Raw genomic sequence first — 133,274 nt, forward strand, 5'->3', positions numbered from 1 at the left:
TGAAGAAAGTAGTACGTTGTATGTGACTCATTCACAAGTTAATGATATCTCAAATGATATTTGGCTTTTAAATTGTGAATGTTCTAATTATATATCAGGCATAACATCAATATTTAGAGTTACTGATAAAACTCATAAGTTAAAAATTAGATATGAAGATAATAAAAAAATCCAAGTGGAAGAGAAAAGAATAATTAAGGTGAAGACAAATCAAGAGAAGATAAAACACTTTGATAATATTTTCTTTGTTCCTATTTTATCACATAATTTATTGAGTATCGGATAATTGATAAATGACGGATATTTATTTATTTGATGATAGTTCATGCACCATTAAAAATAAAAAATCTAATTGGATTATAGTAAATGTTTGCATAACATAAAACAATATGTTTTCACTTGATGTTTCAAATATTAAAAAGAATGCTCTTATTATAACTCAAAAGAATGAGTTTCCTTTATGACATTTAAGATATGAACATCTTAACATTAATGGTTCAAGGTTGTTAAATAAAAAAAAAAAATCGGATTGTCCAAAATTAATACATTTAATGTATGTGAAGGATGCATTTATGACAAACAAAGTAAGAAATCATTTTCAATTGGAAAAGTACGGAAATCATCTAATTATCTTGAATTAATTCATGCTGATTTATGTAGACCTATGAATACAAAATCATTTGGTGGAAGTTGATATTTTATATTGTTTACTGATGATTATAATTGCATGAGTTGGATATACTTTTTGGAACTGAAATTTAAAATATTTGATAATTTTGAAAAATTCAAGGCACATGTAAAAAGGTAAATTGGTAGACGTATTAAGATACTTCGAACATATAGAGGTGATAATTTTTTTTTAATGAGTTTAATTCTTTTTATAAAAAAAATGATATTCGCAGGGAACTGATAGCACCACATACACCGGAGCAAAATGGTGTAACTGAATATAAGAATCGAACTATCGTTGAAATGACAAGAAGTTTACTTAAAAGAAATCATCTTCCAAATCAGTTTTGGATAGAAGCAATTGCAATGACAGTTTATTTATTGAATATTTCACCAATAAAGGTTGTTATGAATCGAACTCCCTTTGAGGCTTGGTATGGTATAAAGCCAGATGTAAGTCATCTAAGATTTTTTTATTGTATTACTTATGCTTTGGTAAATTCACAAAACTATCATAAGCTTTGATGAAAAATCCGAAAAATACATCTTAATTGGGTATTCCTTACAATCCAAAGTATATCGATTGTATAATCTTATTAGTGGAAAATTTACTATTAATATAAATGTTGTACTTGATGAAAGGGTAAGTTGGAATTGGGAGACTAAAGAAGATGAAAAACAAATTTAGATTCCTGCAAAATTAGACACTCTACATAATCAAATGACAAATCCTGCTCCAACACATTTATCGTCAGCCTCACCCAATAGCAGTTTAGAGTCATCAAATGATTCCTCATATAAAACTCCTCTAAGAAAATTCAGATCACTAACAGAAATTTATGATTCAACATTTAATTTATTTATTTCAGATCCTATAAGTTCTGAGGAAGTAATTGAAAAAGATGAATGACGAAATGTAAGAAGGAGGAAATCAAGTCAATTGAGAAGAATGAAACTTGAAAGCTAACAGATCTACTGAAAGAAAAGAAAACTATTGAATTGAAATGAGTGTTCAAAACAAAGTATAATACAGATAAAAATATAAAAAAACATAAGGCTCGGCTTGTAGCAAAAGAATATTCACAGCAATAAGGTATTGATTTTGATGATACTTTTTCTCCAGTTGCTATATTCGAAACCGTGAGACCTTTCTTTGCTTTAGCTGCTCACTTGAGTTGGTTCGTTTATCAATTTGATTTGAAATCTATGTTTTTAAATAAAGACTTACAAGAGGAGATTTTTGTTACTCAACTCAAAGATTTTTTAGTTAAAGGACATGAAGAAAATATGTATAAACTAAAAAAAGCTTTTTATGGGTTTAAACAATCTCCAAAGGCATGATACAATAAAATTGATTATTATTTTTATCAAAATAGACTTAAGAGAAGCGATAATGAACCTACTCTTTATCTAAAGAAGGAAGGTAAACATAATATTTTTATGGTTTGCTTTTATATTGATGATATATATGGGTTCATCTAAATCATGTCACATAATTTAAAAAATGCATGATGAATAAGTTTGAACTGTTAGATCTAAGTATACTGTACTATTTTCTTTAGTTGGAGGTGAAGCAAGGATCATATGAAATTTTAATTTCACAAAGAAAGTATACAATAGATCTATTCAAAAAGTCTAACATGATTAATTGCAAAGCTGTAGCAATACCCATGAATATAAATAAGAAATTGAAACTTGACGATGGTACATGTTTGACAAATGCAAGTACTACAGAAGTTTGATTGGACGTTTGATTTATCTAACTCATATTTAACCAGATATTACCTTATCTGTTAGTGTAGTATCCAGGTTTTATACGTAATATAAGCAAATATCATCTCGAAACCGTTAAAAGAATTCTGCGTTATATTGCTAAAACTATATATTATGACATTTAGTATTTTTATAATTTTAAATGTAAATTATTTGGTTTCACTCACAATGATTGGGCAAAAGCTTTGGATGGTAGAAAAAGCACTTCAAGTAATATTTTTAGCCTCGAATTAGGGGTTATATCTTGAAGTTCAAAGAAGCAAGCAACAACTGTATTATTGACATCGGAAGTAGAATATGTAGCTGTAACATCAGTAATATATCAAGCAATATGACTTAGAAGACTTCTCAGAGATCTTTATCAAGAACAAAAAGAAACAACTAAAATATTTTGTTACAACAAAACCACAATTGTAATGAAGAAGAATCCAATCTTTCGTAGAAGAATGAAACATATAGAGATACGTTATCGTTTCATCCGAGATCTTATAACAAGTGGAGTCATAATAATAAAATATTATTATACATATGAACAAGTTGTAGATATTCTCACCAAGTCACTTCCATTTCAGAAATATGTTTATTTCATATCTCAAATCGATATATGTAACTATGAATCAAAGGGGAGTATTGAAAATTGATTCATAGGTAGTTATATTAGGTAGTTATCATGTTTTATAAAGTTCTAACAATTTTTTAAATAATTCTACCTAAGTGGCCCATGATCTAAAAAATTATTATCATACGAGTAATTCCTACTCCTAACTTAATCATGGATGACATAGTTACAATTAGATCTTATAAATAAGATCATGATTCATAAAGCAAAGGTATGTACACTTGAAAATACTTTGTAAGTATTCTTAGTATTCTTAGTTTTACCTCTTGTTTAACACTATCTTAGTTTTCTTGATTGAAAACATTAGAGCAATTTGTACGGGAAAATCCGTGACAAAAACCTTTCAAATTGACGACATGAGCCTACGGGAAAATCTCGCAAGCAAAAGGTGGATTTACCGGCAAAATCCGTGACCTTATCGAATTTGAGGAGCGCCGTGACGACGAAGAAAAGGAACTGATAACCCACCTGCCCAATCACAGAACACAGATGACGACATAGAAACCCCCAATATCCAAAAAAGAGAAGGAGGACAACAGAGAGGGGGGCTAACCGTAACGATGGCGGTGAGCGCCAAGAAATGGGAGTCGATGACGGTGCCCATTCCGCCGAGGAGAAAGGAGAGACCGTACTTGTCCCCCCGGGGCGGCAGAAGCAGCAGAGAGCTCAAGGACAGAGGCAAGTATCGATGCATCGCCTTTCGGAGGATCTCCTGCTCTCCGTTTACTTATCGTCGATGCAGGAAAGGCTGCTTCGCGTGTGTGGCTGTAACCCATACACGGTGGCCCTGAGATAGCGAGGATGCCTTGCCATGTTATTAAGCAAAGGTCGACAGTGGCCTTCATGTCGCCAACGAGAAAGCTTTCATTGCCCACCACAATTCGTTCGACCAAGCCACAATTCGGTGATTCATGGCGGCCGACTTTGATGGAGACGGTCCAACCTTGACAGGAGCTGCTGGAAGACCAAATTTGCTTCGATTTATTATGCAATTTCGATAATGTCGCTCCAAACATACGACTCTGTCAAAATCCCTTGAAGTCGGGATACCATCGTGGTGGACTTACCGCGCCTCAAAGTGGCGTTAGAGAGGCCAAAAATGTCGAAAATTGCACCAGATAAGCCTCTGTGTAGTTTCTTATGTTGACTACGGTCGGCAGAGCTTTGGAATCTATGAATTCCTGTCTTCGTGAGCTTACCGCTCGTCAGGCCGGCGTCAAAGAGGCGAAAAAATTTCGAAAAATCTTAATAGATCATCCAGGTTAAGTTTCCTAGGTTCACGCCCGGTGAGCGGACCTTACCGTTTGGAATACCTCAGGTGAGCTTACCGCGTATCATAATGGCCTTAGAGGCCAAAAATTTTGAAAATTGCAACACATCATCCAAATTTTAGCTTCTTATGTCCACCAGCAGTGAGAAGAGCTTTGTAGGTATGAACTCCTGTATATGTTAGCAATACCTTCCTGGTGAGCTTACCGCTCGTCAGGATGGCGTCAAAGACTCCAAAAATTTGGAAAAAAATGCAACCAATCATTCAAATCTGCGTTTCTTTTGCTCACCCACGGTGTCCAGAGCTTTGTAGTTTTGAATTCCTGTGTGAGTTACGGATACCTCCTTGGTGGGCTTACCGGGCGTCAGGATGGTGCGAAAAGAGGCGGATTTAGGTCTTGGAAGGAGCAGACGAGCCAAAGAGGGTAGAGTCAATCGGGTGGGCCTTCCCATTGGTCTCCGTCCCACTATTAAGATTCCAATAAAGCCCAAACGATCTGAACCAAATAGTTGGGAGTCCAAATTTGCGAGCCCAATCGATCCATACCGCTTTTGATCTATCTCACGTTTATTGAGGGAGATGAGGTTTGAATCCCTCTCTCAATTCAATTAGGGTGACCGTGTCGAGCCCAAATCGAAATCCTTGTCCAATCACGTGACAAGTTCGATTAGAGTGGTGGTATCCCACCCTAATCGAACTTGTCACGAGTTAGGGTGCGGCCTCAAGCGGAGGGGGCCCCGCGGCGAAAGAAAGCGGTGTACTGTATCTCCTAGAAGGGTACAATGATTCCTGATCGCGCGCGGTCCAGCGAGAAGAAGGCGGTGATGATATAAATCAATCTTGATGTGACGTTGACGGTGGATGATGGGGGGTGTTTTCCTTTGTTGTGGTACGATCGTATCATTTTGACGCGGTGGATGATGACGTGAACCAAATGTCCTTTTTGTTTCCCATCTACCCCTTAAATTTCGCTCCCCAACGTTCTCGCCCGCTGAGCCACCTCTGTTCTCGCCGTTGATATCAGATGGCGGAGGACAGCACACACCGCTGCCACTTCCTTCTCCTCTTCCTTCTCTCCCATTTCACGTTCTCCACCTACCCAACCGTGGCGCGTCATCTGCCGCCGGGGAGCACCCGATCCCTCGCCACCGCCACACTGGACGTCTCCGCCACCCGCGCCCAAGCCCTCCAGGCCCTCACCTTCGCTCCCTCTTCCCATCAACCCCCTTCTTACCTCGGCCCCCATAACCACTCCTCCGCTGCAATCTCACTTTCTTTCCACTCCCGCGACTTCCTCCCCTCCTCCGCCGCCCACCGTCACCCAGACTACAAGGCATTGACCCTCGCCCGCCTCCGCCGCGACGCCGCCCGCGTCCGCTCCATCGCTGCCCGAGCCGCCTTGGCTGTCAGCGGAGTCGCCGCGTCCGATCTGAAGCCTGTCGCCGAGGAGAAGGCCGCCCCGATCGCCGCTGCGGACTCGATCGAGGGACCCGTCGTCTCCGGGACCAGCGTGGGGAGCGGCGAGTACTTCTCCCGGGTGGGGGTCGGCAGCCCCGCCCGGCCGTTCTACATGGTGCTTGATACCGGCAGCGACGTCAGCTGGTTACAGTGCCTCCCCTGCGCCGACTGCTACCAGCAGACTGACCCTGTCTTCGACCCCTCCGCTTCCTCCTCCTACGCCCCTCTCTCCTGCGACTCATCTCAGTGCCGCTCCCTCGACGCCTCAGCCTGCCGGAGCTCTTCTTCGACCGAAGCTGCAGTCGCCAGTGGCGGCGAGGGGATCTGCCTGTACCAGGTTTCTTACGGGGATGGGTCGTTCACGGTCGGGGACTTCGCCACGGAGACGCTGACCTTTGGTCGGTCGGATCCCGTCTCCGGCGTCGCCATCGGGTGCGGCCACGACAACGAGGGCCTGTTCGTCGGTGCGGCCGGGCTGCTCGCCCTTGGCGCTGGGCCCCTCTCCTTCCCCTCCCAGATCTCGGCCCGCTCCTTTTCCTACTGCCTGGTGGACCGCGACTCCTCATCCTCCTCCACCCTCGTTATCAGCGCCGGGGCCGCACGATCCGGCGAGGCTCCTGCGGTGACCGCGCCCCTCCTCCGCAACCGCCGGCTGGAGACCTTCCACTACGTCGGCCTGACTGGGATCAGCGTGGGCGGGCAGATGCTGTCCATCCCGCCGTCAGCCTTCGCGATGGACGAGAGCGGGGCGGGGGGCGTGATCGTAGACTCGGGCACCGCGGTAACGCGGTTGCAGGGGCCGACTTACACCGCGCTGCGCGACGCGTTCCGGGCGGGGACGGCGTCGCTGCCGTCGGCTTCGGCGTGGTCGCTGTTCGACACGTGCTACGACCTGTCGTCGCGGACGAGCGTGGAGGTGCCGACGGTGGGGTTCCACTTCCCGAGCAGCAAGGAGCTGCGGCTACCGGCGAAGAACTATCTGGTCCCGGTGGACGACGCGGGCACCTACTGCCTGGCCTTCGCCCCGACCTCGGCGTCACTCTCCATCATCGGCAACGTGCAGCAGCAGGAGATACGTGTCAGCTTCGACCTCGACAACGCCGTGGTGGGCTTCTCCCCTAACAAGTGCTGAGAAGCAAAGGAGCAGCAGCAGTAGCAAGTAAGTAATAGTTAGTAGTAATGATGATGTTAGCAATAGGTCAGTAAGGGAGGGAGCGATGAGGACAAAAAGTCCAGGCTGTCAAGTGGTGTTTCAAATATTTATTTTCCTTTTTATTTTTCTATTCACTGCATTCCTTCAATTTTCCCGCTTTTGCTACAGTGAAGTTATTGAAGTGATGTCGGTGTATCTAGTTTATACCGTGCGATCGCATTAGATAGATTTAGTGCAATGGGGGGGTAGATTAGAGTCTATAAGAGGAATGTACGTGGGACTGCTGTTGGTTGCATGGTAGCTGCATGAGTCAGGCGGGGAGGGTCGCTGGGCCAGTAAATGTTGCTGGAAGTTGGTGGGATTCATGTGCTCCGATGGATACATGAGGTTAGTAGCCCCCTCTGCTGCCCTGTTCGACGCCTTATTTTTTATCTGCAGGTAGGGCAAAATGGAGCTTGTCAGTTCATTATGTGAATGATAGTAAGTGAAATCGTAGTTTGGGTTCCAACTTGCTCGATTGCAGTCGTCGTGTGTGTATATTATGTTTCTTATGTTGAAACTAAGATGAGGCGAGGCTGGTGGTTGGTGAGTTGGGGGTGAGGGGGTGGGGAGGGATTTCTCCCTTGAAGACCGGACGACCTCTTTTTTTTTTTTGGTTGTGTGCGAGCACATGGGTGTGGGTCTTCGGTCTTCCCCTCCATATGGGGGGACTAGAGAGTGGATTCGACCGAGGAGGAATGAGGGCATAGTTTGGCGCCCGCTGGGGCAAACCTCAATGGATTAGGCATGTGACGTGAATGGGGCCACCACCACTATCCATCCACATGGATGGCATATTGCATTGCATCGCTGGTGTCGTCCGTCGCAGCTTCCTCGGGGCCCCAGTTCTCCGATCTCGTGTCGTTTTCCTCGAATAAGAAGGTAACGGAGTTAGGTCCTCCGGAACATTGAAACTCACCTACACTTTGGTGAGTTGAAAGTAGTTAATAGTGGCGAGTACTGCAAAAAGGGTACATTCTAGGACGGAAACGCTGGTAAGGCGGGCAGCGTAAGTGAGCATACCTTCTGTTAGTGTAAATAACTTTATGTCGTGGTCTCGGGATCGACGCGGCTTGGTCAGGGGCCCGAATGACTGGGATCTCGCGCAGCGTCCCTCGAGATCTCTCAGTGGCCGATCATGGCGGTCGGTCAGGACGAGATCGTCGTTTCCTCCGGGCAAGAACTCCTCGCCTACGCATCCAATGGGGACCTTTGGCTTCGCACCTGCACAAAGGTCGGGTCGGAAGCTCGGCCCGACCCCTCCGACGATCAAGTCAGTGGATGCGGAGGGGATTTTGGTATCAAGAAGTTCCCCCCGTTCATTTAGAACTTTGGGATATTTATAGGTAAGTTTAGTGCTACCTGTTGTGCCTGCCTGCAGGGGCAGGACCGTACCTCTGATGGCGTCTGACATTGCCGTTGGTGTTGCGTGGATAACCGAACTGTCGCAGGGTATGGGCGAGCCTCGATCGTCGTCCCCCTCTGCCTCGGCCAAGCGCGCAGGGTCAGGCAACGAGGAAGTCGTTGTCTGAGAGCGGGTGACGTCGGCGCACATCGAGTCAGCATTATTACCCTCCTCCTCGGGCAGAGTGTCGCCCAGGCGTGACTGACGTCGTGGCACGTCATGTCGTCATTATTACCCTCATCACCTTGGCTACCTCATAGTGGAAATGCCTTGCCCCGTCGAGATTACGTCTTCGCGTCATTTGCGTCATTCACGGCGGGCGATGAAATCATTGTCGCCGTCCGTCTATTTTCCGCACGGCACCATCGACCTGGTGATCGATCGTGTATATCTTAAGATGCATCCAAGCAGAACGTTGGCCATTCGCTGCTGCGCTCACTTGAAGACAATGATGTGCTGAACTGCTGCAGCATTAAGCACGAAGGGACGAGCACCGATATCCATAACGACTCACCAACATGCTCGAGAATCAAGAGTACCAGCTTACCAAGGCTCCGCGACAACTGACGTGGAATCCGCTTGATGGATTGATTTAAGCAAGGGAGAACAGCGACACAGGTCATCACCAACACCAACGTGCGGCATCGAGCAACGAACAGCTGAACGATGCCCACCTCTCATGCCTCCGGGCGAGCCTAGCTTCCACCACATGGATTGATTGCACTTTGTCGGTCAGAATAAGTAAGCCACACGGGAGCCGAGCTCGTGGCATCCAAAACAAATGTTCCCTAGAAAGACAATGCCGTTAATGATCAACGGACAAGAAAAAAATCACGAACATACCTAAGCCCAGTTCCTATTGATTAAAAAAGTTCCAGTCATACAGAACAAGAAAAAGAAGAAAAAAATACAATCAAGTTAGCCTGAATTAGGTGGAATCAAGGGGCTTCATCGGGCATGCCAAAGAATATTATTAGGCATGACCTTCTGATTTATGAGGACATAATACAAAAAAATCTATGTCCACTCCAATATCCGTGAACCGAAAAGCACACAGAACATTTACCCCTTTGTCGTCGTCTACCAGATCTAGTTCCCAGGGCGATCCAACCTGCACGGCTCATCTTTCACCAGCTTTAAGTGTTCAGTTCCCCTTCAATTCATCGAGCTCATCATCATCTTATTTTACTCTTTCCTTCCTGTTTTTTTTTTTTTTTTCCTCTTTTCCCTTCCTCCAGCCCTCCAGCAGAGGTATCTTTTCTGCCATTTACTTTTTTTCCCATTTGTCTTTTTTTAATTTTATTTCGACAAATCTTTGTCCTTGCTCTCCTTATCTTGCCCTACTTTCCTAAATCATGCTCTCAAGAACATTCATGCAAGGGCCCACTAAAATAGTGAAGGGCCTGCAAGATGTGTACCCATCCATCTTTCAGTCATCAGTTTCATCCTATTGGGAACATTAGACAATGAAAACCTAGACACTAACTGCTAGGTTTCATCTTCGGTATGCACCATGCGAAGCAAAAAACTTGTAATCCGGGTGTTCAACATGGTGGAGGCGCAACCAGTTGTCTGCATCTTGCTGCAGGGAGTTTGCCAGTTGCAACTCAGACCCACCATTAGGAGTCCATACAGTGCTTTTGAACTTGTAGGACGCCAACCCAAAAAGGGGAAGAGATATCATATGTACACCATCTACCTCCTGCGAGTGCTTAATGCTTGGACAAGCACTACCATCATCTGCACGAAAAGCACAGCACGTAAGTACAAAATCATACAAGACAGCATCTGATGTTTCATGTTCTTTATTTTTTAACTTAAAAAGGATCTAACATTCTGCTTCAAGGTTTTGTTCCTTTTAATCACTGAAGCAATAGGCATAATCAATAATCAAAGGGGCAATCTTGTTGTTTCTACTTTCCATCTAAGAAAAAGGAACATTAAATCAAAATATCATAACGTTATACATGGAAGCATTAAATAAAAAAAAACAAGGAGAAGATAAAGATTACCTTTTGCCGGTGTAGAAAGAGAATAAAAGGTCAGAAAGCAAGCATCCAGATCCTTCAAGGTTGGGCCAGTTGGTATCCGGTATATAGGGTACCTGCACATAGAAATATTTGAGTATCATCTATGATGCAAGTAAGACTTTATCAATAAATCTTACCATGCAACAGAAAGCCAACTGGATGGCAACAGGTCACAACTTCTAAGTGTCTTTAGTGCAGGAAAGTGCCTAGCAAGATCGGAAATCTGCGAGACACAAAAGGTCATCATCATAAGCAGGTTTAAACCCCTAGGGACATATATGCCTGTAATAAGTTGAAAAACGTGCCTTGTCAGCTAAAGGTTCACGAATGAATGGAGGATCCTGTTCAAGGAACTCAAAGAGCAGATGACATTGAGAATTTCCAAAATTATCATCATCGCTAGAGGATCCATCTTGCCTGTGTGCTTGCTTCTCACTCACATACAACTTATTCATCCTCAGACTGGTGCCACCAGTTGATATCCACTCACTTGAATAGTTCAGGCCCTTTTCAGACTCATATTCATCACTTCCATCACTACTAGAATCACGACAATCTCCATCACTTTCCTGACTCATCTGCCTGTTGTGCATAATTAATAAGAACAGGCTAACTTGTGGCAGCCTTAAATAATTACAAATATTGAATCATACACTATCGAGTAGTAATTATACAAGAAACAAGCAGAGTAACCATCATCCATATCCACAAATAATGAACTTCACAATATGAAATTTGCAATATGGTTTTCTGCTTTTTGATGGATAGAACAGAGTCATAAAAAGGCTCTTTCCATTCTGAAAGAAAAAAAACCATGTCCAATGCACATGGAAGCCCAAGAAAATGTTAAAGATGCAATGGCCTTTGACAAAATGTAGCAAAGAGTTAATGATAGATCTAGGTGTCAAGTGGTGATATTTTAATCTAACATGCAAGAAGAAAATAACTTTTATGGGGCATGAAAAGACTTAACCATTTAGGAGCAACTTGTATCTACAGAAGAAGAAACATAGATTATGAAAAGGTCAAAATGTAAAAATTTCAGTTTGATTCCTCAAACCAGTTAATTTGAAAACTAGAGAATGATACTTCAAGATTTCATAAATAATATGATGAACACAGTTATACTACTTTTGCAGCTGTGCCTGATCCAGAGATCCACTAGGCATCATCAGGTGGAATTAGCCAACCCAGACCAATTTTAGTTGATTCCATGCTAGTTTCAATCAATTCCAGCTGCACTGGCCAATTCCATCATGTTACCGATCAGCCAAATCATGCATGACCGGTTCCAGAGAGTCTGAAACAGATTCCAGCCAGTGGCCAATTCCATCATGTTACCGATCAGCCAAATCATGCATGACCGGTTCCAGAGAGTCTGAAACAGATTCCAGCCAGTTTTATGTTTGAACTGTACTCCAGGCAATCTGACCGACTCTCAAACGTTTTAATCTAGTTGATTCATCTCAACCAAGTCTCAATCATTACTAGCTAATTCCAATCGTTCAGGTTTCAATGTGGTCTGATCAATTTCTATCTGTTTTAAATTATCCAACTCCCCACCAATGTGATTTAAATGGTCTGATCCATCCTGAACATGAACTGTTCTACAGAACTTGATATCGGCTAACAATTAGCTTAGCACATGATGCAATATTAGGAAAGGCTGACCGATTCATTCAAGTGACAACCAAATTGTATCATCAGAGCAGGATAATATCATATGAGATCGTGCAAGAACATGCAAACATTGGACAAGTAGCACATTCCAAATTTCTCATAACTTCTACAGCATCTTGATCTCCTTTTTTATAAAAACTTGAATACACACACTAGACAGTTTATCACTATTTAGTCAACAACTTAGATAAGTAGGACATCAGATGGTACAGCAATAAATCCTACACCATCAGTTCGAAACAAAGAAAGATAAAGAGATCAATCCATGGATAAAGAGATATATCCAAATCTATTTCTGTATATACTCTATGTATTCACATACAACTTGCAAATGATTAAAGATGGTGAACTTAACAGAAGTGCTATCTTCCACATGTGCTAGAGTGAATTTAACCAACATAACATATTCAACTAATGTGAATTTCACAAGAGGATCCCCAATTACTTTGATAAGATGACATATGCTGAACAAGCCCCAGTTACTTTGCTCTATGTTACCAAAATCCAATCGGCAAGTCATATCAGGAAGAATCAACATATAACACTAATAATAGAATGCATATATAACAACGTATATATGCAATAAACAATTCAACATGTCAGCTACTTCTAAGAGGATAAACAAAAGCAAGAAGAAATATTTTTCGTGCCAAGATGAAGAAATCAAGATTGGAAGGCTCCAAACTGTCGCAAGAATCAATACCTAGAACTGGCAGATGGGGCGCGCGATTGACCATACAACTGAATCCCAGACAAGAAGGGAACGTAGTACTGAATGACACTATCATTGCCATGAAGAAGAAGAGGAACACCGACACCGTAAGCACTCCATTCCTTGAATGACTCCCAGAGGTCTGACAGAGCAAAATAAGGTTTGAACTTCACATCGCAAGTCCTCCACCCTTTAATCGTCGTCTGAAAACCAAGAAAACCTGAATAGAACTCCCAGAACCAAAAAAAGATCACGAAAAGGAGCCTTAACTTTCCGAACCTTGGACAAGTATTGAGCGGGAAACGATGGGGTGGTGGACTCCAAGAATCGGTCCAAGTTACAGGGCCGAGGGGCCACCGACAGGGGCTTCGAAGGTGGCTCCTCCAATCCAGCCTGGTTGTTCGAGTCACGGGAATCGGCGACCCCCGCCACAGCGCCGCCGTCCTTGGAAACCGGAGGGGCGGCAGGGGACACTCCAGCGGCGGCGGTGGAAGGGTTGCACCGGGACCTTTGCGGGCTCCGCTGGTGTTGACGGCGATGGTTCCTCCGCGGCTTGACGGCAATGTAGGAGCGATCCCCCTGGTGCGCAGGTCCCCATTGCAAACTCGTGCCCAACATGGCTACAGAACCCAGGCCCCGATCAACCCGTCAAGAACGCCTAAATTCCCCCAATCTGGGGTCGGAAACCTCAAGACGTCGTATGCAATCGAACCCTAGAGCCCGACCGGCAGGGCAAGCGAGCGACCTCAAGAAAGAATAGAAGGGGGGCAGAACCAGGAAGAATCTTGAAGGAAGGAAAAGGAATCGGAGAAACGCCGCGATTAGGGTTGCAAACTGACGTCGATCGATAGGAAGGCACCGAAGGAAGGAAGGAAGGAAGAAAGCCAGTGGGACGGGGTATTAATAGGAGAAAGATTGGGGTTAGGGATTAGCGAATAATTTAATTTAACCGCTCAATGAAGCCTGGCATTGCCATTAGCACACGGTTACAGTATCCTTTTCAAGTGATCAGATGGTTGGTAACCTGACACGTGGCGTCAACGACACGTTTCGGCAGGAGAAGGGACGAGCAAGAGGAGGCGCGGATCGCCGCGTTGGGAGACAATGGACGGTGGCGGCCTCGTTGCGTGTGCAGCTCCGACTCCGATTCATGAACGAAGAATGAAGCCCCTTCAAATCGAAAGGCACTCATGACGTGTGCCGAGCTCGTGAATCAAGCTGACGTGTGGGGATTCTTCTCTTGGTCGAGCAGCCTCGACAAACCAGAGCGCAGTATTAATACGTTGTCAGAGGCGCATAAGCTCACAGCAGCCGGAGATGTCGATGGACTTGACCTCCTGAGCGCCCTGCCATCCTCCGCCTCCGGCCTTCTCGACGCCCGGGAGGTCGGCCTTGAGGACGTGGGCCTCCGGGGTCTCCTTCCGGTCAATCCGGGTGTTGGCGAAGGCGGTGATTCGGAAAGGGAGCGGAGCGGAAGGTGTCGATGGCGTTGCTGCGTCGGATGAAGGAGATGCTTGTCGAGAACAGGTTGATTAGGAAGGCAAGAGGATTGGTTGTGGCTGTTTGCAGGGTTAGCTCGCTTCTCATGGGATCCAAATGGGAGCAGTGGCTCGAAATATTTATAGCGTGGGAGGTGACAGCCCCTGTAATCTCTGGGCTTTGCAAGGATGGCTATGGAATGGCCATCAGGCTTTCAGGAAAGAGAACGAGAAATAAACAAAGAAAAGATGTATGATTTGGGAGACGTCCAGAGGTATCGTGCCAAACACCGAAATGTATGATTGCATTTGGAACATCTTTCTTTGCCATTCACAAATTACAAAGAAGTTACACCACTGTTGTGTTAGTAAAACAAAATTTAGAGAAGAATCACATGAGCTTAAAGTCAATGAGTGGCTTCTAATCAACCTCTAAGAAGGCGTTGAATTCAAGAAGGAACAAACCTAATGGAAAAATGCACATCGAAGCTTGTAATAGTTTCCGCTGCAAACAATTTCCCAATCAGGATCATGTGCATCTTAGATCATTTATCTAACTTGTTTCCTCTGTTCCTCACGAGTTCACAAGGAAATCAAACCAAAGCGAGTGGATCAAAACAAAGGGGTTCAGATTTCATCCACTGAATTTCTCCTTTACAGCAAAGGCAATGGCAAAACTTGCAGCTCCGATAACTCCAATCACTGTAACAATGCCTCAGCTCTTCAAATATGTCCACGACCATCGACAGAGAAAATGCGACCCACAGGATGCTTGGAATTTTTGAATGGAAAAATCCTGCATAACCAATGCAAATGGTGAGGTTAATGTTCTAATAAAGAGGAATTTGTTTGTTTCTGTAAATGCTTCATCATAGAACAGCCTAGTGGTCAATGTTTATCATATATAGGAGCATGGGATTAATGTTCACTGAATACTATAATACAAGTTACGATCATTTGCAACCAAATACAGAATGACTTGTGACATTATTTATGAACAAAGAATCCATCACCGGTCAGTTTCTTTATAGGTTTCATATATCATTGAGGAGTCTTACAATATATTCACTTGGACATCATTAAAGACGAACCATAATCGAAGAGAAAGGAGGAGAAAATCCGACAAGCTTCATATTGATTTATTCTTCTGTGTTGCTAACACCCATTTCTTCAAGGAACATCTCGTAACTGTGAATGAAATCTTCCATGGAGAAATCCTGCATGCTTCAACAGTATATAAAACATGCAATGGAAAAACAGTTGGGGATCTACTGCAGCCTACGGTTCTCAATTAAGTATAATAAATGCAGCCAATTGTAACTCATGGTTCAGACAAAATTAATCAATGACTAAGAGTATATGAACCATTCAATGGAAATAACACTTCAAAATATACTAAACCTACAATTATCAATTAAGCCTTAATAACCACAGCCAATTGTAACTCATGGCTTAAACAAAATTAATCAATGACTAAAGAGTATATGAACCATTCAATGGAAATAACACTTTGAAATATACTAAAACCTACAATTATCAGTTAGGCCTTAATAACCACAGCCAATTGTAACTCATGGCTAAAAATACCAACCAATCACAACAAGAACTAGTCACAAGCTTCACCACTTGGTCATCAGTTTTTAGTAATAGAAAGCATTCTGCTTCATGTCGTGGCTCAAATCATGATCAAGACATGAGGCGTGAAGGTGACACACATTAAGGAGGCAAGAGAGGTCCAGAGTCAAGATGGTGCACTTCTAGATGTGCATCATGTTCTCTTGGTAGGGAATTTGATAAATATCGCAGTGAAATTACCTTTGGGAGCTTCTCTTGGTAGGCAAGATGATCCACATGAATTCTTACATTCGAAGAAGCTGGAAGCCAAAATTTGATATCCACATCAGCATATGATTTAGAAATTATATCAAATAAAGTTTTTGATCCATTTTCAATGGCATTCAAAATGGACAATTCCCGGTCTCTTCGGTGCCTGCAAAATGAAGGTATAATCATTAAACCTTTTTTATTTTTTATGCAAAAATATTGACTTTGTAAGTTCAAAGCATAATTTGTTTTAGTTTATGTGCTACTTCGACAATGGAGTCGACCTTAGTCTTCTAGACAAAGATGAGTCATACCTGAGTGCTCAGAATAAGATTAAAAGAATATTTTAGCTTTTCAGCTTAAGATAATCATATCAACTGAAACAAATATGATTCAACATAAACCAAGTCCCGACAATCAAAACAATAGTTGTCCTCTCCCATATTTGTTGATGAGAATATTGAAAATCTCAAAAATCTATCTCTTAAATTGACAATTCCTCTAATTTGCAGTAGCACAAATACAAGCACAAGAAAGGAAGCATGACCTTTCTACATGAAAAATTCCCAGAAAGTGATGGAAGTACCATTAGTTCCAGGTACCTTTGCAGGCACTTTATCTAATGGGTGCCCCTTTTAACTATTGAACAGATTTGGTCCATGACATGAAGCATTAAATTAATCAATAGAATGATGTCAAAATTACTTAACAGGACATGCATACAGTAACCAGTGTCATACTTGAGGTATCCACAAAGCATCCGTTTTGGCCAAAGGTTGATCCTCCCATGCATTGGAATTAAAACATGTGGTGAGAGATCCAAGAATCTGTAAGTTGTCTGGAAATAATCCTGCACATCCAAACATTTAAACTCCTAACTGACATGCTCTTGTCAGAAAGCAAACAAAATAATTTTGTTGAGCAAAGGCAATTCTAATATTAAGTGATTAAAAAATATGATAAAACAAAACAAGAAAATAATCTAAATGTCAGAAATTTATCAGGTCATATAAGATGAGGTAAGATATATGATAGTTTGTTAACAATTGCTGTACCATGGAGATAAAAAAAAGTCGAATACAGTTATAAAGGAACTCCAAATATAACATGTAATGGTGAGAGATAATAATAACCATCAAAAGATTTCCCAGCAGAAATTAGTTTTGCCATACACCTTCTACAAAGAATAAATACCTTCAAATTTCCACCAGCTCTTACATCCAGAACAGCACTTCCTTGCCTGAGAAAATATAAAAAATTTGGCAAAAAAGATCACAGAGAAGTTATCATCATAATAAACATAGAAAATATGTTATCATTCAAGACGCCTAGATCCTTGAATTTCATAGTATTATCAGGGCATGAAGAACATTAATTAGTCAGACGATAAGCTTCTCCAGTATAAGACAGTACGAAGCACAACAATGAAGGGGTACTACATGGACTAAAGTTCATTCCGGACACCTAGTTCCTTAAATTTCAAATACTATTATGTGGGTGTGAAGGACATTAATTAGTCAGATAATAAACTATTCCAGTATAAGACAGTCCGAGTACAACTACGCAGGGTATTACATGAACTAAAGTTACAGACAATCTCCATGTGTGTATTGAACAAAATTAGAGTTAATAATTCTGAATACTGGTATTGTACTTCATGCAGGTGAATCATGATTAAGTAATGGCAAGTGAATATTAGATCTTAAAGAGGGTGCATGGAAACCCTATGGCATTGTATGACTGGGAGATTATAATAACTCACATAACTGCAACAAAGGATCTCTTGGTTTGTGTTACAAATTATCTGGCCAAACCTATCAATGAGAGAGGTCAAATTTCAGCATCTAGACATCAATTGCTTACGTCTCTTGCCACAGGTACCATTTCAAGATGTTTTGTATGATAACCTCTCTAAACGGGATTTCTCACTATTGATTTAATGATCCCTAAAGGACAATAAATGAGTTTACATTCTGGAGGTAACAGAATGGTGAAACAGCAAAACTGAATTAGAGTCTCTTAACAGTAATCATTTGTAAGATTATACAGCATAATTCAGATAAATCTCTGGAGATATTTATCACTGATTATATTGCTTACTAAAGCTAATGAAATAAAACTCCAGTGGCAAAATCTTCATAAAAGGACAATATAACAAAACAAAGACTCAAACTACTCCTCAATACTAATTATACACTCATACTTCTGGAAAAAAGTAGCATGAGATTCATGCTCACAAGAATACTGATGAATGTTTATGGAGCTCACTAATAAAGATTTTTATTATGAGAGTGATCAGGAAATCCTTAGCTTAAGTTGTTTAAACATTTAAAAATTGGCTAAGAAAAAAAGAAGAAATATTCATCCTCTCATGTAACCAAACAAGATGTGAGCATGCTTCATTTTCCTAATTTATTTTTTTCTGTGATAGAGCTATGCCACAATACTGATCTCCTTGATAGTATTCAAATTCTTACCCTACACAATGATCTCCAACAATGAGTGAGTTTGTAGAAACATGAAGCAAAGCAAGATGACCATCTGTGTGACCCTGAATTCAGAGAGTGGCTTGGTAAGTACATATAAGCCAAGAAAAGAGTAGGTATTATAAATTAGACTGCAAAAATATTTTAAAGAGCTGATCTGGTGAATTCTCATCAATATCCAACTTAAGGAATTCAGTTCCACAAGAATAATCTACAAAACCATGTCACTAGGTTTCCTTTTTGTCCATTGTAGTTGTTGTGGGAAACAACTTTGAGCCGTGGCCTCGGGGCCGACGCGGCTTGGTTCGGGTCCGGACGACGGGGATCTCTTCGGGGCGTCCCTCGAGCCCGTGGGGTCGGTCCGGTGCGATGGTCCGATCGGGACGGGGTCGCCGTTTCCTCCGGGTAGGAACTCCTCGTCCGCGCGTCTGGTGGGGACCCTCAGCTTCGCACCTGCACAAAGGTCGGGTCGGGAAGCTCGACCTGACCCCTCCGACGATCAAGTTAGATGACAGTAGAGGGGGTTTCAGGAGAAGAAGTGTTTGTATGTCCCTCCGTCCCTCGTTTCTCTCGTTCAGAGTGCGAGGGTATTTATAGGGAGGCTTACTGTTTCTTGATGTGCCCGCTTGCAGGGGGCAGGCTGGTTGCGTCTGACATTGGGGTTGGCGTGGCGTGTAGAACCGAGCCTAAGTAGGTGTTAATGCGCCTCGGCCAGTGTTCCGGTTCAGTTGACCGAGTGCAGTCGCGCCGATCGAGGCATGAGGCGTCAGCTGACGTCATCCGAGTCTCATCGTAATTACTATCCATATCATATTCCCCCCCGGAAAGAAGCTATGCGTCGGACGTTGTAATGGGAGTCCGAGGCATGGCTTTAGCTTTCAGACGGGCTAGCCGCGCAGGCGCGGTCTCGGGGAGCATGGAGCCGAGGAGCACGACGCAGGCGGGCTAGCCGCGCAGGTGTGTCTCGGGTCAAGGGGCCGAGGAGCCGAGGAGCACGACGCAGGCGGGCTGGCCGCGCAGGTGTGTCTCGGGGAGCATGACGCCGAGGAGCACGACGCAGGCGGGCTAGCCGCGCAGGTGTGTCTCGGGTCAAGGGGCCGAGGAGCCGAGGAGCACGACGTAGGCGGGCTGGCCGCGCAGGTGTGTCTCGGGGAGCATGGCGCCGAGGAGCACGACGTAGGCGGGCTAGCCGCGCAGGTGTGTCTCGAGGAGCATGAGGCCGAGGAGCCGAGGAGCACGACGCAGGCGGGCTGGCCGTGCAGGTGTGTCTCGGGGAGCATGGCAACGAGGAGCACGACGCAGGCGGGCTAACCGCGCAGGTGTGTCTCGAGGAGCATGAGGCCGAGGAGCACGACGCAAGCGGGCAGGCCGCGCAGGTGTGGTCTCGGGCATCATGCGACCGAGGAGCACGACGCAGGCGGGCAGACCGCGCAGGCATGGTCTCGGGCGTCATGCGGCCGAGGAGCACGACGCAGGCAAGCTGCGGCCGAGGGAGACGGCTCAGGCGGGCAGGCCGCGCTGAGGTGGACTCGGGCCGACTACGGCCGAGGAGCTCGGCGCAGGCAGGCTGCGGCCGAGGGACACGGCTCAGGCGGGCAGGTCGCGCTGAGGTGGACTCGGGCCGACTACGGCCGAGGAGCTCAGCGCAGGCGGGCTGCTGCCAAGGGACACGGCTCAGGCGGGTAGGCCGCGCTGAGGTGGACTCGGGCCGACTACGGCCGAGGAGCTCGGCGTAGGTGGGCTGCGGCCGAGGGGCACGGCTCAAGCGGGCAGGCCGCGCTGAGGTGGGCCGACTACGGTCGAGGAGCTCGGCGCAGGAAAGCTGCGGCCGAGGGAGACGGCTCAAGCGGGCAGGCCGCGCTGAGGTGGACTCGGGCCGACTACGACCGAGGAGCTCGGCGCAGGCGGGCTGCGGCCGAGGGACACGGCTGAGGCGGGCAGGCCGCGCTGAGGTGGACTCGGGCCGACTACGGCCGAGGAGCTCGACGCAGGCAGGCTGAGGCCGAGGGACACGGCTCAGGAGGGCAGGCCGCGCTGAGGTGGACTCGGGCCGACTACGGCCGAGGAGCTCGGCGCAGGCGGGCTGCGGCCGAGGGTTACGGCTCAGGCGGGCAGGCCGCGCTGAGGTGGGCCGACTACGGTCGAGGAGCTCGGCGCAGGCAGGCTGCGGCCGAGGGACACGGCTCAAGCGGGCAGGCCGTGCTGAGGTGGACTCGGGCCGACTACGGCCGAGGGACTCGGCGCAGGCGGGCTGCGGCCGAGGGACACGGCTCAGGCGGGCAGGCCGCGTTGAGGTGGACTCGGGCCGACTACGGCCAAGGAGCTCGGCGCGGGCGGGCTGTGGCCGAGGGACACGGCTCAAGCGGGCAGGCCGCGCTGAGGTGGACTCGGGCCGACTACGGCCGAGGAGCTCGGCGCAGGCGGGTTGCGGCCGAGGGACACGGCTCAGGCGGGCAGGTCGCGCTGAGGTGGACTTGGGCCGACTACGGCCGAGGGACACGACTTAGGCGGGCAGGCCGCGCTGAGGTGGACTCGGGCCGATTACGGCCGAGGGGCACGTGGACTCAGGCCGACTACGGCCGAGGGACTCGGCGCAGGCGGGCTGGCCGCGCAGGCATGATCTCGGGAAGCATGGAGCCGAGGAGCACGACGCAGGCGGGCTGGCCGCGCAGGTGTGTCTCGGGAACATGGAGCCAAGGAGCACGACGCAGGCGGGCTGGCCGCACAGGTGTGTCTCGGGGAGCATGGGGCCGAGGAGCACGACGCAGGCGGGCAGGCCGCGCAGGTGTGGTCTCGGGCATCATGCGGCCGAGGATCACGACGCAGGCAGGCAGACCGCCAGGCGTGGTCTCGAGGGTCATGCGGCCGAGTAGCACGACGCAGGCGGGCAGACCGCGCAAGCGTGGTTTCGGGCACCATGCGGCCGAGTATCACGACATAGGCGGGCAGTGGCCGAGGGATATAGTTCAGGTGGGCAAGCCGTGTTGTGGTAGACTCAAGTGGTCTACGGCCGAGCCGTGTAGAGTCAGAGGGGTTTAAGCTAGGGCCAACCGCGAGCCGAGAGGGGGTCAGGTAGATACTGAACCTTCGCTCGGAAGAGACTGAGGCAGGGATTAGATTTCTTTTCCTGGGGACTACATCGGGTAGCCACCGCGGGTGCTTGGCCTCTCTTAAGGAGCCCGTGGTCGGAGGTCATCCCTTCTCCTCACGGTCGCCCAGGCCTTGACTGCGATGCACCGGTTAGCCCGTTGGAGCATCTCTGGCACCGTAGTGGGAGGTCGCTCTGCGAGGGACCAGAGGAATCTGGAAGGTCGCAGGCCTATCACAAACACCTGCACTAACAGAGAGGGGTGAGTGTCCGGCAAGCCCCGGATTTACGTGGCAAAGCGATCCACAAAGTGTGAGAGGGGCTCATCCTCCCTTTGTTTGAGTCCGAGGAGCAGTGCCGCGGAGGGCTTTGGCCGTGCATAGGCTACGAAGTGGAGCTCGAAGTCATTGGCAAGCTGGGCGAAGGAAGCGATCGTTCCAGTCTTCAAGCCGCCATACCACGCGTGGGCCGGCCCTCTCAGAGTGGTAGGAAACGCTCTGCACATCAGGGCATCAGAGGTTCCGTATAGCGTCATTTGGGCGCGAAAAGCAGCTACATGGTCCGCTGGGTCAGTGGAGCCATGGTAAGCATCTAGAGAGGGAAGCTGGAAGTCCGGGGGGACTGTCAGGTCCCGTATCTCGGGTGAGAAGGGAGACCCTTGGTGTGCGTTCTCCCCGGGCTCTCCCTTGGACCTGCGAACCTCTTCCTGCACCTCGTCGAGTTGCTGGCTGACGAAGCGCAACTAGGCCCGCAGGGAGTCCGAAGAGAGTACCTCAGGTTCACGGCGGCCGCTCGGGTTCGCCATCACTGGATCCCCGAGTGGGGCCGGTCGGACCCGAGGCGAAGTGGGGGGCTCCGGTAGCGTCATATGGGCCCGAACGGGCGCCTTACGTTACCGCAGTGGTTCGATCGCTAGCGGGTGCGCCGGATGAGAAACGAGCGGGATAATGGTTTGCACCATTTCCATCAGAGCTCGGACTTGACGGGCGAGGTCCTGAAAGGCCTCGGGTGATACGGGCGTTGAGTCGGCTGGGGCGCCGTCGGGCGGCGATAAGCCCGGGTCGTTGAATGTTCGCCAGTGTCGTTCGGAGGTCGTGGCGGGGTGTTCGTCACGATGGTCTCCGTGCGGGGGATGTTCCCCTGAGGCTTCGGTCGGGTGTGACCTCTCGGCCGTGGGCTCGTCTGAGCCGCTCGGGTGATCACCCGACATTCCGAGCCCTTCCTCTAGCGCCAAAATATTGTGGGAAATAACTTTGAGCCATGGCCTCGAGGCCGACGTGGCTTGGTTCGGGTCCGGACGACGGGGATCTCTCCAGGGCGTCCCTCGAGCCCGCGGGGTCGGTCCGGTGCGATGGTCCGATCGGGACGGGGTCGTCGTTTCCTCTGGGTAGGAACTCCTCGTCCGCGCGTCCGGCGGGGACCCTCAGCTTCGCACCTACACAAAGGTCGGGTCGGGAAGCTCGACCCGATCCCTCCGACGATCAAGTTAGATGATAGTTGAGGGGGTTTCAGAAGAAGAAGTGTTTGTATGTCCCTCCGTCCCCCCTTTCTCTCGTTCAGAGTGCGAGGGTATTTATAGGGAGGCTTACTGTTTCCTTATGTGCCCGCTTGCAGGGGGCAGGCTGGTTGCGTTTGACATTGGGGTTGGCGTGGCGTGTAGAACCGAGCCTAATTAGGTGTTAATACGCCTCGGCCAGTGTTCCGGTTCAGTTGACCGAGTGCAGTCGCGCCGATCGAGGCGTGAGGCGTCGGCTGACGTCAGCCGAGTCTCATCGTAATTACTATTCATATCAGTAGTCTTGTAAAAGAAGACACCATAATACATTTACGTACGCCAAGTTGAAAGCATATTAGACCAATAATTATATGGTTGATATCAAATCTAGGCATGTAAAAGAAGTCAAGGGCTTGACATATAGCGAAGTATATTGGAAAAATTAGTGATGTTTGAAATATAGACAATTTTAAAAAAGCAGTCCCCCTCAGGACTCCAGAGCTGACTCAAATATCAGCAAAACCATGAAATTTTGATAAATTCGGTCAAAACTCAAATGCCTTCAACTGGAATACGGCAGCCCACTCATTAGTGTAGGCTTGTACCTTTACATACGACCAATATAGAAAATTTTGGGTGACAACATTCCTTAGAGGTACATACACAACCATTTCCCAAGAACGAAGCATCATTAGGAGCTCTATTATATATTAACCTTCTCAACTAAATTCTAGTGATATTTCACATTTTCACTAATAAATCTTTCTTCACAATAGCTTCTCTTTATTTATGTCTACACATATATAATGATACATATTTCGTATGATCATGCATGCAAACATGTGGACATACATACGTAACATAAACATACACATGTATTTTCAGCACAGAAATAGCTTTGAATTGTTGAACACATTCATACCGGTGCAAAGATAACTTCAAATCGATGATCACCAATTTGTATTTTCTCTCCACCAGATATCAAGGTGCGACAAAGAGACCATTCACCTGCCACATTATGCAAAGCACAGTGAATATATATATATATATATATATATATATATATATATATATATATATATATATATAAGAACACTTGTTATTATCCAAAAATTTGGGTTCAAACTTAAAGGTGCAAATATGTCAATATAATGCATTCCTGTGCCAACTCTTGTCCCCACATCGGGTCGGATTGTGACAAGGTTAAAGCTTGACAATCTAAGAAATTTTTATAATTTTTATTTTCAGTATGCTACAGACTTTTCCTAATCAATCCAAAAAAGAACATGCAAATAAAAACGTGGCCCTTTTTCTCGAAACTCGATGTTTTTTTATTTCATTTGTCCCAGTAGCATGACCCCATTTCGATCAGGACTAGCTATATATAATGAAGATAAACTGCAAAATAGGGTGTGCTTAATGTCAATTCATATACTTCAACAGAGCCAAAATTGAAACAAAGTTATACCTCTTCCTATGTGACGACTAGTGTTTTCATGTGCTAACAGAACCGCATCAGGATTGCATTTCTGGATAACCGAGAGACCTGAAAGTAAATGATCTAGCAATATAATCTACATCATGAAAGAAAAAAGAAAAAGAGATATTAGATCTGCATTCAATAACGTATTTGGCAAGGTCTGCCATACCAAATCGTACCGCCCGATATAGACGGTACATACTGGTCCGACAGGCCAGCGGTACGCGGACCGTCTGATCCCGGTCCGCTGTAGCAGTGCACTGTAGTACTGTAGTAATGTAGCAGTGTAGTACACTGTAGCAGTACACTGCACTGTAGCACTACAACAGTATAGTTACTGTTGCAGTGTACTGTTATAATAGCAGTACAGTGCACCGGTATATTGTAGCAATGCACTGTAGCAGTACTACAATGCTCGGTGCACCTGAGTGTACCGCTCGGTACACTGTACCATATCGATACCGAACCCAGGTTGAAATATCGATACGGTACGGTATTACGAACCTTAGTATTTGCTGCTAATACTTGTTTGCCTAGATCTCGAGTCAATTATGCATCCAAAAATGAGACGGTCATTTTTGGTGTATGAACAACTAATATAATATAACAAACTTGTCTTTACAAGTAAGGGTATGTACAAACCCCAACAAGTACTTTAAGAGAGTCAAAGATCCATGAAATTATATAAAGTTTCATCTTTTGTATAGGTTGAGCCTTTAGACATGATTTAACAAGCTAGGCTTTCTCTTGTTTTGGGGTAAAACAAGGATAAACCAGGCTTTAGCTAGTCAATTTAGAGTTGCACATGATCAGTTCTGGTCAAAAATTAAAACAAAGACGATTTAACGAGAATGTCTTCTTGGATAATCAAGAGCACTTAATCTATTCATAGAGAGGGAGAGAGAATGGTGGTGTCTGACAAATAATGTCCTTATTAAGAAATGATCACTGCTAAAAGAGCCAAATATAATATAAGAATGAAATAAAAATCTAACCCCCTAACAGTATGTTAAGTAGGAGAAAGGATTGGCATAACATGGCATGAAGACACACTGATACCTATCTGACACAGTATAGTTCCACATCATGCTGGTTAACACACCACTATCTCCATCAGTACAAGTCAAAAATTAGCTTAACCATATATTGGCCACTCCAACATGGACTAGCATAGCTGATGCTTTGCTGGAATAGAACATTTTAAATCATATCAACACATCCCGATCAACATGACAATATTTAAGTAGGGTTGCAAACTGGTAATATCTTAGAAGAAACAGTAGCTATATATAATGAAATTTCAATCATATCTGAATGGAAGGCATACCATCCACATGATCATAGTGATGATGAGTGACAAACACCACTAACTTTCTTGGCAATTTAGCTACAAGATCTGCCAACTAATAAGAAACACAGAGAACAAATAAGACTGAGAAAAGGAACAGCTAGATATAAAAAAATGTCAATGCACTTTGAAAATAGTAAGAGGGAATGCTATGATACAATCAATCCATTTCATTTGTAGATTAACAAATAAAACAAAATATAGAAAAAGAGAATCTATAGGGGCAATCATATGTTAATAGAAATTCTTTTGCACAACAAACTGAGAAAACTCTAGTTTGAGCAATTAATGATGCAATTTCTGTTACTTGCAAGTGAGATTCTTGAAGGATCCCTTGCAATGGTTTCGATGCTAACATTTACTCCCATTTTGAGGACCATATGCATCCATGTGCAACGGAGGGTGCGATGTGTCTATAAGACATTTAATTACCTTTCAAATTTTAATATAATTCTAAAAAGAATCAAAAAAATGGTATATCAAATACATATATAAAAATTCCTTGATTGAGTCTTCAAAGTGTTAAACATTGCCACCATCACTTGATCACTGTCACTCGATCATTGTCTCAATATAAGCTTCACAGAGTGCATATGTCATTCTTGACTGATGATTGTTGAAGTTCATTCATCATGCTTAGTCATCACCTGAGTTACACATCCTTAATAAAACCATCAGTACTTGCCATCAATAGCATAATTGCAGTCACCAAAAATAACATTCTCCCACCCATTGATGACAATGCTATTAATGACTTTTCAGAATTATCTTCACCTATTTTAGCAAAACCCCTTGACTAGTGTGTCCTCTTATAATATCACCAAAAATAACATTCTCCCACCCTTTGATGACAATGCTATTACTCTATTAGTGACTTTTCAGAATTATCTTCACCAATTTTAGCAAAACCCCTTCACTAGTATGTCCTCTTATAATATCAACTGAAATTAGAGATACATGACATACCATGAGTATCGACCTGTATAAGCTCATTAGATACAATCCAAAATTACACATATAATGAAAAAAAATGGTGTCAATACAAAAATCAACCATCGATCACATTATAATCATATAAGCTAAAAAGATAATCCCAATTACATGTCCAATACGTCCTAGTCATTGGTGTAACTTAATCCTACTCAATGCTGAAGCAACATGTGCCCAAAACACCTTTAGACACTTCAACTTTGCCACTATGGATATAAATATGACAGGACAAAAGTGTGGAACTCCTATCACATTGAGATTGAAGATAACATAGTAATGTCCTCCCTCCATGGCCTCGATAGACCACCATCACAGTACAAATAAAAAACGTACCATTCCATAACCATCACATGATTAAATGTACCGAAAGGTATATTAGAGTTCAGATATACTAACCAACACTTAAATCAAAATGGATTCTGGTCAATTTAAACAAAAAAAATTATGGTAAATTTGAATGGATAAGCTCCAATGATGTAGGAGACTAACAAATAACAAGATTGAGTTACATATTTCCACCCTTGCTGAGCACTTTCCAATTATAAAAATTTGTATGTTGTGATAACAAAATTATGACTTTTAACTAAAAATGATTATCAAAGAATTGTTCGACTACAAATCATGTGTTTTGATTGTTTTGAGTGATAAGTCTTTTAATCATCAAACAATGAAGCATTAATAAAAATAACTATAAACAAATTTCATCAGTAAAAAAAAAAAGAGATTTCCTTACATCAGGATGGAAACGTGACGAGCATCCAGGATCAACAAGCAGAGAATTTCCATAAGTAACAAAGCTAGAATCTTTTTGTTCATTAATTGCATCATCTGCCACCACTACAATCAGATTTGTAGTGTGAAATGGCTCTCTAGTTCTACTCTTCATTGGCACAAGTGTGATACCTGGAGGGTACTCCTGATACAAAAGCATGTTCGCAATTAAATATAGCGGCATTTCTTGTGTAAGACACAGTTATTTGACTTAATGAAGAAATTCAACTACCCAGTATAAGGGCTAAAGAGCAGATTAAATAATATACCAAGATGTCATAAGAACTTAGATATTTTCACTGAACAATAAAGAAATATCTTATAAGTCTGATAAAAGGTAAAATATAAATTTATTTTGTTTAATCTAAAAATCAATCAAAAGACAAAGATCAGACAAATTCAGATATGCATACACAGGAATATCAACAAGTATCCTCATAAAATAAAGCAAAAATAGGTAGATTAGCAGACCTGATCCATAATAACTTGGAATTTCAACATATCGCGTATTATAGAATTTCAATCTTGTTCGGAATATGCTTTCATCAGACATCAAGTAATGGCATGATTGTAATAAGAGGTCCTAATTTTTTGGCAAACAGTAGCATAGCATTTAAGTTCCTGCAACAATTTCTCATAGTAAATGTGAAAAATTGAATCATGCACCTAATAAAGATAACTTTAAGAACAAGGAAAAAAAGTTAATGAAGGAAGAACAAGATGATTTGAAGTATTTAAACCATCTGATGGCAAAAAGTCAGGGGGAACCAGAGAACCTGATAATGCAAGGTGCAAGTTGCTGAAACATTGGTAGCTTTTGCTACGCCAGGAACAATTCCCATGAATACAAAAGGCCCTACACGTGTGGCACTTGCCTTTACTTCCTGAAGCAACATCAAGGCACTCTCTTTTGACAACCACTGGCATGACTCTACGAAAGCATCAATAGACAATGTGGTTAAAGTACTATAACAAGAAACAAGAATTTCGTATGTTTTGCAAATTACCCAAGAAATACATAACAAGCAAGAGGGTCAACTAGGCAGTGTACCAAGTAACTAAGCTAGATCTGAGAGACAAAACTGTCCATCCTTACAACTCTGCTTCACAAATTATATGAGAAAGAAAATATCCTCACTTGTGATAAATTTGGGATTTACTTTGCAGACATAAAAGAAGAAGATACCTTCACTTACTGTAACCTATCGTCACTTTCTAACTCTTCTTCATTCATCGTCCATACTGACAAAGCATGGGATCCATGTCTTCTTACAGATATGTCAATCCTCCCCCGTCCAAAGCTTCTCTATGGCTATACGCTCTAATCCAAACTCTTGAAAATTTTTAAGACCTTTACAATCAAAAATCTTAATTGCGGATAACCAAGTGGGATAAACTTCACCAGAATTAGTAGAACTATCCAATACAACACATATTATGCTTTGGTAACTCTTTAATAAATTTATTAAAAACAAGTACACTTAAAGTTCAACAAAATTAAATGGAAGTATAAGACTGCAAGGTAGAAGATTAATGCCACCAGAGCAACTTTATCCAAGAATAGAATACATAAACTGCATGAGATCCCACTAATGACAGGCATAATTTTAACCATCCTACTTTTGTCAAAATAATATTCAATTGATTTGTTATGTTTATTTATGAAAATTATGTGAGAAAATCTAAACAAAAATGCAATATGAAGTATCTGAAAAAAACATGTCACCCTTTGTTCCACAAATGGTTTTGAGCCTTCAACACCAACTTCCCTTAGTTAGAAATTGTTGCTACCTTCATTCCCAGCATACTTCCAAGTGACTTTTCTGGAGGAAAACATCTGATGAAGGACACAAAGGCAAGAGAATTTGACAATTCCCACCACAACTAACAACAATAACAAAGCCGTAAGTTCCAACAATCTCCACCACAACCCCAACCCCAACCGAAAAAAAAAAGAAAAAGGACACACACATGCATCCAACACAAAAGGAACATCCCTAACAGCAATGCAGGCAGCATACTGTGCGCCAGCAAGACATCCTTGATATAGCACTTAATATTCTGGATACTGTTGAAACTTTCATTCCTAATCTAGTTATACGTGCCCAAAGGATTTTTCTGCACTATGATCTATACCAAGGATTAGAACACAAGGATCAAACATAACTCACAAGTATCTAAAAGATAAATGGGTAAGAAAAAGCTTCAAGTAAGTTGTTGATTTGACTAATTTCATATAGAAAAAACTATTCAGAGACACAACCTGGAAAAGTACTTATTCACATGTCTATATCAGCAACATCAATAATCCAGTAAACACTCATTAATTTCTATTATTCAAACAAATTGTTTTGTTGCTTTCCAAATAATAAATTAGTGACTAGTATTAGAAAACAGTATATCTCTACACAGATCAGCAGAAACTATGCTGCTTCCTGGGACAAAATATTTGCCAAGGGATAAGGTAATAGTTTATTTGATAGTTGGAAAATGATCTCCAGCATGAAATTCATGGTGAAGTTGGCAAAGGATGTACATAAAACCCATAAATTAAGTGCAATGAAATAACCTACAAGAAACAAATGACAGGCATAATGGTTAAAAAGATAAAGAATGTCCACAATCCTTCCTCAAATGCCGAGAAAAGTTAGATCTATGATAAATGATCAACATCTCAGCTATGCTATTGTCATCAAATAAGCATGTCTGTCAACATGCACATAATACATAATATGAGCAATAAGGTTATAAGTTCCTAAACTCCCAAAATGGGTTTAGATTTTTATTCTGCAGAACAACGTCAACTCAGTCGGAACAGCCTAAACCACCAGGAACCTCATTATTCCTCTTTGGGTCTTCATTTTTAAAGTCAAACCTAACCTATATCAAGCATTTTCTTAAAGAACATACCATCTTCAGCTATTTTCTTAATGAAGAATTGATGTTAAATCAGATGAATAACCAACATAATGCAATGATAACTACATCATTCAATTCGAACCTATGCAGGGTTCTGAACCGAACATTTCTAAATTTATATAAACTTTCAAGATCATGCTAAATTCTAGGAAATCATGTCTAGTTATATACAAGTACCTTTTAAGATCCCTTCCTTTGATTTTACAATTCCAAGTATAAACAGTACATTGACAGGTGGTCCTGGACCAAATTCAGGTTCTTTGACAAACTTCCATACCGACCATCGTCCTTCGAGTGGGCTTTCCAGATAGGATAGCGATAAAACCTACACACAAGAATTTGTGTGAAAAAGGATGTACGGTACAGGTAAGAGACAAACAAATGTATGTTTTCCATGGATACAACTACTTTTCCATGGAAAATAAATTCATAAAAGCAGATAAAGATAGCATCAAAATGACACAGCAGAGTTGCTACGGGTCAAATCATCCAAGTATATTAAATACCAAAATGTCATTACAGCAAAGAAATTAAAGAGCAGTACATCCATACAAGGAACTGAAAAACTGAAAGACCATAGAGATCGATCATCATCAGAATCTTATTAAACAGCATGAGATAGTATCATAGCATAGGTGATGATGGATGACATAAGTACCCATGTTGGTAAAATCAGTTTAAAAACACGTTACCATCAAATAGCAGAACCATGTTGATGGGTTTCACCTGATTCACTGGCATTAGACAAATGAGTTCCATACATGTGCGAGCATGTGTAGCACTTCTTGGTTACCAAACATTTGTACAAGTGATACCTGTTGATTGATATATTATCCTGATAAGTCCCCACGATCCCTTTGGGGTTTCTTTCTGGCTAAACAACATAAATGTAAAATCTCCGGAGACATATCAGACATAGAGTGTGTATCAGGTGAAACAATCGTTTTCTTTGGCTGATAGTTCACATGTTCGGCATGAGTACTTGAACCTGACCAATGCCATCATCACCTAGAGTTGAAGCACTAGAAAGCCACCATCGATGCCGCCAAAGGCCCTTCTCCCATCCTTCACCAAGTCTTCCTATCAGTTCGGCTTTCGGTACGGCAGACTCATACTAGCAAATTTAGATCACGGCAACTAGGTTTTTCATCACACATAGCATCAATTGACCGTCTTCTTGAATTGAAGTTCCACAAAAACTATTCCACCAAAGATTAATTAAAAGCAAGAGAACAGTAACCCTAGCTCAACCGGACAAGAGAAGCAAAAATTACCTCATCGAGGGCGGAATCGACATCGAACTTTTCCACATCAAGGTCATCCAACAGGGAGTAAGCGCCCTCGACAACCGTCTCCGACCGGCGATCTCCCCCCAGAGGGTTCAGCGGCGCCGATGGCAAGTCCCAGAGATCGGAATCCACGAAACTTCGGTACTCCTCCTCCGGCAGCGGGGGAGGCGGAGCCTGACGGACCACAAGAAAGTCCCCGTCCGAAGGGTTCTTGATCACGGCCACGAGCCTGTATAGGGCCATGGCGGCGAGGACTCCGCGGCCGGCCGAGAGGTCGCTTCGTAATGGCCGGAAGCCACGACGATACGAGACTCGAGAAACAGACGCACTTAACGGACGACGAACACCGGACGCAGTTGTGGCGTAATTAAATTCCTTCTTTTTTTTTTTTGACCTTCGTCCAAATTCTTATCGTTTTTTTTTCTATTTTTCATAATTAAAATGAAAAGTTGTTTTCTGATTATTTATTTATGGGGCGAATTATATTTAAAAAAAATATTAGTAATTTTTTAAAATAAATAAATAAAACCTATGAAGAGACTCATAAGAGAGACATTAACGGATCAATTAGGATTCGATCATACCAAATCGAACAAATAAATAAAATTTTGTTGAATCAGATCGATTCATATAAAAGAATCAATTTTTTTTACGTAATTTCGTAAATTGCCCTTTTTATTTTTATATTAACTCTTCATTTATATTTTTATTTCTTTTTCGGATGGAGTGACATTAATTATTAAATTAAAATCTCAATTCTTTCTTTCTTTCTTTTTGTTTCATTTTCCCTCATCTTTCTTTGCGGTCGGTTCTCTGTTGGGCCGGTCGAACGGGTTAAGAATCGGTCCAGTTGAACCAAATACAGGAACCAAAATCTAAGAGTCAACCAAGAAAAGACAAGAAGAACAAAATGAAAAGAGCCACAGGCAAAAACCAAAACAATTGCACTCTCGGGAAAATAAATCCAAGCACTATTAAGCATTTGTCCTTTATTTATTAAGCATTTAACTACCGCATTTTAATGGAAAAAAGTTTATCAAAAAAATTAGCTGATAAAATTCTTGATGGTTAATAATAATATTGAATCGAATCTTTATCTCCATCATTTATTAAAAAAGAAAAAAATACTGCACCTTCATTTATTCAGCCCAAAAAAAAATTGAAATGCAAAGAGGAATGATAAAATGGTAATATAGACCATGATTATGTTATTATTATGTAAAAAATTTTAATACTAAAAATTAAAATCAAATAACAATATATTAAATTTATGACGTGTACTTTTGATGTCATTCAAAAAGTCTTTATTTGACCTACAAGCACATTATCATCGGATTCAAAAACCACAATGATATTACAAGGAGAACTATATTTATTTTTTTAAAATTCATATTTGACCGCTATGAGCGATGAATTTAAAATTTATTTTTTTAAAATTAGTGCGTAACAAAATTTTTATATATTTATAATCATAATTATTAATATATCGTCCCAACGAGATCTTATCTTTTTATAAGGAATAGCGATGGATCTAATATATAATTAGGAGAGTTCCTCTCATCAAAATGATCTTCTAAAAAATCTTAAATTTCATCGATAATTATTATCAGAATCCAATCAGATCTATAATATATTTTACTAATTAGATAAAATCATATAATCTAATAAAATAATATTTCTCTATGATTGGATTCAACAAACATATGCCTATATCTACTCTTTTTAAGAACGTCCATTTGTGCATCCACCTGTCGATTTATTTTGTCACTGAAGACTCCCGCAAATGCTGTCTGTGTCTTCGAATTTACAGGCCAACTGCCACCGAAGAACTGTGCCTGTAGAATGACTTGAGCTCAAACACATCTACGCACAAACTCACTTTTGTTGGTGGAAGTAGGTCATCTCACTTGGAAAAATGAAGGCTCGTCCCTCCCTCCCACACATTGCTTGGACTGTCAACCATCTTTCGACGTCCACGTCTGTCCTATGATTGATCGTAACCTAACATACTACTTTCTCTCCTCCTCTCTTCCGAAGCTAATCCGAAAGTACAGTACAGGCATGCGTTGCAGACGATCCATCATCGATCGAGAGGAAATGGATGAGTTCATCTTTTGTTAGGTATACATCTGGCACAAGATTTCTTCTCGGTTGCATCAGCAGGCAGCTACACCTCAACTGGGATTACCAGAATCTTCTACGTCATCAGCAACATGCTCTCCCAATCCAGAAAGCAAAGGAGAGCAGTGAAATGGATGCTCACTGAGTGTTTTCATGACTGTCTTCAACTGCTCCAAGCGACCCCAGAGAGGCAGATGAGGACGTTACCTTTCCTCCATATGAAGTTGCAGATTAGCCTAAACATCATGCAAAAGCTTTTATTGCTTTGTTACCTACCAATCTCCAAAAAGCATAACGCATTCCACCCCAAACTTGCAGCTTTCTGTTGGACATGTTTGATCACACAGGTCTCCGGAAAGAACAGTAGAGGTGTAGGTTCTATAAAGTTACTCACTTTATTGGATAAGACTCATAGCATGATAGGGAAGGACATGGAGAAGGGGGCCTTGATGTCAGCAGGTGATTTGATCAGGTTCACTATGCTGAATCCAAGGAGAGAATCTAAGATCAGTATTGGTAGATGGTAACATGACAGATATCTAAAAGGGTCAGCTCAAGCACTTGTCGTGGCGGGACTCGAGACTACCTAGATAGATGGGAGGAGTTGAGACAGCAGATGGGGCCTTAATGTCTAATCTCAATACAATTAATTACAATCATGTTGAAGATACCCTTTCTTTTTGCGAATGATAGGTTTCATCATTACCCACACCCATCATTCATGTTCCCTAGCAGAAACCTACAGCGAGGATTCTTGGCAATGATCAGAGGGTTTGGGAATTCAAATTCTGTAGCTGAATGTGTACGAGTGGAGTAGTAGCTTTTGTTTGCACTCGCATGTATCTGTTCACTGGTGGGAGGGAAGGGTTGGAAGTAGAGGAGAAGACGATGGAAAGCTTGTGTGTGTGGTCAGCAAGATTCAAGGGTAGCTTTGTGAGGTAAGAAGGATTCTCCTTGACAGAGAAGATTACATGTGCAACACGAGGTCCACGTCCATGGCGGCAGATGAAGATAACTCAATAAGCAGTGCCGAGTGTGGGTTGGAAGTTCGCCTCTAACCTAATATTCTTCTCCTCCTTCTTGTCAAAAGAATTCGGTTTACCAAATCTATGATTGAACTTAAAGTTGCTCGAATCTTTTCCGAGGTCTCCCATCTATGCTTCTAGGTAGGAAGTGCAAGCGGTGTGAGTCTTACCTCATTAATGGAGTTCATGTAGCAAGCAGCCTTTGATTTCTCGCACCAGTTTGTGGTTCCTCAACCACGGATCTGGACATCACTGTCCCCACAAGCAGTAGTATATAGCAAATACTCATTATTGAACTCCTTCAAAACCCAGTGATGAACACAACCAAGCATCGTTGGTAGATCTCTGCGACCGTATTATTGGTATCACCATTGAAGTTTGTACAGACTGTAAAGCATTTTTGACTTCACCCACTTCGACTCTTTCTCTCACTACGTTCTATGGCGTGTCTGTAAATATTATGTATCCATGGATATATTTCTCTCCACCCACTTCTACTCTTGTCTCAGTATGGTCTTTGGCGTTATTACTGCTTTCCTTTCCTTATCTTATAATACTCGCTGTATCCGAAAGTTAAATCATCCTTATTGACGTATATAAAGAGATCTGAGCTCATCTTAGAGGCAAACCAAAGCAAACCTCTTTCTCTGTCGCAATACTCGTTCTCGCTCTGTGCACTCTTCGGAGAGAGAACCAAATATGTCAGGCGTCAAGAGCACGTCCAAGAAGAGCAGCAGTAGCTCGGGGCTGAAGCTGTTCGGGTTCCACGTGTCAGAGGAAGAGGAGACCGGGCTCAGGTCTGATTCTTCTTCCTCGTCGACGACCACGACGGTGACTGCCACCTCCACCGGCGGAGGCGACTGCGCAGACGGGCGGAAGTACGAGTGCCAGTACTGCTACCGCGAGTTTGCCAACTCGCAGGCCTTAGGCGGCCACCAGAACGCGCACAAGAAGGAGCGGCAGCAGCTGAAGCGCGCCCAGATGATGCTGCAGCAGCAGCACGACCACCTCGGAGGCTGCTTCTGGCCTCCGACTTTCGTGCTGCCGCTCCGCAGAAACCCAGGCTCCGCCGGGTGGGAGTACTTCTCCCGGGCGGCTCCGACGTTCCACGCGTCTCGTGCATGCGCCTTCCCCTTCTCGTCGGCCCTCCGGAGCCAGCCGGTCCTCCCCTCTGCATTCTTATACTCCGCCGCCGGTAGTGGCCCACGGATCTCCGAGGAGAGCGCGAACTCGTTTGGGAGGTTCCCTGTCACCGCTCCGGTCGCTGCCGATGCCGACTCGGCGAAATTGGGCGACTCGCTTGGCTTGGATCTGCAGCTCAGACTGGCACCCACGGGGTCGTGACTCGGCTGTTCACAGGATAGCACTCTATATAGTATACCAAGAACGAACTCCTGCGCCTTCCATTCCTACATCTCCTTCCTATAGATCTCTTCTCTTAGATTTACCTTAATGGTTTGATGTTTGAACATTGAATTATACGCATATATATGGTAACAACATGATGTTGTGTCAATGTTAGAGGATCAAATGCAATAGATTTGGGACAACCGACAAATAGATTAACGTATGTATCCATGTTGGTTGCAACCCTTGTTCGCCAACAAGCAAGCAAAATGTAAGAACCATAAAGTGGTCGATTAGTCATACGAGTCACAACCGAGAAGAGACCGTGAGGCACAACTCCACCACCGCCACGCTTGTTGGAGCTCGCAGCGATTGGCAGGCCGTGTACGACGGCATCATGAGTTCATGATCCAAACGTGTGTGATACGAGAAAGAAAAGGTGTACAGTTCCAGCTTTATCGGTAGGACAAGGTAAGCTGTTGCTGTGGAATATATAGGATTCCATGGCATGGTGGAGATAAGTGTGGCAAAGCATCAGACTTGCCGTGCGGTGAAGAAACTGAACTCACAAGGGACAAGCAATGGAGCAAAATAGTCGCGATGATTTCCATTGTCAGGATCAGCAAAAATAGCTAACAGTCGTATGTTACAGTGGTGGTGGGACTCGCAATGTAGACTGGTGTCTCATACCATCGCAACCTTATCTTCAAATATGGAGTCATCATGGTTCATTCGTCAACAAGTTGTATGCTGATAGCTATCAAGTTGATGAATGGGTATCTATTCATCATTCATGAAAGACTCGCATCAACCTTACATCAACGGATCTCAATTATTTTGCTCTCTCTCTCTCTCTCTCTCTCTCTCTCTCTGCTCCAATCCACTGTTGCTTTAGATGTATGTTTGCTCTTGCTGAGTAAGAATGATTGTGTGATCCAATTTGATGAGATAATTAATTTATTAAATTAGTTATTTTTATAAATTCAGCTGGTATAAATTAGATATAATTTTTTTTTATATATTTATGATATATATATATATATATTTATATATATTATTGATATATTGATCAGTATCCAGACTTGTGTGCATAAAAAATATTCAATATATTTTTTAGGTGAAAATACTATACCTTCGAGATGAAAATATCATGCTCCTGAAATGTCACCTATACGAAGATTGAGATCAGTATTAATCGGTAACATGACAATATGTTCCGTAAACAACTCAAAATGAATTCAGTACAACCGAATATGTTCTCTTTGTGAGTAAATGAAGTTAAAGTTGTTCCATAGCCACCATCATGTAGGTGGCGGCTATCCCCTTCATGTCCAACGCTAAACAAATCCCCAAGATACGCTGCCCCTTGTTATCTTATAAAAGTGATCTCCCAGCATCAAACCCTTAGATTTGGGAGTCTCTCTTCGATTATGATACCAGTGCAATTTATATATAACACTGGCAATTGTTTTTGCTCCGAGCATTCCAAGTATCTCAATTCGCTGCTCGATTGCATTATGGAAAAGAAGCAAAAGTGCAACGACGAAAACTTAATCTCTACCAGAGTGTGTAGGTTTCTTGTTGAAACCACGGAATTCTAAGTATAAATGAAGGCATTTGATATCCTTGGCATCATAGATGAGCGCCCAAAGCCCAAGTTATTGGGTCTACTATTTGATATTAGGCTTCAAAGACAATTCGAGAGGTTGAGAAGCATGGCGTTAGCGTCTCCCTTCTCATCGCCCACCTTTAAGACCAACCCCTGTGGCTCTTCTCGCGTTCCAACCCCTTCTTCCGTCTCCCACCATCACCATTTCCTCACTTGTCCCTCCGGTGGAGAACCGTCTCCCCACCGCAAGAAGTCACAATCTTTGGTGGTTCTCGGTCACCGACAAGGCCAACCACTCATCGAGAACTGCATCCTTTGCGATCGCAAGTGCCTAAGGGAGCTCAGCAGCTGGGGCATCGGCGGCCCATGCCGCTACTTCCTCCGAACCTCGCGAGCTTCCCAGCTCGTCGCCGCCGTTCGGTGAGTGGACATTTCATCGAACAGGATGTGTGCAGGGCGGTGGGTGGCTCGTCGAGAACTCACTTTTCCCCCTCTTGCAGGTACTGCAGGGAGAGGTGCATTCCGTTCCTGGTCCTCGGCAGAGGCTCTAATTGCCTCTTCGACGACCGCGGCTTCGACGGCTTCGTCATGCTCAACCGGGTGGACCAGCTCGAGGTGACAGAACCGGGAGTTTACAGGGTCGGAAGCGGGTTCCCCTTCAACCGGCTCGGAGTGCGATGCTCCGCCGAGGGTTTCTCAGGCCTTGAATTCGCCGGCGGCATTCCGGGAACAGTTGGCGGAGCCGTGTTCATGAATGCCGGTGCCGACTGCCAGGTGATCGACCCTTCATCGAGATTCTTGAACCTCTGTTGTTCGACGAAATGACCCATTTCCGAAACGAGCCTAATCCAATCATCCTGCGACAGGAGACGGGAGACGTGGTGGACAGTGTGGAGATCGTGACGATGGACGGAGAGTTGCAGGTGCTGAGGAGGTCGGAGCTGGCGTTCGGGTATCGTTGGTCTGCGTTCCAAGACATGAAGGATTTAGCTGCGATCGTAGCGGTCACGTTTCGATTGACGCCCAGCACCGCGGCAACAGAGCGTCAGAGGGCGTTCCTGGAGAGGTAAGAAGAAGAACTCAGTTCCAAGACCCAGTTGTCTATCATCTCTTATAGCCGGACCAGTTCCAAATGTCAAACTGTAGGCGTAGAAGAACTCAACCGATCGGAGAACGTAGTGCTGGATCGGTGTTTCGGAACCCTTCGGGTGCAGAAATGTCGGCGGGAAGACTGATTGAGTTGGCAGGACTCAAAGGTTTCGCCGTGGGAGGTGCGAAGGTCTCCAACGCTCATGCAAATTTCTTCGTCAACTTCAATGGCTCGACCTCGCAAGATATGTTAGCGCTAATTAGCCATGTAAAAGAAAGTGTGGATAAGAAGTTTCAGATAGAACTTAAAGAGGAGGTTAAATATGTACCTCACAGGACACAAATGTAGTAAAATTTGATGAACACATCACCTGTTCCTTTGATCTCTGAAGCTGAGGATGATATCTTATGAGAATGGAGGAGCTCCACCAGAGTTTCTCTGAGAAAAATATAGCTGCTGTCAAATAAGATCCAAACTAGGATTTAACTTGCAGCACAAATAGCTGTTTACTAGAACAAGCTTACCAGATGATAAACATATTCACTAGATGATCCATATTGACATATCAGACACTGAAGCAGGAGTCTAAGAATTAGTTTGCAGAAGCACTGGATCAAACATGCTCATAAAGAAGTTCAAATTAAACATTTTCACCATGAAACTTTGTTGTTCGACCATATTTTCTAAATGAGATACATGGACTATGCAACCATAGTCTATGACAGAAAACTAACAACTATATCTGATTGCGTTAGTTTGACCTAAATGAATGTGACAGGAGAGGATTATCTTGGTTTCTGTTCTCTCTCTTTCTCAGAAGCAGAAAAAATTGGAGATCAAGCTGGCACTTTTCTGCCATTAAGCATCAATGCGACCGATTAGCCATCTGGGCAAGCAGCATGGTGAGGCAATGAGAAAAAATTCCCATCGGACAGAAGAGTAGGCACAAAGAAACTGAGTGTCGGGTCTCAACATTTTTCTTTAAACCGTCGTGGAATACCTGCCTGAACAAATGCACAGATAATAATTGTTATATGGAGCACATGGATGACACGGCGCAGATAAATATGAAAGACACAAAGGTATCACGTTGTTTCACCTCCGAACAACATGGTCACAGATCTGTCATTAGAGTTGACGAGAAGCAAGAGCACTATTAAGCTAATTTTCTTAAAAGATATTCAATTGATTCTGGAATCAATTGTAGAAAGTTGTGAATAAATAAACAAATACACATGGTTCTAGATAATTTGAAAATGAAAAATTATCCGAAAAATGTATCGTAGTTTTTCAAAATAATACATAAGTATTCAGGAACAAATTGTAAAACTCATGAGCAATTCAACTGTTATCGATCAATTCTGGTAAAATTTTGTAAAATTTTGGAATATTGCTCGACCAAATAAAAACCTGTGAAACCAATGCTTGCTTCACGGAAATACATCATTTTCTTTCGCTGCAGTAAAAAACTCAAAAAAGGAGAATAAGGGTTTGAGGTAGGACCTTGCAGCGAAAAGGTCTACAGCCAATAAGTGAATCCATGCTGAAGCTACCGTCAATTCATTGGTGAACATTTTTGCTATTCCAGCTAACTGAAGACGTTACAATAAGACATATTAGATCACAGAACATAGAAAAATACTAACCATCATAGCTTTAATCCAAGCGCAAACCTCTGGCAGCCAGTATTTACTAGCAAACATCATTCTAAATGTGTCAGGAGTCCATGACAGATACAGAAGGTATGCATATAGAACTCCAAGGGCAATGTATGGCACACTGCTCTCCATGGTTCTTCTAGTCTGTACATTGTCATATTGAAAAAACAAAAAACAAATTATAGGCATCAGATGCTATTATGCTTGCACTTATGCTAACATGCTCATGTACTGACCAATTTGAAGTATTATTCACTACAAATTCTGCAAAAACTGTACTTACAAATGAAGCTTTAGGAGCCAGTACCATCAAAGTGTAGAAAGGAAGAACAGCAACCGTGCCCCAAGTGAAAGCATTGCTAGCAATCTGTGAACTTGTAAGCCCTATCACGAGGAATTTCTTTAGAAGGATACTTTAAAATCTAGCATAAATGATATCTGGAATGTAATCAAGTCAACTTGGCATATTAACTATAGTACCTACTAGCATTGTTACACAGAGATTTAAATCACTATATTCTGTAAGTTTGAACAGAATTAGCAAGAGACTTCAGCCTGAGTTAAAGACCACTAGGAAACACATTATTTTCTTACAAACATTTACAAAAAGAATACAAAAGTACAAAAAATTAGTCAGTAACTTTGGATTAGTGACATTCTTGGAAAAGAATAAATCATATGTAACCAGGATATGAGAGTTGCAACAAAAACGTAGAAGCCATCAATACATAAACATGTTCTACACTCACATGCTCAACCAAAAACAAACTTGGAAAATGTTTCAAATAAATCAATAAAATATTCAAATTATGCATGCTTGGCAAAATCCTAATGAACATCAACGAAAATATGGTTAAAATGGAGAAATGTTCTAGTATCATGTAGCCATCATCTGCACCAATGAACTATTCAACAATTGTGAATAAGATGAAATTTAATAACACCAAATTATATAGCATTCATCTTGACTTCAATTAATGTGTCTAATCATGCTTGAGTTAGATTAGATCATCAAGCGACAAAAGAAGTGTGAGAAATATTTCTTAAGATTTATGTGAAAATTGCACAATGCAATGTTATCGTGACAGCAATTCAATCATTAAAAGAAGAAATTAGGTGAAAATTTCAATATTAATTAGACAAAAGAAAGTGAGAAATATTTCTTAAGATTTATGTGAAAATTGCACAATGCAATGTTACCATTACAGCAATTCAATCAACAAAAGAAGAAGAAATTAGGTCAAAAAGATGGCATTAGGCAAACATAGCGAGTAGCATATTGAAAAGAAAATTCAATATTACATAAATGGTAAGATTTGTCTGATTCAATATCAACTAAATGAGGGCATGACTTTATGCAAGAATTAGTTTCCTGAAGTTCACAGAACTTATGACCATTCATTTCGTCTAGAAGTTCATCATGCACCAAAAGAATAAATAATAAATTATTATTACTGTTCCACAATGATGTTCTTCTTTCCAAAATGTTGTTGCTATAATCCTTCTAGAGCAGTCCAAGGTATGTTCATTCACTACATTTCACGAATACCGTCAATCACAGTCAGCCAAGCCACACAGCTTCGAAGTACACACATCTGGTTAAGCTCGACAACCATTAAAAATTAATAGGTCAAGAGGGCGAGAGAATTACAAGAAGCCGACGGCCGAAACCCTCTTTTACGACGAACAATCCTTGAACCCCTCGGCTCGTGTTGGATTCTCGACCCTCCAATGAAACTCCAGTGAAGTTGATGCTTGCTGCGGAGAGGTACAACCTTGAGGGCATCACTGTTCATGCTTGAACCAACATATCTCTGCACTCTGGTGATAGAAATTCTCGGCAGTGTTGCCTACACGGATGAAAAATCGGGGCAAATTCAATCCAACAGCTACATAAATCTCAGGAAAGGAAAGTTACGTGACAGGTGAATTACTCATGTGAAACAACAAGAAAGGAGGAAGAGGGATGCGATGGTACCCAAGAGGGCGACGGCAGGCGGGGAGAGACGAGGGTGCTACAGGGGCAGCAGAGGAGAGGGGTCATTTCCTATGGAGAGCAACGGAAAGAGCAGTAGCACGATGAGGGACCTCCCCATCTCATCTCCTGGGCCAGCTTAAATAAGCGAAAAACATCATGTGAGGGAGATAGCGAGGGAGGCTTTCCTATTGTGTTCCTCGCCCTTTTGATTGATGACGACTCAGAAACCACACTCGGGTCGGGAGAAGTGGAGCGAGCACTGGCAGAAGAAAGAGACGACTGACTGGCCATGGCGGAGACGCAATCGGCACCCAACGACTCGTTGGGCTCGGTAATCGACCACTTGGTTAGTTTACATGGAGCCGCTCCACTGGCAGGCGGCCCGGGGACGATAGAATGTGACTCGCCCGATCACTGGTCCAGCCACTGCTATTCCCAGCATCAATGGTCCACTGCCAGATCATTGACCACTAACAAGTCGTGCTGTGCTCGTGAGTTGGCAGTCGAACGGTATTATCGTCTGCCTTATTTACGACTGCCAACAAGTACCCAAGAGAGTGAGCGAGAAAGCTATAACACCCCCATTCGTACCATAAAAAAAAAAAACAGACTCAGAAGAAGAAAAAAGAAGCCGCTTTAGCAGTTTATTTGATGCATTCAGTCGGAGAAGCAAGACGAATAACCTCACTGTAGATCACTGGGCATCTGATCGACGCTCAGCATTCCTTGTGAAGCAACCCAAGCCGTAATTAGGGCAGTCAAAAAGAATTCACAATAGGATAGTGGGTTAGGAATAAGGACCCTATAGAAAACCAAATGGTGAAAGAATTAGGGAAGGCATAAGAGATAAGAACAATTAAGCACTGAATAGTTTCAACACTCACCATTCCACCAAGACGAGGTAAGCGGCTGCAACTGGAAGTAGAAGAAAACCATCAAATATAGACTGTCATAATGTCTAGCAAGGTCAATAAATTACACCACAAAGTCATGCTTCTACCATTTCAGTTTACCTAAAACATTCCAAAATGATCCAAGAAACACTCCTTATCTCAACAATATTTTTCAGTAACATCATTTTCAAGAAAATAAATGGCATACGAGAACCACTGAGAGAGAATAACATCTTTCTAAAACTCCTACTCTACTCTTTTCAGTTGATAAAGGTTAAGCTAGAGATTTGTTTCGGATGTCATTGGAACTGAAACACCGAATTGAGTTTCTTCCATGCCAATAATTTCATATTTGGGAAGAGAGAAAAGCAAATTGCAATCATAAGCATGAGCACAACACCAAACTTTGTAAAACAAGAGCGACTTGCTGACTTTCTCAAGACGACCTTGCAGTACTTGTCCGCATCTTTGATGGATGCTTGTTTGCTGATGCTCACATCCCCAGATAGGGCCTCTTCGTTCTGTATAACAGAATAAAGGACCTTTAATCAATTTATTGAGGACATATCCCAAATTCTAATATCTAAGCATATTTAAATATTAGCAAGTCCATGATAGCCAATTTCAACACCCAAAATTGATCATTTATCTAGCAGAAAATATAGTCTCTGATCCAACTAAAAGAAATCAAACCAATGACAAAGTTATGTACCTTAACCCTTAAGTGATTGATTGTCACCCTAAGGGTACCCAAGGAGATTTTGGCTGCGTAATCCTTCCATTCATTCGTCAGCTTCCTAAGAACAGCAACACTTGCATCAACATTCTCCAGGTGAAGTTTTTCCTGATATCCAAATTTCAACATACATCAAATAAAGCAATTAGATTAGGTGTTCCAATTATAAAAGAGAAACAGGAAAGGTTCCAAGTTGTCTCAGAACCGCTCACCCACTGCCTGTAACATTCAGCATTTTGTATCAAACACCAGATGAATATATCCGTTGCTTCTTTTGCTAACTCTGAATTACCTATAATTAGGTGACATTCATAAGTACAACTATTACCAGACCCAAAAGTATCAAACAGAATATATGAACCAAAAAGGACCAGACAGAATATATGAACAGCACATTTATTTATCAGGCATACTTTCTTGGATTGCCTGGATTGTAAGAGGCAAGAGCTGCTGTGATGCTTGTTTTGTGGTTTTGGTCCCAGGAGAACCAGCAAGAGCCAGTTCCTTCAAAGTAGGATATATGGCCTCAAACCTCTCAGTAGCCTGTTCCAGGAATAATGCTAGTCTCAATTGTCGAAGATGATGGCACTATTCAATAAAAAAGGAACACACACCTTGACACGAGCGGTTGAAGCAGGAAATGCATTGCGCATAAGCAAATCAAGTGCAACAGGAGGAATTAGACGTTCTCCCTTTCTGACAGCACCATTGAGTAAAATAGGTCGAGCTTTTGGTCCTGAAAGAAGTCTGCAAATAACACAACCAAAATTCTAGATTTTAGCAGAAAAAACACCATATTTTCTTTACCAGGCTAACTCTGCCACGCAGCAAACCTTTCAACCAATTGCAAAACCAAGTCCCTTGATTGTGGATTCACACTAGATTTTCCACAAACCATAGGTAATAGGTAATGTGCCCATAGATACATTCCAATAACTGTGTCACCCTGAGAAGACTACAAAAAGAGGATATCAATCAGCAAAACAGCAATACTCCTGCTAAATTGTTGCTTCCTTAACTCAAACAGCAAAGAAGAGACAGTGGTAACATTACCTGAGCAATGGCCCACACTATAATTGGGAGTTTCTCTTGCCCTTGATATTTGGGATTGTCCCTTATTTTTGGCAAAAGGCTAATTAGTATATCAGGCTTCCGTCTTAAGGCCATTGCCAGAACAACAAATATTGCAACCTGCAGATGGCTATGTCATGTATGATGACTATAATAGAAAATAAGACTCGTCAACTAAGTGGGGGAGAAAACAGAGCCTCGTGCTCTCTCAAAAACTCCTACACAAAAAATGTGCACAATTCATTTGGTAACTCATGAACACGATAATTTTTCATCCCTTATATTGATGGTTTTAATCTGGTCAACTTAAACCCAAAACCAACAGCCCTAACCAAACAAACGTCAGTGATTCAGTGTGGTGACTTTGTAAAAGTTGTGCATGAATAACAAAAGTAAATCCTCTTAAATCAAGTTTACGGATCGACACTGAGTCCAGTGGTACCTGCACTCGATTTTCAACCCCTACCTGCCATTTTTTATAAAAAAAAATGGCAAACATCCCTCATCTTGGATGATAGAATATCTCTACCCTTGTGGGGTTTGATCCCATCTTTCACAAGTTGCTTATTTTCCCCACCAATATGAAAAATGACCCCTTTGTGAGCTGTGGGCTTGAGCACACTCAATGGTCTTTGCATCTGACTCGCGATATAGGATGACCTCGTGACCGTCTCAATGCCCTTTTATAAATCTTTAGTCCAAGCATTGCAATTCTGCACCTCTGGACTTCAATTCTCCAACTGATTGTAAAAGTGAAGTCCAGAAAATACAATAAGGGCTCTGGGGTGGGTTGCTAAATTATAAAGGTTTAGATTATCAAGGTCAGACAATTTGATAAAATAGGTGGCTTACAATACTCAGAACCATAGGGATCTTCCCACTGTTCTTCTAGAGATGCTGCATGACACAACTTGGTGCCCAACTTTAGGCATGATTTCTGGATGTGACATACATCCAAAGGCACACTGCCCCATAGTCTACAACCTACCACCATATGTACATTTCCTGTCAGCAACTCATGCCAAAGTGTGGCATAGCAGCATCACTCTTGATTTTCATCATGTACATGGTGAGGCTTACTATAAAGGCCTATGCTATGTTGAGAACATTTACTCATTGTGATTATTATTTATTATATATGCTTATTTCAATTATATTTATTTGTTATGGAACTTTGCATATGACATCTATGTTGCTGCAACTGGCCAATGACACTGCTGACACCAGCATGTTGCAAGTGCAGCCCTTGGTCATTGTGGCAGCCTCCTAACTGATAAACACAGGCCACCACACCAGAGAGAGGGCAAGACAAGATAGAATAGTTTAGAGCAGGGTAGAAGAGAAAGAAGGAAATACATGGAGAAAAAGTAACAAAGAAAATATAAAGGGAGGGAGAGAAAGGCACTTGCTAGCAGTCTCTTGATGTGGCATTGACTCTACCGATGAGAGACGGTGATAGTGAAAACAAAAGTGAGAGAAAACAAAAAATGAAGATATTCCTAAGCATTCTAACTAAAAAATTTTGGAACAAAGTTAAACATGAATATCAAGAAAGTGTTGAAGATTCTAATTTGCATGATGGACTGAAATCAAAACAAAATCTCCTCGATAGATTATTTTGCATTCTGTGTGAATTATTTTGCAAAAGAACTATATTCATAGAGCAACTTTTTCGCTCACACATTCTACCAGGAAAACTTTACGTGCAAGAAAAAAAAAGATGGTAAAACATGTAGCTGAATGTTACCTGAGCTTTTGAAGGAGCCTGTGGTACATGTCTCTTTGATCCCTTAACGGTTGCTTGTTGACTTGCCATGTCAGAAATGATGCCATCCAAACACCACAAAATAAAGTCACCCACGCATTCGGGGGATTTCTCAGCAATCCAGTCAGCTGAGATCTTATAAATAGAGTCAGATACATGGCACAGTGGAACCTGTTCCAGATAACCAACCACTTTTAGATTTTACTCATGGATTAAAATGACCATACATCTAATACAAGAAGAGCAGACAAAAAATTAGTGAAACCAACTTGGTGTAACACCTAAAGTAACATGGAAATTTCTAAGGTGTTCCATTATTGCATCAAACTGTATATATAGTTACGAAGCATAACTTAAAACGAATAACATGCGTGCAATGTCACAATTGAAGGCTAGTTTTGGAGACCACCGATCAAAAGTTCCTAGAATTCCAAGTCTCCTGAGAATTAAATAAATGAATATCACACACTGGATTAAAACACGGTTATCAAGTAATGTTCTGGTGAAAAAAGAAATCATGTAAAGCAGGGTTTGTTATACCGATGCATACCACCTAGTATGGGCGGTACATACTGGTCTGATAGTATACTAGTATGCGGACCGCCCTCTATCGGGCGATACCAGTCACTTGACCCCGTATCGGACGATACAGAGTTTGTACCGAGCAATGACGATCAAAATCTAACCATTATCGACTTGTACCGATCGATACGCTCGGATTTCAACCATTACCGACTTGTATTAGGCGGTAACGATCAAAATCCGACTATTACCAACATGTATCAAGCAGTAACAGACGAGATCCGATCATTACCAACTTGTACCAGTCGATAACAGTCGAATTTTGACCATTATCAATCAAAGGCTGAGATTGTTCTATTTCAAATGGTCAATTTGATTGTTTGAGGCATAGAAAAGGGTTTCTAAATCCTTTCCTCCCTCTCTTTCAACCCATTTCAATCTCTCAATCTCTCAAACTTTTTTCACTCATATCTCTATTATTCTCACATTTTCATTCTCCTAAACTCAATAAAGCTATGATTTGTGGATTGGATCAAATTTAGAAGGTTAATTTGAGGGGATTAAGAAGAAGAGCACTTTAATTAAGATGTATGCATTTTCTTTCTAGAATTTTATTGATTTATAAGATGATTAAACCTGTTCTATTCTATGTGGTATATGACTTAATGTCTAATATGTATGTTTTTATGATAGAATAGTATTAATTATGGAGTAATTAAGGTCTTTAATGTTGTGATTAGTGTGCTTAATATTATTCTTTTTTCCAAATTAGATACTTAATAGATCAATTTTTTATATTTTATGCATATTAAAGATTGGAACATATGTTTGTGATGGTATAATAGGTTTAATTAGGTTTTAATTAAGTTTTTTAATGTTGTGATAAGTAGTTTTAATGATAATTCAATCAAAATTTGATCGATATTGGGTCAATTAACTGTCTTTAATACCTATTAGGGTGTTTGACATGTTTATAGCGATGAAAGAATATTAATTAGGAATTAATTAACTATGTTAATACTGTGATTAGTGTATTTAATTACGACGATATTGAAATTTGACCCATGTTGGGTCAATTAAATGTACTTAATGTCTATTAGAGTATTTGACATATTTATAGTGATAAAAAAGAAATAATTAGTGAGTAATTAACTATGTTAATGGTGTGATTAGTGTATCTAATGATGATTTCATTGTAATTTGACCTATATGGGATCAAAATTATATATTTAATGCTTCTTAGGGTTTTTGACACATTTACAATAGTAAAATAAAGTTAATTAGAGTTTAATTAAGTTTTTTAATACTATTATTAGTGGTTTTAATAATGATTTAATCAAAAAATCGATATTAGGTCAATTCAATGTCTTTAATACCTATTAGGGTGTTTGACATATTTATAACGGTGAAAGAACTAATTAGGGTTTAATTAACTATGATAATACCAAGGATTGAAATATCGTACCGTATTAGAGTTTCGACATTCGCTCGGTACGGTATGATACTGTATACCGAGCGGTATACCGAACGGTATACCGCTCGGTATATATATATATATATATATATATATATATATGTGTGTGTATGTGTATATATATATATATATATGTGTATGTGTATATATATATATATATGTGTGTGTATATATATGTGTATATATATATAATATTATATTATTTTTTTTATAAAAGATGATGTCACCTTTTTCTTCTCCCACGCAGTGTCACGGACTTAGCTGGTTTTGTCTAAGTCGTGCGGCACCCTTGCGTGTCCGTCCGCAAAGGTCAGCCTCCCCGAAGCCTCCCATGGTCCTTTAGGACCCCCAAAAGAGAGAACAGGATAGAGAAAACGCCTCACTCGGGATCCACAAGCAAACATCTCCGAAAACACTTCATAAACAATGCAAATTACAAACATACTTTACAAGCTCTGAACAGTTGCACAATAAAGGGTAAAATGATCCATTATAGACCGAACTAAAATGGGACTATTAAGCCTTCGGCTGTCCCTCTACATGCTAGTCGAAGTATGAACATATCAAAAGACACGGATATACATTAGCATTACATCAAACATCCTGTTTAGAAGTTTGTCCGTGACATTCTCCCCCACTTATTCCTTCGACGTCCTCGTCGAAGCCTTTGTCGACACTGCAACTCCTCACCTTTGCTATGTCTTCAATCTTCTGCTCCAGCTGCAATGCGTCTCTTGGCTCCCAGCTGCTCTCCGCTGCTGTTTTTGAGTAGTCGAACCTTTGATCCGCCATCCTGCTTCAACTCGCCAATGACTTTGACTCTAGTGTGGGGTTGGCTGAGTTGTGTTGATCCCTGTTGGTTCCTGCGAATCCTCCAGATGAAGGAAAAGACCATCCTTACTGTGTCAGTCTCTCAAATGCCTCATGCTGCTTGAACTGGGTGGATGCTTGTTGGAGCTTTAACGAGCATCGTCTCACAAACTTCTGAAGTTTTGGGTCCTTCCTCCACAAAATTTGCTCATTGACTCTTCTTTCACTTAGTTGTCACATCCAAGTATGTTCGTATCACTTCCGCTTTCGATCGGCATTTCGTTGGGAAATGAAGCGGACAATCTACTCTCAGTAACACTAATCACCGTTGGTGAGGATTTGACAACTATTGTCTTCCATTATCTTCGAAGGGTCTTTGAACATATGCAAAGCTCCTCTGCTGGATAGATAAGAGAATTGGGGTACTCGGTTTCGCCCATTCTCTTAAGAGTTGAGAAGGTAAAGGTTACTTGACTTCGCCCGCCTCCTCGAGGTTGTACTCCATGCATCGAGCTGGTTACTGGCCTTCGCCTGCTCTTTGCTCACACTTCTGAAGCACTTGAAGTGTTTGCACTCCTTGCGTTGAGTTAGCTACTGTGATTCACCTTCTCAATGCCATCGAACTTCTGGAATGCAGGAAGTTTTCACCCCAACTTGGAGTAATTCTCTAATAGATTTAGTCGCCTCTGGGATTGTACCATCTTCTCCATCAACCTTGCCGCCTACTCCCCTGAGTAGCGAAGGTACAGTACCGCGTGCTGCCTACTTCGTTCCTTGGTCGTGCACTCTTGCATGACCCGAAGTCCTTCACTTTCGGCTATCTTGATGAGAAACTCATTGACACCGGTCTTACGAAGTTCCTTGGCCTCTGCCCTTCAGCCTTGTCTCGGTACTTGGAGTTTGCCTCTGCATGCTCCACCTCCTCGGCCCCTTTCACGACCAAGCGCTCTCCCTCCATAAGAGCAAGGGATCAATAACTTTCACGGAAGTCCCGCCTCTGCGGTACCATGGCGCTGCCATGCCCATGGCACTACTATCCGTCGCCTCGCATCTACATCCCTTTTCTTCACAATCAGTAGATATGCCTCTGTGGTACTCCTCCGAATCCACCTCCATTCTAACTGATGCTTGATTTTGGGTAGCTAAGTCCCTCTGGACTCGTCGTCGCTTCCTCGCCCCTTTCGACCCCCTGCTTCAACACCTCTGTGTTCTCCAAGCAGCTCCCTTTGGTCGATGGAAAGACAGACTGCAACTCTCATGCATGGCCTCTGCCATCACGTTGTAGGGTTTGCACCGATTCTGTTCTCCTTAGCTTCCTTGGTAGCAACGTTCGCTTACTCGACCTTGTCCTCTAACTTGTCGGGCTCCCTTAAGCGAATATGAGCTCTGGAGCAGTCCAACTCTCCAGCTGCTTCGATCATACCTCTGTATGATCAAGTCCCTCCCATGGGACTCACTGGTACTTGCATTCGAATTTTTCCCTTGGTGGAACACAGCCCCCATATGCTGATGACCAAGGTTTTCATCCGATGCAAAATTCGATGCACGCACAGAAAACCCGCCTCTGCGGTACCATGGCCTTCACTCCTTGAATCCATAGCCCTTCTTGTCGTCGTATTGTTCACCGAAGTGGAGCTTCCAGTGGCTCCCGATCATACCTTCGTATGATCTAGTCCCTCACGGGACTAGATTGTGTGTATCGCATTGCCACGAACTGTTCCACCACGATCCGCTGCACCATGTCGCCTCCTGGTGACATCTCTATTACATTCTGATCCTTGTGGGATGAACTTGAATTGTGAACCCTTCATGTGTGGCCTCTGCCAATACATCGCAGGGTCTTTTTCACCTTCGATTTTGTTCGCTCCTTTGACAATCGACCTTCATCCACCCACTCTTGGGTCACACCTAGATGAAGCACCGCTCTAGGACAGTCCGTCGCCTAGTAACTCCCGAAGTCCCCCGACTTCGTTGCAATTAGTGCACCATTGTCTGGATCCTGGGCCTCTACCCCTACTAGCACAATCTTCGTTGCGTACCGCTTCCTTTATAGCAACTTGAATGACAACACTGTGGCATATTCTTCAAGAGTACCCGTCTCTGCGTCCTCTTGCCCTGTGCTAAGGCCTTCTGAACCCAACTTCGCCTCCACAAATTGAGTCGCCTTAGTTCCTCCATCAAATGCTCCTCCGAGACAAGGTGCATGTGCCCAGAAGCTCCCTTCGTCTTTGGCACCATGCAAGATGAGTCCGCTCCGTCAGAATGAATGACCCATGGAACAACATGATCTTGCTCTTGCCTCTGCAAGAGTTCATGTCCTTGACCTCTGTCCAAGGAAAGCACTATGCCTCCGCTCCATGTTCCATCTTCTATATTGGCTCCCTTCATGCGGCTTGGGTACTCCGCAAGTTACACCCAAGTTGCTCCGCTCCTCGTTTTTGCATTGAGTTGATAGTGGCCCTCGCGCCCACCATTCACGGGTCAGCCCTCCCTTGAGTCCGATCTCCATATCGACTCCAAGTGTGCCTTTATTTGTGTTGCTTTGGGTCGCTCCCCCACTTGATCTCGCAATGCATCCACCAATGCATTCTCTCGAACGAGATCATACGACGACTCCTCACCGCTTGCTCAGTCCATTGAGCTTCGTGGAGTTATTGTTTGTTGAGGTACTCCTCCTCAACATGTGAGGTCCGTCCCACATGATTCTCCCTCTGGAGAGCCGAGACTTATCCCTCCTGGATAACTGTCCCATTGGAGCAACATCTCTCTTCGTTTCGGAGACCACCATCCCCTTGGACTACTCCGATCTGCTGAACAAACTGTGCATCATTGTTCTGCCTCCTGCAAACACACTTGCTAGATTGCGACTCCACGTCAATACAACCCCCGCTGCACCACTCAAGGCCTAGCAACATGCTGAACTCGTTGCACACTTCAGCCTCCTACGGACGTATCCTTCACATGCCGAAGAGAAAGTTTCAATGCTCCATGGCGCCGAGTTTCGATCGCCTTGGGATGGCCGCGAACATTCCATCGTCCGCATGAGTACCGAATTCTTTGAGTTAGCAATTCCCCTCACCTCTGTGAGCTTTGCACAACTCTTTCGGTCGCTGAGAAACTCATTTCACCTTGGATGGTCTCATCCTTTACCAAGCACCTCGCTTGCCTTGAGCACCATCAAGTATAGTTGTCAACGTTGAGCCGTAGCTCAAACTCAGCCATCCCAACCTTCGTGCGCTCCGCATTCTTCCAAGCTTATTTGTTCTCGTGGTGCCTCTTGCGCAAAGGGTTGTGTATATATATATAATATATATATATATTTTTTTTTATAAAAGATGATGTCACCTTTTTCTTCTCCCACGCAGTGTCACGGACTTAGCTGGTTTTGTCTAAGTCGTGCGGCACCCTTGCGTGTCCGTCCGCAAAGGTCAGCCTCCCCGAAGCCTCCCATGGTCCTTTAGGACCCCAAAAGAGAGAACAGGATAGAGAAAACGCCTCACTCGGGATCCACAAGCAAACATCTCCGAAAACACTTCATAAACAATGCAAATTACAAACAGACTTTACAAGCTCTGAACAGTTGCACAATAAAGGGTAAAATGATCCATTACAGACCGAACTAAAATGGGACTATTAAGCCTTCGGCTGTCTCTCTACATGCTAGTCAAAGTATGAACATACCAAAAGGCACGGACATATATAAGCCTTACATCAAATATCCTGTTTAGAAGTTTGTCCATGACAGGAGGGCAACGTCGCCTCGTTTATATGTATATTTATATATATGTATGTATATATACATATACATATGTATATATATATACATATACATATGTATATATATATACATATACATATGTATATATATATATATATTTCGTCCGGTAACGAGCGGTCGGTGTACCGATCAGTTGATGGACCGGTACGAACGGTATTATTCAAAACTGTATACCTTGGTTAATATACATATGTATGTATATATACATATATGTATGTATATATATATATATATATACATATGTATATATATATAGATATACATATGTATATATATATAGATATACATATGTATATATATATAGATATACATATATATTTCGTCCGGTAACGAGCGGTCGGTGTACCGATCAGTTGATGGACCGGTACGAACGGTATTATTCAAAACTGCATACCTTGGTTAATACTATGATTAGTATATTTAATTACGATGATATCAGAATTTGATCCATATCAAGTCAATTAAATATCTTTTACGCCTATTAGAGTGCTCTTTTATTGTGCATAGGATCGAGGACCCCGATCCATCGCCCGTGGTGTCCCGTCGTTCTTTTGTGTAGCAAAACCAAGTATATCCATCGATTGATTACTTGATTCATATGAATCTTAAAGTTTCATTGTATAAAAAATAATCTAACAATTTAAATAATTTCTTCATAGATAATTCAACATTAACAGAAAGAGAATCTGGAACGTACCATAAAACTACTCCTCAAAACTCAAAAGAGACATGTGTCACTATTTTTTCCTAATTTACATTATTTTTGCTAGAATTATACTAAATTTATATTTACTTTTAACTTAAAAATCATAATATAACTTTTTAATATTTTTTGAATTTTTTTAATGATTTTGGGCATATCGTCGGTATGACCCGACATACCATCGATACGCCTCGGTACATACCGTACTAAATAGGGCTCGGTATATTAGTACAGACCGAAATTGCAATCCTTGATGTAAAGCAAGGATGGGAATGCTAAACATAGGGTTATACTCATCTATTGAAAAGAAAAGGAAACAAAAGACCAACATCAACTTTAAGTAAAATGATAGAAGAAGGCTTTGGTTTACAACAGAATCATGTTTGCTCCTCAAAAAATTAAGCAACTATGTTATTACGCTCAGCTAAAAAGCTGTACTGCATGTAGCAAAACTAAAAACTAAGAGCACAAATTTGCAGGGGCATAAGAAAAGGACATGGGTGTTGACAGAAAATAAGAGCACATAGGTATAACCAAAATAAGAAAGATGATCAGCCAATTGCATAAGAAAACATAGGTGTAACAATCTAATCCTACTTGCAGTAGCATATCATTGACAATATATATTTCAAAGATTATTGATAGTTATGCACGTTATCATTTTAAATCATCTACTCATCATATTCTTTCATCAGTAATTGAGCAGATTATGAACCAAATCAAGTAATGTCAGATAAAATCACCTTTAAGAAGAACGAATTTTGAGGACACTATATTCTAAAAGAAATATTAATACTGAGAAATTAATCCCAGAAGAGGCAGACCAAATTCACATATTCTTTCATCAGTAATTGAGCAGATTATGAACCAAATCAAGTAATGTCAGATAAAATCACCTTTAAGAAGAACGAATTTTGAGGACACTATATTCTAAAAAATATATTAATACTGAGAAATTAATCCCAGAAGAGGCAGACCAAACTCACATCAGCAATCTTGTTAACAGGAGATTCCTTGAACATCTTAACCCAGGGGAACTGTGATGCGCTCACGGAAGCAAATGAGCGGGCAAAGTAATCCGCAAACCGCATCAGCTGAATATTCTGTTGCGACTCGTAGGAAGCCTGAAAGGATAAAATCGCCAAAAAAATTGGTAAAGGCTAATTAAAATTCCGATCACTAAAATCCAGGAAACCTAAAGAGTCTGGATTCTCACCGAGATTTCGACAAGGAACACACCAAGATCTTCTGCATCGATGTTGGCCGCGGCCTCGGCGACGGTGACCTTGGGCTTCTTCTGCTTCACCTTCTTGGCGGCTTCCGTCCCCTTCTCGTGTGCCCCAGGAGGGGCCTCTGCGCCGCTATCATCGTCCCCGACGTCGGAGGCGGCTGTGGCGGGCGTCGATCTGGCGGCGGTAGCTTCCGTCACGGTGGAGGCAGACTCAATGGCGCGCCGACGCTCGAGGGCCTTCTGCTCGAGGGAAGCGAAGACATGGGAGCGATCAGGGACTTCGTTGGAGCGGTCGTTAGCGGGCGGAGGCTGGGGCCTGCGCTGGCGCTTGGAGTAGGTGACCTTCTGCCAGCCGTGGTTGGGGTCGCCGGCGGCCTTGGCGGAGGCCGAGGCGGAGGCGGCCTCGAGGAGCGACGGATCTATAGTAGCCTCTTCTTCCATGGCGCCTTGTGTGCCGGAGAGGAGACCAGTATGGTGTTTAAATAGAGGACAATTGGATGGGTAGAGGCGCCGAGGAAGAGGAGAAAGAGAGATGATGCTAAAATTGCAGGTGGGTAGTGGAATTGGGCGTGCACTGTTCTCTGATTTATTTTCTTGACCGTGTTTTTAATGGTATTCAGTCGTATACTCGTATGTATAGAGTGATTTTTTTCCGAATTAATGTTTTTTGGCATTTTATCTTGAAAAACCCCTATAATTAATTTTTACCTAAAAACTTTTTTTTATTGATTAGACAAAAATACTCCTCCACCTTTCATCCCGAGCGACAACTTTTGTCGTCACTATGATTAACCAGCTTCCTCCGATGATCGTTCAATGATAGATGACGATGTGAGCAAATAATGAAGGAGGGGAAACAACATAAGATAATACGAGCAATGTTGAGGTTATAGTTGAAAGCCTCGTGAGTAAATCGGATGGGCTAGGTAGTGATAGGGAGGAGGATGTATTTATTGCCCCTGATGAGAAAGGGTAGGATGACGATGATGCTAGAAGGTGAGAGAGGTGTCGGATCAGGGTAAGCAATAATATTGAAAGGCATAGTAATGATAAGAAGAATGAGACTATGTCATAAGCAAGAAATGGTGGGGCAATGATGATACTAGAAGATGGGGTGATTGTAAGGAAAGCGGGATGATGATAACGATATTGGAAAGTAGGAAATGATGATATGGACGATAGTGATAAGGAGAGGTGATATTGCTCATGGTGAGAGCAAGAGATGGAGGCCATAACACCTATGATAGATAATGACCCTCGAGATGGGCAACTGATTGACGATGAAGAGATATTTTTGTTCGATAAAAAAAACACCCATAGATAAAAATCAATTATGGGAGCATTATTACTTAAAAATATAACATTATGAATTTTTTAATACAAAAATATTCTTTATTTTTTATGAATAAATATAATAAAAACTTTTACAAATGTATTCTTTTATGTAATGTATATATTCTGGTCAACATTGTATGTTGACCGTAGTACCTCAACTATAAGGAACGAGCTATGATGCTACCCATTTTTTCCCAAGAAAAAAAGAGAAAAAAATAAATAACTTCCTATCTTTATTAGTACAATTTGTTGGTATTTTTATTATAAATTATATGTGACGATCACGAAAATGTGTTCCATTCTTTCATAACATACCAATTGGAAAAGGATCAGAACAAACATATGTTTGATTCTTTCTGCAACTTCACAATTATTATTTGGTGACAATGAAAATGTGTTCCATTCTTTAACATATAAATTAGAAAATAATAAAAACATATATGTTTCATTATTTCTGTGACTCCATGATTACGTGGTCACATGAACGTCGTCCATCAACGGTGAGAGAGATAGAATCGATTAAATTAATGTACTGGAACGAGATTGACCCTACAAAATAAAACAAAGAAGGGCATTAAGGTGTTGTTCTTCTACATAGTTAACAAGTGATAGACTTTGGTGAGCTCTATAATAGGGGTTGAGTTCATTTATGTCTCTATCCTTTCCCCTTCGGTTTTTGATGTTGCCATTGTCGGGGTGCAATGATACTTATAAAGACAGGTTCTGGAAGATGCTAAGAGGCTTCTTACGTTGTATCATTGGAGAGCCTCCTCAGCATGGGATCGGAAGATATTTTCTATTCTATTATGGATCACATGTTTTCGAACTAATTATATATATATTTTTTATAATTAATTATATTTAATATCTTATTTTTTATATTTTAAAAATTATATTAAAATCTTTATATTTATGAAAACAAAATATTAAGATAGGATTAAAAAGATAATTTTACATGATTAAAAAGAATGATCTTTTTGGAATAAAAGATTAAATGTTTTACTTTCGTAAATATAAGAAATTATAAAGATCAAAATACTAAAGATAACTAATTATAAGAGATAAATTATAAATTATCTTAATAGATACTTCAAATGTAATAAAATATATTTGAATAGAATTTAATCCGTTTTTATCATTTTTTTAAGATACCTTATACAAAGAAACAACCCAAACTTTCTAGGAAAATTATTATAAAATTATTTAAAAATATCACAATTGACATAAAAATCTCTAAGATACTCTTATCTATTTTTATTTCTAAATTAATAAAGATATTTATTTAAGATAATATTTTTATATATTACAATCGCTCCATAGGATGTACCAAGTATTGTCTTTATTAGAAGACCTTTTAGGGATTAGGACAAATAAGATGCTATTTAAGAAATATAAAAAAAAGAAAAAAAAGAAAATTTTCTCAAAAATTCACCCTGAAAATAGGAATTTTCGCTTTTTCTAGTAAAAATAAAACCGGACCGTTTCTTCTCTGGGACGGCGCTTCGCTTGTCTCGAGTCACGGCACGACTCACGACCCTGACAGGTGATCCGGAGTGCGCGGCTTGGTTCGAACCACCAAGTCGTGAGGTCACTCGGACAGTCTTTACGTGGACCCCACGAGGACATCTAATTATAATCGTATTGTCGAGCTAAAGTGGGTGGTGAGTCACTACTTTAGCTACGATTTAATCGTAACGTGGAAAACATTCCACCCAGCCGAATCTGCCCTTCTAATCCTCGAGGAGAGATGATGATGATCATCATCGTAGCACATCTCATCAAATTTGTTGCATCATGATAAGAGCCGGTGGGGTTCTTAATTGGGGGAACCGACCAGAGGGGGGAGGAAGCAGAAGATGGCGATGACGGTGATGATGAACAAGACGAGGGATCTACTGGAAGATCTGGTGAGGGAGTCGTCCTTCAACTGGGCGCTCACCCGCCGCACCTCCTTCCACGGCGACGACGAGTTCGACGATTTGTCCCGCTCGCCCTCCGGCCGCCAGGCCACCTCGATCGCCGCCCTGTCCCCCATCGCTAACCTCGTCGTCGCCCGATGCTCCCTGTAATATATCCTTCATCCTCCTCGTCCTTTCTTCTTGTATCATGAGAGTTTCGAGTTGTCCGATCAACACATCAGTCATCGAATTCTCGTCTCCCTTCCATAATTTTCAGAATCCTTGGGGTTTCTGTGGACGATATTCAGCATAATTTCGATGCCAAAGCGTCTGAGGCTATAAGACGCCCCTCGCGTTACGCGAGAAATTTGGTGGAGTACTGTTGCTTCACAACGCTCGCGCTGTCCACTCGAGTTGCGGGATACCTCTCCGATAAGAGCTTCCACCGCCTCACCTTCGACATGATGTTGGCCTGGGACTCTCCTGCATCAAGCCCGCCTCCTTCACCTCAGGCTAAGGTAGTCAGCCACATTTATCTTAACATTCATTATCAGCTGAGGTTGTACAAATCCTAATGTGAGACAGTTTATGCTGATAAAGGAGAGTGAGAGGTAAGTGATTTTGTTAAGTGGTTGAGAGTTCATGTTTAGGATCTCTTGGCAGGAGGGCGGGGAGAGACCGGTTGGTGTGGAAGCTTTTTCCCGGATAGCACCTGCAATTCCCTCCGTTGCAGATGTAGTTAACTGCTCAAATATTTTCAATGTGCTTACAGCCTCAACTGGAGGGAGGCTTTCTTTTGCTATATATGACAAGTATTTGCGCAATCTAGACAGGTATTTTCATGATTCCATCACATCATAGCGATGCAAAATTAGTCTGATCGTTCAGAGTAATTGCTGAATTTTAACAATGTTTCTTTTCTTGGAAGCAAGAATATGGTCTTAAATGCTATTGTCAATTTGTTTGCTTTTCCAAGTAGAATTATTACACTAGGAAATCTTAACGTACTCTGTGTGTTCTGAAAAAAATATTAGACAATTATTCTCTAAGTCTAGAAAATTTCCTGGTGTACAGAGCAATAAAGAAAATGAAGACTCAGTCAGAATCATCTCTTCTTTCAGATCTTCGTTTCCATAGAGGAGAAAGGATACTTGATATGGATGGAACACTGACTGCTCAACCAGTGCTTGAACATGTAGGAAATTCTGCATGGCCTGGTGGGTTGCTGTACTAAGTTTATTTTAGTGGGGTAATGAATCATAAGCAATATCTTTAATTAATCCTTGGTAAATGACTTGAGTTTGTTTAGATTTAGAAATCTTCTTTTACCATTTTCGGGGTATTTGCAGGAAGACTCACACTGACAGATCATGCTCTCTACTTTGAAGCTCTGAAAGTTGTGGCTTACAATAAGCCAAAGGTGTATGATCTTGCAGATGATCTAAAACAGTGTATCAAGCCTGAATTGACAGGTCCATGGGGCTCACGTCTTTTTGACAAGGCAGTCATGTACAAATCCATATCCTTGTAAGTGCCTTAAATATCAGCGTAATACCAGTTTGTGGGCTATGCTATCTTAACTTTGAATCCAGCCACTTATGTTTCTTTTTCTTTTTTTATATTTGTTTTAGCAAGGAATTCTGGAAGTTACGTGATGTTTGGTTAACTGTTGGTTCGGTATTAATTAAATATTCAATTTTGTAGATCAGAACCAGTGTTCATGGAGTTTCCTGAGCTCACGGGTCATTCTCGGCGTGATTATTGGCTAGCTATCATGCGAGAAGTTCTTTATGCACATAGGTTTCTTAGAAAGTTCCAGATAGAGGGTGTTGAAAAAGAAGAAATGCTTTTGAAGGCTGTGCTGGGCATTCTGAGATTACAAGCTCTTGTAGAGTTAGTTCCTTCACAGATCATTAGATATGAGACACTTTTAACATTCAGTCTCTGTGACCAGCTTCCTGGAGGTGACCTCATACTTGAAACACTTGCTGGTATGATAGCATCAAGGAGGTTGGAACGGACTAATGAATCTGATTCTGGAAGTTTAATGCACTACTCTACATCTGCTTTGGGTATATTGTCAAACCTGGGGGTTGTGTCACAAGTCTCAAATGCTGAAAGTCTTCTTGTTGGTGAAATGATTGTAGGGGAGATGACAACCTTAGAAAGAGCTGTCACACAGTCTATGACTAATTATAAAAAGGTTGAGCAAGCACAGGCTACAGTTGATGTGGTTAAAGTAGATGGACTTGATACCAATTTGGCACTAATGAAGGTATGATTTCTGCATCGCATCACTTCTCTTCTCAAATGTAGACTCTTTTAAAGCTTAATAAGGCCCCTTTACTGGTTATTTTTTTAGATGTTGTAGGTGGACTTTGGAAACTTTCAATATTTTAACAACTATCTTAGGCATCAGTGTGCTACTTGCTTTAATGTTGTTTTACTTTATTATTTACTTTTACCTACAGGAATTGCTACATCCCGTTATCAAACTTGGAAATTTCCTTGTGACTTTGGCATCTTGGGATGACCCTGTGAAGTCATTTGTATTTTGCTGTGCATCTTTTTACATCATTCTCAGGTTTGATCCGTTAAATTCTTATATGCACAAACTTGGTGCAAGATATTATTAATTCTTTTTTTGCTTAACTCCTATTCCTGTTCTTCATGGCCGGTCCGTGCATTGTTAATTTTGTGAATTTTAACAACTTAATGGTCATTAAGATGATTGGTCAATTACTTGAAAGATTTATAGCTTAGAAGTCTTGATACTTTTATCAGTGTTTACCGATAGCATATACTGTGAACAAACAACAACGGACCGTATCTATCATAATTATGAGAATAATTATAAAATTAATGCTCTTGGATAACCTGAGGTGCATTCTTATTTGCATTGTTAGACAGTAGCACCGGACCTGATTCTTACCTTCTTAATTTGAACCTGTAAGTGCAAAAATGATGCCTCTCAGAAGCCCACTGACCAAAATACTTTTCATATGCATGAAAACATTATAGCTCTCAGTCTCAAAACCTACAGACTTTGTAACTTGAAATATTACATTGTTGAGCAGTTGAAAACTTTATTTGATTGTGTTGATCTTATTGGTTATTATCTTGTTCTTGGCCTAGAATATTGGTAGGTTTGCAATATTCCAATTTCCCTCATGCATGGTCTACACAAGTTAAATCTCATATTGGCAACACCAATTCATTTCTCAAAAATGAAACTATTTTAAACTTTCCTGCTTCTGTATCTTCCCCTTGTTCCTTTCTTTGGTTTATTTTTATTTCTTCTGTTTCCATATTATCATGAAAATGTGAGGAAGATAATGCAACAAGGAGATTTTCTAAACAGATAATATGAGGTTGGTGCTAGATGGAAAATCATCAATGGATGAACACAACACTTCTTAGGCAAATTGACTTTTAAATTTATTGAATTATGAGATTGTCAAAAGGTGCCTAATAAGGCATGGCTTCCTCAAAAGCAAGATATATGTAACAGAAAATAAAATGATGTATCTAAAAATATTTTGGCTAGGAGTTAGGATCTACCAAGTGAAGCATCCAAGTTTTAATTGTATTGCAAGCAGTTGCAGGCATTTTCTTTTTCCTTTTCTAAAAATTGAGATCTATTTGTTTTGTCTTGTTTCCTAGTTTTCTTCCATTTGTTGTGCTTTTTTGTTTTTCATTTCTGTTTTTTGGACCAGAGGGTACTTTTTTAAAGGGATTTTTGGTGTTCATTATGGAAGTACACACCAACTGTCAGAACAAGATTCTACAGTCCTAAATTAGAGTAAAAATGTTCGCCTTTTACATCAATATCTGTTATGGGAGAGGTTGCGAATATATATATATATACATATATATATATGTATATATATATATATATATATATACACACACACACATAATACATATATAGAGTTTGAAACTCAGAATTTAATGGAGTCATGGAATGTATGGGAGTGTATGGATGGGTTGTCTTCCCAAGTCTAGTCTCTAGAACTCGGTAAAATTTGAAGATGTTACCAGAAATTCATGTGGTGCTAGTATGGCATTATTGAACAAGTTATGATCATTATGCATTGATATTAGGTGAAGTTATGGTAGCGTACGTAAAATAACTCGAGAACACACATCAAACACAGTTCATTGTCTCAAGTGTTGTTGTTTTTGTTAGTTCTTAGACACTTACTGTAGGAGGTGAATATTGGTGACTGAACAAAGTTGGGAAGTCAAATTTCAGTTAATTTGAGTTTCAAAAGTATTATTCCATTTTAAGGTACTTTTAACCCTATAATTTTAGAAATTTTGTGGATTGTTTATGATATTGAATTTATGCAGGGGATTGCTTGGTTTTCTACTTGTCATGGTTTTTCTCTTAGTTGCAATATTCATACTGCTCACTCGATTTATCAATCAAGGAAGGCCAATCGATCAGGTCAAGGTGATGGCTCCCCCATCTATGAATACTATGGAACAGCTCCTAGCAGTTCAGAATGCAATTTCTCAAGTTGAAGAGCTTGTCCAGAATGGGAATATTACTCTCTTGAAGCTACGAGCATTGTTGCTCTCTGTTTCTTCGCAGGTTATCTTACCTTCTTCCTAAATTTTATTATGTGTTGTTTCAATGAAATCATTATTGAGTTCAAAAATCTACATAACCTTATCTTTGCGAGAAAATGGTTAGGAAAAATCAGGATTGTCTAGAGGTGCATCATTTGTTATATTCCTCCCAGTGCTTCTAGTTTTACATCTTGTTCCTAAGTGGTTTGGTTCTCTGTCTTCCTATATATCACTAGTTAGTAGTGTCGATTTGTTAGAGATATAAACATAGATTGCCATGCCAGACATATCTTACCATGCTGGAATCAGACCATCATTGCGGTATGTGCTGCGCTATGCTGAGTTCTAGTTATGAGCCTCTGCACGCTAGTAGTATTGTGTATGTGCATGTCCTACATGATGTTCATGTCAAATGCCAATTCCCACTGGCCGAATACATGGTATATTACTTCAAAACATATATGAACAATGTATATGAACTTGTTTATTTGATGTTTTAAGATCCTTTTTCTACATATGTAAATGCTTACCGTCCTCCACTAAAACCACGAAAATTAGCGTCTAACATTTGTTGGTTAACTTGTTTGATCATGGTGAACAGGCGGCCAATACAGCTGTACTCACACTGGTTTTGATGGCATTGACTGTAGCCATTTTACCAGCTAAACTGATACTCTTCGTGATATTTCTGGAGATATTTACGAGGCAGTCCCCACCACGAAGGGCGAGCACAGAGAGATGGGCAAGAAGATGGAGAGAATGGTGGTTCAGCATACCGGCAGCTCCCGTAGTTCTTGAAAGGGATAAAGTAGAGAAGATGTGAATATGTATATAGTCTCTTGGCAACTGCATCATAAATAAAATGCTGTCGTCCAGAGCAACAGGAGAACATTGAAGTGTCCGAGAATTAGATATAGTATAATAAAGCTTATTCCCATGATCAGTCATGGCCATATATTGTGGAGAGCGGAGCACTCGAGCGTCCATGACCTCATACCATGGCCATTAACCTTCCACTTGCGTCTTCTTAGAATGCTTCATCGGTCTCGGACTAATTCTTTAGCCATCAAAATACCCAGAGGTGAGTTTTTCCTTCTCGAATTACCTTCTCAAGTTTTTGTTTCCATTTTCTGAAAGTGTATTTGGTTTGCCTAACTCTTGCTTGCACCACCGATGACATCTAATACGGGACAGTTCGGCACGTGAGTGGTCCAGCTGACGCACTTTCCCGGGATAGGCTCATCATGTTATCAGGAAAGTGTTGTCGTGCTCTAGTTGAAGTCGTAACTTCCGTTGGCGCGTATTGTCCGAGAGCGCAGTACAAGTTAGTATAGACGTTACACTTGCTCTAGTTGGAATTACACGGAAGAAGAGGTGGGTGCGCAGGTTGTGAGTGGGTTGGTGATGGTGGACGCGGTGCCGGAGGACACCTCATTCCCGGGAACCAACTCCTAATAAAATAAACAACTAGTGTTACGTTGGGCGCGCCCACAGTCGCATGGAAACCGGAGTCTGGTTTCATTCCGTCACGAGCGTCCTATGCGAGTCACCGCCTTCACTTTTCCTCTCATTTCCCCTCTGAGCTCGTGGGCTCCACGTGCCGCTGCTTATTATAAATCCCACCACTTCCATCCTCCACGTCGTCTCCCACGCATGCAAGACACAGCGCTATTTTTGGCTCAAAACTTCACCTTTTACCCTCGTTTGCAGGATTCAAATGTGTTTTTGTTCCTAAAAATAGTTTTCAAAATGATACATGCATACATAACCAAATCAGGATCAAGTTTCTGTGTGTGTTGGTGTATTCTATATTCCAAAGATCAGGACGTGAAACATGCACTACTCTCCTTCTCCTACTCGCCTTTATCTATTTTCCGGCCTGTGGAAGGATCATCAACCCGGTCTCGGTTCCGTCGGCTTGCCTCCTCCCGACGCTGCCACTCCCAAGCCATACGACATCCGCCATGTGTCCAAGACCACCGGCGATGGCGCCGTCTCCAGCAGCGACCTTCACATGGTGTCGGCCAACTCCCGGGTCCGGTTCGAGCCATCAGACCTCCCTCTTCGCCACGTCACGTCACTTACTGGAGCTCCGGACGAAGACGAAGGAGGGCGAGAGGGAGGACTCAATACTTATCAGGCATTTCATCACCTTTAGTTTGCTTGGAGTTAAGGATTGAGTTATTCTCAATTTAAAAGGCAGACATGCACAGTGTCTTGAGAACCAATCTTGCTACAACAAATCAAGTAAATTTTTTTTACCTTCTATTAATTTAATATTTTTTTTTGTTAGTAAAGACAAGAAAGTTCCACTGCCTAATCTCCACAAGCATCACTTAAAAGGAAGCCAATTTTAATATGGCTTATAGCACAGCCATCTGCGTAAGCAACGATGTGATAAAATATCAAATAGTAATATTTAATTATATGGAATCTACCAGCCACATATACACTTCGAGAAGCTTCTAGAACAATCAACAAGCTGTATCCTTGTTGGAGGAGAATGGAGAAAATGACCTAATTATTCAACATTTGCTTGAATGAATTTATTACATCAATATGCATCTCGAAAATTTTAATAAAGCTTTTCCTATTACACAATTCTGAATTAGCTATTTACAAGAGATATATTTATTACATCAATATATCTCTTGTAAATAGCTAATTCAGAATTCTCTGATGATATACTAGCAATGTATCAAGGATGCAGACATCGATTTTTCCGATAGAAAAAATATATTAATGATGAAAAATATATTTTTAATATGCTACTAATACTTGTGCTTGCTCTACTATTCTGCCCAAGCCTAGCTAAGGAAGAGTTATGGGATTAATCTCTTTTTTCCTTACTTTAAAGGTGTTTATCTTCCCTATATGAAAACGGATAAAAAGAATAGCAAAGAACAATAAGGATACCAAATTTAGTAATAATAACTACTATAATTGACGACGAACTGTAAACTGTCAGAAATAATTCTCTTACTAGAGATTGACAAACAAACTACGTGTATATGTGGCCTCAAATGTTGTATATTATGTGCATGCATATTATCATATTGATATATGTGCATGTATAGGGTAAAACCAAGGAGGAAATGGCCATATTTACATTAAACTTAGAATAAACTGAAATCAAGAAGGTTGATGGATGAACGCAATTCAACCCACACCTCCTCGAGAAGGAAAAAGAAAGAAGAAGACGTGTTTCTCTTTCCTCAGAATCAACCTATATTATAGCCCCTTGGACTGGAAAAGACACTGTTAGGTTTCTAGTGTTCCGGCCAACTGAGCCTTTGCATAGTATGGGTTGGAGAGAGGACAAGAAGGCAGGCATCACGTAGAAGCCAAACTGTGATGCAGTGGACAAGCGCAAGGTGCCAAAAAGTTGAGGACGCAAAGGACGAAGGAGAAGAAGCCCGCAAAGTTCCAACTCGAGGGAGGGGAAAGCTTGTGCGCGTGTGTGTGCAGAAACCAATGCATGCATGGCAATGGTTAGGCTGCCGAACCTAATATTGGTATCGTAATGGTTGTCATCTTTACGAGTGATTTGAGGTGGTTGAAATGATTGTAAGTGTGTGTTTTTTGGGATCTTGATATGTCTGCGCGACATTTAACGCAAGAGGAATACAGCGGGCACGTGAGTCCACATGTGAAGCCGTACCAATGGGGCCCGCTTGGACAGATATAGATCACATCTGTATGATTATTTATGGACTCACATGTTTCAGCCTCTTTCAGCCATTCCTATCAGAGGTAAAATATTGGCTGAGAGAGAGAGAGAGAGAGAGAGAGAGAGAGAGCCCGTTATACGCGGGACTCACTTCTCCATGTTGCTGATGCGCGAACCCAAATGCCATGCACTATGTGTCTCCAAGCCAAGAGCAGAATCCCACTCTCACCCTCCCTCTCCCTCTTTGCGTCTTGAAATGAGTACGACTGCTGCTTCCTCTCCAACCTTACTAACTCTTGTGGTTACCTCTCTCCAGGCCAAGTAGTAGAAGACAATCATCAGCGTCACCAGACTCCGAGAAACGCCTTTGGGTAGTGGTGGCCGTGCGATCGATGCTCCCGATAACCGACAAGATGAACAGGAGGCGGAGGCCTTTCTTCTGCTTGGTGGTACTGTACACCATCTTCGTCTGCTGCTGCTACCGAGCGGTGGCGATTCCGGTACTTCGCCCAGAGACAGGCGGTAGAGATCTGGAGGTGATGACCGCGAAAAGACTGGCGCCGTCTCACGCGGCAACCTCGGCTTCCGGCGTCGATGAGAGTAAGCGACGTGTGCCGAGTTGCCCTGACCCACTTCACAACAAGTGACATTTCCATCTCCTTTTTCCTTTTCCGTCTCCTCTTTTCTCCGTGCTGTCTTTTACCTATTTGTTCATTTCGAAGGATCGGCTTTGCAAATTCTAAGCTTCTCTTGTTGTTGTATAGTCTAAAGGAAAAAGAGAAACGCGTGCGTATGCGAGATATGGATTTTATCTTCTTTTACTCATCAAAGCTTTTTCTTTCTCTTGGAAGTGAATTTTGTTGGAGATTCTGAATTCTCTCTTCTGATTTCATGTGATGTTGAGCACTATGTATGAGGTTTCCTCTCAAGCTCTACATGTATATATATATTTATGTATCCTAATTCATTGAGCCATGGTTTCATAATTGATAGAATTGATGTAATTGAAAGGAAACCTTCTCTTGCAATTCCTAATCACATATCAAGGATAAGGTTAGTGCAAATAGTGTTCCTTAGATTTCAGCTGTGTGGCAATAATGCTGATTTGATGATGAGATCGCTTCAGTTGGTGATCAGCTGGAAACTTGTGTTCCATGCAATTGAGACTCTTTCCTCTTGACCGACATACCGTCTCAGACAATGGTCAGCTCGATGCAGCATCAGCTGGAGGTTCACCCTCATGCATTACAAGCTTTTCCTACTCAAAAGGTTGTGGCAGATCGCAAGGAACTTGCGATGTGATGAGTGAGCACCTGTGATGCTCGACTGCATCAGGTTCTTCCCTCGCATGCAGCCACGACAAGCTTGCCGGGGGGACATATGCTCGTGACACGGCCGCAGACATCGGAACTCCGTTCCTCGTGGCGACTGCGAATCATGCCCGCAGCAACGAGGCGTGGGAGCAGAACCATCTCAAGTTCCAAAGAGAGAAGAAGACAATGGGAAAAGTCTTAATCTAATGTGTAGTCATGGTAGTGTTCGATAGGCAGGCAGGTTCATCGGTGCAGGAGACTTCCGACACATGCAACGTACTCTCTCTCACATGATAAACTAATGGGGAAGACGCTGGTCCTTCCTGTTGGGCTGGCTCGGTCTCCCATACCTTTTTAGGCTAGCAGAAGCTTAGGTTTCTTCCCCTCGGCAGCTGATTGCAGTTCTCTGGGCAGATGCATGCACGGTAGAGGTCTGCAGGTTGCCACAGTCGCTTGTCAGAGACTGAGGTGAACTTGAGATTCTGCTTCTATTTATTGAGCTGACCTGATGCGATATATTCAACATGAAGTGGACGATATATTCAATCTTCTTTACAAAGTACATCATAATGTTTCAACCCTCGTTTTAGGTATCTAAAATATCTTCGATGAGGTTTCTAAGTTTCATACTGATTGAAATTTCGAATCCGATAAATAGATCTAATATGTTAGTATCGTACCAATATTTAATGAAGTATCATAATCCCGTGAAAAGAAGAATCATCATTGACCAAAGCCTAAAATCCTGTAAGATGGAGAACATCAATAGAGTTTCGGCATACGTGATGCATCCACAGCAACATCGTCAGTCAAAAGTAAGCCTACATCGAAAACCGGCAATCCGACATGGCACAGGTCGTGAGGCACTGACATCTGCTCGGAGATCATAAGATCTGAAATCTGTGGCATTGTGTTTGTGGCCAACTACAAGGAGACGAGGTCATCGATCTTTGACGGTCAAGGAGATACGATAAGGGAGTCCTGCTGGGTGTCCAAAGTTAGGCGCCAAACCCACCTCGCTTGGAACTTTGCCGATGGATTAGGGAAGGGAGACAGGTGATGAGAGGTGTACACGGGCGTCGTTCACGTGCTTGCACCGCTGCTAAGGCAATGGGCCATCGGTTAACTATGGAATGAACTGAGCTTTTTACCCACATTTGGCTTGTTAATGCATCGTAATCCGTCTAATGGAAGTATTGGTGAGTATGTTGTAGGCCTCAAAATGATCGAGTTAACCCACAGAGAAACCCTCGTACATGTTCTTGTGGACGATTTGGCGTAGGATATGTTGGGGAAAAGGAGAAGGCCGGCCTTGATGACCTCTCTTATTTTTTGAATGGTTGTCACATGTAACGGTGAGCATAAATGTATCATATAAGGTGTCACATGTGATGGGATATAAAGTGAAATAACTTTTGTATATGAAGAAATACTAGCATGCCATGATATGCAGCGGAATTAAATGAAATTATAATCAAATAGAACGCCAAGATATACGTGAAAAATCCCTCCAATGTGAAGGGTAAAAACCACGAGACAAACTAGAGATAATCCACTATGAGAATAATGAATATATAAATCTTAATCTTTTGCCCTAAACCCTAGCAACAATCACAAGAGAACAACTGGGATACAAGGATCACGTCACTGTCCACAATATCTAAAACCTCCCCAAGTAATCACAACAAGAGTCTACTATAGATTTGATCTAATCTGAGATAATAACACTGCTAGATAATTGAGAACAGTCTCTCTGCGTTGTCATTTATTTTCTTCTCTTTCTTTCTCTTGTTTTTCTATCTTTTTCTTCTCCTCTTTGCTGCTGCAAAACTCTCCACGTTGCTGCCCTTTTCTGTCTTCAAAACACAGCCACCGTCACCTCAAAATGCAGCCACCACACCCCTCTTATATTGATTTAGGGTTAGGTTAAAGGGGTGTGGGTTGTGGGCTGATAAAGCCCACCATGGGCTGAACCCACTTTGGGCTGTCAGCTCAATAACATGCTCATGTTAGTAATCCGAAAAAGATGAATGTAATCGTCAATGATAAAAAAGTAACATCTTGATTATTCTAAAAATGAGTGTTTATATAGAATATCGAAGGAACTACATATGAAATATTTTTTCACATACGGAGATAACCTATGATTGTCTATCTTGATATCTATGCAAGCAGGTCGATGAAGATCAAACTTTTATAATTTTCTTCTAATCTAGATATTATATAAAGGATATATATCAAATGATGATTGATCGATAATATCAATCCAAGTTGGCACGTAACATCCGAATATATAATATCAGCTTATGCTATTAAAGAATAGTTTCCACCCACTCTGCAGAAGTTTTCTTCCATGGCGGCGATAGCTGCACGCCATAGCTTCTGTTAGTGAAACAGGTAGAGAAGATCGTACAAGGAAGACTCTTTCCATCTACCAACCCATTTGTCCACGACCTGAACAGTCTTTTGTTAGTCTCCAACAGGTTTAATAGGTAGGATAGATAATCTAACTCACTGCACTGTCATTGGCTCGTCTTTGTTGTGTAGTTCAAACATGAAAGGTGGTATGGTACTGATACATCGGCCAAAGGATCGAAGAGAGCTCCACTTGCTAAGAACTATTTGAGTGGTTGAGGATTCCTTGCAACCAAATTCGTTGAATCACCTATTCGGTACGAAGCCAATCGATGGAAAGTCCACTGAAAGAAATGGGATTCTTCAACATCCTAATAAACAAGTACCACTTCCAGGGATGAACATGGAGCTCCTACGGGAGAAGCAGCACACGAAAGGAAGTAAATAACATCTTCAATACATAGTTTCTTGCAACCAAGTGTGGGCTGTGATTTCGATTTGAAGATGGAGAGTAAGCTTTTAGATCTCTACGATCTCAAAGATGATCAAATGTCACATTGCTCAGCTCATGTTGATAATGAAGGGGGGATATAATTCCATGCCATGCAGCTTACCTTAGGTCAGCTTCTTTCTTGCGAAGAGCTGAGCCTGATCGACTACTAACAGGAGACGCCTGATCGAGTCTCCTTGTCGGGAAAGTTCTCTAGTGGACTGTGTCACTGTCGAATTCCGATCAGACTAACACAGTAGAATTAGTAATAACATGCCAAAACACATGCACTCGACATCGTTGATTCTGAGACAAGAAGGGATGTTGAAAGTTATTTCCTCAGCTTACTTCGTATTGGATATCGTTAATTCAACTTTTTGTAGTTTTGACTCAACAACGTCAGAAAAGTCTCCGATGAACTACCATTACTACTTTCCTCATCACCTATCCAATTATTTGATGAGAGACTCTTCATTGCTATGTTCATCATGCATCAGACCTTTGATTTCCATTAGCTGTCTTTGGCTTGTCTGTTTCCTTTAGCCAATTAATGCATGTCCCTTGGGTTCCTTCTTCAATCACGTAAGAACATGGGATTGGCCAACTCGTCTTCTGGTCATGCACGGTTGGTGTGGTGCAACCCAACAACTCAAACCCTAGCTGTATGCTCAAGTGGGTTACAATATACTTCGCACAGTGGAATTATCTTATTTTGAGGAGCTCATTGTTGACATTTGAGATAGAGATTGGAATAACAACACAAGCAAAGAAATGAGAACTCTCGTTTTTCCATCCACCATAGACTTTTGCGACTCTTTTTGTATGATTGTAGAATACGAGAGCCATCTTTTAGTACAAGTCATTACGAAGGGGAGTTGTTCTTTTGCTCTCCTTATAAAAAGGGTGTTGATCGAGGACTTGTGATAGACACACGCCCAGCTTCATCTTTGCTTCAAGGTGGATTACCTCCTCTCTCTCTCTCTCTCTTGCTTACGTTCAGCTTGGAGATCCTCGTATCTATTGACTTCAGTGCCTCATTTCTTCTTAGCATTAGGGTTTACGCAGAAGATATGTCATCTTTAGGTTTCTGGATATATAGATGCTGACTATGGCATGGCATCCGCTTCCGTGCCAGCTTACTCATTGCAGTATGAGAATCAAACTTCGCTTGGTTCCTCTTCTCCTTCTCCAACTGGTGGCTCTCGCCGCCGCTCAAGCCCCGCCGTCCCCCGTGACGGAACAAATCCTTCAGAAGGTGGCCGGCTCGTTGCAGATGTACGTCGACCCCCTGCCGCAGATGCCCAAGATCGTCGGCTACAGCACGCGACGCGGCGGCGCGGCCTCTGTTTCCCTCACGATAGGGATGTACCAAAAGACATGGGTATTATTACTCTGCAGCTTAAAGAACTTTCCATTATCTCACCAAAGGGAAAAGAAATTTGTCCTGTCGTTCCAACTGTTCAAGTATTAGTCATTTTCGAGATTATTTTCTTTCGATTCTATATTTGATTTTCTAATGATAGTTTATTCTTCAACTAAAAATTCTTATCCGAGAGATGATATCGAATCGATGAGAACCTTATAATGAATATTTACGATATAAAAATATATTTATATTATTTTATATACTAAATATATCGAGCTACTGATGCAGAAATTTCACCGTGACCTGCCTCCGACACCAGTATTTGTCTACGGCACCAGCGCCGACGCTGCCACCTTCCCGGGGCCAACCATCATTGCCCGCCATGGCGTTCCACTCTCCGTCACCTGGGAAAACAACCTGCCGGACCGCCACATCCTTCCCTTCGACCTCACCGTCCCGACGGCAAACCCCGCGTCTGGCGGTGTACCCACCGTCGTCCACCTCCACGGCAGCGTCCACCCACCGCAGTCAGACGGCAGCGCCCTCGCGTGGTTCACCGCCGGCTTCCGTGAGGTCGGCCCAAAGTGGACCCAAGCCACCTACAGCTACCCCAACGTCCAGCCACCTGGCAACCTGTGGTACCACGACCACGCCCTCGGCCTCACTCGCGCCAACCTCCTCGCCGGCCTCCTCGGTGCTTACGTCATCGAGAAGCCATCCGTTGATGACCCCCTCCAGCTGCCGTGCGGTGAACAGTACGACCTCCACCTCATCATCGCCGATCGGAGCTTCAACGTGGACGGCTCCCTCTTCATGAACTCCACCGGCAACAACCCCTCCGTCCACCCACAGTGGCAGCCGGAGTACTTCGGCGAGGCCATCACCGTCAACGGCAAGGCCTGGCCCTACCTCAACGTCAAGCGCCGCAAGTACCGCTTCCGCATCCTCAACTCCAGCAACGCCCGCTACTTCCGCCTGGCTCTGTCCAACAACCTTCCATTCGACGTCATCGGCTCCGACTCGTCGTACCTCTCGTCGCCTGTGAAGACGCCGACCATTATTTTAGCACCGGCAGAGATCGCCGACGTGGTGATCGACTTCTCGCAATCGACCACCACCTCCGCGGAGCTGGTCAACGACGCTCCAGTACCGTACCCGACCGGCACAGTGCCGGGCGCGCTAGACGGCAAGGTGATGAAATTCATCATACTTCCATGTGATCCGTCTGACCCGCCCGACAACTCGACGGTGCCGTCCAAGTGCGTGCCGTACGCAGGGTCGACGGCGACCGGCGACGTGACGCAGACAAGGTACATCACCATGTACGAGTACCAGAGCAATGCGGGGACACCGACGCACCTGTACATCAACGGCCTGAGGTTCGAGGACCCGGCGACAGAGACGCCCAAGTCCGGCACGACGGAGCTGTGGCACGTGATCAACCTGACCAACGACAACCATCCGCTGCACATCCACCTGGGGATGTTCCAGGCGATCAAAGTGCAGGAGCTGGTGGACCAGGCGACGTTCAAGAGCTGCATGACGATGCAGAACGACGCGGTCAAGTGTAACGTGACGGCACACGCCGTGGGGAACGTACTGCCCACAGCAGACTACGAGAAGACGTGGAAGAACGTGGTAAAGATCGAGCCGGGACACATGACGACGGTGGTGGTGGCGTTCAAACTGGTGGACACGAATCAGACGTACCCATTCGACGCATCGGCTGAGCCCGGTTACGTCTACCACTGCCATGTGAGCCTCTCTATCTCTCACCTCTGCATGCCTTCTTGCCGCTTGTTCGCGTTCTCCATTGATTTACGACCTTCGAGTCCACATGACCCTTTGATTCTTCTCTTTGCAGATATTGGATCACGAAGATAACGCCATGATTCGTCCATTGAAATTGCTTCCTTAAAAGAGTTTTCCGGAATTAGTATTAAGTCTGCGTGATTTGTGTTTGGGTGCTTCGATTATTGTAACCGAATAAGGTCCTGAAGACTCTCGAAAGTTCTAGAAGACTGTATTGTCGTGTACAGCGAAGCTTCTGGAATGATCAATAGTCTTTTAGATCCGCAATAATCATGTCTTAAATTGATTCTTTTTCCTGTGATTCTTCTTCTCTTTTGTAGCTTTGGTGTGTGTGCCATTCGTTCTTGTCATTACATCTCAGAATGATTCGGCTATCCAATGTGGGCTTGGGAAAGCAACTCGAGTTAACCTTATCAGAACTTATTGGGCCTACGATGTGTTAATCCAAATCTAAATCGACTTCTAAAGTAAGAATGCCAGAGTCCAAACCGCTGCTTTTGAGCTGCAGCACTACAATGATTGCTAATAAAACTGGATAAAGCTAAGATTAGATGAAAGATGGAATCAAGAGCATCATGTCAGAGACTTTAGCTCCATGTGGGTGACTGCTGCTTTCGCTCACGGAAACCAAAGACGAAGCTTCCTACGAAACGGTGAGCCCCTGACACTCCTCATCTCTATCCAATATCTATCTATTTATTAGTACCACGCTGTAGCATCACTACTTTCTTTTTTAAGTACGAGCCCAATCTGGAATCATTTGCGACATCATGTCACAGATCATGGTTAGATTTTAATATATATTTTAGTGACATATTTCAATTAATCTCATATCTAAAATTAAAATTGAAATGTACTGTTATCAATTTCAATTTAAACATCTTATCAATAGCTTATGTCAAATAAAATTAATAGTCCAATTAGTACATACATTTGATATTATAGTTGACCTAATATTTAGCTCGGATCGTAATATTTGACTTAATATTTAGGTAAACAATAATTATTCATAGGTGGAGTAAGATGGTTTATCAATATTTAGTCATGATGAGAGGAATCAATTAAAAACAATTATATGAAGATGAAGTAAGATGATTTATCACGAGTTATCATCAAATTACGTCTCACATGTTAAGATTTGATTTAGACTATATAGAATGGAACAAAAAAATTTATAACAGTTTAATTAATCTTACATCCAAAATTGATAAAAATAAGATTGATATATAAAATTTTAATGAATAATTTATGCTACGATAGGAAGACAACATATCGAAGAATTTTCTATCTTTTAATCTTGGAATAAGAGTTCTTCCGATTGGAAGAAGTTGCATTTCACAGCCTATCCGATCGGTAACTGCGCATCTCATTTTTACCGGTTGTCGATATATGTATTAATGCCCACACCACATGGGATGTTTCGTATAGTGAAGCATCCATTAAATGCCTCTTATTCATTTGTTGGCAATGTCTCATCGATGAGGAGCCCACGCGCACAGACACCGATAGCAGCGTAAATGAGACATGGCTTCTGGTAACAAAGACAGTGGAAAGCAGAGTAACGATCTGCAACACAACAAGCTCCAACTCTCGATAACTTACACAGAGAAGTCATAGCAAGAAAAAGAACAGAGGTCTCCTGCTACTACTACTTGACTCAGTGCTTCCTTACATGACAACACAACCTCTGGTGTTGTCATCACTGAAAAGATGAGTTACATACTCGTTGTATGATTGATTGCTCTGGAGATAAGGACTCGGATGGCAATTGTAGTAGGCAGTGTAAGGGGATATCTGAGGGGACCTGAGATGCATCATCTGTGGCTGCATGTATCTGTTGTCATGCACCCTAAAATTGCTCATCATGGGGGACGGATGGGCCTGATATCCCTGCATGTTCACCATCATGGGGGGCTGATGCTGCCCTCCGCCATGTGGGGGGAGGCCTGCGTAGCCATGGAAGGCATTTCCTTGGAAGCCTCCTCCATTGCTGTTTCCACCGAGCCCACCCAGGCCGAGACCTGTCATGCCATTGATGTCTGTCACCCTTCTTCCTTCCCCTTTACTCGGATCGGTGTTGATCGTCTTTTGGTGGGCTGCCACATTTACACCCTTTTTCGCTGATCCATTTGGGTGCTTCATGTGGCTCTGGTTAGGATTTGCCCCATCCTTCTTTCCACCCATGAAGCCGGTTGCGTTGCCATTGGTATTCTTCTTTGCACCAGCTGCTGCATTGTTTGCCTGCATCAGAAGATTAAACTGCTTGAGCTTATCGAACAGTCGCACCTCATCGTCAACGTCCTCGTCGTCCTCGCCGTCATCATCGTTATCCTCATCAGAGCTGAGGGGAGAAAGCTTTTTGGGCTGGGGTTTGGGGGCTTTGAGGTCCTGCTTGCCCTGGTCTTTCTTGTTCTTGTTTCCGTCCTTCACCGGTGGAGCAGCTTGCTTCTGTTGGCCGTGGCTGTTCTTCTGGTCGCCGCTGGCTTTCCCAGACCAGAGCTCTGCATGCTTCCCTGATCTTGTCAGCTTCCTTATTAGAGTTTCAGAGTCCACATTCCCTTGGACTGTGACCTTCTGGTTCTCCACGTCTACGTTTACTGAGAAGACTCCTGTGTAAGATTCAAAAGTAGAATCATGTGATGAGAGCCATCGATTTTATAGTCAAGAGTTACATCTGCTGCCGTAAGATCTCTCCATTTTGGGGTTTACATGGTGCCGAAAGGAAAACGACCAGAACTTGGGATTACTTGATTTCTACTAGATGTATGATCTGAAAAAGATAACGCTGTTGAAAGGAAAGCAAAAGTGTGTTCCATGGGAAACGACAGAACAAAGTGAATGAAGGAAAGTTCTCAGACACACCAAAACAGCAGCATCACAACGAAGAAGCCTTCAAAAGTTAGATAAACGACAAAGTACCTTCGATCCTATGGAGGAGCTTCTTAACTTTCAGCCTGCAACCATCGCAGTGTATGTTCACCTTCAGGATGTGTGTCTGCGAGTATCAAACAAAGAGTTTTCTTCACATAATCCCTTCATGAAAAGTTTAAAGGTGTGTGTGTGTGTGTTAGAGAGAGAGAGAGAGAGAGAGAGAGGAAAGGAAGCAAACCTTGAGCTTGAGAACCTCGAACTCCTCCTTACCCATTCCCTCTGCTGCGCTTGTGAAGATCGAACACAAGGAAAAGCCACACTCCGAGCAGTCACTATGATGATCTTAGAAAGAGTAGAATGCTGCTGCAGGATCACTCCACCACTACACTTGCCATTATATATTTCTGAGGGAAGCCCACATGGGCGTGTTGATATCATTGTCATAGTGGCAGAGATGTGACTTAGCATATCTTTTCATCTACCTCTTTTACTTGTATGAAAAGTTACGTGAAGTCCTCGTGCAAGTGACACTCCCAAGAACGAGCAACCTTGTGGAGAGAGACACAAAATACGAGTTCTCTTGTATTACGACTGGCGTAGATGCTTCAGTAAAGGAGCAAGGCGACAGTGACTTCACGTGACACAGGTTGCTCCTTCCCATTGCCCGTGCGTTTGCACGACGTTGCACGTTCTCACCAGACCATGACAGCTGAAATGAAAAGGCCTGTAGAAAGTTTGAGAGCAGTCAGCCTTTGCACAGCAGAACATGAGGTGCCTCGAATAATAAAAGAACTGCTTGTTATTGTGGCAAGGAAGGGGAATGAATCAACCTTTGTTTCCATTATTACACTTCCTTTATACAGGGATAACAACACTCTGTCAAAGACTTGAGTTACAGCGAACATGAGGCACTTCAGCTCAGATAACACAATCACTGCTTGTTATTGTGTGGCAAGGGAAATGAATCAACCTTTGTATACAGACAAGACTTTGTTTCCATAACACTTCCTTTACACAGAGTTAACACTATGTCAAAGACTTAAGTTACAGCTTATACATGATTCATACAACAAAAGAGCCCACTTGGAATCAAGCACAAAAGCAAATGTGATTACTTGATAGAAGCTCTCTTGATCTTTCTTATACAAACATTTAGGACGATCTTCCCAACGGGGGTATATAAATCCGGGGGAACCAAAAGAAAAACCTTCATAGGGTAAACCGCCTTCCACTCTGTGACTGACGACTTTAACTGTAGGCTGCTAGAGTTGTGCTCGTCTGTAGTAAGCTCATACAAGAACTCGTGCTTGAGAGATCTAGGCCTGAAGCAGGCCACAGAAAGAGCATTACCCACATTTGCAACACTATTGTTGAGGAGAAGAAATAGATGTCCATCCTTTCCATATAAGGCTCGAAATGGATCCGTCTTGTGGAACTCAACCTTGAAGATCTGGTTATAGCTGAATCTTTCACAGAAGAAGGTGTGTGTGTTAATAAAGTGAGTAGACAACATTTCTCTGGATCCACAGAAACTGCAAGTTGGAACAGGGCAGGAACATGGAGCATAGATGCATGTTTCTTCATGAGCGTCTTTGTCTGCGTAAGACATGGCTTTTCTGCACCCATATTTGGCATATGAGCATGCGATTTTGATGGACTCTATGACCTTTTCAAGTATAAGACAACGGTTGTAGCCAATGGACTGAGAGCAGAGGTGGCATTTGTTTAAGAGCTTGGAGCAGCAAGAGGAGCAGGCCACATGCCCACTTTGGCACTGGAGAACTAACCGGTCAGTAAAAAATATTTACTCATAATAAAGAGGAAACTGGAGAAGCACTACGAATTTTCATGTGTCAAAAGAAATCTAGTATAACTATGGGATGCAATCAAATATATCAGAAGTGAAAATGGTAATGGTTTGTAGCCATAATACAAAAAGATGCTGTAGGTAAGTATTCCAATGGGTTGTCGGAGTTATCAGCATGACTTACAGTTTGAAAATGAATTGGTCGCTCTTGTAGCATTTATCATCAAGCTATAAGCAAACAAAGCTCAAATAATCACTAAGCAAACAATTATATAGCATAGACATCAACGTTTAACTGCATCAATGTAAGTTGTTAACTTGTGAAGCCCCTGCAACAAAGTAGTGTTGCAAATTAGTAAAGCTGTCGAGGAGCAACTCGATGTTCAGCTCATTAAAGCTTGCTTGATCTCATTCACTATTTTTTTTTTCCATTTTACTTATCGTTCACTAAAGTTAAGGAGTCAAGGTCAGTCCTAACTTTAAAACTCAGTTTTTAAATGAGTGACATTTGAACAATGGTAAACCTTGGCTCGATCAAGCTTATCAATTGAGCTATTAATAAGCTCATAAACAAGCTTATTTATAGACTTCTGAACATAAGCTCATTTACAAGTTCACAAATGGTTGGTATGTCCATAAAGTTGTCATCATATAATTCTGTAAATCATAAATAGGGTTATTAACAAAGTATATAATTAAAAGTATTTATTGGAACATCTTCAACAGAGAAATACTTCAAAATTTCAATCTACTTCAGATATTTAAATGAAGCTCTTTATAGCATCTTTGATGATTTGGTTGTTCTCACTAATCCCTTTGTCCCCCATATTAATTTCATCAAAACTTACTGCAACAAAAACCAAATTTAGATGACTACTAGCAGTCAACCCACCACTCATTTAAAGACAGATAAATGCATTATATATTGTCATGAGTGCTACCCTTTAAACCACATAACAAAAAAGTGACTGTATCAAGAGCTCTTTACTTGGGCAATATAAGTGCAGCAATATTGTTATTGGTCTGACTACTCCGTAACAATTTTCCTCTTCCACCCAATGACACAATTACAGATGCACAACATTAATCTATACAGCAAAGAATTATCCATCCACCAATCCCAATAATTTAGCTACATGAGTAGGTTTGCTAAGGTCTGACACTATCCCATGCATATGCCTAGAAGATTTGATTGGTGTTCTCATATTGTCTAAATGAGGGTCTTCTTTCATGTTCTTACAAACATTTCAATGTCCTTTTTGTTGGCAACAGTCACAATAATCAAATTCTCCCCTTTTTTTTACTTTGTCTTTTGATACAATCTTCAAGCCCCTCTGACAAAACTAGTCTCCTAGATGCCTTTTGCATTCGCAATCCATCTAAATTGCTTCCCTATCACTTCGTTCTTAATTTATCCATCAACCCTAACTTTACTAGTCAATTTGGTGGGCTTTTAAAATTACTGACACTACAAGGCATCATCTTCCAAGATTGTTTAGCCTAACAAAATCAAGGGAACATGAAAGACAGGAGAAGGGTGCCGAAAACAAGAGCACAAAGGGTTGTTGTAAAAAATAACACAAGAAATATATTAATAGAAACACCAGCCATCCAAATGCAAAATTGTTGTCCATTCCAAGCCAACAAGAATAAAAGAGGATCACAAAATGGCATCCAATTCATAATAAGATATATCAAAATTTCTTTCATGGAAAACCAGTTTACCATATTATATATAATCTATTGAATGCACATTAAATAACCAAAATGAATAATAGTCTTGTGAAGAGTTCCCTTGTCAAAGTTGGCTAACTACGAAATCATTGAGACTGAAAAGTTGTCCTGATGATACTGCACACCTTCCTGATAATATCTGCCCTACAAGTGCTAGATTGACTTCCTGACTAGTATAAGCAATGTGCTCTTGCAAAACTTTCGGTGTTCGCCCAAATGTAAAATCAAAGTTAGATCATAAATACAAAAAAAAGATCTAGTGTACTGTAAACATCAAAATCATAACTATTCATGCACCTTTCTTGCTTGTTGTCCTCATTTTTATTTTTCCTAGTTCTTCTCCTCTTAAACACATTTTCTCTTAGTAAAACCTACAAAATTACCATTAGGCTTCCTTATTTGCCATATATGATCAAGAGTTAGCTTGAACAATAATTGGATAGTGAACTAGTTTCACATACCCTTGCCTATATGATTTCCTTAATATGCAAATATGGTTGATGTCAGCTGCCAAAGATATACAAAACCCAAATCTCCAAAGTGGAATTCCAATTAGGTCAACTAAAGAACAAAATACGTTCAATCACGGAAATTTTCATGTTAATCTCCTTCAAAACATGGAAGCCCCATTTGCCCTGATGCTAAGTATCCAGTAAATAGAAACCCGATCACTCTGTTGCAAATAGGCAAGAGTTGGATCGTAATCTAACCTGAAAAATTGGCGGCCGCAGGGGCTCATAGCAGATGGAACAATCAAGAATGTCGGGATCCATCCGAACGCAGACGTTGCCATCTCCAGAAGATTGCCCTCTTTCTTCCCCTATCACTCCTTCATCCACTTCAACCCCACCTTTTTCTTCTTCTTCTTCTTCTTCTTCTTCTTCCTCCTCCTCCGCTTCAACGCGCATATCCCCTTCCTCATCTCGTTCTCGTACCGCTTCGCCTTCATCTCGCCTCTTCTTATCCTTCTTCGTGCTTGCGCTACCACAGACGTTTTCTCCACACCCTCCTCCTCTGATCCTCTTCTTTCCGACGGGATTCCCCTCCTCCTCCAACGAGAATCTCACCATGATCTCTTTCTCGATCGATTCCTCGTTCCTCCTTTCACAACTTTCTCTCTTCCCCTGTTGCCCGAATTGAGCTTCCCAATCTTTTAAGCTGTTTGGGTATTCGTTGCGCAGTCTCTTTAAAATGTCATTTTAATCATCAATATCTCCTAAAATAGCAACCGGACAAAAAAGTTAATATTTAAATACATATGGTAAAACCTACGAATATATGGAGATTCGGGATTTTTTATCATTCAATTTAATGAATAGCTCACTGTAATCTCTTTTTACTATTGACAATCTTTTACTATTTAGACCATATAACTTTTATTATTTATAATTTTATTAAAAATTAATAAAATAATATTTTATTAATAATATTTTTAAATTTTAATTTTATCTTCTTTTTTTTCTCACATTCCTATGATTGTCGCTACACACCCTACCATTATTAATTTCCCAGCAATTCATATTATTAATATTATTAATTATCGCCCTCGCGATATAAATTTAGTTAGAATTGTTTACATCAATACTCTTGTATTATTCGTCTATAAAGGATGAATCTAATTATAACATTGCTGAGATAATTATAACATTGCTTAGATTTTAAAGAACTTATAAAAGAGTAAATTAATTAGTTTCAAAAGCAAGTGATATATAAGTTACAAGAGCACCTTTATAAATACTTTAGTAAACACTTTATGTGTAAGAGAAAAATAAGAGAGAAAAAAATAAGAACTTTAGAAGGTAAGCAAACAATCGTAAATTTATAAATGAATATTCATCAAGTGTCGAAGCATTAGCAAGTATTCATAGACTTTACATGTGAACTTATAAATCCAATCAATGCCCAACACAACCTCAAACCCACATCTAGTCTTATGCCACCCGAGTAGTTTTAGGGTGCTAAGATGGCTGTCATTTTACGCTACATCTTAGCTTACAAAAAATAAGTCATGACATGCAAAAACTAAGTCATTCTAGGATAGTTTTACCCATTTTGATGAGTAATTTCTTTGTAGCTCTACAAATTATTTCTACTTACAGTTTTCAAACAAAAACACACAAAAATAATGTAAAACACTCACGTCAAAACATATGTACAAACAAACAAAATCCATTGACGAAGGTGTTGTGGGTGCATGACGATTATCTTTGATATTCTCTCTATTTAAACTGTCGATACCCTCATCGACACTTGCTCGTAAGCCTTGATGGCTACTTTATATCGTAGGGTATCTTCATGCTCCCAATTGGTTCTATTTGGGGAAGCTTTTGTCACTTCACTAAGTGCTCGATTTGCTATACTATGTTGGGTAGTTTCGTCTTATAATTCATTAAAATGACTTTAACTCGCTTTCGAGACTCTAGTGAGGGTAGCCAAAGTGAAACATTTCGGAAAGTATCTTGTTGATATAACTGATAAGCTTTCAAGTTACTCGCATGTAAGACATTGTGAATCTTGAGACACACTGACAATTATAACTTATAGGAGACATTGTCTACCCTACTAATAATTAGGAAGGGTCATTTATACTTACGTACTAGTCTCTTGTGTACTTTATGCTTAAAGAATTACAATAATGCTGATTGAAGCTTCACCAACATCAGGCTATCAACTTTGAACTCCTGTAAATATCTTCTTAAATTTGGCAACTTCTTCATTTTTTCGGTCGCCTTCTCCAAGTATGCTTAAGTAATATCTATATTTCAGTGTCATTTCTTTACAAAGTGATACACTGATAACTATTTTCAGTATAACCAATCGCCAAGGTATAAAGAGTTGATGGTTGCTATCCAATAATAATCTCGAAGGGATTCTTGTTGGATGTAGAGCTCCGCTACAAGTTATAAGAGAATTGAGCTATGTTCAACAACTTTACCCAATCTTGTTAGTTGGAACTCACATAGTGTGAAAGATATTACTCAATGAGTAAATTTAATTTTTTTAATTTGGCCATTTGTTTAGAGGTGGAGACTTGTGCCAAAGTATAACTTAGATCCCAATAATTTGAATAGCTTGATCCAGAATCGTCCCAAGAAACATGCATCATGATCGCTAATGATATTGTGTGAAACTCCATAATATCTTATCACATTTTTCACTATCAACTTGGCCATCTCATTCATTAAGCAATATAGGGGTGTAACAAAGAATGTTGCATACTTTGAAAACCAATCAACTACCACGAGTATCAATCCAAGTTCCCCCAGTATCGACAAGCTTGACATGAAGTCCAAGGAAATACTCTCCCATAACCTTTTTGATATGTGTAATGACTCTAAAGCTTCCGTTGGCTTCCATTATTCTATTTTATTTTATTAAAAAATAGGACACATTCGATCCTCCATGTTGTTGGAAAATCTAGGGGGCGACATCATATGCGCAACGGAAGAACATAAAAATAAAATCCCCAATTTCCCAAAGATGTGTTCATTGTCGTGCGATGATTGGTGCGCAAAAATCACAAAACTTAAAACTGCGTATAGGATAGATTGTGTTACCTAGGGAGATCGTATATCCCTAAATCCCTACAAATCTATAGGAGAAGGTGAAGGAGGTCAAGCGTTCTCCTCTCTAACGGTGATCCACATAGTAGGGCTATGACAACGCTCCTCAAAACTTCAGGCCTGCTTTGAGGAGGAGAATAGGAGAAGCAACCAAAAAGGCTCTAGCTTATAAACTATTAGTTCCCTCATATTTTAAAGGTCCCATATCAACTTAACCATAATTGATCCAACCTTATTGGGCATTGGATCTTCATCTAACTACCCAAACATCTTAGATCAATGGATTCCTATCCAATAATCTCTCATTGATTCTTATTGAATCTCATCCATAGGATCCAATAATTTAGGGACTTATTGGATATCTAATAAGATAGGAGCTTGTTCATATTTATCTGACCATCTCCAAAGCTACTCCTTCGTTAGTAACTCTATAAGTAAAGCACATGCTTCGAGTATATAGATTTAAAGTGTCGCTAATAGTTGACAAAGCCAAGGAAGGATCTCAGTTTTAGTATTTCTTTGGTGTTCGTGACTCCACCATGGCTTATACCTTCAATTTGTTCATCCAAATAGATCCTCCAACTTAGTGACCTAATAATAAAATCTTCGACTGAGCAAAGAAGCAATTCTCTCTTTTCATGATTAAAGTATTCTTCTTAAAAATCTTAAAAATTGTTCAAGGGTGTTTGACATACTTCTCGAACATTTAGTTGTAGACAAAGATATCGTTCCAAGTAAATGATAACAAATTTGTCCAGATACTCCTCAAATAGTTGATTCATGAGAATATATAATGTGATCGAAGCATTGGTTAAGCCGAAAGGCATCGCTATGAACTCGAATACTCTATACATTGTCACACAAGTAGTCTTTATTTTATCATCTTTAACTATACACACTTGCCAATACCTCGATTTGAGTTTAGAAAAATATTTTTTCTTTCTTAATTAGTTAATAAAGTCCATAATGAGGGGAATAAGATACTTGTTCTTCACTACTACCTTATTTAAGGCCCAGTAGTTGATATATAATCAGAGGCTCTCATTTTATTTCTTTTATAAGAGAATTAGATATCTAAATGGTACATTAGAATTATGGATGAGACTATCGCTTAGCAATTCATCTAGTTACTTTTTGAGCTCTATCAACTCTAGAGGAGCTATGTGGTATGGTGGCCTCGCTAGATGATTCACTCCCAGCTCCAGCTTGATGAGATGATCCGTGCATTTGGGTTGCAGTAGAGTTTTCGACAATCAAGTGGTATAACATCTATGAATTCTTTCACAATGTTCGTCATCACAATGAATTTAATAATTGGGCTCAAGATCGAGTGGCTCTAGCTTTATTATAATCACAAAAGTTAATTCATCTTTTTGACACCCCTTCTTCAATTGTAAAGTCAATATTTATTGTCAGTCCTTGGTTCTTCCTTAAGAAATTGGAACCACGCAAGGGTCATCGCCTCTCATCAGGCATAGAAAGTTTAAGAACATTGACACCATCTTTATTATGTGTGTGAACTTCATTTTGAGGATCACTTGGAAGTCATCTGGTGACACCACCATCATGTTGTGCTTCCACTCAACGTCTCAAATTTGATAGGAACCCATCCGATAACTTAAAGATCTGCTTTGCCTCTGAGTTCGTAGCCTTCATTTGACTTAAGCTCCTCTCCCGGTTTCTCACAAGTCACCTTGCTTGTCGATCGGTAATAAAATTATTGGTAGCACTAATGTCCACCATCACACAAGTTGTTTAGCCATTTAGCTTGATATTTATATATATCAACTTGTTACTCCCTACTTTATATTATTTCATCTTCATGGTCTCCTCACTTGACCTCGCAATATGTTCAATAAATGCATTACTCAAATCTGAGATCTTTACAATTCCTCATTGTCGTTGCTAGATTTTGAATTACTCAAACTAAGGGCAATAACATTCCTCTTGTCTAATATGGAGGGATGAATTGATGCTATCAATACATTGAGTGCTAGCTTTTATGGGCACTCTCTCGTCGTGTGATCCTCCACACAAGAAGCATCCGCTAAGTTTTGGGGCTTTATTTTTTGAACTCGGCTATTTGTGAGAACTCAATTTTTTTTACTTGATTACAAACTCCCCTCAGGAACACTTACATAAATAATTTTTTGAAGATTATTATTTTTTCCCTAAGTCCTCTAAGGAAATAAAGTTGGGGAGCCTATCTGTAGCTGAGATTGCCTTGACTAAACCAATGATATTCCTTCGATGTAGTTCTTATTGTGTCCATAGTTTCAGGTCATCGAGGAAGCTAAACAAATTATCTTTCTCAAACATGTCTTATATGTCCAGTATTAATGTCAAAAACTACTTAATGTAGTATCAAATGAAGGTACTTTAGTAGAATTATCATAGCTTCTTTCTTGCTATGTGCTTAATGTTCTTGGATAGAAACTAAGTTCTTAACTCCCGCTTTAAGTCTTCCCATGTGTCTACTCAATACTAATCTTGTTATATCTCTTCCCAATATGTTTGCCACCAATGTTTTACATTTTCATTCAGATATATGGTTATTATCAAAACTTTGATTTCGTCAGAATTAGACCTTATAGCTCTAAAGTATTATTCTGTATCAAATAGAAAATTATCGAGCTCTTTCGTATTCTTGTCATCCCTATAGCAATATGACTCAAGTGCCCTCAAGTTTTGTGATGAAACAATGTGGGTGTTATTCCCTCCCGCATTAAGAGCCATCATGAACAATGTAATTATGGACGTAAGTTATGTCATGACTTCATGTGGGTGTTGCACGAAGTCTTTGGTGTCTTCCGTCAATCAATCGACTCAGAACTCGACCTTGTCGATCCAAGATTTCGCTTCTTGTTGTAAGTTCTATACCTCAAGAAGTTTTCTTCCTCTAAACTCATTTTGAGAATATTAAGGTAAATTTTTGTAATTATAAATATCTCCTTATGGCTTCTTTTTCCGATTGACATTCTGGATTATGCTTCCTCTACTTACAGAGAATAACCAACTTCTCACTCGTTATTCTTTATACTATGCTCCTCTTGAGCGGTTCTAACAGCTTGAGAGCAAGTTTGCTCTTGCTCTTGTAACTCACTTATTGGCTTCAGGTAATGGTTTGCTTGCCCTATCTTACTCGATTTGTCATGATGCTTCACCATAGCGATATTACGAACTTTTGCTATTTGCATGAATTTCTTTCCTCTTTTCATGCCAAAATATCATGAACTTAATTGAAATTACCTAAGTCATGAGATATCATTATGTTCCGAAGAACTTATAAAATTAAAAATTTACTAGTTTTAAAAATGAGCGATGAACAAGTCCTAACATCTTGTAAAATAGCAACTTTATAAGCAATTCAATAAACATTTAGGTATTCAAGGGAGAAAATAGAGGAAGAAAACAAAGATTTTAGAATACAAACAAATAGTTGCAAGTTCTATAAACGATAGCTCAACGGATGTCGGGTGCATTGGCAAGTCCCTATAAGCTTTATGCAAACTTATGATTTCAAATTAACACCTAATACTATCCTAAACCACCATCTAGCCTTGTGACACTTGGGTGGTTCTAGGATGTTGAGATGGCTAACATTTCGCATCGCATCGTAACTTATAGAAAATATATCATGACACGTGAAAAATAAATTATTCTGAGATAGTTTTGCCCATTGTAATGAGTGATCACTCTATAGCCCTAGAACCTATTTCTACTTATAGTTTTCAAGTAAAAATAGACAAAAATAAGATAGAATGCATTGTCATATATATGTACAAGCAAATAAAAGCGATGAACGGTTCGAATGTGTTGCAAGTATATGACAATCGTCCATGATAGATCATCGCCCTTTAGCTCGTGCTCTCTATCATTGATTGTCGCCTCTTAAGTCATGCTCTGACTTAGCTCACTGGCCCCTCAAAAAGGAGGAGGAGGAGGAAGAATAATAAGAAAAGGGGGGTGGGAATGATGATGAAGAAGAGAAAAAGGAAGAGAAGGAAGAAAAACAAGATGGAGGATGAAGAGAACAAGAGGGGAGGAGGATGAAGATGAAGATAGAGGATATTTATGTTGATTTATAAAAGGATAATTTTAAAATATTAAAATTTTTAAAATGGGGTTATAAATTATGATCTTCTAAAATTTTATTAATAGTATATAATATCAGAGCATATCATGAATCTAAAACTTATATTTATGTACTTTATTTTTAATATTTAATTAAAAATATTTAAGGTAAATTTTAAATAAAAACTTCTAATTTTGATAAATTTGCATCCTCATTTAAAAAAAATTCCAATTGAGCACCCATTTTTCCTAAAAGATGATTTTGATCCATGCCTTTGCTCCATTAGTCATTGCCTTTGCCCTTCGCCATCACCCCTAATCACCTCTGCCTTTGCCATTGGTTATGTCCGCCTCCACCTTTGGTCATGTCCACCTCTGCCTTACTACTCCCATGTCTCGTCAACCATCACCTTTGCCCCACACATGATGGAGACGATATGGGAGGAGGTGCAACCTCGCCCGTAATCCCTTCGTCAAGTTGACGATGAAAACAACGAGAATAATGAGGTAGGGACGACGAGTGGTGGGAGTCAAAGCAATGGGGGTAATAGGGTGGAAGTACAGGTGGCCAATGACAGAGACGATCGATGAAGCAAAGACAAAGGATAAAATCATCTTTTAGAAAATAAGATATACTATGTATAATTTTTTCAAAACTAAAGATACTCAAATATTTATATAATATTTATTAACTTGTCGAAAGTAAATACTTATTTGATTCGCGCATCAAATAAAAATCAATTGGTGTGAGAGAAAAGATGTTAAGACTTATAAATAAATTGGGTCATGTATAAGTTTTTAGAATTATTGACGACTTTATCAAAACCTTACATCATTTCATTAATTTTTATCTATACTTTTTTAACTTAATTAATCAGGATAAAATTATAGATAATACATTATTAAATTAGTTAAATATATTTATGTAATACTTACCTATTATTAATATTGATATAGGCAAGAGAACCTAATCTGATATAAAAATATTTTGTTATACATTAATAAAATATAAGTAGATACATCATAAATCCAACTCAATTGCACAAAATAATTGATTCGACCAATCAATTATTTTGATTCAGAAAAAAATAACCCGTTAAATCCAATTCATTCGAATTTCTTTTTATCACTTTCCAAACCAAATCGGTCAGTCCTTTATTTTTTTTCCAATCAAAAAGCCTAATCTTATTAGATTATGCGTCAATCCAGTATATATAATCTGACTCCTGTTCTTACCAACGTGAGCTATTCTCTTATGCAATCCGTTTTTGTTTTTCTTCTATTTCTTTCTTCTCGATCTCTCAAGCAAGTTTCATCTCGGATTTGCATCTAAGAATGGTAAGCGCTGATGTTGCTAGCATTTCGACCACAGGGAGAAATCTACTGTTCAAAGTTGACAGTACATCAAACACATTTTGCATAAGTGTTCTTCTTATAAGTTTTTCTCATGGATGGACTGTAAAATAAAAAGAAAAAAATATCAGTCTCTTATACTTCCCATTAATGGGTTTGTTCTTTCTAATCGACTACATTCTTCGAGTGGAACCAAGAAATCAATCAATACGAGAAATATAGGAGAAAGACGAAGTATAGGCAGCATCCTCAAGCAATCTCTCACTCTTAATATTTGACGTGAGATTGAAGAACTTCCGATAGCACACTCCTAAACCTACGCACATCGATCTTTACCTTCTGCTGGTTCAGAAATATATCCCAGAAAGGATAGAACCCTTGTTTGTTCAGAATGGAGAGAGGGTCTCTGAAAACTGCATGATCTCTTGGGTACTGTTCGATCAGGGAGCTCTCCTCGTCTGCGATCACGTAGTCCACATACCTTATTCCCATGTCTGGGGCTGGATCAGCGAAGATGTACCTGCATCCCACCTTCAAATTACAGCAAGGAACTATTTGGATCAGTGTGGCGTTAGTGGGAAGGAAGACCATGTTGGTGAGCCCGGCGCCATGAACCCCTATCAGCACATCCACGGAGTTCACGGTCTGTGCAAAGCTGGAAAGGTTCTTCGCGTCCTCGGGCCCAGCTGTGATCAACTCGAAGCCAAGTCCTTCCACCATTCCTATCACTTCCCTTTCGTTGACGAAGGACCGTGACCCTTTCCGGAGAATAAGCAGTAACCTCGGTTTGATCCTCGCCTGCTGGTCGATTCCCGTGCTGTATCTTCTCTCCAGTGAGAAACACGTCCTCAGGAATTCTCTGAAGTCGTTCATGGAGATCCGGTTTGGAGACCTGGAGGCATCGATGCCCAGCTCCTTGTGGCTCATCAGACCCACTTGCGCATGGGGAAAGCGATGCACTCGATCGTCTGTGTCCATGTCGATGGCTGGGTAATGCGACAGGCGTCTCAAGATCGGCTGATACTTGTCGAAGAACTGGTTGTTGAGGTCGGTGACGACGAACTGGACCTCGCCGTCGAATCGCCGGACGGTCATGAAGAGGGGAACGATCACGTCGGTGAAGTCGTGGAAGTAGTTGCCGACGAATCCTCCGGTGGAGAAGAATACGGCAGGGACGCTGTGGTTTACCGTGCAGAGAGGGGATTGCTGGGGATCAGCTGCTGTCGTCACGGTGAGCTCCTTGATAAACTCCATCGTTGATTCCCACTTCCTCGTGTATGGTTTGATCTTCCATGTCGTGTTCTCCGTTGGACTTCGATCGGTCGGTGGCGAAGCTAACATGATGGTGGATGACCTGCCAAGAACTCTGATATCACCATCCATCCAACACGTATCGGATCGGTCACTCGTGAAGTCACACACCACTCTGCTTGCGTCGATCGGACTATCTGCGTTGGAGTATTATACAGAACGATGATTGATGATATGCAGGTAAAACATTATAGATTCAAGTACCTGTATTTGGCACGTTTTCATGTTGCTTTCCTTCGTACTGAAGTTGCAGTACCACAGTTCGATCGCCTGCAAAGAACAACTTGGCAAGCTTATTCTTTACCCCTGTAGATCTTTGAGGAATCAGCAAATTATGTACTGAGAAGTTCGCACCGACCTGTTGCTGATTCATTCTGTTGTTCCATCCGTGAAGAATGCAAAATTGCTGCCGCATCTACAGCTGATGCACCATAAACAGAGTTAGCTGACATGACAAGCGATGCATGGCTTATTGGGTGCTATAAATCTTCCCTTATTACCTGCATTCGAGTCACTTCCTTCTTGTTTTCCCTTCCACGGCTGTGGGAGTACCACTGTTTGTTTTCCTGCAATCCAACACCAGGTTCTACTGAGCAGGAGCTTTACCTCGTGGTGGAGAGATGGTGATACATAGTAAGACACCAAGCTCACCTGATTCAAGCAACTCATCTTCGATGGACACATCGCTTACTTCTGCTTCCTCGAATGAAAAAGGTCGACTTGCTGTTCCAACTGTATCAGGTGCATCATGAGAGAGTAAGAATACATTAATGGAATTCAATGGTCGTGCAAAGAAGCTGCTAAAACTTGTAATCTTTTCTTCAAATCTGATTTGGAATCGATTGATTGTCTTTTAATGCTATTGCTATTGTCCTCTCTTGGAACAGTACATGTAATATTTGTTTTCTGCAATGCAAAATTGTTACGGAAATTATGCAGGAATCCATGATTAAGAAGACTTGTCACTCCATCTCTGCCTCGCCAAATAAGAAACCCAAATTATTCCTGCTCTGATTGCAGCTAAAGATCCAATTTGATCCAAGTTGGAGCCTGAAACTGCATCAGTGAAAGGATAGCATGGAGTGTAATCTAACAACTGTGGTAGGCCTTGCTACAAAATAGATGAACTTGGTGGAACAACTAGAATTGGACATCTCGTTCTTCTTGAATGACTGAATCATCGCCAAAAGAACATGCACAAGACAGCAGGTTATTTGGCATATATCCTTAGAAGACATAGCAAAGCAAAAGCCCTGTTCTAAAATCTCTAAAGCTAGCTGGACAGTGTGAGATTTCATTTCTTTTGCCTTGCCTCTTCTAAAGGAACACCAAAGTTGCATCAATTTCTCGACTCCTTCACGAAAGAGGCCCCTTTTCTGCAACAAGAAATGTTTCTCGAGCAGAGGAAGCCATCCTTGGCATTTTTTGATTGGCATTCCCTCCTTGGATCTCTGTTTAATCCTCGAAAAGTTTCATTTGGAGTTTTCCCTTCTAATCCTTTGCTTAAGACAAGAACTACATCTCTGGAGGCTGTTCTTACATAGAGAGAGGGAGAGATAGGACCATAGGAATCTCTACCAAACTTGTAGAGACCAATAATGAGCTGTTCTGTTCTCTTTTTTTCTCTTTTGCGTTTTGTTTGTGGTGGCATCTCTGATCCAAATGGCAAATGGATCTGCATGTCAACCATGCAGCAAATGACTTGCCACCAACATGTAATAGCGACAACTTAACCATCATACTCAAAACACAGCAACTACGGACTCCCTTAGCATTAAGATCATAACAATGTTTGCTCTGTTCTATACGTGTAATGATTCGTGGAGCATCTCAGAACCATGAACCACGAGCAACATGCTTGTAGGAGCTATTTCCCTTTCGCTGAGATGTTGATTGATGAAATACACAAGGGAAGCTTAGCATCTCAACTCTCTCTCTCTCTCTCTCTCTCTCTCTCTCAAAGAAAGAAGGCATTTTCATCTTTTTGTTGTTGTTGTGAAGCCAGAATGGTACAGATTCTCTCGTTGTTTTCTTTCTTTCTTTCAAGATGGTGTGTTTCAAAAGCATAGTTGGGTTTCTGCTTGGCTACTGGTTAACAGTAATGGATGATTCAAATCTCACGGAGATGATGAAGAAAACAGTAATGTCTAACCTTGTCGTTCTGCGTTGGATTCCTCCACAGCTTCAGGGAAAGACACATTGGTTTCGATGAACAGTCGTAAACTTACTGCAAATAAAAAGATTTGCCATGTCTTCGACGAAGCATCAATCCAATTCCGAGAAGAAACATTAGACGATGGGACTTACATGTGCTGACGCTGTTGGAGGTGGATCTGATGAGGCATACAAGGACCACGGTCATGAGAAGGCATCCGCAGAGGGCAGCGCAGCTGAGCCTCCTCGGTTTGACATGGCCGGAGCTATCGGTGCTGGACTTCATGCCTACTTCTTTCTCCAAACTCTCTCTCTCTCTCTCTCTCTCTCTGCTTTATATAGAAAACCTCTCCCTATAAATTGAAATATACTTCGCGTGTCATTACATCTAATGGCTTTAGCCATCGTCACAATGAATTAATCTGTGTCTAAAAATAGAGAATTGAAGCCGACGGTGGTGCGACTGAATCAACTATTGGAGAAAAAGAAAGGCTACCAGATGATGACTGATGAGAACGAAAACAAAATTAGAGAGGAATACCCCAATGAGTACAATGTCACATACAGAGATGTTAACTGCCTACCTATTGCTTAAAGAACTCAGCGTGTGCGGCCAAAGAAGATGGCATCATCTACGTGGGGAGATGTGAATCCCGTAAAATAGAGAGCATCTGCAGCTTAATTTTTGATTGTTATGGAGTTCATCAAAGATGTCCAAAACTAGCATTGCTGTGTTCATTGCAAGAACCTTAAAAGAAGAATTGAAGCTCATGTTGGTAACAAAGCTCAGAAGCTCCTAAATTAGAAGACTCAAATTTCTAATAATGTCCAATAATAAGAATTTCTAATGTCTTTTTTCTTACAATAAGATCTATGTCGGGTGACAAGAACCCTTCAGCTCCCAAATCAGAAGAGTCAGTTTGATTTTGACTAATGGATGCACTTCATTGCATTATGTCTTATTCTACCAACTTGGCAGACATATTTCAAAATTGGGTGGGAGGATTCTTATGGTATCAATGTGTCGGTCGTAAGATTCTCTAATTACAAGCTATAAGCGAGTTGTTTGTGTTTCGTGATTATTTTCTTTAGTAGATCACAACAATTGCATGATGAATCAAAAGCATTATAGTAAATGTCATCGATAAATAATTAAGTAATGGCCTATCAGTTTATTAAATCTTATAATTTAAGTTATGCGAGTGATTTTGTGGGGTTTGAATGTTGGCATGATGATTATTCTTGTCCTCTCTCCAAACGTCATGGCTATGGAGCTATTTGTTCTTTTTAGTTCATTTGTATTTTTTATCTTTCATCTCGTCAATGAGAGTAGTGATAATTGAGAATAAGAAGTATTAGTTTTCATCGTTATAATTACGGAGCAAAATCAAGTGATGTCATACTAAGAGTTATCTCATTCCAAACTCTCCTTTTAATGTATTGATCTCTTTACTCGTTTGATTTTGAAACACTTTATTCATTAATCATAGTTAATATAAAATAACTTATAGATATAATGGCTCGAAATGCCCTATTAAGTATTTTGTTAATTTGACACATAGGTCAAACTATTGTTGTTGTCGAAATTGACTTGGGTGCATAGTTAGCTTGACATGATGGTTGCGATGGATCCATAATGTCATCGTAACTCTAATCGAAAAAAGAGACAAAGTCAAACATTATCATTTTCATCGTTATTATGATCACAATACGGAAGATTATTATGAAGGAATAAATTGAAGAACTCATATGACGAGGACACTTCGGACAATTCATTCGAAGGCATCAAGAGCTATCATCGTGACCTTAGGGGTTAATCGAAAGGCAAACATACATCATTATCGATGGCCTAGCCTCAAGAGGAGATAGCACCTTAGGTCACAAAGCAAATGCCCAAACCATCATTAGCAAGCGTCCTCGAACTAAAAGCAACTAACAAATAACTTTCAGAGAGGAGAAGAGAATATGTCTCGACCTAAATCATGATGATGCTTTGATAGTTACTATAGAAATGGTCAGTGCCCACGTAAAAAGGTTCATGATTGACACAAATAATAGTAGTGATATACTCTACTTTTACGCCTTTCAAAGATTAAGACTTACAACTAATGATCTTACCCTAATTACTTTCTTACTAACGAGGTTTCTGACGATTCAATCTCCTCTCTCGGGATCATGGGCTGCACATTACTTTTGGAAAGGAACCATGCTAAAAAAAGGTAAAAACCAAGTTTATGGTGATGGATATCTTCTCGACATACAATATCATCATAGGATGATCTACACTGAACAAGCTATAGGTAATTATCTAAATTTATCCAATGATAATGAAATTTTTGACCAATACCGAAATTGACGAATTAAGAAGTAACCCAAAGAAGTTCTGACAATGTTACCTTATGATTGTCTCCTTATCCAAGAAAGTTCGATTTGAGACACTACTTGTAGACCCGAGAGATGATTTATTATTTAATATTTGCTCAATAATAATCGATAATTTTATGTAATAGACGTGTATGTTAATTCCCTAATAAACTCCATGCTTATATCTTTAGGCCTCTAAATCCTCGGACTCCATTAGCTTTTAATTATTATGGGTGTTTGTAAGTATATCTTTGATATAATTTTTATATGATTTATTGTTGAATCCTCCTCGATCTCTCAATATCAGATTTACGATAAGCTCAAACGTTGGACTCCTAATTGGTTCTGAGTTTCTAACGCATCGGACAATCAAAATTTATAGAAACAAATATAAATTATAAAGTATACAAAATGTAACATATCAATATGACGATTACAATGAGAAAATGTCTCAATTGGGCCTCCGTGTTCGGGCGAGCGAAGCCCAAAGAACAACATGCATGCTTTCTTATGACGCCAAACGTCACGTACTCAGGCAAAGGGCCGAGAGTCGTGACTTGATTCGAGGCTGTGTCCGAGTCCCACCAGGTAAATCCTGTGTCAATTTGTGGGTCATTCAAGAAAGACATAACCTGGTCATCTCTCATCGTCTCTCTCTCTCTCTCTCTCATTCTGGACAATCGAAGGGTTGAGAAATGGTCATCACCAACTCTGTACTGCTACTCGGACGACTTTCCCAAGAATCGTGCTTGGGTGAACCTTGAATTTTATTGCGTGCGACTTCCAAAGATCATACGTAATAATGAATGGCTTATGACAGTGTCCTCTCTCTCTCTCTCTCACACACACACAGTCTGGTGAAGATGATCCAAACCAGTTGATCTATTAATAAAGCACTCTGCTGCATTGTTGGTAGGAATCTCTTAAACTGGGATTCCACCAACTTCGACTTCCATGTGATGCCCAGGATGCTCGACTCTTGGTTCTTTCTTTTCAGGAACATTTACATGTTCAGCATGATCGCTGCACAGTTGCATACTGAATTCCTTATGCTACCTTCTCTGTTCATGAATAAGAATTTTCCAAGTCAACTCGAAGAAAAGGTCTACAGATGCCATTCATTTGGCATCAACAACTTGGATCTACAAGCAAGTCCTGCTCGCTCCAATCAACTGCAAGTGCACACCATAAGAAAAGTCTGCACAACCGATGGGGATTATAATAGTAGCCACTTGCCAGCAGCTTCCTCAAGAGGAGTTGCAGGGCTGCAGATCTTTATTCCACGCTGAGGTCGCCGAAGACGAACAGAACCTTTGATCGAAGCCTGGTTTTGGTGTGGTTCTTCCTGATTCGGATGAACGTTGAAGCCTGAGAGACACCACCAAGATGGGAAATCCGACGAGCCATGTCAGGCGTAGCCTCAGCTGGGGTGTGATCGTAGGATGTTTCTTGCTCTCCATGATCCTTCTGGTGTTGACGACAAGCTACGCTGCATCTTTTCCCGGTTGTGAGTTCCTCTGTCTTGTGTTCTGTTTTGCTTGGTGGATGAGAAGCGTAGAGTTTTATCCTGTCCTGTTTTGCTTGGTTTAATCCATTAACCTCTGCTAGAGCTGATGATGTACCTAATCTTGAATGGTTCTGCAGTTGGCCTTTCACTGTCTGGTAATTCCGCTTCTGCTGGTGCTAAGACAGAGCAAAAGCTCACTTCTGATCATCCAGGTAATCTGGTCGTCTGAAACTTTTTTTAGCTCTCGAATCATTGTCGGACGACGACGAGTACGCAAAAGGTTTTGGGCGAAACGTGCAGATGCAAAGATCAAAACTGGCGAGAAGCTCCAGAGAAAGCCCCTGTGTGATCTAACACAGAGAAGAGCAGATATCTGCGACATGGAGGGCGACATCAGGGTCCATGGAAACTCCTCCTCCGTGCTCTTCGTTACCTCCTCGGGATTGCAGGAATCTTATCGGATACAGCCTCATCCTCGGAAAGGAGACCATGCTGCCTTGGCTACCGTGACGGAAGTGACGGTGAGATCTACCACCGCGGAAGAGGCACCTAAATGCACAACAAAGAGCCGAGTCCCAGCGGTCATCTTCTCCAACGGCGGCTACATGTTTAACTTCTTCCACGACATCAGCGATGCGCTGATCCCTCTCTACATTACGTCTCACCGGTTCGATGGCGAGGTCCAGTTTCTAATCCGGGACATGCTCCCATGGTGGGTCGAGAAGTTCCAACCACTACTGAAGGGGCTCTCACGCTACGACATCATCGACCTCAACCGAGACCATGAAGTCCGATGCTACTCCCATGTCATTGTGGGGATCATGTTCCACGCTGACCTGTACATCGATCCCACAAAGTCCGGTGGGCTCACGATGCTGGACTACGGAGCGTACCTGAGGAAATCCCTTGGACTGAAGCGTGAGACCGCAATCAAGCTTGCAAATCCAGACGAGGAGAAGAAACCCAGAGTGCTGATCGTCAACAGGAAGGGAACGAGAAGGTTCACCAACGTGGACGAGATCGCGCGGATGGTGGAGATGTCAGGCTTCCAGGCGGTGGTGTCAGAGGTGCACGAGAACAAGAGTCTGGCGGAGTTCGCGCAGGTGGTGAACTCGTGCGACGTGCTGTTGGGCCTGCATGGCGCCGGGATGACCAATCTCATCTTCCTCCCCACCAACGGGATACTGATTCAGATCGTGCCACTGGGCAGAATGGAGGACGTGTGCTGGATAAACTACGGAGCTCCGGCGGTGCGGGTGAAGCTGCATTACCTGCAGTACAGCATCAGAGCACCAGAGAGCAATCTGATCGACCAGTTTCCCAAAGATGATCCAGTGATTTTGGACCCCAAAGCCGTCTTCGAGAAGCAGGGGTCGGCACGGTGGGTGTCCTTGTACATGCATCGGCAGACCGTGAAGCTTGATGTGGAGAGGTTTAGGAGTGTTCTGTGGCATGCCCGTGAGATCTTTCGCCAACCCTGGAATTAAATCCAAACAACCATTGCAGTCTTACTTTTCTTAAGAGGATGGATTAGTAGATAAGATTTGGATTTCCTAATACAGAAATTGTCTTCTTCACGATAAAACACACACAAAATGAGAACAAGAGAGAAGTATAATTGTCCTCAAACGAGTGAGTATTACTCAATTAGATACGTTCGACTCTAGTTGTTGGGCCGTCTTTGTCGGGCCAATTCGCCGACTCAGATCTCATTGGTGACGGAGCCGTCGCCCAGCTTTGGGAATCCAAATCAAACGGATGGAGCGCAAACCAGCATAGATGACAGCTAAGCGGTGACATGGGTCCACACAACTTTAGGTTAAACATATGTGACATGTTCGTATGGTGGGGTCGATTTCCTACCTACCTATCTTGATTTCAAGGTCGCCAGATTAGTTGGAAGGAGAAGCAGGAACACAACACGGCTGTCTACAGGTGGTTTAACCATGGCATCGAAGGCATGTGAAGGCTCAGCACGAGTCCATGTCTTCTCCTCAACAGACTTGTTACCGTGTTAATGTTACACCTACACTGGCCCACTTCACGAGGCTGCGGGTCCCATTCGTGCAGAGGGAAGATAACGACGCGGAAGCAGAAAGGGAGGGCGTGGGCTATTCAATTACGCAATAATGTATGTGGTCCTCCGCACGCACCGTTCGTACAAATAAATGCCGACTTTCGAACTCATCTCGCAATATTTTCTCCTCCTATTTCTAAATTAAAAAATAATTCCTGACTGACGGCAAAAAATAATAATAATAATAATTTCCGTATTTTTTTTATAGAGAATTCGCCCAATAAAAGTAATAGAGAAAGGTAGTCCAAATCGGTTCCCGAAGTTGGTAGAAGGCAACGACCGAACACTTCCGTCCGCCGGAGCCTCAACTCAACCGAAGAAGAGAAGGTGCTGCCGCAGTCTAGGCTGGCAACCACCGCTCCTCTTCGTCGTAAGAGAAGCCTGCTCATCTTGCCCGGGAACAGAGTTGATGCCGATGGGTTCCAAACCGAGGTCGGTTCGGAACGCCAACCAGTCGCGAAGATTCAGATTCGTGCTTCTCATCGTCGGATGCCTTGTGGTCACCATGACCTTCTTGGTGGTGTCTAGGCCTCAGACACTCTTTCTTTCCAACAGTAAGCCACCACTCTTCGCCTTTGTTTATGTCCCGTTCCCAAATCCTTGTTTTTGAGCTCTTCATCTATGTTTTATCTGCCGTCGCAGTCGGTCTCGGCCCATCGTTGCTTCCTCCGCAGTCGGGTAGGTCGCAGATCTTGCATCCATCGATTGCTGCATGTTTCTTGCGAACGCTCTTTTTAGCTCTGACTAGGCCTTTCTTCAGATCACGATGCGGTGAATGGCGATGACCGTGGGATACAGGGGAGTCACTCAGCTCCTGTAGGAAAGGAAGATGCACAAAGTTCTCAGGTATTAGGTAATCTATCTACTCATTCCTTCTGTTTGTTCGTAGAATTGAAGCTTATCGACTTGATCTTCCATGAAAGAGAAAAAAGGAGAATCTTTTTATCGATGGAAAGTAGTTTTTTTAGCTTGGATTTAGTCAATTCTGTGTGCTTAGCTGAGAAAAGGCAATTGGTTCTATATAAAGTGGAAGCTGACAGTGTTCCTCGTGTTGCAGAAAGCAACAAAGAGAAAGCAGAGGGAGGAGAAAAGAATGTGATTGTTGTTGATTCAACTCCGAATGAAGAGACGAACATCCACAAACTACAAGGTATGAGCATGATTTATTATTTTCGACTGTAGTAATATCAAGCATCTGGATCTAAATCTGCCGACAATCTACTGGATCAGATGAAAACATTCGATGCATGTAACCTTCCACTCTTATGTTACAGAGACCAAAACCGAGACAGAGGAGAATGGCATGAGTATAACTTCAGATGATCCTAGCTCGAATCAACAAGAGACGCATGATAGACTCGCACTGCCAACCATTTCGAACTACACCATTAATGATCGCACTCAGGGAGATGGCACGGTTGTTCTTGAGCACTCAGGTAAGTCGATGGGATCCCTCTATTTATTCTGCTCTTGGTTCCAGTGAGTTGCTGAGTCTTTTTCACCGTACGAAGATGGAGGCGAGCACATTCAAACTCCCGAGAGGAAGCCATTATGTGATGATTCAGACCGACGAACAGATGTCTGCGAAATGTATGGTGATGTTAGGATTCCCGGGAACTCCTCATCTATCATATTCGTGGAAGCATCGAAAACAGAGCAGAAAGAACTGTGGCAGATTCATCCTTATCCTCGCAAGGGGGACGAGGCTTGCTTTAAAGGTGTCAGAGAACTCGCGGTCGAAGCAGGCAGTGAGGCCCCTCTATGCACCGTCAACCACGATGCTCCGGCCATCGTGTTCTCCACTGGCGGGTATGCCGGTAGCCTCTTCCATGACTTCAGCGACCTGCTCGTTCCCCTCTTCCTGACCGCTCGTCCATTCGACGGAGAGGTTCAGTTCGTGGTGACCGACTTCAAGAACTGGTGGATCACCAAGTACCTTCCCGTGCTCCAGAAGCTGTCCAAGTATCCGGCGATCGACTTCGACAAGGACAAAGAAGTACACTGCTTCAAGCAGGTGAAGGTAGGTCTTCGAGCTCACAATGAGTTCCACATCGACCCTGCGAGAGCTCCCAATGGTTACACCATGCTCGACTTCACTAAGCTCACGAGGAGCGCCTTCTCGTTGGCGAGAGAAACACTGGTTAACATCGAAGATCTTTCCGTCAGGAAGCCGAAGCTGTTGATCATTGCGAGGAAGCAGTCACGAGCATTCACGAACATCAATGAGATAGTTGAAATGGCAGAGGGGTTGGGTTACGAGGTGGTCGTCGAAGAAGCAGATCCAGGATCTGACATAGCTCGGATGGCAGGGATCGTGAACTCCTGCGACGTGATGATGGGCGTGCATGGCTCCGGTCTCACCCAAATGGTCTTCCTGCCGCTTAGTGCCACCCTAATACAGATCGTTCCATGGGGTGGGTTGGAAGGGAAGGCGATGCTGGATTACGGGAACCCTGCCAAGGAAATGGGGCTCCACTATGTGCAGTACAGTATCACCATCGATGAGAGCAGCCTGACGGAGCAATTTCCAAGAGACCACCCTGTGTTCACGGACCCCATGTCCTTCCACAGTCGCGGGTTTCAGGTGCTGAGGTCTACGTTCATGGATAACCAGAATGTGAAGCTGGATGTCAACAAGTTCAGAGATGTTCTATGGAAAGCACTCGAGCATCTAATCCAGTAGCAGCCATTTGCTCCTCTTCAAGTTCTTTACGTCAGTCATGTTCATCTACTCCCCATTAGCAGAGTGGAGAGCTTCTTCTTCCTCCAGCCAGTTCTTTCTTCAGTCGGTTTTGTCCTACCTCTGGTGAAGGTCGAGAACAGAAGATGATTTCTAATGTGTGCACCTCGCCTGAATTGGTGTCTCAGATCAGTTTTAACGTACTCGACCATGAAGATGATTTCTACTGCCCAATTCTTCTGCAATCAAATCTCTGATGATATATATAGAGGTTAGAATAAGAGCGTGCATCTATAGTCTGTGTGCAGGTGAGTAAGTTAATTAAAGTTTGAGTTGGCTACATCTCATTCTTCCCCGAATGATTTCTGTTTTCACTTCGATGATGTGATCATCCATAATTTAAATAATCAGATCAATTCTATGGGAGAAAATAGTGGTTGATTCACAAAGTTTAATTTTTGACAGCATCCTCATTCATCTCATCGATGATATGTTTCGGATTCGAATCCATATAAGAGATACATCCAGTTTTTGTTACTCTAAGCTCAAAGCTGGAAGTGTCAACAGCCAGAAGCTCCTCCCTGTTCTTCCATGGACCAATTTACATAGTCCTCTTTACCTCAATTACAAGCACCACCACCTCCAGCATCAAGCAACACGAGTTCTCTCCGGTGTGTATTTTCTCCACATCTGCTAATAGACAATGATGCTCCACCAAATCCATGAGATGCTTACTGAACCAAATCCTTCAATCTCTCGGACACTCTCGATGCCTCCAAGCCAATTCTGGAGCTAAAAGCCTGCAGAAGACACCGACTTGTAGTCATCCTCACATCCACCAGTTCGATACCAAGCGAAACCTTTCGATTGTTAGATTATGGAGTATGGGCTGTCTTAATTAGTTTGAGCCATCCACAGAATTTGCTAGCTACTAAAAAGCAAGGAAAGAAAAGAAGGGTTATGATTACCTTTGAATGTATCGTGTGGAAGATCTTGTCGCCCACAGTTGAGAAGCTAGCATTAACAACGTCTGCACCCTCTTCCTCAAGAACATTGATCACTTCATGGAACATGAATCTCTTACTCACCCTACTTATCAGAAGAATCTCCAAGTCCATGTCCCGGTGCCTTACTTCAAGAATTGGAAGTTGAAATCCTAGTGTCACACCATTTGTTTCCGTCATGGCCCAAGTGAGCCTTCTCTGCTTCAAGTTTTCAATCCTTTCCTCGAGTTTCTTGATGTAAGATGTGGCTTGATCCAGGCTATCATTCTGTGTCAGTCCGTTCTATAACATAGAGATAGGTTAGGATAGAGGTTTGCTGAGGACGTTCTTAAAAGAGAAACAACTTCACAGTGCTATTCATCCCCTCCAAAAATGAAGGTGATTTTGAGTTCTTTCTAGCGAAACATTACGATTAATTTAAGAATACTCTAAATTGTTCATCTTTATGCTTTCCTCACTGGATTCAATTAGTTTCAATTAATTTAGGAGTACTTATCCTTGAAAAGTTTGTAGACATGAACAATTTAGAGGCTAATAACCACAAGATCTCATCTACCTGTGGAATCCTATAAAAGAACAGAGGAAAGAGCAAGAAAGAAAGAAAGAAAGGCGCTCTCATACCATAGGCCAAATCCAGGGTAAGCATCGAGTGCTGCAGAAAAGGAACAGTCCGAGAGCAGCTCAAAGAAGATGGTTACTCTACCTTTGAAGTGGTCCTGTGTTCTTTTGGGATGATCGAGGAGAGCTGGAGGCACAAGCTCTTCATGTGCATTCTCCTATACTTCTCCACCGTCTTCCTCTCCATTCTGGAATCGGCTCTGCCACCTCTGCGCATCTTCATCTTCTCTTCCTCTTATATGTGTGTTGTATTCAACACTCTCTCAAGGTCCTTGCACGTACCGCTGCGGCTGCCGCATGACGACGCCTGGCAAATATAGAGGAGCGAGCTCGCAGAAGAGTCGCGTCCTAAATTTGCTCGATCAGCAACCATCGGCTGTTCCCCTCCACACTCTGGGAAGGAGGAAATAAAACCGTGGGCCGCTGGCGGTAATGGGAGGACGACCAGACAACGGTGACGTCCACGCGATAGAGAGAGTGAGAAAGTGACCTTAAGGTGGCAAATTGAGGACGATAAATGATTGACACTGAGACCTGCAACCCCAAATGGCCCAAACACCCATCTTAACGGCGCTGCCACGCAGATGACACCCCGCCATGTTCGGAGTCGAGTGGATGGGGGGCAGCCGACGCTGCTTGTGTTGTCACTTCAGCTTACTGGTTTTTCGATGTGGACACGAAGGCCTAATCGGAAAGCAGACGTATCGGCCACAAGTTCTCGTTTGCCGTCGTGTCTTTTGCCTACGCTGAACCACGCATTCACAACTGCACCAAATCATCAACGCCAGTAGCCATCTGACACTTAATTTCATGTCCCTTCGCATTTATCTCATATTGGCTGACCCAATTCCATCGTTTTCCTCTGCCTTTAGGGATGATGCAACAACAGTCAGCATGACGGGGGAGAAGACAAACAGTACGTGGCTCATCGGCCGGCAACCGAACTCCCCATGCAAGTAAGGCTTTCAGGATTCCACGGAACCACTTCCTTTGTTGTCTACTTCTACATAAATAAGCTGTGGTTTCAATCAAATGTGATGGCTCGTGATACGTGAATCACTGATGCACAATTTCCTTAATCGTTTGACTTTGCAATACATTTTGATTCAGCAAAAAATAAAAATAAAAAAAAGGAGCGAGTCATTCGAGACTAACGGTCAAATATGTTGGGAAAACGGTTATAGTGAAATAATTCTTTTTTCTTTTGTTTATCAAAATAAATTTCTCATTAAAATATTAATTTATTATCAAAATATAAATTTAATCAGAACAGTATAAACAGTAGAATAATAAATCAGTCACAAAATGAGACACTGAATTTTCACGTGAAAAACTCAATGCGAAAAAAAATTATGGGACCGTAGCCCACCTCAAACTTCCACTATCACCAATAATGATAATAGATTTATAATAAATCTTTTCTAAAATAATCAAAAAATCACAATAACATCGAGAATAAATATCTTAACTCAACATTACCGTACATCATCATTAAATATATATTTCATAAAAAAAAAATTATGTCTCACAAAATAGATATAGCAAGAAAGTACCTTAGAAAAAATAAACTTTAGATCGATACCGTTAAGATTCTTCATATAAAATTTGAACAAAAATCAACGAAGTTTAGCCACTCGATCATCTAACAAAAGTCTCCAAAACCTTAACTTTTTCTCTATTTGTTTCTTTCTCATGTCGGCACGCACGTCTTGTTCGCTCCCCGTCTATTATCTTTTTTTATTTTTTTAATAAATTAGATTTAGGTTTACTGTCCAAATCATCTAGTCCAAGGGCCGGACCCAACAAAATAATATGTTGCACGTTTCAACCCTCTATTTCATGATGCATAATCATATAATATACTCTATTTCATGTTGTTTTAGGTTTTGGACTCCATTAGTTGTTCTCTTGATGGATAGAAATGAGACAATAACGACACTCCACTTCCTTTTTCTTCCGACATTAATCAAAATGCATCGAAATAAATCAAGATTTCCCAAATCCTTGACTATTTCAAGATTTTTCCAAGTATTTTCTGGAAATTAGAACCTTAATTGGATGCAAATTAAAGGAGGCTGTTTGAATATAAAACAGAGCACAGAAGCCATTAACGAGAGAGATCTCATGGCGAGAACGGAAGTGCATCTTCTTGGGTTTGCCGATGCCGTTCCCTTGAGATGAAGCAGCAGGTCACAAACCTCCACTTCTTCTTCCACGACATCGCTGGCGGCGACAACCCGACCGTCGTCCACGTCGCCGCTCCCAAAAACCTCAGCAGCCTGGTCAAGGAGCCGTCGTTCGGGACCGTCTACGCCATCGACGACCCTCTCACGGAGGGCCCCGAGGCGGACTCCACGGCCGTCGGGAGCGCGCAGGGCTTCTACATCTCGTCGGGGCAGGACGCGCCGATGCTGGTTTTTACGACGGACTACGGCTTCGCTCCTTCAGCGTGTTCTCAACGAAACCGGTGATCGACACGGATGACAGGATATAAACATAAATAAATTTTTATATATAAACAAATAAAACAAGAGATAATCAATCATAAAAATATACAAATCTCATAATTTTTGAAATAATCTTAGAAGAATACCTTAGATACAAGGATTATGTTACTATACATAATATCCAAATTCTTCTCAAGTAAACACAATAAGAATCTACTATAGATATGAGCTAACTTATAATAACATTACTTAGATGATTGAGAACCATCTTTCTTGTTTTTCTATCATTTTTTTATTTTTTTAATCAAGATACTATTATAATTTTTTACTCGTTGTTATATTTTTTTCTCTATTTTCACGGTCATCACACCCCTTTTATTAGATCTAAGGTTTGATTTGAAAAAGGATAGGACTATGGGCTGTTAAAGTCACTATGGGCTAAACTTATGAACTATCAACCCAACAATGGACAGAGAGCTCATAGTGGTCAACAACCGGGGGCGTTTCGGTTGGCTCAAGACATCGCCAAACCCCGAACCAATTCCATCAATGACACCTCAGGCGATGTCGTGGTGGAGTTTCATTACGGGTGAACTCACAATAAAGATTCTCAGGTGCTATCAGCCACGCCTTATTTCTTCTATATTGATTTTTTATATTTAATTCTAATTTTTATTAAAAAAATAATGTAAATATTAAAAAAAATCAACCATGACATGCTATGTGTGACTTATCTGATCGATATCTTTTTGCTCAGCCAAAATAACCTTTCCTTAATTGACAGTAAAAGTGACTCATGTTGTACGATAAGTGCCATCAATCATCGCAGCACTTCAGATTAGAGTCATATGTGGCAGAAAGAGGACAAAAGTAATAGCTTATGTCTATAAGCTTTCGTCCTTAGAGAAGCGATCAATGAAAGAGGGTTAAAATCTCAAGTATGATAAATGCCCTTTATAATCTTAAAATTCTTAATATGGGTGTATATGATTTTGCTAAATAAAGGAGCCATCTCTCCCAAAGATATTTCTATTTTATTCTTATAAGTAAAATATAAACTATATAAGAAGATATACGAATGTATCCTAAGATGCAAATCCATATATTACATGAATAAAATAAAACAGTAAGATAATTGATTATTGTAGCAGAAAGCATACGATGAGACATTAATTCAATTATTGCCCCGATTTCCGCAGGCATTAATCACATTAATATAAGGAAACAAATCAAGATTTTCCAAATCTTTGACAATATATAGTAGACAATATTGACTAATTCGAGATTCTCCGGAAATTAAAACGATACCATATCGGGTGGGGTAGAATTGGTAAGGGAAATCGATACCATTTACAACGTTACCATCAACGATCAAGAGCGGTGTATCTATTAAACAGCAAGAGAGGCACCACACAAGCCATCATCCGAGAGACCAAATGGCGAGATCCGACGGGCGTCTTCTCGTCTTCGCCGTCGCCGTGTCCTTGTTGGCTATCCAATGCCAATCCTTTGGGATGAAGCAGAAGGTCACAAACCTCCACTTCTTCTTCCACGACATTCTTAGCGGCGACAAGCCGACCTCCGTCCGACTCGCGGCTCCCAAAAACCTCAGCAGCCTCGTCAAGGAGAAGTTGTTCGGGACCATGTTTGTCATTGACGACCCTCTCACGGAGGGCCCCGAGGCGGACTCCAAAGTCCTCGGGAGCGCGCAGGGCTACTACATAATTTCGGGGCAGGACTCGCCGATGCTGGTGTTAGCGGCCGACTACGGCTTCACCACGGGTCCATACAACGGCAGCTCCTTCAGCTTGTTCTCGAGGAACCCGGTGATGGACACGGACAGGGAGCTCTCCGTGGTCGGCGGCAGGGGGGCGTTCCGGATGGCTCAGGGCATCGCTAAACTCCACACTCACTCTATCGACGCCGCCACCGGCGACGCCGTGGTCGAGTACAACGTGACGTTGTTCCACTACGAGTGAATCCACCATCCATGAATTGCTTACTGTTCCTTCTGTTGCCGCCATGCACTTACTGTTCCTTCTTCAGATTTCATAAATAATAATTTTTTGTTTGCTATTTATATATTTTTGCAATGGGAATAAATCCGTACATCTAAATGATATTTTTCTCCTTCGCTTAGCATCAAATTGATTTGCTTACTTATTTCTCTTTTCGGAATCGCGAAAGTGCCAAAGTTGTTGTCCGCATCGCATACCCAACGGACGGCTACCCACCGTCCTAGTCGTTGTCACCAATGGGACCCAGGCCAGTCGTTATAATAATCGGTATGTGTCGGCGACCGTATGCGAACCCTTCCATGCGTGCTTTCGGCGTCCGTCCATTGACGGCCTCTTCTGTAGCCGCGCTGGCAGTTCCTTGACACGTCGACGAACTGTCAGCGAACACGAACAGGAACTCAACCGCGCAGCTCCCGACGGCCCTCCATGCCACTTTATGATTCGTGCATCAAGGCCATATATATTCGACCACCACCGACTGGCGGAATATTTCGTCGCTCTGGCTCCCCCCTCTTCGCGACACCGGCATCCATGTAGATCGGTCGGTGGCCGTTCCGTCTCGTCTTCTTTTACCGTTTCCTTTTGCTTGTTCGTTCGGTTTGGTATTTGATTCGGTCGAGAGGAGAAGCGAAATCGGAAAAGAGAACGAGAAGATGGGGTATTTGTACACCGATTTCGTGGATTTGATGAAGAAGCCGGCGGTGGCGGAAACCCTGATCGACATCCTCCTCTGCGCGGTGCCTATCTGGGTGGCAGTGATGATCGGGTTGGTCATCGGCTGGTCGTGGCGCCCGCGCTGGACGGGGCTGCTCTTCTTGGGCCTTAGGAGCAAGCTCCGGTTCCTGTGGACGGCACCCCCGGGCCTGGGCGCTCGCCGCCTCTGGTTTGCCTTCACAGCCCTCTCGGTCTTCTCCGTGTGCCACAAGCTGTGCTCGTCCTCGATCTTTAAGGGGAAGGCTGGGAGGTCCCAAGACGTCGAGGAGGATTCTTCGGTGGCGAAGACGGCGGCTTCGCAGATTTTGCCGGTGGTTGAAGGGGATGGCGGCAGGTCTAGGTAGCATCCGGTTCCTCCTTTCTTTTGGTCTTATGGGTAGTCATTGCTTAACAACTGTATGCATTGTATTACGTAATAATGAAGCAACATTAATTTTGTGTGCATAATGTACAACTCTCAAATTAATCCTAGGAAATATCTGTATGACCTTATTTACACTTAGACATCTTTTATGTGGATTAATTTAGCTCGAAGGAAGAAGAGAAAACCAAAGAAAAACATAATTTCTTAACTATTAAGGCATAGTTTATCTTTTCCCCTTTTTGCTGATTTATTTTTAATTAAACGTGATGCCTCTTACTTTCTTTCTGCATTTGAGTCTTTGAATATCTGACGGAAAATTGCAGGATTATTAGCTATACATTGTTCTTCTGATCTTATGAGGATTATAAATACTAGATACTAGTTTCTAAGAGTAATGTCTCTTCTCTGGCATTGCGAATGACTTTTAGATTCAGGACAGAGTGGTTGAACTTATTCTATGAATTGCACAGTTGTAATTGATTCTGGCATGCCTTATTTGTTAATTAATTAAAAATCGACACCGGTGGTGCTTCTTAATACGACACGCCTACAGATTCATGAGAAAATTTGTTAGTTGTATAGAAGTTCCATTAACGTGATTATACTGTTTAACAAGAAATTCTTGTATATTAAAGTTTTCCTCTAATCCATCATCTAGCTAATCCATGATTTTGATCTCTTCAGTAAAATAATATAATCTTGGATATTTGGAGGAAACTTTATGGTGATTTGATGATTTTACAAATCAACTTATCGATTTACTTTTCTCAAATATTAGAAGACATTATCAGCATGCAATACTGATTCCTCATTATCATTTGCAACTAGTCTTTAATAAAGTTTATGCAACTAGTTTTCACAGAGATCCTCTTTATTTAATATTTTCTTTTCTTTTTACAAATATGCTGCTTTGCAAGACTCTAAAGTCAACTGTTCAAACTTTAAATCCCCTAAATGAAAATGTAACACATAATATTCTCAATTTTCTGCAGTTCGAACATTGGACTATCTATGAGTGAACACGAAATTGTGACTGAGAAAGATCTAAAGCATCTATTGCATCTTCTAGATGGTAAAGTTGGAGATACAGTCTGGCAAAATCTAATGGAACGCACCACATCAAACATGATCTATCAAGCATGGCATCATGAACCTGAGGTAATTCATATCATTCTTACAAACTGTTTGTTCTTAAGTTGGATCAAGATTTAACGGACTATATACTCCATTAACATTTCGGAATTGTTCGTTTTTTAGATTTACTTTTGCATTGTGTACCTCATGTTTCACTTGTTCTAAATGCCAGGAATTACACATTCAAAAAATGACTTTAAAAGTAATTGAGGGTTCTAACAGCCTTTCAACTTCTTCAGATGGGCCCCATCATTTATCGCAGCAGAACTGTCTTTGAGGATGCTTCTCCTGAATTGGTTAGAGAATTCTTTTGGGATGATAACTTCCGGCTAAAATGGGATCCCATGCTTGCACACTTTAAAATATTGGAGGAGTTTGCTGAGAGTGGAACCATGATTGTTCACTGGATAAAAAAGGTTTTGGGATGAGCTCTATTATAATTATATTTTATATGCTATTATTGGCTAAACATAAATAACATAGGCGCATGTTTGTTGTTTACAGTTCCCATTTTTCTGCAGTGATCGGGAATATATAATTGGTCGGAGAATATGGGAATCTGGAAAGGCATATTACTGTGTGACAAAGGTACTGTATGTCATTTTCTTTCATATTACATTCGTGCAGATATCTTTCTTTCATATTATATTTGTTCATCAAAACACAGAAAATGCCTTATCCTCTCTTTAGTTCTTTCCACCTAGCCAATGTTATAATCATGGAGCTTGTTTTTAAGTACAAACCAAAAGGGAGCATGTCGTTACTCTTTGCTACGATGAATCAAGCTTGTTTAAGCTATGGGGAAATTATTAGATATTTTCTATGTTATACGACTTAAGAAGCATCTATTCCATGTAACTTGCCATTGTTATTGTAAATTATCATATGCTGCATTTCCTTTATTGTTTCCTAAATACACTGGTTGCCCAAGGACAGGATAATACCTGTGCTGCAAATATCTTCTGCCAGCTGCATCAAATATTATGTTATTACCATCTGGGACAAGTGTACAAATCACTGTTTCATAGATTTGGACTTACTGCATACTAGATGGACCTTCTTTCTTCCTTCCTAGTAAGTTTAAGCTGTGCAAGGCTATTTGAAATTTAAATTAAAGAGGTAAAAATTACATGGGAAGGTGAACTAAACAGGTCTTACAGGCAATACTGAACTTGAAAGTGGTTCTACAAACAAATTTGATTGGTTATGGTTCAGTTAGTGTTTTCTTTCCTAAATGCCTGATTTTCTTAGTTTCCGTTAGCTATGGTCCCTCTCTGAATTGATCTTGTTGTTTAACTGGTAAAGACCATCCGACCGGCACATGATGCTGTTTGGTTAAGCACTGTACATGTATCTATGCCATTGTGGCTCCTGTTTGGCATCAGTCAGATTATCAAGCATGCAACTATATAGTTGGTTGATGCTGAAGCATATCATATGCTGGCCTGTTATGAGCATGCCTCCTAGCCACTGTATATAATATTATGCTTAGAACTGCAGCCACTCTGACCCATTTGCAACATTGTCTATTTAATCATGCATGTTTGTATAGTTGTGGTAACTCTTTGGCACGATTTATGTATTTTCTATTGGAGATAGATTATCATTTCCAAACTGAAATAATAGACAAAAAAAATATAGTTGTGGTCCAATTATTTAGACATTTTCTGCATACTCAAAGTGGTGCTGATGGTTTCACAACATTTTATCTGCAGGGAGTTCCGTACTCATCTTTACCCAAAAGTGTAAAGCCAAGGCGTGTGGAATTGTATTTCTCAAGTTGGTGCATCAGGGCTGGTAACTTGTTTTCTTATCTTATTAGTTTATTGTTGAAATTTCTGTATAGCTTAAATTATCATCATTTCTTACCTTAATGTTATGAATTCTATATAGCACAATATCTACAACAACAATAACAACAATAACATCAAGGCGACAATGTCTCGACTATTTGACATTGACCATATGGATCTCTTGTTATTATTAAACTTTTTTTTATGAAATAATATTTTAGTTAATTTAAGAGAATTTAAATCTTTACTTATTATTTCTAGTAAAGTCTTTTTGGGTCTCCATCTAGTTCTAGCACCACTAATATTAATTATCTTATCTTTTTTAATTGCAATTTGTATCGATCTCCTTTTAACATGTGTATAATTATCGAAAATGATTCTTTTTAACACATGTAAAATGATTATTCACGAATAAGTATTTTTCTTAGATTTCCTAAACTTCCAAATATTACAGCAACATTTTCATCTCTATGATACAAAGGTCCACATAGGCTTTATTATAGGGTACATCTTAGGGCTGTGAAATATGAGAAAGTTTTGTGATGACATTTTGAGACATAAATCATCATTCTATACTTTTGGTTGATATTTTATAATAGATATCCATAAGAGGAATTCATCGATTGATGTTAGTTTTTTTAGTACTATCGTTAAAAGACAATTGTTAGAGTTGTAATGATTTCTTTGTTTAACGATATCTAATATAAAATAGAGTAGATTTTTATCTTTCTCGTGATAAGTTGACATTTGATGGAATTTTCATGCAAAGAATTTAAAGAATCTATTTCAACCGATGTTGAATTAAATTTTTGCTTTCTCCCGAGTATTGATATCCGACACAAACATGATAAAATATTTTGAAGTATATATATTTCATAATCATAGCATCAATATCATGCAAATTCGAATAAAATAGATGAACCTCTCGGTACTTGTGTTCTATTACATTTACTATCAAGTGTTACAATATTATTGATAACTTTTTTTCTTCTTTCTTTTTGCTTTTATTTCACATGAACAGTGGAATCACGCAAACAAGACGGTCAGTTATCAGCATGTGAGGTAACTCTGATCCACTACGAGGACATGGGCATTCCCAGAGATGTAGCTAAGGTCGGAGTTCGACATGGGATGTGGGGAGCGGTCAAGAAGTTGCAGTCTGGCATGCGAGCATATCAAGTGACGAGGAAAACTGAGATGTCTCCGTCGAGGAGTGCTCTTATGGCGCGAGTCACCACAAAGCTCCCAACGGACGGAACAATCACTATCGAAGGCAAAGACACATCCTCCAGGCCTTCGGATATAGCTTGTAACGACGATGCTGGTAAGGAACATCATCAAGGTATCGATTGGAAATGGGTTGTCATTGGTGGAGTTGCTGTTGTCTGCGGGCTTCAAACTGGTATGATCGGAAAAGCTCTGGCATTCGGCGCCGCAAGGAGGCTTGCGAGGAAGTGACTTCTCTTTTGACTTGTTGTATGACATGAGGGAGGGGGAGAGAGAGGCCTGTTTCTTGGTCTGAATGCTGGAACTGTGGGCAAAGCCGCGCTTATTATCATAGGCTAAACGACGTTTCTCTGGTTTTGCAACTTATCACACCATAAGATTGTTCTATTTCTCGTAGTATTACGTGATTGCAGTATATCTACAAGTAGCCCATAAGCATCAGCACCATTGCAATTGCCGTGATTAGAATTTGTAGTTTGGGACTGCTGGGCAGGAGAATAACTTAATTCTTAAACAAATTGTCCAGGTTTTAAGCTCCAAATTTTAATACTTGATTGGCAATCTTAACTACCAAATTTGACAACGAGAACTTTGTTGTCATTATTATTTTAACGATCACTGTCAAAGTCGTCATCACCAACTACGAATAGCTAAAAGAATTAATCACATTAGTTCTAAGCTTCTTAAGATAATGAGAAGATATAAGCACCACAAGAACGAACACAACGCATAATTTTACTAGGAGAATAACGTAGACTGTTACTAGGCATATAATTTCCACGCTAATCTACAGATAGAGAGGAACAATAAGAAAAGAGTGATGCCTACAGTAGTAATGAGCATTAAGCCACACAAAGCACGGCACAGATGTCTATAATTAAGTAGCAGCATTTACACTGCATAACTGTGACATCTTTATTCGTTTAATGATACGTAAAAGAGAAGATGGGGAGAGATACTAATCCCTCCCTATTGGTAACTCTCTTCACCCCGTGGAAGAGAGATACCAGGCAGAAGTAATGGTGTACCAAGTCAATAATCATATGCTCTTCCCTGGCTAATAAAGGACAGTGGCCTAGAATAAACTTTAGAAAGTGACTACAGAGCATGATTAGAACTGATAAGTAAAATTGATTCAGTCAAAAACGGAAGCTACATTCACCAAAAACTTGTAGAGTAGCAGTTGATACTGTCGATAAAACAAGCAGCCATGTCAAGGTTCGATGAACAGGAGAAAAAAATTGCAACTGTCGAATTAAAGGTAACAAGAGTAACTCATTTAAGAGGAATGAATCTTGAAGAATGAGTGGCACCAATGCCGGGCCTGCCATGCTTGACAGGCTTGTAGCTGATGGAGAACTCGGCCAGATAATGACCTATCATTTCAGGTTTGATCTCAACTTGATTAAAAGTCTTGCCATTGTACACCCCAATAATGCTGCCTATCATCTCTGGCACTATGATCATGTTGCGAAGGTGAGTCCTGACTGGTTCAGGTTTCTCACCAGGTGGAGCATCCTTTTTCTGCACATTGTTGCTACAAGAAAATAAGAACCAGCCACAAAAAGTAGGTAGTTCTTGCAAATACTAACCTCACAATTCGGAGTCTACAAAACTAACCTAATTGCAACATTAGATACATGCACATGGACATCAGCAATTCAACACAGATGAAAGATGATTTTGACGTATACCACCATCAATGCAAACATGATTCAGCATTCCAATCCATAAAATATGGCTGACCTAACAACTAACTTATTTTTTATTTCTTTTTAATCTGAAGGACATTGAATGAAAACCACTGATGTCTTTGCTGATCTCATATGTGCTTATAGGTATTTATTGTTCATCTATCTTAACACAACATTCGATCCCTGTCTTATTATTGCTAAAGTCACATTTAATATATTCGATCTTAGTCATACTTAATTCAACTCATTTAATTTCTAAGGTTGGTCTCCAAAATTCAAACATCAAATTAATCATAATTAAATTATCATCAATAAAATCAATATCATTAGCAAATAATATATGCCAAAGATTTATCATGTATATAACTAGCAAATTCATACATTATCTTTTGTTAAAAAGAAATGATATAAAACTAACCCTTTGATCAAGGTTTCAATTTTGTGTACCAGATCCATATTGATCCAAAACTGAACCAGTGTGGATCCAGTATGAACTCACAGTATGCCAAAACACATCATGGTACACTCAAAGGCTGGTTTTGATAAATCAAAACCTCTAAAAGACCTGCTTTACAGTTCTTTTAATGATAAATACAAACAAGATCCAGGAAATTACCAAGTGGTTTAAGTCTAGAAAATACCTAAGAACTTAATTTGAATAGGAACACAGGTTATACATAAAGAATATATTGTAATACACAACCAAGTTAAGAGACATCTAAACAATTAAGCGTAAAAAATGACCACATCAGAAGGTCATCCATCAGTTAGATTTTGTTGTTTATTATGGATTGTGAAGTTTCTTTTTGCATTCATCTATATCTTGGTTTTTTATTTATAATTGGTATGCAACACACACCAAATCTTTGTATTACATTTAATATTGAAATGTTAATGTTTTAATCTCATAAAATAGAAACAGGATGCAATCTTCCATGTTTTCCTTGTAAAGCTAGTTTTTCGGTAATTACAATTACTAGAATTTGAAACTCCTATGAAGCTAAAGACGCTAACAATATATCGAAATCATAGCTTCTCAGCCTGCACGATCGCATTCCATGCAGTTAACTAAAAGCTTTCTAATGAACTGCAGGCCTAGGTTCTAACTAATGTACATCGTGGGAACTTCTTAAGCTGTCAGAATAAGTGAAGCATCATAAGACAATCATTTGCCTTCACAACATTCATCAGTTTGATGTCTTCATTGGTATCGTATCAATGTTATTTCTGATATCTAAATCATATCGCATATGCTGCAAGTATTCTCAATCCAAAGATAGATGCTCTACGCAAACCAACTTTCAGGTTTATAGAAAGCCTCAGTCGCATATAGCTATCTTGGAGAATATAAGACATTCTAATCTTTAGAAAAATACATTGACACTTAATCTGACCAATTCAAAAAAATCTTCCAGGTTTACTGAAGGTTAATATGATTGATGGCAAATGGTGCAACTTCTAGGCAAAGAAATTGACCAGAGAACCTGAATCCAGAAATCAAAACAACTCAGATTATCCAAACAGTTTTCCTATTCCTACTGCTAAGAATTATATGGAACGCATGAGAATGTCCACTATTCCATTGCAAATGGAGATCATTGCCCAAAACTATCGATCCTGTATGATGAACTTTAAGAAAAACTCAACTACAATGGTCATCTTATTTCTCACTATCATAATCCTTGATGTTCTTGTCCATGTCAATGCCCTTTGGTGGGGCTACTAACCATCATGAGAACATATACCTTCTTTATTTTTCCTGTTTTGTAACAGTAGTCCCCCTATTTATAGCAATGTCGTATAAATCTAGCCAATAAAAATAACACGAAACAACTTCCTTGTGCCCATCAAGGATGATGCTTTGCAGTTTCAAATGCATTGAACAACTAAATCAATGGATTCCTAGACAAGATGAAGGACACAAGATGTCTACCTTCCAATTTCACAATCCTATCACATGCATGGAAAAGAACAATCCACAAAATATCAATAAGAAAAATGTTAACGATATAAAAGGTTACGAAGGTAGAGATAACACTTCAAGCATGGTCTTACCGCTTTGCGAAGCTTCTTGATCAATGCCATCGGCTTCCGCTTCAGACCGCGCTGAAACCTACAAACAATCCACAAAATCCATTAAGACGATGGCTCTCTCGGAAACATCAAGGACGGGAATCGAACAAGCAGAAAAAGAGAGGTATTGCCTTCGGCGAGCACGAGCATCGAAGAGCTTGACGAGCTCGTCGAGCGACATGTCGAGGAGTTGATCGAGGTCGACGCCTCGGTAGCTGAACTTCCGAAACGTCCTCTTCTTCGGCAGTCCGGCGGCCACTTCCGTCTCGACGTCCGCCTGCATCCAGATCCAAGGACTCAGACGAGGGAGAAGAAGCAGGGACAGAAAAGAGGAACACGCTAGCCATGAGATCTATTAGCGTATCGTCGGAAGAGAAGGCGGAGCTCACCATCGTCGCGGGAGGTTATTCTTCGCAGCAGCAGCGGCGGCGATGCGGGTAACCGATGGTCGTGATTTATAGAGTAGGGTTTGCGCCTTCTGACGCATAGGTCTTCTTATGCGGTCGACGCCTCTACCGGCCATTACGGACGCATAGACATGGGAATGTGTACATTATGTAACCATCACGAAGCCACGATGGCTTTAAATACAACAATTAGTATTAAATTCGTATTCAAATACCTTAAATGGTATTTATTCATGACAATTTTGATCCAATAAAAAATCTCTTTTCGAATCCTTATCCTATTCAATTGTATGTGGTGAATCAATTTGATATATCAGATATTACTGTTCATGATTTTGATTTGATTTAGGATCATCGAGATGTTCATCCATTGAATTTACAGAAAATGATGTGATTATGGAAGTTAATATTCTCTAAATTATCAGTATTTCCCTGCTTTCTGTTGGCTTTTTACTTATCACCTATGTAAAAATAGTCAATCAATTTTCTTTTGGGGGAAAATGTTCAATTATTAATATTTTTAGCAATAACTTCAGAAAAAAATGAAGAAAAACAATAGTAGGAAGATAATGTGATTATTATTTTTTAAAAATTAGAAGATACATTAATTATATAAAATGATAATAACTCAAACATAAATTCAAATATTATATTTATCAACCAACCTGAATATCTTAAGATAGATTGATTTAAGATAAGAACTTTTTGGTATTTTAACGAATGAACTCATATCATTTGATAGATCATCAATATCTTAAAATGTAAATTTGTCATAATTTAGTTAGAGTAAAACCTATGAGTGTTTTATTGAAGAGTTAGAAGCTTGTAGTAACAAGGTAGTCTAGAAATAGTTATGATCTTAACCTTCCCCAACTCTAATATTACTATGAGTCCACTAAAAGAATAATTGATCCATTGTTAGCAATTCAAAATTTAGTTCTCTCTTAGCTTTCATGATACATGTAGAGAGAAGAGAAGATGGTCTCATGCCTTGTGTGAGATGTTATTGTATTTTGTGGATGATCTACTTAATGTATCATGGAATAGATGTATCTCTTTTTTTTCTAAAAAGAAAAAGGATTATTTTAATCATCAAAATGTCATTCTCGTTGATATAAACTTTTCAATCAACTATGCAAATTAAAAAATATAATGAGATATTTAAAAAAATTATTTGTCCTCATAATTGCATATTCCTTTTGATAATAGTCGTGTAAAGCATCAAAATGTCATTCTCAACAATATATCATCTCATTAGTTGATTCTTCCCTTTAAATATAGATTTTATGAAACATAACCTTAAAATTAACAGTTATTAGTCAAAACAAATTAGATCTTGGAATATCTCACAACACCATTCTGAATGTCCTACATATAACCATTTTTAAGGGCTTCTCTCGAAGAAGACACAAGCTCTAGTAGAAGAATAAGGCTTATTATCAGTTTACTCCTCGGGTTTCCCATGACTTGTCTCTTATCAAAGTTTTCCTTGGCATCCTCAACAAGTAACTATAACTTGGTTAAAATCTTTTCTATCAAATATGAAACTTCTCACTTTGGAATCTCTTCATCATAAACTCCTCTTCGATCTAAAAAAAAAGTACTTAACTATCCAAAATGCTATGTTTGATCTCAGAAGCCTCATTGGCTCACCACCCTCACATTTGGGATGACCTATGGATTTTCAATACACCCATTTCAAAATAGCCAATTTGTTGAATAATTAGCACTTTTATTTGATCTTATTATGAAAAGTGATTAATACTCTTCTACACTGCTCACGAGAGATTGCTTTTTTTTTAGCGATTGACGTACTGACACGGACTTAGCTGATTTTGCCTAAGTCGTGCGACACCCTTGCGTGTCCGTCCGCAAAGGTCAGCCTCCCCGAAGACTCCCATTGTCCCTTAGGACCAACAAAAGAGAGAACAGGCAAAAGAGAACGCCTCAATCGGGATCCACAAGCAAACATGTCTGAAAAACACTTCATAGACAATGCAAATTACAAACAGGGTTTACAAGCTCTGAACAGTGGCACAACAAAGGGTAAAATGGTCCATTACAGACCGAAAAGCTCTCGCACGTGTCCACATGACACAACCTTTATTTACAAGCCTAAAGAGGCCACCAACCCAACTAAGATGGGACTTATAAGCCTTCGGCTGCCCCTCTACATGTTTTACAAGGCATGAACATGCCAACAGACACGGACAGATATAAGCATTACATCAAACATCCTGTTTCAAAGTTTGTCCGTGACATTCTCCCCCACTTATCCCTTCGACGTCCTCGTCGAAGCCTTTGTGAACACTGCAACTCTTCGCCTTTGCTGAGTCTTCAATCTTCCGCTCCAGCTGCAATGCGCCTCCTGGCTCCCAACTGCTCTCCGCTGCTGTTTTTGAGTAGTCGAACCTTTGATCCGCCATGCTGCTTCAACTCGCTAATGACTTTGACTATGGTGTGGGGTTGGCTGAGTTGTGTTGATCCTCGTTGATTCCTGCGGATCCACCAAATGAAGGAAAAGACCATCCTTACTGCGCCAGTTTCTCAGAATTTCCACATGCTGCTTGAACTGGGTGGATGCTTGTTGGAGCTTTAACGAGCATCGCCTCGCAAACTTCTGAAGTTTTGGGTCCTTCCTCCACAAAATCTGCTCATTGACTCTTCTTTCAGTTAGTTGTCACATCCAAGTAGGTTCGCATCACTTCCGCTTTCGATTGGCATTTCGTTGGGAAATGAAGCGGACAATCTACTCTCAGTAGCACTGATCACCGTTGGTGAGGATTTGACAACTATTGTCTTCCATTATCTTCGAAGGGTCTTTGAACTTGTGCAGAGCTCCTCTGCTGGATGGATAAGAGAATTGGGGTACTCGGTTTCGCCCATTCTCTTAAGAGTTGAGAAGGCAAAGGTTACTTGACTTCGCCCGCCTCCTCGAGGTTGTACTTCATGCATCGAGCTGGTTACTGGCCTTCGCCTGCTCTTTGCTCACACTTCTGAAGCACTTGAAGTGTTTGCACTCCTTGCGTTGAGTTAGCTACTGTGATTCACCTTCTCAATGCCATTGAACTTCTGGAATGCAGGAAGTTTTCACCCCAACTTGGAGTAATTCTCTAATAGATGAGGTCGCCTCTGGGATTGTACCGTCTTCTCCATCAACCCTGCCGCCTACTCCACTGAGTAGCAAAGGTACAGCACCGCGTACTGCCTGCTTCGTTCCTTGGTCGTGCACTCTTGCATGACCCGAAGTCCTTCACTTACGGCTATCTTGATGAGAAACTTGTTGACACCGGTCTTACGAAGTTTCTTGGCCTCTGCCCTTCAGCCTTGTCTCGGTACTTGGAGATTGCCTCTGCATGCTCCACCTCCTCGGCCCCTTTCACGACCAAGCGCTCTCCCTCCGTGAGAGCAAGGGATAAATGACTTTGACGGAAGTCCCGCCTCTGCGGTACCATGGCGCTGCCATGCCCATGGCCCTACTATCCGTCGCCTCGCATCTGAATCCCTTTTCTTCACGATCAGTAGAGATGTCTCCGTGGCACTCCTCTGAGTCCACCTCCATTCTAACTAATTGCTTGACTTTGGGTAGCTAAGTCCCTCTGGACTCATCGTCGCTTCCTCGCCCCTTTCGACCCCCTGCTTCAACACCTCTGTGTTCTCCAAGCAGTCTGTTTGGTCGATGGAAAGACAGACTACAACTCCCATGCATGGCCTCTGCCATCGCGTTGTAGGGTTTGCACCAATTCTGTTCTCCTTAGCTTCCTTGGTAGCAACGTTCGCTTACTCGACCTTGTCCTCTGACGTGTCGGGCTCCCTTAAGCGAATATGAGCTCTGGAGCAGTCCAACTCTCCAGCTGCTTCGATCATACCTCTGCATGATCAAGTCCCTCCCATGGAACTCACTGGTACTTGCATTCGAACTTTTCCCTTGGTGGAACCCAGCCCCCATATGCTGATGACCAAGGTTTTCATCCGATGCAAAATTCGGTGCATGCCCGGAAGACCCGCCTCTGCGGTACCATGGCCTTCACTCCTTGAATCCATAGCTCTTCTTGCCGTCGTGTTGTTCACCAAAGCGGAGCTCCCAGTAGCTCCCGATCATACTTCCATATGATCTCATCCCTCACGGGACCATGTCGTGTGTGTCGCATTGCCACGAACTGTTCCACCACGATCCGCTGCACCATGTCGCCTCCTGGTGACATCTCCATTGCATTCTGATCCTTGTGGAATAAACTCGAATTGTGAACCCTCCATGTGTGGCCTCTGCCAATACATCGCAGGGTCTCCTCCACCTTCGATTTTGTTCGCTCTTTTGGCAATCGACCTTCATCCACCCACTCTTGGGTCACACCTAGATGAAGCATCGCTCTAGGACAGTCCGTCACCTAGTAGCTCCCGAAGTCGACCGACTTCACTGTAATTTGTGCACCATTGTCTGGATCCTGGGACTCTACCCCTACCAGCACAATCTCCGCTGTGCACTGCTTCCTTCATGGCAACTTGAATGGCAACACTGTGGCATATTCTTCAAGAGTACCCGCCTCTGCGTCCTCTTGCCCCGTGCTAAAGTCTTCTGAACTCAACTTCGCCTATGCAAATTGAGTCGCCTTAGTTCCTCCCCCAAATGCTTCTCCGAGATAAGGTGCATGTGCCCCGAAGCTCCCTTCGTCTTTGGCACCATGCAAGATGAGTCCGCTCCGTCAGAAAGAAGGACCCATGGAACAACATGATCCTACTCTTGCCTATGCAAGAGTTCATGTCCTTGACCTCTGTCTAAGGAAAGCACTGTGCCTCTGATCCACGTTCCAACTTCTATGCTGGCTCCCTTCATGCGGCTTGGGTACTTCGCCAAGTTACACCCAAGTTGCTCCGCTCCTCGTTTTTGCATTGAGTCGATGGTGGCCCTTGTGCCCACCATTCCACGGGTCAGCCCTCCCTTGAGTCCGATCTCCACATCGACTCCAAGTGTGCCTTCATTTGTGTTGCTCCCCCACTTGATCTCGCAATGCATCCACCAATGCATTCTCTCAAGCGAGATCATGCGACGACTCCTCGCCGCTTGCTCAGTCCATCGAGCTTCGTGGAGTTGTTGTTTATTGAGGTACTCCTCCTCAACATGTGAAGTCCGTCTCACATGATTCTCCCTCTGGAGAGCTGAGACTTATCCCTCCTGGATAACTGTCCCATTGGAGCAACATCTATCTTCGTTTCGGAGACCACCATCCCCTTGGACTACTCCGATCTGCTGAACAAACTGTGCATTGTTCTGCCTCCTGCAAACGCACTTGCTAGATTGTGACTCCCCGTCAATACAACCCCCACTGCACCCCTCAAGGCCTAGCAACATGCTGAACTCGTTGCACACTTCAGCCTCCTACGGACGTATCCTTCACATGCCGAAGAGAAAGTTTCAATGCTCCATGGCGCCGAGTCTCGACCGCCTTGGGATGGCCACGAACATTCCGTCGTCCGCATACAAGCCCATGCATGAGTACCAAATTCTTCGAGTTAGCAATTCCCCTCACCTCTGTGAGCTTTGCATAACTCTTTTGGTCGTTGAGCAACTCATTCCACCTTGGATGGTCTCATTCTTGCCAAGCGCCTCGCTTGCCTAGAGCACCATCAAGTATAGTTGTCAACGTTGAGCCGTAGCTCAAACTCAGCCATCCCAACCTTTGTGCGCTCCAAATTCTTCCAAGCTTGCCTGTTCTCGTGGTGCCTCTTGCGCGAAGGGTTGGCCATTCCTGTGAATGCCAATCTCAGATGCCCGCTCCTCTGAGCGACTCTTTTCCCTACATCTCCATGCCCGTTTTCCCCCAAACGGTCGCGCGTGTGCTGACTGCCCTCAACGCAGCCCCGCTAGGTCCCCCACGTTTGCATGCTAAGTGTTTCTATGAGTGCTTGTCCCGCTCTGATACCATATGACACGGACTTAGCTGATTTTGCCTAAGTCGTGCGGCACCCTTGCGTGTCCGTCCGCAAAGGTCAGCCTCCCCGAAGACTCCCATTGTCCCTTAGGACCAACAAAAGAGAGAACAGGCAAAAGAGAACGCCTCAATCGGGATCCACAAGCGAACATGTCCGAAAAACACTTCATAGACAATGCAAATTACAAACAGGGTTTACAAGCTCTGAACAGTGGCACAACAAAGGGTAAAATGGTCCATTACAGACCGAAAAGCTCTCGCACGTGTCCACATGACACAACCTTTATTTACAAGCCTAAAGAGGCCACCAACCCAACTAAGATGAGACTTATAAGCCTTCGGCTGCCCCTCTACATGTTTTACAAGGCATGAACATGCCAACAGATACGGACAGATATAAGCATTACATCAAACATCCTGTTTCAAAGTTTGTCCGTGACAGTACGTGCATGATTTTGTTCTTGGAGCATGTTAACTCCAAAAGATATCTTTGAAGGTAAGGGAGACCCGGTGAATTTATAAGTCATTGGTTCCATACTCCTTAACTAATATGAGACTAAATGACGTTATCAGTGCTCCCTCCCGTAGGGGAGCCAAGGGCTCAAAACCGAGGTGCAGGCATCGAGCCCTCCTTCTAGCGTCAATCTGATAAGGGACCATTTGGTTGGCTGGCCATTGGTGCGGCCCGTAGGCTCGCAAGGAATTGTCTGCTTTCGACAATGGGCGTACCTGTACGGTTTTATCGTTTCGGAGCATATGAGATTAGCATTGCCCCTATGCAAGGATGACACACACAAATCGAGAAATGGTCCCTTATCAAATTAGCATTAGAAGGAGGGCCCAAGACCTGCACTCAGCTGAGCAAACTCGCTCTTGAACCGTGCACCTTGGCTATGAGCCCTTGGCTCCCCTATTGGATGGAGCACTGATAAGGCCATTTAGTCTCACATTGATTGAGGAGCATGAGAACCAAGGGCTTGTAAGTCTGTCATGTCTCTTTTACCCTTAGAAGTACCTTTTAGAGTTCATATACTCCGAAAAAGGATAAAATTATGCGAGTACGGTTATCATATTGACGCTAGAAGAAGGGCCGAGACTTGCACCTTAGCCGAGTAAACTCGTTCCCACACCAATGGTCAATCGATCAAATTGTCCCCTCATTCATAAAAAGCTTTTATAAATTTTTAAGATATATGATATTTGGACTTAGAATAATAAGATGGCTAGACAGCTACTCGAAACCTCATTATTTTTTTCATTGGCTAAAATGTTCACCACTGTTATCGTGCTATGCTATTTTTGTTAACTTGACTCAGATTCAATTGAGCATATTTTATTTAAATGCTAGTTTGCCATATGCTATTGAGACCTTGCTCAAACCTTTATGCAATACCAATTTCAGTATATGAACTCTTAGCTCCAAGAGGGCAATAACCTCGACAAACCTTCCTCTAACAACCTAATAGTTTTTATTGCCACCTCCATATAGATAGTATATATAAGAATAAAAATAAGACGATGCACAACAATTGTCATTCATTCCCTTTGATACTTTAAAGAAGAATAGAGTTCATGCTTTGATTCGTGAGAAAAAAATAAGGTCTCATCCGCGTAAGGACTTTGGGGTTTCCCACTTTCAATAAAAACTCAGTCTCTAACCATGACTTCACATCGGAGATGGATAATTCTTTCTTTACTAACTCTGTTCTTGCGGGCACAATTTATATATCATTCGGCTTACTATTGGATCCACTATTGCAGCAAAATGCATTGTAATTTTTGATGTCCTCCAATGCGTAGTAACTGAAGGATTCAACAATATTTTGATCAATATTGATTGCCTATAACTTGTCAACATATTCTTAGGGTATTCTGATCCCCTAGTAACTGAAAAGTTTTTGTAAAATGTTCAACATCTCGTTAATCTTGTAAGGGTGATTTGCTGGACTCGTATTTCTAGAAATATCTATTGGGTTTTTCCCAATCTTATCATCATTGCTAGGAACACTCATTCCTATCTTTCCTTTCTTTTTTTTTTAAGTGGTTCATCTACTAATGATGTTTTTTTATAACTACTCTTTTATATTTTTTTCTCTTAAAAGAATATATCAACCTATAGTGAGATTACATTTAAAACTTTGTAACATGATAGGACTTGTTTGTTTGTTGATTACTCTTATTTTAAGAAAAAATATCGAAAAAAAAACTTTTTTTATATGGAGTTGAATATGCAACTAAATTAGAATCATAAGGTTAATAATCGAATATGATGTTGAGCTCGTGGTTAAAATTTTTAATAAATAAAAACCCCTCTTTGGAGTCTTTTGAACTATTATAGGAATATATTTTATTTAATTATTAGGTTCACTGATTGTAAATTTGTTGATGTATAGCGAGTGTAATAGTAATTGTTCATTGACGGTTAGTGTCTCTTTACGTCGTGGTCGGGGAGTCAACACGGTTAGGTTTGACTCCAAATGCGCAAGGTTGCTCGGTCTGACACTCGGGTTTCAGGGGCGGGCGACGGCCTTCCCGAGTCTGGTGCAGCATTCTATCTCCGAATCCTTGATGCGCAAGATCTCCCACATCGATGCTCGAGCGTCGAGTCAGGTCAGGTCGAGCTCCAGCCTCGTCCTCGAGGGCAATCTTCTCTCTTGGCGGGCGGCCTGCTCCTCCATCGCTGGACTCCTGTATACAGGTAGAGGTCGAGAGAGAGATTTCCCGACTCGATCCCTCTGAAGCTCAAATTAGCTTTTTGGTTGAATGAGAGAGAGTTGAGTCCTTGGGCCCAAAAAAGCCTACTCTGTGTTGGCCAGGCGATGAGTTTTTATGCCTACACATGGAGGTCGATCTTACCTAGCCTCTTAATGGTCGTCAACCCCTTAAGTGGTGAACCCATACCCTTCGTGAACCCACACCCCTTGCACGACTTTGTACGGAGGATATACATGTCAACCAAGTTCGGGGCATTGTGTTGACATGGTCTGCCATATTGACTTTGAAGCTCTTCGTTGGCTGTGTTTGGCTCCTTGGGGGCATGCTACCAAATTGTACCATATCATTCTCTCCCCACCCCTGATGAGAGAGTCACGCTTTGACTCCACCTGGAGGGGTTCAAGGCATGGCCTAGTGCTTTTCGCTTGAGTGAGTCGACCATCGTACTAGAATTGTGGGCTTGATCATGAGTTGATGGTCGAGCAACACTACTCAAACGTTGAAAGGTGGCATGGTCAAATGCCATAGCTCAGGGCCAGGAGGCTTATGTGTGGCCGAGCGTTACGGTTCGAGCAAAGGACATTGATGTGAGTGAGTACCATGACTTAGGCGCTGAAGACTGATGTGGCCGAGCGCCATAGCACGGGTACTAAAGACTGATGCGATCGAGCATCGTGACTCGGGTGCTAGAGGCTGATGTGACCAAGCACCATGGCTCAGGTACTGGAGACTGATGTGACCGAGTGTCATGGCTCGGGCACTGGAGGCTGGTGTGACCAAGCGTCGTGGCTCGAGCACTAGAGATTGGTGTGATTGAGCGTCGTGATTCGGGTACTGAAGGCTGATGTGGTCGATCGTCATAGCTCGGGCACTAAGACTGATGTGACCGAGCGCCATGGCTTGGGTACTTAAGACTGATATGACCGAGTGTCGTGTCTCGGGTGCTAGAGATTGATGTGATCGAGTGCCATAGCTCGGGTACTAAAGACTGATGTGGCTGAGCGTCATAGTTCGGGCACTGGAGACTGAGGAGTGGTTGGTCGAGGCTGGCCTTAGTCCGACTCCTTGGGGTATGGCTTGGGCCAATCCCCCTTTACTCTAGTTGCATCATGACTACTTTGTGTTGCTGACTACCCTTCGGCTTATTGAGCATATATGGTGAACCTCAAGGAATTGGGGGGCATGCCCTGCGCCTCTCCACCTCCTCGGCCTCGTCAACCCGGTGCGCTAGCCTCGGGGGACTTGGATCGGTCGGGGAATTTTGAGCCCGGCCGCTCGCGCAAGAAGCCAAAAACTGAGACATCCAAAATGTCTGAGTTTGCTATAGCTTGGGAGGTCGCCACCCATGTAGGGGGCATCCTAGGGGGGTGCCCACACGGAACCGCCCAGAATGAGGAGGCCGCGGGGAGTGTGTGCGGTAAGGAATGTGCTGGTAAGGCAGGGTCGGCTAAAGCGGCTAGACCTGCCTCAATGCATGACCTCTACTGCACCAGAGCCCGCAACAAGGACAAGCCCTTCTAGGCTCCCTTTATGGGGGAGCTGCCCGATGGAGAAGTGACCAATCCCCTCATGGCTAACCCTCGGGAGCCGAGTCTGGACGGACGGCACGACCTCTGTGACTTACATGTCGGGCGCACTCATCCTCGACATAGCCAGACATGTGTATAGTTCACCATTTGAGGTGCTGATCGAGAAGGCTGCTAAGTCTTTGGTCTGGGTAAGGATGAGTTTCCTTCGTCCTCGCCTCTGTTTGGCCTTCTTCTTTTGTTTCTAACTGACTTGCTGTGCAGAACCAGCACTACCATATTGACACGGACTTAGCTGGTTTTGCCTAAGTCGTGCGGCACCCTTGCGTGTCCGTCCGCAAAGGTCAGCCTCCCCGAAGCCTCCCATTGTCCCTTAGGACCACCAAAAGAGAGAACGGGTTAGAGAGAACGCCTCAATCGGGATCCACAAGCAAACATCTCCGAAAAATACTTCATAGACAATGCAAATTACAAACAGACTTTACAAGCTCTGAACAGTGGCACAATAAAGGGTAAAATGGTCCATTACAGACCGAAAAGCTCTCTCACGTGTCCACATGACACAACCTTTATTTACAAGCCTAAAGAGGCCACCAACCCAACTAAAATGGGACTTATAAGCCTTCGGCTGCCCCTCAACACGCTGTACAAGGCATGAACATGCCAACAGACACGGACAGATATAAGCATTACATCAAACATCCTGTTTCAAAGTTTGTCCGTGACATTCTCCCCCACTTATCCCTTCGACGTCCTCGTCGAAGCCTTTGTGAACACTGCAACTCTTCGCCTTTGCTGAGTCTTCAATCTTCCGCTCCAGCTGCAATGCGCCTCCTGGCTCCCAGCTGCTCTCTGCTGCTGTTTTTGAGTAGTCGAACCTTTGATCCGCCATGCTGCTTCAACTCGCCAATGACTCTGACTCTAGTGTGGGGTTGGCTGAGTTGTGTTGATCCTCGTTGATTCCTGCGGATCCACCAAATGAAGGAAAAGACCATCCTTACTGCGCCAGTCTCTCAAAATTTCCACATGCTGCTTGAACTAGGTGGATGCTTGTTGGAGCTTTAACGAGCATCGCCTCGCAAACTTCTGAAGTTTTGGGTCCTTCCTCCACAAAATCTGCTCATTGACTCTTCTTTCAGTTAGTTGTCACATCCAAGTAGGTTCGCATCACTTCCGCTTTCGATTGGCATTTCGTTGGGAAATGAAGTGGACAATCTACTCTCAGTAGCACTGATCACCGTTGGTGAGGATTTGACAACTATTGTCTTCCATTATCTTCGAAGGGTCTTTGAACTTGTGCAGAGCTCCTCTGCTGGATAGATAAGAGAATTGGGGTACTCGGTTTCGCCCCTTCTCTTAAGAGTTGAGAAGGCAAAGGTTACTTGACTTCGCCCGCCTCCTCGAGGTTGTACTTCATGCATCGAGCTGGTTACTGGCCTTCGCCTGCTCTTTGCTCACACTTCTGAAGCACTTGAAGTGTTTGCACTCCTTGCGTTGAGTTAGCTACTGTGATTCACCTTCTCAATGCCATCGAACTTCTGGAATGCGGGAAGTTTTCACCCCAACTTGGAGTAATTCTCTGATAGATGAGGTCGCCTCTAGGATCGTACCGTCTTCTCCATCAACCCTACTGCCTACTCCACTGAGTAGCAAAGGTACAGCACCGCGTACTGCTTGCTTCGTTCCTTGGTCGTGCACTCTTGCATGACCCGAAGTCCTTCACTTACGACTATCTTGATGAGAAACTTGTTGACACAGGTCTTACGAAGTTTCTTGGCCTCTGCCCTTCAGCCTTGTCTCGGTACTTGGAGATTGCCTCTGCATACTCCACCTCCTCGGCCCCTTTCACGACCAAGCGCTCTCCCTCCATGAGAGCAAGGGATCAATGACTTTTACGGAAGTCCCGCCTCTGCGGTACCATGGCGCTGCCATGCCCATGGCACTACTATCCGTCGCCTCGCATCTGCATCCCTTTTCTTCACGATTAGTAGATATGTTTTCGTGGCACTCCTCTGAGTCCACCTCCATTCTAACTGATGCTTGATTTTGGGTAGCTAAGTCCCTCTGGACTCGTTGTCGCTTCCTCGCCCCTTTCGACCCCCTGCTTCAACACCTCTGTGTTCTCCAAGCAGTCTGTTTGGTCGATGGAAAGACAGACTGCAACTCCCATGCATGGCCTCTGCCATCGCGTTGTAGTGTTTGCACCAATTCTGTTCTCCTTAGCTTCCTTGGTAGCAACGTTCGCTTACTCGACCTTGTCCTCTGACTTGTCGGGCTCCCTTAAGCGAATATGAGCTCTGGAGCAGTCCAACTCTCCAGCTGCTTCGATCATACCACTGCATGATCAAGTCCCTCCCATGGGACTCACTAGTACTTGCATTCGAACTTTTCCCTTGGTGGAACCCAGCCCCCATATGCTGATGACCAAGGTTTTCATCCGATGTAAAATTCGGTGCACGCCCGGAAGACCCGCCTCTGCGGTACCATGGCCTTCACTCCTTGAATTCATAGCCCTTCTTCCTGTCGTGTTGTTCACCAAAGCGGAGCTCCCAGTAGCTCCCGATCATACCTCCATATGATCTCATCCCTCACGGGACTATGTCGTGTGTATCGCATTGCCACGAACTGTTCCACCATGATCCGTTGCACCATGTCGCCTCCTGGTGACATCTCCATTGCATTCTGATCCTTATGGAATAAACTCGAATTGTGAACTCTCCATGTGTGGCCTCTACCAATACATCGCAGGGTCTACTCCACCTTCAATTTTGTTCGCTCCTTTGGCAATTGACCTTCATCCACCCACTCTTGGGTCACACCTAGATGAAGCACCGCTCTAGGACAGTCCGTCGCCTAGTAGCTCCCGAAGTCCACCGACTTCACTGTAATTTGTGCACCATTGTCTGGATCCTGGGCCTCTGCCCCTACCAGCACAATCTCCGCTGCGCACTGCTTCCTTCATAGCAACTCGAATGGCAACACTATGGCATGTTCTTCAAGAGTACCCGCCTCTGCGTCCTCTTGCCCCGTGCTAAGGCCTTCTGAACCCAACTTCGCCTCCGCAAATTGAGTCGCCTTAGTTCCTCCATCAAATGCTCCTCCGAGATAAGGTGCATGTGCCCAGAAGCTCCCTTCGTCTTTGGCACCATGCAAGATGAGTCCACTCCGTCAGAATGAAAGACCCATGGAACAACATGATCCTGCTCTTGCCTCTGCAAGAGCTCATGTCCTTGACCTCTATCTAAGAAAAGCACTGTGCCTCTGCTCCATGTTCCAACTTCTCTGCTGGCTCCCTTCGTGCAGCTTGGGAACTTCGCCAAGTTACACCCAAGTTGCTCCGCTCCTCGTTTTCGCATTGAGTCGATGGTGGCCCTCGCTCCCACCATTCCACGGGTCAGCCCTCCCTTGAGTTCGATCTCCACATCGACTCCAAGTGTGCCTTCATTTAAGTTGCTTCAGGTCGCTCCCCCACTTGATCTCGCAATGCATCCACCAATGCATTCTCTCGAGCGAGATCATGCGACGACTCCTCGCTGCTTGCTCAGTCCATCGAGCTTCGTGGAGTTGTTGTTTGTTAAGGTACTCCTCCTCAACTTGTGAGGTCCGTCTCATATGATTCTCCTTCCGGAGAGCCGGGACTTATCCCTCCTGGATAACTGTCCCATTGGAGCAACATCTCTCTTCGTTTCGGAGACTACCATCCCCTTGGACTACTCCGATCTGCTGAACAAACTGTGCATTGTTCTGCCTCCTGCAAACACACTTGCTAGATTGCGACTCCCCGTCAATACAGCCCCCGCTGCACCCCTCAAGGCCTAGCAACATGCTGAACTCATTGCACACTTCAGCCTCCTACGGACGTATCCTTCACATGCCGAAGAGAAAGTTTCAATGCTCTATGGCGTTGAGTTTCGGTCACCTTGGGATGGCCACGAACATTCCATCGTCCGCATACAAGCCCATGCATGAGTACCAAATTCTTCGAGTTAGCAATTCCCCTCACCTCTGTGAGCTTTGCATAACTCTTTTGGTCGTTGAGCAACTCATTCCACCTTGGATGGTCTCATTCTTGCCAAGCGCCTCGCTTGCCTAGAGCACCATCAAGTATAGTTGTCAACGTTGAGCCGTAGCTCAAACTCAGCCATCCCAACCTTTGTGCGCTCCAAATTCTTCCAAGCTTGCCTGTTCTCGTGGTACCTCTTGCGCGAAGGGTTGGCCATTCCTCTGAATGCCAATCTCAGATGCCCGCTCCTCTGAGCGACTCCTTTTCCCTACATCTCCATCCCCGTTTTCCCCCAAATGGTCGCGCGTGTGCTGACTGCCCTCAATGCAGCCCCACTAGGTCCCCCACGTTTGCATGTCAAGTGTTTCTATGAGTGCTTGTCCCGCTCTGATACCATATGACACGGACTTAGCTGGTTTTGCCTAAGTCGTGCGGCACCCTTGCGTGTCCGTCCGCAAAGGTCAGCCTCCCCGAAGCCTCCCATTGTCCCTTAGGACCACCAAAAGAGAGAACGGGTTAGAGAGAACGCCTCAATCGGGATCCACAAGCAAACATCTCCGAAAAACACTTCATAGATAATGCAAATTACAAACAGGGTTTACAAGCTCTGAATAGTGGCACAACAAAGGGTAAAATAGTCCATTACAGACCGAAAAGCTCTCTCACGTGTCCACATGACACAACCTTTATTTACAAGCCTAAAGAGACCACCAACCCAACTAAAATGGGACTTATAAGCCTTCGGCTGCCCCTCAACACGCTGTACAAGGCATGAACATGCCAACAGACACGGACAGATATAAGCATTACATCAAACATCCTGTTTCAAAGTTTGTCCGTGATAATATGGCGCTCATAGACTGAGTGCAGGACACTAGTCGGGTAATCAGTGGTCTGGGTGACAAAATCATCGAGCTCCGTGGTCAAATTAAAGAGTTGAAGGTTGGGACAACGCCAGAGGCCATTGCGGCGGTCGAGTAACGAGCGACCGACCTGGATGGGGAGGTTGCATGGCTAAAGTTAGAGCTCAAGAATGTCGAGCAACAACAGGGGGGACTCCGGGACCAGCTGAAGGAGTCTCGCGGGCGGGTTCTCGAGTGGCTCCTGAAAAGTACAAAAGCTAATAAAAAGAATACAAGGAGTCTCGCAGGTTTCAGCTCGAGCTGTAGAGGTCAGGGCAAGTTACTTATGAATACGGATACTGGGTCGATGTGTCTCGGTTCTGGGCTCGGTATCCTAACCTTTAGTTTGAGGAATACCCCTTCACCTATCTTCCTGAAGACGAAAGCGTGGAGATGACCAACGAAGTCCCTTTCGACGGCAGCACTAATCTCCCCAAAGCTTAGGCTTTTTTTTTTCTTAAACCTCTTTTGGCGACCAATTGGGCATTATTTTGTTTTGTATGTCGCAACCGGTCAGGTAGTGTAACCTTTCTTTATCAATGAAAACTCCTTTTCCTAATCTTGTGAGATGCACATTTTCTCTCCTATTTTTTGGCATCGAGGGTTTCA

At 42.1% G+C, this 133,274-nt stretch overlaps 20 protein-coding genes across 31 annotated transcripts in view; 10 read left to right on the plus strand and 10 right to left on the minus strand.

Moving 5' to 3' along the window:
- LOC135643103 (uncharacterized) overlaps positions 1 to 3,898 on the minus strand; it is a 9,155-nt gene extending 5,257 nt beyond the window's left edge. Inside the window, exons 1-2 of the mRNA XM_065159696.1 lie at positions 3,615 to 3,898; positions 3,460 to 3,529 (exon numbers count right to left, since the gene is read on the minus strand). Of these exons, the coding sequence (XP_065015768.1) occupies positions 3,460 to 3,529; positions 3,615 to 3,755 (211 nt within the window). The 5' untranslated portion in view covers positions 3,756 to 3,898. The remainder of the gene's footprint in view (positions 1 to 3,459; positions 3,530 to 3,614) is intronic.
- Positions 3,899 to 5,226: 1,328 nt separating this feature from the next.
- Positions 5,227 to 7,222, plus strand: LOC135643100 (protein ASPARTIC PROTEASE IN GUARD CELL 1-like). Its single transcript, XM_065159687.1, has 2 exons — positions 5,227 to 6,948; positions 7,111 to 7,222. Exon 1 carries the CDS (start codon positions 5,356 to 5,358, stop codon positions 6,919 to 6,921), a length of 1,566 nt encoding a protein of 521 aa, XP_065015759.1. The 5' UTR covers positions 5,227 to 5,355; the 3' UTR covers positions 6,922 to 6,948; positions 7,111 to 7,222.
- A 1,995-nt stretch (positions 7,223 to 9,217) lies between these two features.
- Positions 9,218 to 14,447, minus strand: LOC135643102 (uncharacterized). Its single transcript, XM_065159694.1, has 6 exons — positions 13,088 to 14,447; positions 12,800 to 13,011; positions 10,722 to 10,998; positions 10,554 to 10,639; positions 10,399 to 10,490; positions 9,218 to 10,126 (listed from the first exon to the last, which is right to left on the minus strand). Exons 1-6 carry the CDS (start codon positions 13,424 to 13,426, stop codon positions 9,882 to 9,884), a joined length of 1,251 nt encoding a protein of 416 aa, XP_065015766.1. The 5' UTR covers positions 13,427 to 14,447; the 3' UTR covers positions 9,218 to 9,881.
- Positions 14,448 to 14,584: 137 nt separating this feature from the next.
- On the minus strand, positions 14,585 to 32,348 carry LOC135643101 (uncharacterized). 7 transcript variants are annotated; one of them, XR_010498145.1, is made up of 13 exons: positions 31,962 to 32,348; positions 30,865 to 31,012; positions 28,545 to 28,699; positions 27,731 to 27,913; positions 25,987 to 26,062; positions 24,648 to 24,725; positions 24,102 to 24,187; positions 18,588 to 18,661; positions 17,305 to 17,350; positions 16,851 to 16,960; positions 16,102 to 16,276; positions 15,345 to 15,503; positions 14,585 to 15,082 (listed from the first exon to the last, which is right to left on the minus strand). XR_010498145.1 is itself a non-coding variant. In XM_065159689.1 (13 exons), the coding sequence occupies exons 1-12, from the start codon at positions 32,217 to 32,219 to the stop codon at positions 15,426 to 15,428; spliced, it is 1,467 nt and encodes a 488-aa protein (XP_065015761.1). In that variant the 5' UTR covers positions 32,220 to 32,347; the 3' UTR covers positions 14,585 to 15,082; positions 15,378 to 15,425. The 7 variants fall into 7 exon arrangements, 6 of the variants coding, with proteins under 6 accessions (XP_065015761.1, XP_065015760.1, XP_065015763.1 ...); XM_065159689.1 differs by having other exon boundaries at positions 15,378 to 15,503; positions 31,962 to 32,347; XM_065159688.1 differs by lacking the exon at positions 15,345 to 15,503 and having other exon boundaries at positions 31,962 to 32,347.
- A 3,251-nt stretch (positions 32,349 to 35,599) lies between these two features.
- On the plus strand, positions 35,600 to 36,638 carry LOC135642036 (zinc finger protein GIS3-like). The gene has a single exon (XM_065157808.1). It carries the CDS (start codon positions 35,822 to 35,824, stop codon positions 36,464 to 36,466), a length of 645 nt encoding a protein of 214 aa, XP_065013880.1. The 5' UTR covers positions 35,600 to 35,821; the 3' UTR covers positions 36,467 to 36,638.
- Positions 36,639 to 38,076: 1,438 nt separating this feature from the next.
- LOC103991449 (uncharacterized) lies at positions 38,077 to 39,548 on the plus strand. Its single transcript, XM_009410919.3, has 4 exons — positions 38,077 to 38,498; positions 38,579 to 38,852; positions 38,945 to 39,144; positions 39,225 to 39,548. Exons 1-4 carry the CDS (start codon positions 38,077 to 38,079, stop codon positions 39,514 to 39,516), a joined length of 1,188 nt encoding a protein of 395 aa, XP_009409194.3. The 3' UTR covers positions 39,517 to 39,548.
- Positions 39,549 to 39,794: 246 nt separating this feature from the next.
- On the minus strand, positions 39,795 to 43,573 carry LOC103991447 (protein MAO HUZI 4, chloroplastic). The gene is made up of 6 exons (XM_009410917.3): positions 42,805 to 43,573; positions 42,478 to 42,676; positions 41,110 to 41,210; positions 40,842 to 40,970; positions 40,672 to 40,760; positions 39,795 to 40,172 (listed from the first exon to the last, which is right to left on the minus strand). The coding sequence occupies exons 1-6, from the start codon at positions 42,868 to 42,870 to the stop codon at positions 40,034 to 40,036; spliced, it is 723 nt and encodes a 240-aa protein (XP_009409192.2). The 5' UTR covers positions 42,871 to 43,573; the 3' UTR covers positions 39,795 to 40,033.
- A 153-nt stretch (positions 43,574 to 43,726) lies between these two features.
- On the minus strand, positions 43,727 to 56,370 carry LOC103991450 (uncharacterized). The gene is made up of 10 exons (XM_009410920.3): positions 55,773 to 56,370; positions 55,543 to 55,680; positions 47,252 to 47,440; positions 45,487 to 45,624; positions 45,267 to 45,388; positions 45,048 to 45,180; positions 44,847 to 44,976; positions 44,646 to 44,725; positions 44,410 to 44,541; positions 43,727 to 44,218 (listed from the first exon to the last, which is right to left on the minus strand). The coding sequence occupies exons 1-10, from the start codon at positions 56,226 to 56,228 to the stop codon at positions 43,997 to 43,999; spliced, it is 1,740 nt and encodes a 579-aa protein (XP_009409195.2). The 5' UTR covers positions 56,229 to 56,370; the 3' UTR covers positions 43,727 to 43,996.
- Positions 56,371 to 58,863: 2,493 nt separating this feature from the next.
- Positions 58,864 to 64,538, plus strand: LOC135643545 (uncharacterized). The gene is made up of 9 exons (XM_065160628.1): positions 58,864 to 59,187; positions 59,298 to 59,538; positions 59,684 to 59,853; positions 60,095 to 60,237; positions 60,370 to 60,547; positions 60,725 to 61,295; positions 61,492 to 61,604; positions 63,374 to 63,617; positions 64,197 to 64,538. The coding sequence occupies exons 1-9, from the start codon at positions 58,979 to 58,981 to the stop codon at positions 64,416 to 64,418; spliced, it is 2,091 nt and encodes a 696-aa protein (XP_065016700.1). The 5' UTR covers positions 58,864 to 58,978; the 3' UTR covers positions 64,419 to 64,538.
- Positions 64,539 to 72,297: 7,759 nt separating this feature from the next.
- On the plus strand, positions 72,298 to 75,002 carry LOC135583282 (multicopper oxidase LPR1 homolog 4-like). Of its 4 annotated transcripts, none has more exons than XM_065159622.1 (4): positions 72,298 to 72,380; positions 72,559 to 72,804; positions 73,078 to 74,544; positions 74,654 to 75,002. In XM_065159622.1, exons 2-4 carry the CDS (start codon positions 72,574 to 72,576, stop codon positions 74,705 to 74,707), a joined length of 1,752 nt encoding a protein of 583 aa, XP_065015694.1. In that variant the 5' UTR covers positions 72,298 to 72,380; positions 72,559 to 72,573; the 3' UTR covers positions 74,708 to 75,002. The 4 variants fall into 4 exon arrangements, with proteins under 4 accessions (XP_065015694.1, XP_065015693.1, XP_065015695.1 ...); XM_065159621.1 differs by having other exon boundaries at positions 72,336 to 72,380; positions 72,472 to 72,804; XM_065159623.1 differs by having other exon boundaries at positions 72,359 to 72,380; positions 72,573 to 72,804.
- Positions 75,003 to 76,148: 1,146 nt separating this feature from the next.
- LOC135642057 (heavy metal-associated isoprenylated plant protein 37-like) lies at positions 76,149 to 77,868 on the minus strand. The gene is made up of 3 exons (XM_065157840.1): positions 77,711 to 77,868; positions 77,521 to 77,596; positions 76,149 to 77,210 (listed from the first exon to the last, which is right to left on the minus strand). Exons 1-3 carry the CDS (start codon positions 77,744 to 77,746, stop codon positions 76,270 to 76,272), a joined length of 1,053 nt encoding a protein of 350 aa, XP_065013912.1. The 5' UTR covers positions 77,747 to 77,868; the 3' UTR covers positions 76,149 to 76,269.
- Positions 77,869 to 78,390: 522 nt separating this feature from the next.
- Positions 78,391 to 82,187, minus strand: LOC103991454 (putative E3 ubiquitin-protein ligase SINA-like 6). The gene is made up of 2 exons (XM_009410928.3): positions 81,724 to 82,187; positions 78,391 to 79,246 (listed from the first exon to the last, which is right to left on the minus strand). The coding sequence occupies exons 1-2, from the start codon at positions 82,081 to 82,083 to the stop codon at positions 78,584 to 78,586; spliced, it is 1,023 nt and encodes a 340-aa protein (XP_009409203.2). The 5' UTR covers positions 82,084 to 82,187; the 3' UTR covers positions 78,391 to 78,583.
- An 8,065-nt stretch (positions 82,188 to 90,252) lies between these two features.
- Positions 90,253 to 93,848, minus strand: LOC135642564 (alpha-1,3-arabinosyltransferase XAT2-like). Its single transcript, XM_065158818.1, has 7 exons — positions 93,622 to 93,848; positions 93,467 to 93,541; positions 91,966 to 92,046; positions 91,815 to 91,880; positions 91,673 to 91,735; positions 91,519 to 91,584; positions 90,253 to 91,451 (listed from the first exon to the last, which is right to left on the minus strand). Exons 1-7 carry the CDS (start codon positions 93,752 to 93,754, stop codon positions 90,271 to 90,273), a joined length of 1,665 nt encoding a protein of 554 aa, XP_065014890.1. The 5' UTR covers positions 93,755 to 93,848; the 3' UTR covers positions 90,253 to 90,270.
- A 3,002-nt stretch (positions 93,849 to 96,850) lies between these two features.
- On the plus strand, positions 96,851 to 98,847 carry LOC103991457 (alpha-1,3-arabinosyltransferase XAT2). The gene is made up of 3 exons (XM_009410931.3): positions 96,851 to 97,339; positions 97,477 to 97,551; positions 97,640 to 98,847. The coding sequence occupies exons 1-3, from the start codon at positions 97,219 to 97,221 to the stop codon at positions 98,824 to 98,826; spliced, it is 1,383 nt and encodes a 460-aa protein (XP_009409206.2). The 5' UTR covers positions 96,851 to 97,218; the 3' UTR covers positions 98,827 to 98,847.
- An 817-nt stretch (positions 98,848 to 99,664) lies between these two features.
- Positions 99,665 to 102,527, plus strand: LOC135586108 (alpha-1,3-arabinosyltransferase XAT3-like). 2 transcript variants are annotated; one of them, XM_065159722.1, is made up of 6 exons: positions 99,665 to 99,970; positions 100,059 to 100,094; positions 100,177 to 100,269; positions 100,474 to 100,566; positions 100,691 to 100,852; positions 100,928 to 102,527. In XM_065159722.1, the coding sequence occupies exons 1-6, from the start codon at positions 99,826 to 99,828 to the stop codon at positions 102,097 to 102,099; spliced, it is 1,701 nt and encodes a 566-aa protein (XP_065015794.1). In that variant the 5' UTR covers positions 99,665 to 99,825; the 3' UTR covers positions 102,100 to 102,527. The 2 variants fall into 2 exon arrangements, with proteins under 2 accessions (XP_065015794.1, XP_065015795.1); XM_065159723.1 differs by lacking the exon at positions 100,059 to 100,094.
- A 10-nt stretch (positions 102,528 to 102,537) lies between these two features.
- On the minus strand, positions 102,538 to 104,465 carry LOC135643118 (transcription factor bHLH162-like). The gene is made up of 3 exons (XM_065159724.1): positions 103,804 to 104,465; positions 103,065 to 103,382; positions 102,538 to 102,896 (listed from the first exon to the last, which is right to left on the minus strand). The coding sequence occupies exons 1-3, from the start codon at positions 103,939 to 103,941 to the stop codon at positions 102,828 to 102,830; spliced, it is 525 nt and encodes a 174-aa protein (XP_065015796.1). The 5' UTR covers positions 103,942 to 104,465; the 3' UTR covers positions 102,538 to 102,827.
- A 1,430-nt stretch (positions 104,466 to 105,895) lies between these two features.
- Positions 105,896 to 106,189, plus strand: LOC135643775 (dirigent protein 4-like). The gene has a single exon (XM_065161124.1). It carries the CDS (start codon positions 105,896 to 105,898, stop codon positions 106,187 to 106,189), a length of 294 nt encoding a protein of 97 aa, XP_065017196.1.
- A 1,406-nt stretch (positions 106,190 to 107,595) lies between these two features.
- On the plus strand, positions 107,596 to 108,266 carry LOC135642781 (dirigent protein 4-like). The gene has a single exon (XM_065159205.1). The coding sequence runs from the start codon at positions 107,602 to 107,604 to the stop codon at positions 108,142 to 108,144; it is 543 nt and encodes a 180-aa protein (XP_065015277.1). The 5' UTR covers positions 107,596 to 107,601; the 3' UTR covers positions 108,145 to 108,266.
- Positions 108,267 to 108,666: 400 nt separating this feature from the next.
- LOC103991461 (uncharacterized) lies at positions 108,667 to 113,802 on the plus strand. The gene is made up of 6 exons (XM_009410936.3): positions 108,667 to 109,237; positions 110,254 to 110,419; positions 110,635 to 110,811; positions 110,900 to 110,983; positions 112,111 to 112,192; positions 113,210 to 113,802. The coding sequence occupies exons 1-6, from the start codon at positions 108,837 to 108,839 to the stop codon at positions 113,644 to 113,646; spliced, it is 1,347 nt and encodes a 448-aa protein (XP_009409211.2). The 5' UTR covers positions 108,667 to 108,836; the 3' UTR covers positions 113,647 to 113,802.
- Positions 113,803 to 114,523: 721 nt separating this feature from the next.
- LOC135642698 (small ribosomal subunit protein uS19-like) lies at positions 114,524 to 117,698 on the minus strand. 2 transcript variants are annotated; one of them, XM_065159049.1, is made up of 4 exons: positions 117,572 to 117,698; positions 117,314 to 117,459; positions 117,165 to 117,222; positions 114,524 to 114,939 (listed from the first exon to the last, which is right to left on the minus strand). In XM_065159049.1, exons 1-4 carry the CDS (start codon positions 117,572 to 117,574, stop codon positions 114,691 to 114,693), a joined length of 456 nt encoding a protein of 151 aa, XP_065015121.1. In that variant the 5' UTR covers positions 117,575 to 117,698; the 3' UTR covers positions 114,524 to 114,690. The 2 variants fall into 2 exon arrangements, with proteins under 2 accessions (XP_065015121.1, XP_065015120.1); XM_065159048.1 differs by lacking the exon at positions 117,572 to 117,698 and having other exon boundaries at positions 117,314 to 117,465.
- Between the last annotated feature and the right edge of the window lie 15,576 nt (positions 117,699 to 133,274).

The sequence above is a fragment of the Musa acuminata genome, chromosome BXJ3-7 (assembly GCF_036884655.1).
Source record: "Musa acuminata AAA Group cultivar baxijiao chromosome BXJ3-7, Cavendish_Baxijiao_AAA, whole genome shotgun sequence".
In the NCBI taxonomy this organism is placed as follows: domain Eukaryota; kingdom Viridiplantae; phylum Streptophyta; class Magnoliopsida; order Zingiberales; family Musaceae; genus Musa; species Musa acuminata.

What these genes read in the sequence shown, in the direction of transcription:
- LOC135643100 (XM_065159687.1), top strand. Translation starts at nt 5,356, where the DNA reads ATGGCGGAGGACAGCACACACCGCTGCCACTTCCTTCTCCTCTTCCTT.
- LOC103991457 (XM_009410931.3), top strand. Translation starts at nt 97,219, where the DNA reads ATGGGAAATCCGACGAGCCATGTCAGGCGTAGCCTCAGCTGGGGTGTG. An exon ending in CGCTGCATCTTTTCCCGGTT is followed by an intron (nt 97,340 to 97,476) that starts GTGAGTTCCTCT and finishes ATGGTTCTGCAG; the next exon opens with TTGGCCTTTCACTGTCTGGT. An exon ending in GCTCACTTCTGATCATCCAG is followed by an intron (nt 97,552 to 97,639) that starts GTAATCTGGTCG and finishes CGAAACGTGCAG; the next exon opens with ATGCAAAGATCAAAACTGGC.
- LOC103991450 (XM_009410920.3), bottom strand. Translation starts at nt 56,228, where the DNA reads ATGGAAGAAGAGGCTACTATAGATCCGTCGCTCCTCGAGGCCGCCTCC. An exon ending in TGTTCCTTGTCGAAATCTCG is followed by an intron (nt 55,681 to 55,772) that starts GTGAGAATCCAG and finishes TTATCCTTTCAG; the next exon opens with GCTTCCTACGAGTCGCAACA. An exon ending in CTGTTAACAAGATTGCTGAT is followed by an intron (nt 47,441 to 55,542) that starts GTGAGTTTGGTC and finishes TATCTGGAACAG; the next exon opens with GTTCCACTGTGCCATGTATC.
- LOC103991454 (XM_009410928.3), bottom strand. Translation starts at nt 82,083, where the DNA reads ATGGTGAGATTCTCGTTGGAGGAGGAGGGGAATCCCGTCGGAAAGAAG. An exon ending in TGCGGCCGCCAATTTTTCAG is followed by an intron (nt 79,247 to 81,723) that starts GTTAGATTACGA and finishes TTAGTTCTCCAG; the next exon opens with TGCCAAAGTGGGCATGTGGC.
- LOC135643101 (XM_065159688.1), bottom strand. Translation starts at nt 32,219, where the DNA reads ATGGCCCTATACAGGCTCGTGGCCGTGATCAAGAACCCTTCGGACGGG. An exon ending in GTTGGAGATCATTGTGTAGG is followed by an intron (nt 17,351 to 18,587) that starts GTAAGAATTTGA and finishes ATATTTTCTCAG; the next exon opens with GCAAGGAAGTGCTGTTCTGG. An exon ending in ATGCTTTGTGGATACCTCAA is followed by an intron (nt 16,277 to 16,850) that starts GTATGACACTGG and finishes TTCATTTTGCAG; the next exon opens with GCACCGAAGAGACCGGGAAT.
- LOC135643102 (XM_065159694.1), bottom strand. Translation starts at nt 13,426, where the DNA reads ATGTTGGGCACGAGTTTGCAATGGGGACCTGCGCACCAGGGGGATCGC. An exon ending in GCCCCATCTGCCAGTTCTAG is followed by an intron (nt 10,999 to 12,799) that starts GTATTGATTCTT and finishes TATGCACAACAG; the next exon opens with GCAGATGAGTCAGGAAAGTG. An exon ending in GTGAACCTTTAGCTGACAAG is followed by an intron (nt 10,640 to 10,721) that starts GCACGTTTTTCA and finishes TGTGTCTCGCAG; the next exon opens with ATTTCCGATCTTGCTAGGCA.
- LOC103991461 (XM_009410936.3), top strand. Translation starts at nt 108,837, where the DNA reads ATGGGGTATTTGTACACCGATTTCGTGGATTTGATGAAGAAGCCGGCG. An exon ending in GGGGATGGCGGCAGGTCTAG is followed by an intron (nt 109,238 to 110,253) that starts GTAGCATCCGGT and finishes AATTTTCTGCAG; the next exon opens with TTCGAACATTGGACTATCTA. An exon ending in CATATTACTGTGTGACAAAG is followed by an intron (nt 110,984 to 112,110) that starts GTACTGTATGTC and finishes TTTTATCTGCAG; the next exon opens with GGAGTTCCGTACTCATCTTT.
- LOC103991447 (XM_009410917.3), bottom strand. Translation starts at nt 42,870, where the DNA reads ATGACCCCTCTCCTCTGCTGCCCCTGTAGCACCCTCGTCTCTCCCCGC. An exon ending in GTTTCGGCCGTCGGCTTCTT is followed by an intron (nt 41,211 to 42,477) that starts GTAATTCTCTCG and finishes TCCTCGTGATAG; the next exon opens with GGCTTACAAGTTCACAGATT. An exon ending in TGGCTCCTAAAGCTTCATTT is followed by an intron (nt 40,971 to 41,109) that starts GTAAGTACAGTT and finishes GACAATGTACAG; the next exon opens with ACTAGAAGAACCATGGAGAG.
- LOC135586108 (XM_065159722.1), top strand. Translation starts at nt 99,826, where the DNA reads ATGCCGATGGGTTCCAAACCGAGGTCGGTTCGGAACGCCAACCAGTCG. An exon ending in GAACATCCACAAACTACAAG is followed by an intron (nt 100,567 to 100,690) that starts GTATGAGCATGA and finishes CTTATGTTACAG; the next exon opens with AGACCAAAACCGAGACAGAG. An exon ending in GGTTGTTCTTGAGCACTCAG is followed by an intron (nt 100,853 to 100,927) that starts GTAAGTCGATGG and finishes CACCGTACGAAG; the next exon opens with ATGGAGGCGAGCACATTCAA.
- LOC135642057 (XM_065157840.1), bottom strand. Translation starts at nt 77,746, where the DNA reads ATGGGTAAGGAGGAGTTCGAGGTTCTCAAGCTCAAG. An exon ending in TCGAGGTTCTCAAGCTCAAG is followed by an intron (nt 77,597 to 77,710) that starts GTTTGCTTCCTT and finishes TGATACTCGCAG; the next exon opens with ACACACATCCTGAAGGTGAA. An exon ending in GCTCCTCCATAGGATCGAAG is followed by an intron (nt 77,211 to 77,520) that starts GTACTTTGTCGT and finishes AATCTTACACAG; the next exon opens with GAGTCTTCTCAGTAAACGTA.
- LOC135583282 (XM_065159621.1), top strand. Translation starts at nt 72,523, where the DNA reads ATGCTGACTATGGCATGGCATCCGCTTCCGTGCCAGCTTACTCATTGC. An exon ending in GGATGTACCAAAAGACATGG is followed by an intron (nt 72,805 to 73,077) that starts GTATTATTACTC and finishes CTACTGATGCAG; the next exon opens with AAATTTCACCGTGACCTGCC. An exon ending in GTTACGTCTACCACTGCCAT is followed by an intron (nt 74,545 to 74,653) that starts GTGAGCCTCTCT and finishes TTCTCTTTGCAG; the next exon opens with ATATTGGATCACGAAGATAA.
- LOC135642564 (XM_065158818.1), bottom strand. Translation starts at nt 93,754, where the DNA reads ATGAAGTCCAGCACCGATAGCTCCGGCCATGTCAAACCGAGGAGGCTC. An exon ending in CTCCAACAGCGTCAGCACAT is followed by an intron (nt 93,542 to 93,621) that starts GTAAGTCCCATC and finishes TTTTATTTGCAG; the next exon opens with TAAGTTTACGACTGTTCATC. An exon ending in AGATGAGTTGCTTGAATCAG is followed by an intron (nt 91,881 to 91,965) that starts GTGAGCTTGGTG and finishes GTTGGATTGCAG; the next exon opens with GAAAACAAACAGTGGTACTC.
- LOC135642781 (XM_065159205.1), top strand. Translation starts at nt 107,602, where the DNA reads ATGGCGAGATCCGACGGGCGTCTTCTCGTCTTCGCCGTCGCCGTGTCC.
- LOC135643118 (XM_065159724.1), bottom strand. Translation starts at nt 103,941, where the DNA reads ATGAAGATGCGCAGAGGTGGCAGAGCCGATTCCAGAATGGAGAGGAAG. An exon ending in AACACAGGACCACTTCAAAG is followed by an intron (nt 103,383 to 103,803) that starts GTAGAGTAACCA and finishes TCTATGTTATAG; the next exon opens with AACGGACTGACACAGAATGA. An exon ending in TCCACACGATACATTCAAAG is followed by an intron (nt 102,897 to 103,064) that starts GTAATCATAACC and finishes TGTCTTCTGCAG; the next exon opens with GCTTTTAGCTCCAGAATTGG.
- LOC135643775 (XM_065161124.1), top strand. Translation starts at nt 105,896, where the DNA reads ATGAAGCAGCAGGTCACAAACCTCCACTTCTTCTTCCACGACATCGCT.
- LOC135642036 (XM_065157808.1), top strand. Translation starts at nt 35,822, where the DNA reads ATGTCAGGCGTCAAGAGCACGTCCAAGAAGAGCAGCAGTAGCTCGGGG.
- LOC135642698 (XM_065159048.1), bottom strand. Translation starts at nt 117,465, where the DNA reads ATGCAGGCGGACGTCGAGACGGAAGTGGCCGCCGGACTGCCGAAGAAG. An exon ending in GATGCTCGTGCTCGCCGAAG is followed by an intron (nt 117,223 to 117,313) that starts GCAATACCTCTC and finishes GATTGTTTGTAG; the next exon opens with GTTTCAGCGCGGTCTGAAGC. An exon ending in TCAAGAAGCTTCGCAAAGCG is followed by an intron (nt 114,940 to 117,164) that starts GTAAGACCATGC and finishes AACAATGTGCAG; the next exon opens with AAAAAGGATGCTCCACCTGG.
- LOC103991449 (XM_009410919.3), top strand. Translation starts at nt 38,077, where the DNA reads ATGAAGGCATTTGATATCCTTGGCATCATAGATGAGCGCCCAAAGCCC. An exon ending in CAGCTCGTCGCCGCCGTTCG is followed by an intron (nt 38,499 to 38,578) that starts GTGAGTGGACAT and finishes CCCCTCTTGCAG; the next exon opens with GTACTGCAGGGAGAGGTGCA. An exon ending in CAGAGGGCGTTCCTGGAGAG is followed by an intron (nt 39,145 to 39,224) that starts GTAAGAAGAAGA and finishes GTCAAACTGTAG; the next exon opens with GCGTAGAAGAACTCAACCGA.
- LOC135643545 (XM_065160628.1), top strand. Translation starts at nt 58,979, where the DNA reads ATGGCGATGACGGTGATGATGAACAAGACGAGGGATCTACTGGAAGAT. An exon ending in ATGTACAAATCCATATCCTT is followed by an intron (nt 60,548 to 60,724) that starts GTAAGTGCCTTA and finishes TCAATTTTGTAG; the next exon opens with ATCAGAACCAGTGTTCATGG. An exon ending in TCTTTTTACATCATTCTCAG is followed by an intron (nt 61,605 to 63,373) that starts GTTTGATCCGTT and finishes GAATTTATGCAG; the next exon opens with GGGATTGCTTGGTTTTCTAC.